The 143,262-nt window shown below is 39.4% G+C and overlaps 7 protein-coding genes and 1 long non-coding RNA gene across 14 annotated transcripts in view; 3 read left to right on the top strand and 5 right to left on the bottom strand.

Annotated features, from left to right (window-relative positions):
• The window catches only part of mcf2a (MCF.2 cell line derived transforming sequence a), a 48,000-nt gene extending 4,938 nt beyond the window's left edge, over window positions 1-43,062 (top strand). The window contains exons 2-30 of one of the 2 annotated variants that reach the window (XM_057850507.1): window positions 6,599-6,667; window positions 6,737-6,851; window positions 11,066-11,156; window positions 18,296-18,415; window positions 18,486-18,602; window positions 18,695-18,844; window positions 19,214-19,347; window positions 19,422-19,536; window positions 19,965-20,084; window positions 20,153-20,344; window positions 23,998-24,189; window positions 24,268-24,439; window positions 26,259-26,335; window positions 26,407-26,492; window positions 26,583-26,649; window positions 26,714-26,829; window positions 26,908-26,977; window positions 27,069-27,161; window positions 27,240-27,332; window positions 29,144-29,269; window positions 30,786-31,007; window positions 31,075-31,167; window positions 31,236-31,314; window positions 33,096-33,159; window positions 36,951-37,051; window positions 37,521-37,621; window positions 37,800-37,912; window positions 41,752-41,855; window positions 42,331-43,062. In XM_057850507.1, coding sequence (XP_057706490.1) covers window positions 6,599-6,667; window positions 6,737-6,851; window positions 11,066-11,156; window positions 18,296-18,415; window positions 18,486-18,602; window positions 18,695-18,844; window positions 19,214-19,347; window positions 19,422-19,536; window positions 19,965-20,084; window positions 20,153-20,344; window positions 23,998-24,189; window positions 24,268-24,439; window positions 26,259-26,335; window positions 26,407-26,492; window positions 26,583-26,649; window positions 26,714-26,829; window positions 26,908-26,977; window positions 27,069-27,161; window positions 27,240-27,332; window positions 29,144-29,269; window positions 30,786-31,007; window positions 31,075-31,167; window positions 31,236-31,314; window positions 33,096-33,159; window positions 36,951-37,051; window positions 37,521-37,621; window positions 37,800-37,912; window positions 41,752-41,855; window positions 42,331-42,371 — 3,233 coding nt within the window. In that variant the 3' untranslated portion in view covers window positions 42,372-43,062. Of the gene's footprint in view, window positions 1-6,598; window positions 6,668-6,736; window positions 6,852-11,065; window positions 11,157-13,911; window positions 14,668-18,295; window positions 18,416-18,485; window positions 18,603-18,694; window positions 18,845-19,213; window positions 19,348-19,421; window positions 19,537-19,964; window positions 20,085-20,152; window positions 20,345-23,997; window positions 24,190-24,267; window positions 24,440-26,258; window positions 26,336-26,406; window positions 26,493-26,582; window positions 26,650-26,713; window positions 26,830-26,907; window positions 26,978-27,068; window positions 27,162-27,239; window positions 27,333-29,143; window positions 29,270-30,785; window positions 31,008-31,074; window positions 31,168-31,235; window positions 31,315-33,095; window positions 33,160-36,950; window positions 37,052-37,520; window positions 37,622-37,799; window positions 37,913-41,751; window positions 41,856-42,330 lie in introns of those variants that run through there. The other variant, XM_057850508.1, reaches the window with a different exon arrangement.
• A 2,008-nt stretch (window positions 43,063-45,070) lies between these two features.
• Window positions 45,071-62,795, bottom strand: f9a (coagulation factor IXa). The gene is made up of 8 exons (XM_057849304.1): window positions 62,662-62,795; window positions 62,418-62,587; window positions 62,319-62,343; window positions 62,108-62,221; window positions 57,476-57,610; window positions 57,312-57,403; window positions 47,018-47,135; window positions 45,071-46,176 (listed from the first exon to the last, which is right to left on the bottom strand). Exons 1-8 carry the CDS (start codon window positions 62,765-62,767, stop codon window positions 45,584-45,586), a joined length of 1,353 nt encoding a protein of 450 aa, XP_057705287.1. The 5' UTR covers window positions 62,768-62,795; the 3' UTR covers window positions 45,071-45,583.
• Window positions 62,796-74,489: 11,694 nt separating this feature from the next.
• Window positions 74,490-99,967, top strand: LOC130923796 (glypican-6-like). Its single transcript, XM_057849798.1, has 11 exons — window positions 74,490-74,886; window positions 79,812-79,970; window positions 80,374-80,508; window positions 80,874-81,049; window positions 81,124-81,204; window positions 82,397-82,562; window positions 82,760-82,890; window positions 86,594-86,740; window positions 86,871-87,007; window positions 92,804-92,976; window positions 93,053-99,967. The coding sequence occupies exons 1-11, from the start codon at window positions 74,709-74,711 to the stop codon at window positions 93,307-93,309; spliced, it is 1,740 nt and encodes a 579-aa protein (XP_057705781.1). The 5' UTR covers window positions 74,490-74,708; the 3' UTR covers window positions 93,310-99,967.
• On the bottom strand, window positions 97,995-112,761 carry LOC130923794 (integrin alpha-6-like). Its single transcript, XM_057849797.1, has 25 exons — window positions 112,704-112,761; window positions 112,521-112,600; window positions 111,921-112,179; window positions 111,695-111,814; window positions 111,395-111,608; window positions 111,043-111,239; window positions 110,704-110,792; window positions 110,480-110,607; window positions 110,256-110,345; window positions 110,114-110,178; window positions 109,822-109,967; window positions 109,463-109,609; window positions 109,265-109,386; window positions 109,028-109,188; window positions 105,287-105,297; window positions 104,328-104,402; window positions 103,894-103,973; window positions 103,750-103,824; window positions 103,418-103,520; window positions 103,159-103,332; window positions 102,829-102,939; window positions 102,505-102,621; window positions 102,338-102,442; window positions 101,866-101,991; window positions 97,995-98,674 (listed from the first exon to the last, which is right to left on the bottom strand). The coding sequence occupies exons 1-25, from the start codon at window positions 112,744-112,746 to the stop codon at window positions 98,612-98,614; spliced, it is 2,901 nt and encodes a 966-aa protein (XP_057705780.1). The 5' UTR covers window positions 112,747-112,761; the 3' UTR covers window positions 97,995-98,611.
• Window positions 112,762-118,153: 5,392 nt separating this feature from the next.
• LOC130923797 (uncharacterized) lies at window positions 118,154-122,192 on the top strand. 5 transcript variants are annotated; one of them, XR_009064781.1, is made up of 6 exons: window positions 118,154-118,232; window positions 118,314-118,655; window positions 118,715-119,029; window positions 119,103-120,438; window positions 120,511-121,732; window positions 121,885-122,192. XR_009064781.1 is itself a non-coding variant. In XM_057849801.1 (6 exons), exons 1-6 carry the CDS (start codon window positions 118,187-118,189, stop codon window positions 120,631-120,633), a joined length of 918 nt encoding a protein of 305 aa, XP_057705784.1. In that variant the 5' UTR covers window positions 118,154-118,186; the 3' UTR covers window positions 120,634-122,192. The 5 variants fall into 5 exon arrangements, 2 of the variants coding, with proteins under 2 accessions (XP_057705784.1, XP_057705783.1); XM_057849801.1 differs by having other exon boundaries at window positions 119,181-119,228; window positions 120,395-120,438; window positions 120,511-122,192; XM_057849800.1 differs by having other exon boundaries at window positions 119,103-119,228; window positions 120,395-120,438; window positions 120,511-122,192.
• Window positions 121,056-124,092, bottom strand: LOC130923801 (uncharacterized). Its single transcript, XM_057849806.1, has 4 exons — window positions 124,022-124,092; window positions 123,598-123,933; window positions 123,190-123,522; window positions 121,056-121,762 (listed from the first exon to the last, which is right to left on the bottom strand). The coding sequence occupies exons 1-4, from the start codon at window positions 124,062-124,064 to the stop codon at window positions 121,677-121,679; spliced, it is 798 nt and encodes a 265-aa protein (XP_057705789.1). The 5' UTR covers window positions 124,065-124,092; the 3' UTR covers window positions 121,056-121,676.
• A 2,689-nt stretch (window positions 124,093-126,781) lies between these two features.
• LOC130923799 (uncharacterized) lies at window positions 126,782-129,389 on the bottom strand. 2 transcript variants are annotated; one of them, XM_057849803.1, is made up of 5 exons: window positions 128,961-129,389; window positions 127,697-128,041; window positions 127,473-127,598; window positions 127,255-127,298; window positions 126,782-127,180 (listed from the first exon to the last, which is right to left on the bottom strand). In XM_057849803.1, exons 1-5 carry the CDS (start codon window positions 129,310-129,312, stop codon window positions 127,061-127,063), a joined length of 987 nt encoding a protein of 328 aa, XP_057705786.1. In that variant the 5' UTR covers window positions 129,313-129,389; the 3' UTR covers window positions 126,782-127,060. The 2 variants fall into 2 exon arrangements, with proteins under 2 accessions (XP_057705786.1, XP_057705787.1); XM_057849804.1 differs by having other exon boundaries at window positions 127,697-127,999.
• Window positions 129,390-133,224: 3,835 nt separating this feature from the next.
• On the bottom strand, window positions 133,225-133,729 carry LOC130923808 (uncharacterized). Its single transcript, XR_009064788.1, has 3 exons — window positions 133,635-133,729; window positions 133,513-133,556; window positions 133,225-133,438 (listed from the first exon to the last, which is right to left on the bottom strand). It is a non-coding gene; the product is annotated as an uncharacterized LOC130923808 (long non-coding RNA).
• Between the last annotated feature and the right edge of the window lie 9,533 nt (window positions 133,730-143,262).

The following is a 143,262-nucleotide window of genomic DNA, read 5'->3' as shown; positions in this document are numbered from 1 at the left end:
ACCCAAAATTCCAACAGCTCACATGAATTTTGAAGAAATATTCATCACTAGATTTGATTTTAAAATGTATGTATTTTGGTTTTACAGCTTTTAATGTTTTTTACATGAGTTCCAAAATTGTTTAAAAAATCCTACCAGGCTAAACCAAACTACTATTTTAGTATCAAGTTAACAGTTAAAAACAGTAAATAAAATGCTCAAGTTCCCATTCTGTATCAGCAGCTTTAAAATACATTCAATTAATTTAATGATGTAAATCAACCGTTAAAGTTGTTAAGATTGCTCCCGTTATTCCATAATTTCCCTTCTGTCTACTTTCGACATGTCAAAGTTTCAAAACTGTTTCATCATTTAAAGATAGATTCAAGTCAAGATTTTGCCGATTTAGGGGTATTTTAGATAAAAAGTAATTAGGTTCGCTACAACAGAGCCTTCTAGAGAAGTCTACTGCTTTAAGATAGGAGCTGTTTACTAGCGCCGGCAAGTCTGTCATTTCGCATCTAGTTCTTTGTACATGTTCTAAAGCCGCTGTCGTCTGTCATTTCACATCTAGTTCTTCATATATGTGATGTCTACCACAGCCGTATGTTGCCGTATTTTTGTAGCAACTAGCAACTGGGCACTGTTTGTCGCGGCTGTTGGCCGCAGTCAGGTATTTTTGTTTTTGTTTTTTTTATTTAGCGGTACGAGTTGAACATGATATTTACTTTCGGTCCGTTCTTCATTGCGTCCCGAAGACCGCGCTGACTGTGTTTTATTTCCACTTTACCTGGTATAATTCAATAATCGGAATTTGGATGTTTGTGAACCGTTCTCCAATCTTCCACGGCTAAATCGCGAATAATCTAAGAATCGAAAATTTCGCACGCCTCTACTACATATGGTGACATTTTTTCTTTAATGCTGCTCACAAATACATCATTAAAAGGAATTGTAATACTACAACAAACTAATTCTAATTCTATTAATAAATCGAAAAATGAATTCTAAACCAATTGGGTTTCAAGTTAAAATTAATAAGAGCAACTTTAAATAGTGGCAGGTGTGTGCTAGCTCCCATTTAACATAGGGGTGTGTAGACCTTTCTCATCCACCTCACATCCAACTTACACTGTAAATTTTTCCTGTTCCACTTGCCAGCCATTACAACGATTACATTCTCTGTTTGACGCCGTTGTCACAGATGGTTTCCTAATTTTCCTTAATAATTCCTCATGCATACGCATACTTGCTTGCCACAGCTATTTGGAAAATGTGCTTTTATAAACTTCATAACGCTGCGTTTACCGTTGGACCTTGTCTAAAGCGAAAAAGTGCTCCTAAAGTGGTTCGACAGTTTACAGTGGAGAAAAAGTGCTCTAAGATGTTTATGCGCCAGACATCTTTTAAAAAAAAAGTGTCACCTAGTAACAGTACATGTTAAAGGAACCTTTTCGACTGTCACAAGTTGGACTATGTGAAATGTTTAATTCATGGAATTTGGATGGGAGGTGCTACCAAACCCTCATGTATGAGTTTCATGGAGAAGAATAGGATTACCTTGGCAGGTTCATCTTAAACTGTGGTGTGAGGGAATGATAATTTTTCATAGTTAACAAAAATAAGCAATAATTGCATCATTAAAAAAGTCACTTCATGTTCCAGTTGACTTCCTGTTGAGTGTATCTAACTTTTTGTTGAAATTGGAGGAAAAATCCACATCACTTTCAGTTGATTTTGGCCAATTTGAGGTAATTTACTGTTAATGTTAAGGCAATCTCTGTGATCAACTTTGACTGGAAGGGGCACTGGCAGTGATCATTCGCTAAAAATCCAAATAAATAAAATGGGGTAAAAAAAAAAAAAAACTTGAATAAACAAATAATACCAGTAATACTAATCAATATTATATATTTATAGATGTATAATATTTCTAAAAATAAAGTAATAAATGCTGGACTGACTAAATAGTAATGTGAGATGTGCTTTAATGCTTTTGCACAATAACAGTATTAACAATATTCACAATAATAGTAAATGCAATTATGTTTGTTTAAAACTAGGTGTTATGATTGTTTTCTCTATTCACTTATGCTTTTTAGTGTTTACACAATGGAAAGAGTAAAGTTTCTGTTTTCAGTAAATGTCACTATAATGTTTCATTCTGGTTTCTGTTCTCAGTAAATGATAAAACAAAACTTACGCATGTGCAATGAATGCTCTCCAACTCCTTAATAAAAGGCTGACGCTCCTCAGGGGAGTTTTTAGATAAGCTTGTTGCGTCCCCCACGGCACGCATCAATCTTTCTCCTGACGGCCGTCAGTGTTAAAAGCTTTATCTTCGTCTCAAGTCTGATTCTCTCTCCGCCCTCCCTCAGGTCCTTTATTATTTTCTTAGTACAATAGTAAGTTTAGACCCAACAAGTAACAAAAAAAAAATTGAAATTGCATAAATAAATAGAATTACAGTATATAGATAAATACTGAAATAACTTATTCTGTGAGGCATTTCATTCTCTAATGTATATATGTCATTAATATTGGTCCTTTCTACGGTTGTTTTAAAAATCTAAATGTGTTTTTGTCACAATTTGGTCAAGAGGCTTCAGTGGCAGCAAGTCAGACGTGAGGGATTTGCGAGGATTTGTAGCGGGTGACAAGTAAACCTTGTTTTCTCCAACATTCCTCTTCTGGGGATTATTTGGTTCCCACCTCTGCCAAACCTGGAAAGCTTGCCACAAATCTCGGAGGAAGGCCAACACCATTGGAGGTCTTGCGTGATTGTTTATCCGGGTCACGCCGCTTGTGTGACGTCAGGTTGTTGACGGAAAATGAACAGTACTACAGTATGTCATTGTGAATGACTGGGAGAAGCTAGAAGCAATTGAATGATCACTCTCAGCCACTCTCAGGTTAAACAGATCTATTGCCATCAATATGCGTTTTCAATAAGCAGCTGTTCAGTACAATTTCCCAAATTGGATTGGTCGCCATTAATGGCAGTAGAACATGATCACTCGATGCCATGCATCCAAGTTGAAATGAATTTGATGTCTATGACTGTCAATGGCTGTGAATGAGTTAAAGCTCTCTGATGTTTTCCGAAGAGCGTAAATGACACGTTAATGCACACAGGAAACTCAATCCTGCCTATCTCTTGTGGTCGCTTGTTCGCAGACTATCTCAGTTACACAAGTGCGCATCAAATTTTCAGAAGAGCGCAACTGAGCTCAATACAAGCCTGACACGCTCCATTACAGTGCAGCCAGACGCATACCTCTTACATCTATTTTTTCCACCACCTTACGTAATATTTTAAAACAAAAAAGTGACAATTTTTTTTTTTTTTGGTAAGAAAAGCAAAGACACTAAAACAGGATGCAAGTCAAGTTATATGGCAAGTAATACATTTTTTTATATTAATGATCCAAAATAAATCATTAGTAACAAAACAAATGTATTTGTACTGAACCCAAAACAAACGAAAACATGTAAAACATGAATAAAAATTTTAAATAATGTATTGCATATTAGTTGAACTAATATAAATTAAAACATAATGATTAAAAAACAAATCAAATTGTTATTTTTTTCAAAATGTATTTTTTTATTAGCTAGAATGCAATTATCTTATTATTATTATTGTTATACAATGTATTTATTTTAGGGCTGTCAAAATTATCGCGTTAACGGCCGTTAATTAATTTTTGAAATTAATCACGTTAAAATATTTGACGCAAGTAACGCATATACTAAATGACCCGCTCGCACGTTGCCTCAAACAGATTACAATGAGGCCGTTTATGGACATTAAGAGTGAAGAGAATGCCACCGGCCGCTTGGGGGCAGCGCCGTTCCATACTCGTGTTATTTCTGCTAAACGTGGGAGAATTAGTAGTTGTGAGACATTTATGCTGTATTAACAATGCAATGCAAATTGCTATTTGTGCTCCACACATATTCCGGTAAGTTTTCTTTCTTTTAGTGGCAATTATGTGTCTCTTGTTGTATTTTGGGTAAGATATGTACAGATATATGTTATACAGTAAAGGCGAGTGGACACAGGCGTTCTTTGGACCGCGCCGTTTATTGGCATAAGCTTCTCCTTCACAACAAACATAAGTATCGTTTAGTGAAAGCACAACAAAAATAATATTCCTATCTCTCCAAAAAAAAATAATGTTCACAAAAAGAAAAGCACTTCAGTCTATAGTATTGAGGCCCTATTCTGACACACAGTTAAACAACAATGCAAAATGAACTGGCATTCCATATCAAAATAGCTATGCAAAATACACGTAAAACTTAGACTTTGGTCACTCTATTTTTATTATTGTTATTTTTATTCTTATCATTATTATTATATTAACTCTACTTTTGATTGAAAATTTTACAAATTTTATTAAAACAAAAACATGAAGAGGGGTTTTAATATAAAATTACTATAACTTGTAACTATAACAATTATCTTTTAAGAACTACAAGTCTTTCTATCTGTGGATCACTTTAACAGAAAGAATGTTAATAATTGCATTTGTGGATTTATTGTTACAATAAACAAATACAGTACTTATGTACAGTATGTTGTATGTATGTATCCGTCGTGTGTCTTATCTTTCCATTCCAACAATAATTTACAGAAAAATATGGCATATTTTAGAGATGGTTTGAATTGCAATTAATTACGATTAATTAATTTTTAAGCTGTAAATAACTCGATTAAAAATTTTAATCGCTTGACAGCCCTAATTCATTTACATCTTCGACCATAATTTAATTAGATTAATTCAGTAGCGTATAAAATATTTTAGTTTGATTTAAAACAAAACAAAATGTAACAAAATATGTACTGTACCTATAAATATGGCAGGAAAAACTCGACTTGCAGTTCCGCTCTGAGACCCCCAATTTGGCCAATTTTCAAAAGCGTCCTATATGCATGTGTGTTACATCATTGGAAAGCTTAAAATCTCAATTTTCTGGGGGAAGAAAATTTTTGAACAGGGGACAAGCGTCGCGATGCAGAAATCGCAGACATCAAAGATTGGTCGAGATTTTCTTTTTCAAATATCTACCCTATATAAAATAAAAAATAATAATACATTAAAAATTAATAATTTAAAATGAATAACAATGCAAAAATAACACAAATATTATTAATAAAATAATTATTTATACCTTAATAAGTTGTCAAGAGGCATCACATGCAGTGCAAAAAAAATAAATAAATAAGGGGCTTGGGAGATTAGAACATAGGCAAATGCCAGTTTTCGTCGGACGAGATGAAATGTGACTTAGTTGTTGTCATACGTTCACAATGCGTGACTTTTTCATATTGTACGTGAAGTACGTCAGCTTTCATCGTAGCAGTGTTTGGGTTGTGTCACTCATGTGAGATGGGCTACAGCACTCCCTCACTCGCCTCACCGGAGTTTAAGATGTGTCTAAAGCTAGGCTGCGCTCCATATTGCTTGTTTGGAAACAATGTAAGATTTGTTTTCTTATCTTGGCAAGAGAGAATAAGCAATGTTGCTTAGCCTTTAAAGGTCTATGCTGAGTGATCATCACACACTAAATGTAACTCGTAGTGTTGCCATAGCATTCACGTTAGCATTAGCTTCAGAATGGTGAGCATTCTCTTAAAACACTAGTCAATCTAAAGCAAACCCACTTGCCTTTTCTGGTCAGTAAATCTAGAGGAGAGCCAGTTGGCGAAATGGCATTTGATAAAAGTCCACTTAACCTGTTTGGTAAATGAGCAATTACTGGGACATACTACCGTAATTGCTTGCAATTTATGGCTACACTCAAAGAAGAGATAGGAAAAAAATCCCACACTTCCCAGTGTTAAACGCTTGGACATTTTTTTTTTACATCCAGTTCGTGGCTTCCAGGTGGGTATAATTGGAAATGATGTACTCCCTTTCCTGCTGAGTGTGTATTATCATCACCAAGTTGGCGTTGTCCCTGTAGACGCTACAATATGTGCTCATCTGTCGATGATCATACGAAATTGTTGGAAACCTTTATAAATTTTTGGACAAAAACTTTTGAATTTTACAGACGAAAACATTTTGAGTTACTGTCAACTAAAACTAGACGAAATTTGTATGAAATTTGGTCGACTAAAAGTAGACAAAGACGAACACATTTCGAAATGACCAAAATATGAGTAAAACTAATACGTATTTTCGTCCAGCAGACTAAAACTAAAACAAAAATTGAAAGGGCTGCCAAAAATAACACTGGAAGGACTACTCATTGTTGAGCCAGACGAGAGCCAGCGAAGGGCTAACTACGTTAGGGGGCGGGGTGAGGGTTCATCGACATCGCAGGGGCGTGAGCCGGGGTTATTGGCAGGTAAAGATGCGTAAATTCATACCTGGAAGAGTTGTTTTTGCGTTTTGATGTAAAAAATACAAAGATTTGCTAGGCAGCTGTACACACGCATCTTCTCCATCCTTGTTGTGGGCTCCCTTCTGGATTTCTTCTACGTTGCATTTCCGGCGGATGCGACGCCGCCGGTATGGTTTATGTATTGGCGTACTGACGTATTAACGTCTAATTTCTATAGGATTATGATGACTTTTGACTTGTTTGAATGTTGATTTTGTCACAGAAGTGAGCGTTCCCGTGAGCATGAAGGAGGTGGGAGGCTACATCGAGAAGCAGGTTGCCTATCTCTCAGGTGAGTTTTACCATTTATTCAAATGTGTGGATTCCACGGAGCGGCCCACACCATGTTTTGTGTGGGCAGGCGGGCGCGGGGAAGACTCCAGTGTCATCATCACGCTCCCGGAAAGCTCGGCCTTCAGGGATATTCCCGAGGAGGCCTTGGCTAAAGTATTTACCTACCTCACGCTCATCCCTCGGTGCGACATCAGTACCTTCAGTTCATCTTATGCTGTTTGTTTAACAGGGCTGCCACAAACAATTACTTTGCTGGTGTTATGAAAATGATATGTTAAGTACTTCGGGTTTAACATTATAGTTATAAAGTGTGCATTGGAACCAAAAAGTTGCTGTGAAAATTGAAATGAACATTGTGGAATTGTTTGCAAAGCAAAAACAGATCTTTTGATTGATTACAAAGATCAAGCAAGCAAACAAAATAATTATGGGATTTTGCATTCACAAAAAACATTTTAAAATCGTAAAAAATAAATAACAGAATATTTACGAAGCTCCAAAATAAGAGGATTTGAATTTATTGGACATATTTTAGCTCTACGCTGCCTCTAAACAGCAAATCAACTACCAAATGGTTTTCAAATATTTTGATAACCGATTAGTCGGTTAATCGCTTCAGCCCAACTGACGGACGGCCAGCCAAGTTCTTTGAAAAGATATTAAAATGCATATGACAGGATAAAAAAAAGTCTTAATTAGCATTATTATGTGAATTAGAATCGCATTTTGAGACGATTTGACTCTACATACAACAATTTGGCAAAGCGCAGTTGACGAGAAATAAGTCTTTTAATCTGCCGTTTAGGGGCTCTAGCGTCCCCAACAGGAGGATGACGTCTGCACGGTCATGGTTTCATTGATTTACAATTCAGCCCATTGAGGGGGAATTATCCAGAATGAGGAAAATGCTAATTGGAATATGAAATGTTAAAAATGCATTTATTAAGTACGACATGGCAAAATTACTTCATAATGGTCTAAACTGTCGACTTCACCTTTACTGTCGCACCTCCCGAACGATATTTTATGCCACCGTAGTTAGTCCGTATTTTGTCATTTCCCTTCGGAGACTGTAAACAAACCAAGAGGCGTGACAGCTAGCCGACATGCTAACCCAGGAGTGTCCAAACTTTTTGCAAAGGGGGCCAGATTTGGTGTGGTAAAAATGTGGGGGGCCGACCTTGGCTGACGTCCTTTACGTAGAACAATATATTTAAACAAATTTTAGCAAGCCATTCAGTGTGTCACATTTGCTTAATTATTTATTTTCTCTATCGACTCTCGGGCTCCTATGAAATACTGCTGCTGTGACATTAAACTAGCTTCAAGTTGCTTCAATTTCTCACTGCGTATCTTCCCTGTAATCTTGTTGTACATGTCAGCGTGTCTTGTTTGGTAATATCGCCTCACATTGAAATCTTTAAAAACAGCGACATCTTTTGCAAGTGGGGCAGACACAGTTTTTGCGTATTTAGTGAAGAAATAGTCTAATTTCCACCTATCCTTGAAGCGTCGGTCGTCACAGTCAACTTTCTTTTTTTTGTTGATTGCCACCATTTTAGAAAATGGAAGGAATGGGTCACACGGAGTAATGTTGCTTAGCCCTTAAATACCTCCAACATGAAGCAATTATCAGAGAATCCCTGAATTTGAAAAATAAGGTCCTAATGAAACCTGTTTTTCAAATTTGTAAAAAGAAAAGTCAAAATGAATATGTGTAATAAGCGCTCTATATCTATAACCCATGCTAAGTCATGTGTTTTTTTCTCATGGAACCTGCAGATGCATGTGTCGACTTGCATCCATCACTTTTTTTTTTTTCAAAAAGAAATGTCAAAATTCTAAATTAGTCTTAAAATCATGACATTTTAGTTGTATCAAATGTGAGACATTTGGCAATAAAGGGTTAAAGTGCTGCTGCCTTTTAGTGGGTAAATGAGGGGCAGCATTTTGTGTGTAAGCTACTTCATAAGCTGGTTGCAGTACTGCTGACCAATTTATTAAGTCTGTGTTCGGGCCAGACGTTATTGATTTTATGACAGAGGCTGGGGGCCGGATGAAATTTGACCACGGGCCGCATTTGGCCCCCAGGCCGGACTTTGGACATGTCCGTGCTAACCCGAACCGAGTGACGTCTCAAAGTCTTGTTTTCGCTTTTCGAAGCGAAAAAACACACAAAACCAGCCTGGATCATTTCACACGGCAGCACATGGTCAACACAAATATGCTGTAAAATAATTATTTACTACACGGCGAACACGTAAACAGTGGGAGAGTCAAACGAGAGCAATGTGCAGTTGTTGTGCAGCTAACATGGCAGGATGTGTCTGAGGAGAACTTTTCTACATGTCCGTCCATGATCAAACGTAAGTAAATAGTCCTTTGAAGAAAGTTAGTAGTGTTTACTTTGTAATCGCTGAATTTGCGGCCACAAGGTTGCAATTTTTAATGGGGTTGAAAATTTGACAGAACACCGTGCACACGAAAAAGGCAATAAGCCGAGCATTGAGGGGTGTGTGCGACAAGCCGCCGGTCGTCAGCTGAGTGGCATTCTTGGTGGACAATCAGCCACAAAATGCAAGCCACTTCTGTATTAAAACATGTGCCATGATCCCAGTATTTGACATAATACAAAATACGATGTTTACTCACTTCCTCCTAAGTCCAATGTTCCCACAGTAGTAGGGCTTGTTTTGGCCAATATCTGCGGTCAACGGGAACCTTTTGAAACCCAAAAAGGCTCACGCCTCTCCCTGGTGCAGCAACAATTTTCTGCTGCACATTTGGCTGACGTGATGTGAAAAATAAACGAATTAATCCGCAAAATCATCTGAGTCCGCAGTCTATCTGCATGCTATAAAGCAGGGGTCCCCAACCTTTTTTGCACCATGGACCGGTGTTATTTGGGTCTTTTTTTTTCACAGACCGGTGTTCTGACAAATTTTGCAACCCATCAAAAATTGCAACGATGCGGTTTTGCGCATGCGCGTAACGTTAAACATAGCCGCAAAATGCGCAAATGCAGCGATTCCAAAGTAAACACTACAGACTTTCTTGAAAGAAAGGAATATTAACTTACGTTTGATCATGGAAGGACTTGTAGAAAAGTTCTCCTCAGATTCATCCTGCCATGTAAGCTGCACACAACAGCTGCACACCGCGCTCACCATTAACGACTTCGCCTTGTCGTTAAACATTAATTAAGAAGCCCGCTTCACAAAGATACGATGTTGGAAATTGTAGCAAGGTTTTCAATGCTCTTGTCGCGATGTCAGGATATTCCAGAATGACTTTAATCCAGAACCTCGGTAGAGTTGTTGTCTCAAATGTACGTTTAATGAGGTCGCTGTCATTTGCGATCTCTCTGTTTATTCACAAACGGGTCACGAATCCACTCCTTCGCAGTTCGTGGGTCTTCGAGGTTGTAGGCTCGTCAGGTGCCCTTTTCGCCGTAAAAATATCCTTTTCGCCGTAAAAATATCTCCAAAGACGTCTGTTTTCCAGTTATCTTTGCTCGTGTGGGGGCTAATTATTTCCGGGAACCAATGTGCTGCGCCCGCGGCCTACTAATACTATCGAGGACAAGCGCACATAGATATATTATATACACAAACAAGATGTACTGCTAGCAGTCCAATCAATGTACTTCTATGACAACATTATAATCTATCCCGTAGTATTATATCTAGAGTAGACAGAGATATTGGTGCGTTAAGCATGGGCACAGGGTTAATTCGGCCAGAATGCGGTCATTATTAAATTATTATTTCTGTGCAGCCCGGTAGCAAATGCGCCACGGACCGGTACCGGTCCGCGGCCTGGCAGATGGGGACCCCTGCTATAAAGCAATGTTGTATTGTGAGATGCTGACCTGGGTGACGTCACCTTTGCATTCGTCCTCAAAACAGGAAGTCATTCATTTTTATGGCGCGGGATTCAAAAAGTTGAAGAAATAAAACGATCGCTTCCACACACATCCAAGCGCTCCATTTCATCCAGGAGCATAAAATACCACGTGAAATATGAAAGAACATGCTTTCTGGTGCCATAGGCACTTTATACCCTCAAGATCATATTTTGTTTTGTGCTCACACGTCTATATGATGTCCAAAATTGGCTGCAGTGCAGCAAATATGCTCTGTTTACATTCTGAGCACAGACACAGACAAAATGCTGATTCATCACTCGCATCCATCCAGGAAATTCTCAGGTGGCACTGCAGTCTCTTGACAAACATGCAGCAGCAGTTCTCAAACTTAAAGAGGGGGGAAAATAACTCATGACCACACTACTTACAGTGGTCGATGTCCTATCCATTTCAACTCGGAGCCCTTCCAGTTCAAATGGTCAATGGTACTGAAAAGTGATCATTCACAGCCATTTTTTTCACCCACAGAACAAGGCAACCAGGTGTGAAGTTTATCATCATTTTAGACCGAAGACTGGACACTTGGGCTTCCATCAAGACGGCGCTGGCACGAATAGCAGTGAGTTGCTATGTTTTTTTGTTTGTTTGTTTGTTTTTTTAAATAAGCAATTCTGCTGATGGGCCGTTCACATGGTTATGCTGCGACACCAAGACGCAACAACTGTGTTACGGAATGGCCTCACTTTTGCATGGTGATACCGAAAAATGAAGGCGAAGAGGCAAACTTCCAAAATTCCGGCCTCCAAAGCGGAATGATTTGATTGCGGGGATTGCTCCGCAACCATATGCATGGAACGCACTCACTCCGATGACGCCAGCACTCGCACACGTCGCTTTGGCCCTGCGCAATCGTTCCTAGTAGACATTCAAAACAGCAAACATGGTGGACGGACAGCTTTTATTTTCTGTTTTTATAATATTTTTAATTTAAATATATTTTATTTTCACGTTTTTGTGCCTTCTAATGCAAAAGAAAAAAAAACGGACGCCATTGCCTTATTTATTTATTTTATTTACAAGCCATGCCATACAATCATAAAGTGAAGAACAGCAAATGCACAAGAAATACGAGAGAAAAAGCAAATGTACAGGTAAAACTGTGAATAAAACCACTAAATAAAACACAGGTGGAGGGGGGGCAATGTTTGAGTAGACGGGTGTGCTATCTTCTGGGCTGAGAAGGTTTTTGTCAAGAAAGTGCTTTATTGGCTGTCGCTTTGTAAAACTGCACTGCCCACTAGGGCTCGGCATGAATACTACATCGTTTTCAAGTGGAATGGCGTACTGCAAGCAACACGTCACTTTTGCTTAATAATATTCATGACGTTAGCAAATGTTGATACGCGAGTCAACCACTTGTTTGTCCCTAATAGTAAATGCGTGGAAATAGTGTACAAACGAGATGTTTACTGAGCTAAACCTACCAGTTCTGCCCCAAAATGATGTCCCTGGTGCCAAATTCACTGGTAAAGATGTGTAAAAACATACAAATGTCCGGTCAAAGAGATTGCTTGAGTGTCGGGGACTGAAAAAGACGGGGAAAAAGAGCCGACCTGATCCAAAGTTAGCTTTTTTATCGACACCTTTTTCTTGCGTGCATTGCCTTACGCCACTCACAATGACATTCTTCTGTTTCAACAATCTATCCTTTACCACCATATGCCCTGTCTTTCTTATATATTATATCCTATGGTTGTCTTACGTCTCTGACCGTACTTGGGGGCAATTTACATTGCTATTTTTGTGTAGCTATGGCCAATGCTACTCAGTGACAGCCAACGAACACTTTTAATTTTTTCATTAATAACAAATATTAATTCTATAATTTATTTACACTTCCCCCTTACCTTTTCTGTTATAAACTTTAGTAACAGTGGCAATCAAAATACCATTTTAATTTTTTTCAGGTCATTCATTCTCAGACAGAAGCAGCATGGCAAAACGCCACGCTAAAAAATAAGTAAAAATATCAAGATGGCATTCCTCTTCATCCTCTGTAGGACAATGGCCCCTAACAAAATGTTTACTGCATATGAAATGTGAATGACTTCACCTTGCTGGCGTTAAACTAGTCTTTTGGACGTCCACGCGAGTTGATCCATTCTTCACATTTTTTCTCCTAGTTTTTGGTTTCGGCAAACGTATAAAGAATACATCCTTCATATGTCTTAGTGTCTAGAGTCGTTTCTACAAGTTCCATAGCAGCAGTGTTTGATTGGCATGTCCTATTTTGAAAGAATACCGGAGAAAACAGTAATAACATGGATTGTTCACGAGGGCGTGTTTATAACGACGCACTTCTGAGTTACGATGGCGACGTCACGGTATAAAAATAGCATTAGTGTGGTACGCTATTGCGACATCGTTCAAATGAAGACGGAACCAAGTCGGAACCATGTAAATGCAAACATGAAATTTGTCGTAGTTTTGGATCGTCCCCATGTAAACGCCCCTTATTGACAATTAATTTACTATCAAATTGATTGACTATTTTGAAAGTTTTAAATTTATTAAAATGTGTCCATATTTTTTTCTTGAAACCTTTTAACCTTTAATATTCTCATTTATTTATTTATTTGTTTATTTTTTAAAGAATTTTTACATTTAAAAAAAACGCTACAAATATTTGTTTTTACTTTTAAACTGTTTAATATTTTAGACTATTTACAAGTAAAATAGTTTTTTTTTTAATACTGCCCATATGATCTTTAAAAAAAAAAAAAAAAAAGGTAAATATTCCATTTACCTTTTAGTTTACAAAAGTGAGAATCAAAAAGGGGGGGGGGATTGGAAAACAATGATAGTTAGTTAGTTGCTACAGTTTATAATATTTATGGTCCAACCTATCTTAGACAAACAAAACAGTAAATCTTCCTTTCCTTTTGGCTTATACCTTCAGGGTTCGCCACAGCGAATCAGTTGTCTCCATCTAACCCTGTCCTCTGCATCTTCTGCTCTCACACCAACTAGCTTCATGTCCTCTTTATCTACATCCATCAAACTCCTCTTAAGTCATCCTGTAGACCTCCTTCTTGGCATATTGAAATTCAGCATCCATTTTCCATATACCCGATTAATAGCTTCATTTCTTTGCATATATATATTTTTTTAATATTCAAATGAAACAAAAAACGTATTTTTTAAAATTGTCTTCATTTTATAACAAAATTGCAACAACAACAAACTATTATTATTTTCATTTCCTATTTATTTATTTTTTTCGATATTTGAACAGAAACATAAAAGGTATTAACATGAAATATTCTTTTTGATTTATTTTGAAAATTGTTTTTTTATTTTTATGTTTGCATGCTAATTATCACACTTTTACATGGCAATTATCACGTTTTTACTTGATGCTTGTCACAGTTTTACATGATTGTTACCGTGTTCCTACATGATGATTATCATGTTCCTACATGATGATTTTCATGTTCTTACATGATAGTTAACACATTTATACATTATTATTATCACGTTTTTACATGACCATTATCATGTTTTAGGTACATGATGCTGATGTTTTACAACATCATGCGAAAACAAGATAACTCATATAAAATACAATACTAAACTTTTCATTTTTTGGTGTAGCAGCAATATGCTGACGTAGTAATTATTATTTCTTAAATGTTTTTCTCATCAAATGATCATGGCCAGCCCTCACAGGCCAAATTGATTGGATGTCTTCTACTGTCAATGGCATGGAAATATAAACATTTAATGCCAGCCGTCCCAGTTCAAATGCATTTGATGTCCACCGCTGTCAATGGCAGTGAAAGAGTTAAGAGGTCGTCATTGAACATCAGTTTGCACTGCTGAGTCATACTTGGAGCGGTTCCTAATATTTCGGAACCACCTAGTGGCGTAATGACTCGTGCCTCTGCAGACAGGATGAAGGTGAGGATGAGGAGGCAGCAAGCGAGTCTTCTTTCCTCCTCTTCTGATTGAGGCGGCGCAAGCTCACTGCTGGAAAGAATTCAAGCCCAATATATACAGTATTGTCCCGTGGTCACAACATGGCCGAGACGTGTTACCGAAGAGGACTGGTAAAGATCCGGACAGGCCCGGTAATGGTTTTATTCCCTCGCTTGTCAGAGTTTGGGTGAAGTTTGAGGGCGGGAATGCGGCAGTGAGTAAGTAAGTGTGAGTGTGGGTGAGCAGCTCTGCTCGCTTTTGCTTAGTCATGCAAGAGGCTGGAGTGGAAGGAAAGTGAGACTCGACTAGGTGGATTGGCTCATGTGATTTCAGGCTTGCGTGCATGACATCACCGGTCAGATCAATGTCAACAATAGGGCTGCCATAAATGATTATTTTGATCGATTAATCACAGATTATTTCTGCGATGAGTCGACTCATGGGTTATGTTATTTACTGTTGCATGATTCTGGGCATTATATTTGGAAATGTGCAACGGAACCAATAATGATGTGATGAGAAAGGTTGGACTGTGAATTCTGTGTAACTACAGTGTATAACTGGATTTACAGTGGGGCAAAGAAGTATTTAGTCAACCACCAATTGTGCAAGTTCTCCTACTTGAAAAGATTAGAGAGGCCTGTAATTGTCAACATGGGTAAACCTCAACCGTGAGAGACAGAATGTGGAAAAAAAAAACAGAAAATCGCATTGTATGATTTTTAAAGAATTTATTTCCAAATTAGTGTGGAAAATAAGTATTTGGTCACCTACAAACAAGCAAGATTTCTGGCTGTCAAAGAGGTCTAACTTCTTCTAACGAGGTCTAACAAGGCTCCACTCGTTACCTGTATTAATGGCACCAGTTTTAACTCATTATCGGCATAAAAGACACCTGTCCACAACCTGTAAGTCACACTCCAAACTTCATTATGGCCAAGACCAAAGAGCTGTCGAAGGACACCAGAGACAAAATTGTAGACCAGCACCAGGCTGGGAAGACTGAATCTGCAATAGGTAAAACGCTTGGTGTAAAGAAATCAACTGTGGGAGCAATTATTAGGAAATGGAAGACATACAAGACCACTGATAATCTCCCTCGATCTGGGGCTCCATGCAAGATCTCACCCCGTGGCGTCAAAATGAGAGCTGGGACCACAGTAACAAAGGCTACTATCAGTAACACAATGCGCCGCCATGGACTCAAATCCTGCGCTGCCAGACGTGTCCCCCAGCTGAAGAAAGTACACGTCCAGGCCCGTCTGCGGTTCGCTAGAGAGCATATGGATGATCCAGAAGAGGACTGGGAGAATGTGTTATGGTCAGATGAAACCAAAATAGAACTTTTTGGTAGAAACACATGTTCTTGTGTTTGGAGGAGAAAGAATACTGAATTGCATCCGAAGAAGACCATACCCACTGTGAAGCATGGGGGTGGAAACATCATGCTTTAGGACTGTTTTTCTGCAAAGGGACCAGAACGATTGATCTGTGTAAAGGAAAGAATGAATGGGGCCATATATCGAGAGATTTTGAGTGAAAATCTCCTTTGATCAGCAAGGGAATTGAAGATGAGCTGTGGCTGGGTCTTTCAGCATGACAATGATCCCAAACACACAGCCAGGGCAACAAAGGAGTGGCTTCGTAAGAAGCATTTCAAGGTCCTGGAGTGGCTTAGCCAGTCTTCAGATCTCAACCCCATAGAAAATCTGTGGAGGGAGTTGAAAGTCCGTGTTGCCCAACGACAGCCCCAAAACATCACTGCTTTAGAGGAGATCTGCACGGAGGAATGGGCCAAAATACCAGCAACCGTGTGTGAAAAGCTTGTGAAGAGTTACAGAAGACGTTTGGCCTCCGTTATTGCCAGCAAAGGGTACATAACAAAGTATTAAGATGAACTTTTGGTATTGACCAAATACTTATTTTCCACCATGATTTGCTAATAAATTCTTTAAAAATCAAACAATGTGATTTTCTGGGTTTTTTTCCCACATTCTGTGTCTCATGGTTGAGGTTTACCCATGTTGACAATTACAGGCTTCTCTAATATTTTCAAGTGGTAGGACTTGCACAATTAGTGGTTGACTAAATACTTGTTTGCCCCACTGTATGCGTGTGTTCAGAATCGAATAGCCACACGAAGCGGCGACCCAGTCTTTCAAAAACTGCCAGCTTTTTATCACTTTATGTCGTATTTTTGGTTGGTGCACTTCATCATTTATTTTGTACATATGTTCGCTGTGAGTCTGTGACTTATTTACGTGTCACACTTCAAGTACTATATGAAGAATAAAGCCCAGGTTTGGTGTCAAAAGAGTTGTTTTGATGTTTAATTTTCAACTAGACAGTTCACACACTTGATACATCATCACTGATTGAGAGTGCCTCGGTGCTTTTATGATAACATGTTTACCATCAATGCTTACAACACAGTTTGGGAAGTTCCATAGCCGCCAGAAATCTGCTATGGCTTCCCGCTGGCTGGTAGGACCCGGCAAAAAAAAATCTAGCTGGAGGGCTGGCCACAATTCTTTGCAGACCTCGGACAAAACGCTGGACACAGTGCTCGACGCCAGTTTGAAGCTACCCGCCAAAGCTTGCTGGCTTCCACCCTAGAATTCGTAATATGACGGCATCAACAGTCCGACAGACCGCCTCTGAAAGTCTTCTGCGTCGCCTGTGCCTCAGCATTTGTATGATCAACATTTGTTGTTCAATGTTGATGAGCTGAAGATCCACATTCAAGCGTTTTATCTCCGTTAGCATTTTAGCATAGCACTGTAACCGGAAGAACACTAGAAGTTGTCAAGAGTCCCCCAAAACCCTACAAACACAACGCCACACCCCTCTAGTAGCTTGGCGGTGAATTACAGAGCAATGCCGCAGAACTGTCATATGCTCATTTACGCCGTAGTCGGTTCGCCGTCACCGCAACACAGTAGCACAACTCAGACTTTATATAGGGGCAAACAATAGGATGGTAGGGGCAGGAAAGCAACATAGAACATAGAATAGAGTACATAGACGACATGGGGGCCACATGGTCCAGAACAAAGCAAAGGCTGACTAGGCAGACGTTATCCTATCTGGTGAATAACTATAAGCATAAATGTTCACTGTATGCACAAAAATTCTACCATGAATAAATATTAAAACGGAATTGAAAATATATCTACAATTCTTTTCTTATGTTCTAATTTAAATGTTTTTAAGGGGAAAAAATAGAAAATCAATTTTTCTATTTTCCTTTCAAAACATTTAAGAAAAAATTAAGACAAAACAGGATTAAAATGACAATACAGTAAATAAAAGAATTTGTGCATTTTTTCCATATTTTCATTTTTTTAATATTAAAAAAATGGATACAATATAATGATAACAATGTTGTGTGGTTTCCACCCTTTTTAGGAACAGAAATAAAATTAATAAATACATTTGAGAATATTTACTACTAAAAGTATTTGGACAATATAAGGTCAACAATGTATCTAAACCATAAATACTCCGTCAAAATAATTGTCGATTAAATTGATTGTCAATTAGCAATTAGGGGGCAGCCCAATTAACAATGACATCCTATTCAAAAGTGCTAGTCTGAAAAGGAAAATAGCAACACCATGCACATTACAAGTGCATGTTGAATTGTAATCAATTCAGAGGTGTTTCCATTTTTAGACACATACTTTCTTACATTTGCTGGGTTATTGCGTTTAGTCGACATTATCAGACATTTATGCACTGAAGCACGACCATTCACTGATTGACGCAAACATCACGCAGGCCTCCTTTCCGGGGAACCTCCACCTGGTCCTGGTGCTCCGCCCCACCAGCTTCTTCCACCGCACAGTCACGGACATCGGCTTCCGCTTCAGCCAGGAGGACTTCATGCTCAAGATGCCAGTAAGGCAACCGCAGCTTTTTATGTGGCTTCAATGTGAAGTAAATGTCCATGTTGTCGGCGACCATTCAGGTGGTGATGCTGAGCTCCGTCACGGACCTGCTAAAGTACATCAACGAGAACCAGCTGACATCAGAGTTCGGGGGAACGCTCGACTACTGCCACAGCGACTGGATCGTTTTAAGAACGGTTTGTTATTAAATCTTGGGCGGCCATTTGACAGATTAAAAAATGGGTGGCTCATAGTCAGAAAAATATGTTTAAGACTCTTTCTGTTTCAGGCCATCGAAAGTTTTGCTGTCACGGTCAAAGACGTGGCGCACATGCTGCAGGCTTTCGGTACCGAACTGGCTGAGGTGGCTGTGCCAGGACAGGGCGACGCCATCCGGAATCTTTTAGAGTCTCACAATGAGAAATACAGAAAGCTCAAGGTACTTTTCTTAATTATTGCATTATTTTAACTTGATTAAATTTTATGTCAAAGTTTTTCCTACTTGAATGAATGAACAAACGAATGAATGAATCCTTAAAGACCACATTGCTGGGCTGGGGCAAATTTCAATACCATTTGGTACAGCTTCCAACATTAAACATAGATTTAAACAGGACAGACATATATGATGGCAGCTAATTAGTTAAAAGTGTAATGTTGCTTTTTCACCAAGAAAAATCCAGTTTTAGTTTTCATAAAAATGATGAAATTTTTCAACAATGCTGCCTCCAGTTCTTGAATATGCCATTTAGTGTTAGTTTAATGTTGCTCATGCTGCATGGTGATGATGTGTGTTCACCCGTGACAGGAGGCCATTGGATCGTTATCACAAGAGGGGCAACATCTTCTCTCCAGCCTGGAGACCACCACCAGCAGCAGTACCGCTAGGGATGACCATGAGCCTCACTGGGACATCCAGCTGGACTGGGAGACGGTTCAAAGGTGAGACATCAAGCGGTGCTCCAACTTTGATATTAGTAACACTCAATTTGGTCTACTTTTTCATCTGTTTTTAGGCTCTTGGGTCAACTAAGAGACATGGAGTTGGCCTTTGACGGTTACTTTGAGAAGCACCGTCTCAAACTGCAGCAGTACCTGCAACTACTCGCATATGAGCAAAGCTTTCATGAGGTAAACGACAGTTGAAAAGCCACAAAAAAAAAGATCCAAATGGTGTACTATTCCAAGAAAAAAATTAAGTAATAATATTGTTTGAATAAAGTCAGATACGTTTAAAATAAAGTTGTATATTATGGATGTTCAAACCATGATGTTTCCAAAATCTTCAAAATCATTTTTTTCTAGATTATCAGATTTTTTTTTTTTTTTTTTAAGGAAGTTGAATATTCCCAAATATAGAATTTTAGTCATTAAAGCTGCAACATTGTGGGAATGAAATTGTATATATATTTGAGGACACAGTACCATATTTTTGGGAAAAAATCTTATAACATAGTGGTAATAAAACTGTATCACTTTTTTAAAAATTCTATAATTTGAGAAAATATTCCAGTATCATGTCAAATGTGTTGATTCAGTGAGTGTTGCCTATTTCTTAGATGGAGTCTTGTCTAGCGCATACGTGGTCTCAGCAAAGCCAACTTTCCTCCAGCGTCGACACACTGGATCAGGCTGAGCAGGCTCTCAAACAACTCGACTCTTTGGAGTCAATCGCTCAGGTTTGTCACACGTGTGATTGACACGCAACCATTACCGAAGAGCATGTTTATCATGTTTGGGCCGACAGGAGGCGATATCCAGCGCGCAGACTGTCATCCTCCACGGGCACCAGCTATCGGCAGGTCACCACTACGCCACTGCACTCATCATGCAACGCTGCAACGAGCTGCGGCATCGCTGCGACACCCTCCACGCTGCGCTGGGGGAGCGACGCGGTCGGCTCCTGCGAGCGCAGCGACTGCTCGTGTCGCTCCAGCAGGTAGAACAGCAATATTCCTTCACATTTGTAGTGCTAACTGTGATAGTACCTCAACTGAGAAGTTTTTTTGTATTCCCCACCATTTTTGGTACATTTTTTTGTGTTTGAGTGAAAATGCAAAGTGCAAAAAATATCAGGGTTACTTTTTTTTTTTTTCAACCTGATTTATTTTCAATTTACCTGACACCATTTTTTGCCCCAATCCCTGCTTTCTCGTACTGTTTTTCACCCGAGCCCTTTTTAACCTGATCCTAAAATTCTATTTTCTACTAAGTTACACATTTTTAATGTAATTCTTAGTTTATTTGCACCTGCCCCCCACAATCCTTCATTAATATGCATGTATGAATTTTTTTCTAAAGAAGTCTTTTTTTTTTTCGTTTTTTTTTTTTTTTTTAACCCAATACTTGCTAATTCACACTTTTTCATCTGATGCCCCATTACCTCTCATTTTTGGACTTTAAAAAAACCCTGATCCCTTACTTATATTTTATTTTCATATTACAGCCCAATTCCCTGCATGTTTGAATTTTGTTTTTCACCCAAACCCCACTTACGGTATTTTCCTCAAATGATCAATAATTGTAATAAACTCTCTCACTTATTAGCATTTTTCTCCAGATTGCTAATTAGTCACACATTTTTCAAATTTATGTTTTTTTTATGGCGATTCTACTGAGCCCCTAAAGGTACATCAACAGAAATAAAATAATTTTACACCATCTGGTGCGTACCAGAAACAATCTGGTAAACATTAGCATTATATAGCATTTCAGCTAGTGGACTTTTGCTATGCAGGTTAGCCAGTTGTTCTTTTGTTGTACGTAGATCGTCATTTTTTTTTTTTTTTTTTTTTTTTAATTTTAATATGGTTGGAGGCTAAACTCAGGCGCTAGTTGAGTCCAAGGTTGAAGTAAAGCTAAATTAAATCCTGCATTACTATTTTTAGCACACCGAAACTGCTGGTGTCTGAAGCGCGCCATACTATCTGGTGCGCACCAAAAACAACTTGGTGCACGTCACTTACTATCTGGTGCGCACCATATGGCTTAAAGTTATTTTATTTCTGTCGATGTCCCTTTAGAGCAGAGGGTTGGAAACTTCTGTCTCGCGAGCCATACATGGCTCTTTTGATGAGTGCATCAGGCTCTCCGCCAACCTGTGATCTTAAATGTGGAACCAGCTGACTCATTTGACTTGAGCGAGCTGTAATGAGCTGATGGTCCATTCACACATTTTTCTTGGACCTTCAAACATACGTAGCAATAATATGCTTCAATCCAGTGCCCATTGGAGGTCCTCCCATCACGGATTGCACGGAGCTGGGCCAAAATACAGAGCTTGTCCTGCGCCTTATAAATCGCTGCTCAGCCAGAAGCGGGGCTGGCCCCTCTCAACTCAATGCCGAGCGATCTGGAGAATATAAAAAATGCGTAGGGGAAAATTAAACCACGAAAGTGAACTGTGTGGTACCTCAAGTCATAGAGGTGTGTAATCAGTTTGACTTCCATGACGTTTTCGCCTGTCAAAATTGTCGAGTTCCCTGGTTGCGGTTTTACACTTCCAGGAAATACAGTGCCTTGCAAAAGTATTCGGCCCCCTTGAACCTTGCAACCTTTCGCCACATTTCAGGCTTCAAACATAAAGATATGAAATTTTAATTTTTTGTCAAGAATCAACAACAAGTGGGACACAATCGTGAAGTGGAACAAAATTTATTGGATAATTTAAACTTTTTTAACAAATAAAAAATTTAAAAGTGGGGCGTGCAATATTATTCGGCCCCCTTGCGTTAATACTTTGTAGCGCCACCTTTTGCTCCAATTACAGCTGCAAGTCGCTTGGGGTATGTTTCTATCAGTTTTGCACATCGAGAGACTGACATTCTTGCCCATTCTTCCTTGCAAAACAGCTGGAGCTCAGTGAGGTTGGATGGAGAGTGTTTGTGAACAGCAGTCTTCAGCTCTTTCCACAGATTCTTGATTGGATTGAGGTCTGGACTTTGACTTGGCCATTCTAACACCTGGATACGTTTATTTTTGAACCATTCCATTGTAGATTTGGCTTTATGTTATGGATCATTGTCCTGTTGGAAGATAAATCTCCGTCCCAGTCTCAGGTCTTGTGCAGATACCAACAGGTTTTCTTCCAGAATGTTCCTGTATTTGGCTGCATCCATCTTCCCATCAATTTTAACCATCTTCCCTGTCCCTGCTGAAGAAAAGCAGGCCCAAACCATGATGCTGCCACCACCATGTTTGACAGTGGGGATGGTGTGTTCAGGGTGATGAGCTGTGTTGCTTTTACGCCTAACATATCGTTTTGCATTGTGGCCAAAAAGTTCAATTTTGGTTTCCTCTGACCAGAGCACCTTCTTCCACATGTTTGGTGTGTCTCCCAGGTGGCTTGTGGCAAACTTTAAACGAGACTTTTTATGGATATCTTTGAGAAATGGCTTTCTTCTTGCCACTCTTCCATAAAGGCCAGATTTGTGCAGTGTATTGTATGTCCTATGGACAGACTCTCCCACTTCAGCTGTAGATCTCTTGGCTGCATCTCTGATCAGTTTTCTCCTTGTTTGAGAAGAAAGTTTGGAAGGACGGCCGGGTCTTGGTAGATTTACAGTGGTCTGATGCTCCTTCCATTTCAATATGATGGCTTGCACAGTGCTCCTTGAGATGTTTAAAGCTTGGGAAATCTTTTTGTATCCAAATCCGGCTTTAAACTTCTCGACAACAGTATCTCGGACCTGCCTGGTGTGTTCCTTGGTTTTCATAATGCTCTCTGCACTTTAAACAGAACACTGAGACTATCACAGAGCAGGTGCATTTATACAGAAACTTGATTACACACAGGTGGATTCTATTTATCATCATCGGTCATTTAGGACAACATTGGATCATTCAGAGATCCTCACTGAACTTCTGGAGTGAGTTTGCTGCACTGAAAGTAAAGGGGCCGAATAATATTGCACGCCCCACTTTTCAGTTTTTTATTTGTTAAAAAAGTTGAAATTATCCAATAAATGTTGTTCCACTTCACGATTGTGTTATGTTTGAAGCCTGAAATGTGGCGAAAGGTTGCAAGATTCAAGGGGGCCGAATACTTTTGCAAGGCACTGTATATGCAGTGCTACACCATGATTCTATTTGGTATTTTCCAGTGGTGAGTGCGCAACAATTGTAACATACCAAGTAACGATGTCAGCCTTTCGTTGTTGTTTTCTAAAGATTTTATTTTAATCACAACCCGGCAACTGCTCGTAAAAGCCGAGTGTGCCCTCGCTCTTCCGCATGATGCGTTCAAATGTGCTCACGAAAAAAACGAAACTGTGATCACAAAAATACTCGGACAAGCTGGCAATAGAATATGTAAACCCCAAACCTTTGAACGGTAGTGTATATATAAAGAAACACACACACTGTATGGCTCTCGTGGAATCATATTTTAAAATATATCGGGTTTTTTGGCTCTCTTGGTCAAAAAGGTTCCCGCCCCCTGCTTTAGGGGCTCTGTACGACTCTAAGCCAGTGTTCGTTGTGAATTTAAACACTTTACAGTTAAACCCAGGCATCAGTGCTCACCATGTTATACAATATATACTGTACTGTATATACATACTTTAGAAATATCCTAATCTTGACCCGCTTCAGGCTCAGACCTGGTGTGACGATGGAGCCTACCTGCTGGCTAATCAGCTTGTAGAGAAGTTCCAGTCAAAGGAGGGCGCGCGAACTGCTTTGAAGGCCATCGAGGGCTTCCTGGAAGGCTCGCCACCCGTGATGACATCAGGACCTGACATTTTGGCTCTGGAGTATGAAGACATCATGACGCCTCAGTTGCAGGTCTGACACTCTTAAGCTACAGTATGTTACAAAATGAATCAGGAGTTATCATTCAAATGTGTCCTCATTGTATATTAGATGAAGTTGAATCAAACCTTTGAAAAGCACACGGCCGTGCAGCAGATGATCCAGAACCGGCAGGTGGGTCTGAGGAAGCTGGCTGACAAACACGTCCGACCAGTCCAGCTGGTGGCTCCCCGTGCTGAGAACCCACCTCGCTCCAAATCGCCCATCTTTTCCCCTAAGCACGGTACAGTTTGAGTATCTTATAACTGTGGTATGAAATATTTATCCATGGTATAATACAATTATGAGCTTAGCTTAGAAATGTTAAATATGAGCTAAAATGTCACATTTTGCTTGCCTTGATATTCATATAAAACAAAGATCATAATGTATTGGTTAGACATCTTGGCAGAGCTCAAAATCTTAATTTGCATTAAAGGGTACCTTGGATAGAAAGACATGTAGTTCTTAAAGGATAAATGTTAGTACGAGTTACAAGAATTTGATATTAAAACCCCTCATAACGTTTTGGTTTTAATAAAATTTGTAAAAATTAGATTTAAAAAAAAAAAAAAAACTAGTAGCTCGCCATTGTTATTGACGTTGCAGGGCGGTGACGTCAGATGGCCACGCTGCCAGACTTCACAGTGTCACTCTTTAACTATGTAAGGTAGTGATTTAAATACACCACAAGGTGTCATTGGCGAGTTTTAAATTAAAATAAAAAGCTCAAGCTCAAGACAATGAGTTCGTTTTGTCCCTCGACTGACGCCATAGTAGAGTCAGTCACAACAAACAAGACTTCTGGTAACGGCTCCCAGCATCATAGTTTGTATATTGTGACTAAATATTGCCATCCAGTGTATTTGTTGAGCTAAACAAGTTGCTAAAATGTTTAAAAAGAATTTGACCGAGCTCTAAGTTTTATGTGTATTATGCAAATGTATTTGCATTGTGAATTTGTGAATGCCAGTTCTCTTTGCATTGTTTTTTTACTGTGTGAGAGTAGGACCACATTAATACAGATTGAAGCACTTTTCTTTTTGTGAACATTATTGTTTGAGAGATATGAATACTATTTTTGTTGTATTTTCACTGTATGGTACTTATGTGTGTTGTGAAGGAGTAGCTGAAGCTTATGCCAATAAACGGGGCGGTCCGAGCTACGAACGCCTGTCTCCACTCTCCTTCCTCTCTGCCTTACACCCCATTGTGCATTAAAGGAAAACTACGGCGTCAGTCAAGGGACAAAACGCACTCATTGGCTTGATACCTAATTAATTTAAAACTCTCCATGGACACCTTGTGGCGTATTTTAATCACTACCTTTCATAATTAAAGAGTGACACATTTTTTGTTTTTTAGAGTGACACTGTGAAGTACGGCAGCATGGCCCTGTGACGTCAGCTACAATGGCGACCTACTAGTTAAAATAATTTTACAAATATTATTGAAACGAAAACATTAAGAGGGGTTTTAATAATAAATTATTATAAATTGTGCTAACATTTATCTTTTAAGAACTACATGTATTTCTATCCGTGGATCCCTTTAACATTTGGGATAAAATCACAATTGTGTAGTAGAAAATTTAGGATAAGCTAATAACCGTATTATAGGAATTTGTGCTAAGATCGTAATCGTATTGTAGAAATTGGGTTTGACGTCATAATCATATTATAGAAAATGTGGGCTAAACTCATAACCGTATTAAAAAAATCCTAATTTTTACCACTGTGCAAAAATTGGACTTCTCCGCCCAAAAAATATCACCTGAACTTATAAATGTATTATAAAAAAATTTGGCTAGGCTCATAACCATATTATAGTTTTCCATTTTCAATATTTTAGCATTGTGAATAAATCTGATTTTCTGAAAACAGTTACCTAAACTCATAATCGTATTACAGCATGAATGTATGACAGGGCTGCAAAAACTTTTATTTTGATCAATATTTTGGCTTCTATTTGGCGTCCAATCCTTTAAAACTAATTGATCCACCCCCTTCAAATTTACACTAACAAATTAAAAGAAAACTGACAATTTTCTCTTCTCTTTCCAGCTGACGGCTTAAAATTCACATTTGATCTCCCTCTGCCTGGAAAAAGGGCATCACGAAAAGGCCCCAACGCTCGCAAAGTATGATTCACATGCAACTGCTTTTTTGTCGTTTTGGGCGCCGGTAAGGACAACTTGATTTGTGTGTTCAGATTGAGGTCATCCACGACTACCAGGAGAACCGCAGCTGTGTTTCATATGGCGTGGAGGGAGAGGACAGCCCGCGTGTCCTCAAACGGTAAGCGCTAATCATCATCTTGGTTTACTCGCTAATCATCATCTTGGTTTACTCTGTGAGTTTTCCCCTTAATTTTGGTGTTTTTGTCAGTCATGTGATGAGGGAGCTCATCGAGACAGAAAGGATCTACGTGGAAGAGCTGCTATCGGTCCTTCTGGTGAGAAAGAAGCTCCTTCTCTCCGCGCGATGATGTCATCAGGCTGACGCTAATGTGTTTGCAGGGCTACAAGGCAGAGATGGACGACCCGCTGCTGGCGGCTCTGCTGCCGCCCGTCCTACGCGCCAAAAGAGCCGTCCTTTTCGGAAACATGCCTGACATCTACGACTTTCACAGCAGGCACGTCCTTGCATTGGCCAAAAAATCAAAAGCTTAACTTGATCATTAAAATGACACGTTTAATTTTTTTTTTCTAAGTGTGTTCCTCGGGGACCTAGAAGGATGTCTGGATGCTCCTGAAGGCGTGGGAGTTTGCTTTCTTGCAAGGGTAATTCAATGGAATCCACTGGAAAATATGTCTTCGTTACTGAATGCAAATGTTTCTTGAAAAAGCATGTTGCCGATTCTTGTGTGGACAGAAGGAGAACTTCCAAATGTACGAATGCTACTGCCAGAATAAACCGCGTTCCGATGCTCTGTGGCGACAGTTTTCTGATTGCGCCTTCTTTCAGGTGAAGCATCACATTTGAGCACGCTCACAACCTGCAATATTTGGATTAATTCCTGCATAGATTCTTTGAATCCTTCAGGAGTGTCAGAAGAAGCTGGGCCACAAACTGGCTCTGGATTCATACCTGCTGAAACCCGTGCAACGCCTCACCAAGTATCAACTGCTGCTCAAGGTATGAATGTGTAATTTTGATTTATTAGCTTTTTTGGGTGGGTTGAAAGTGTCCCTTGTCATTTCTTAGTAAGATTTAAGATGCGGAAAAGAAATGCTTAGTTCCCAGACTTATCAAAGAATTAGGGGAAACCTTGATTTTGACCTCAAAATTTTTTACACTTAAAAATATGTAATGTAATGTAAAAATATAAGAATATTTTTTGTATTAATTATGTTACATTTATTTGTGTTTGCAAAAAAAAAGGAGGGGGGGGGACATTCTCTTTTTATTTTTGTTTTTAAATAAATAAAGAAAAAATTATATTCTTTTTTGTTTTTAATGGACAGTGGTAACTCAACAGGCGATCCTTTCAACATCCCACGTAAAATTTGACTTGCCATTTGTCTTGACATGTGACAACAAGCTCGAAATATGACGATTTATAACAGCGTTGGAATTTTATTGTTTTCCTGCTAGACGGATGCACGGCAGATTTTCTTGTGAGAGAAATCAACGTGTCTCAAGTAGACATGTGCCGATTACCGGTTTCAAGGTATACCGTGGTCAGGGCTGTCAACAGACTTGCAGGGGCTCGAGGACAAGAGACCATTATAGCGCCCACCCCTGCCACCAGCTTGTAACGACAACATACGCAGTACTTTTAACACTTTGCAAGCAATGACAGTGCAAATTTTCATATTATTTAATTTGAGATGGACAGTTAAATTTAACAGACCGTAATGTGATGAGACACAAAATAAACAATTTCCATCTATTGTCCCATGTAGGCTACAATACAATACAACTGAGAGTGCTATGCTTGCCTGCTAAGCAACAAAACAGTATAACTAAACATCCTTTGCCTGCCCCCTCCACACCCCTGGGGTTATCAAGCCCTCAAACAGTGATGCGCCTAGATTTTTGACAGCAAAGTCATTTATAACATCAGTGAAATCCAGTTTTTGAGCAACCTCGCGCTTGGTGGAGAGCATGGTTAGGTTGTTAAGCCTGCCCTGTGATATGGTGGAGTGTAGGTCTAGTAGTAGTGCGCTCTCCTCCAGCTACAGTCACTGGCAAAGACAAAAAAATGCGTAGCAGTGTGCTACGTGTGTAACAGTGTGGTTTTTGGGCTGTGGAACGAATTAATCAAATGATAATGTATTTTATGGCAAAATCCCGCTCGACATATGACCGTTTCGAATTACAAACCAGGTCTTGGAATGAGTTAAATTCGTATGTAGAGGTACCACTGTATTTTTTTAAGTCATTTTAAATGTTGAAAAAAGGAGAGAGAAAAAAGTAGATATTCTCTGATCTCCAGAAATTTTATATACATTTTATTTGAAATTAAATATGTATGCTTTCTTTAGTGGCAATGTTTTAGGGGATGGGCAAGAAAAGCCTAGCGACCTGCCAGGCTTACAAATTAATAATGTAATAGAGACACTGTTGACCTCAAAATTGACCTCAAAATCAAAAACCTATTTTTGAGCCCCTTAATTGCCAGTATTTGCTTTTTTAATTATATTTGATCTTCATTTACATTTCTAATAAAAACAGTAATAGTGGAAGACATTTTTCAATTTTTGTTTGTTAAAAAAACTAACTATTAATTTTATTTAGATTTTATTTTAGCAAGAAATATTAAATCGATGTACATTTACTTTCACGGGCCACACAAAATGACATGGCTGGCTGGATGTGGCCCGTGGGACGTAAGGTGGACACTTGTGATTTACGCCAATTCTTCTACATACTGGCCTGAACTTAGGTTCCCACTACCATCAATTTCCAACATTACATCATCTTTAAATGTTTTGTGCTTCCAGGAGTTGCTGAAACACAGCACTGACTGCGATGGATCGTCTGAGCTGCAGGGGGCGCTATCAGCCATGCTGGACCTGCTCAAATCTGTCAACGACTCAATGCATCAGATCGCCATCACTGGATATGAGGTCAGGCCTGTAAAAATAATACTGTTTGGATTTATGTAGGGCTGCCACCTTTCAGAAATAGAAATAAGGGAGGCCCCCGTCGCGCCCAAAGCCTTACGGGAGAAACATAGGGGCTTCCCCAAAACTCCTAAAATGCATAGAAATGTATGTATTTTTAGATCCGAAAACTGTATTGTGCACTATGTGGGCATGGCAGTTTCCTTGCAGCAGACTGTTTTGTTTTTTTCTGCAGGTTAGTGGTATCACAATTAATCAATCACTAGATAGTATACTGGACTGTCTCAGAAAATTAGAATACACAATATTCTAATTTTCTGAGACAGTCCTGTATATTGTTCTATGTAAAGGACGTCAGCCAAGGTCGGCCCCCCACATTTTTACCACGCCAAATCTGGTCCCCTTTGCAAAAAGTTTGGACACCCCTGCTTTAAATGGTGGATTAATGTACAGGACTGTCTCAGAAAATTAGAATATTGTGTATTCTAATTTTCTGAGACAGTCCAGTATATTCACAGTAGGACTATTTATTCAGTGTTTATTTGCTGTTAATCTATTAGGAATAATTCCAAATGAGGAGCATTAGTTAGCATAACAAAATAAGATGTACTTTATGGGTACGTAAATCCATTCCATATTGATTGATAATAAATGCATGTTTAAAAAAAAAAATCAACATTCCTAAAAATAATCAACCATAGTAGCAACTGAAATAGCCTAGCTATGCTCCTATCAATACAAGATGTATGAAGGTAAATATAAATATAGCCTGTATGTTATCCATATACAAGAGCATAATAACATACCAAATAAAGCTCAGGGGATGTTTCAAGTACAAAGAATTGTGACGAAGGCTCTTCTGGGATCATATATTCTGTTTGTGGAGGTCCCCTGCAACATGCTGTTTTACACCTCCGTGAGACACTGCAAAAACTTTCCTGCCTGCCTTGCAGTTCGCTTTATAATCATCATCAGTGACTCTATCGAGCCACTCCATTTTTTGGAGACGTTTCCTCTTTTGAGGATGAGGTGGGATGTCCTGACCCCTGAGTGTCTGCTTTTGGAGACATCTTTGTTTTGAAAACGCGCGGGGCGGTGCATTGAGCAGAGCGAGCGAGGTAACTAGGCAACGAACCCGGAAGTGGCGCGTAGTGCTGGGCAGACAGCAGCGGGCAGGCAGATAACTATCTTGCTGTCTTTAATACCTCCTGCCCTTTTTGTTCATTATTGTTGGCTCAGTGATCACTCATGAGCGCAGGAATGTGTTTGTGTGTGACAGACGTGCATAGGCTGGGCGCACCGCCGCCCAACCCCTCCCCGACGCCGTGGGTCGCGCGGGGTCGCCCCATGAGACAATTGTGAAATACGGAATAAACTGCGTTCCGTATTGGTTCGATACGGAACGCAACTTTTAATTCCAAATTACGGAACGATTCCGTATTTCAAGGGACGAGTGGCAAGCCTAGATTTATGTCACGTCGCCAGAAAAGTGAGTGAGTTTGTTGCGGCGCTGTCGCAGGGGGACATTTGTGAGCTGGGTCGCGTGTTGATGCAAGGATCATTCAGCGTGTGGATGAGCCATAAGAGGGGCCCCACTCGCGTGAAGGAGCTGGCCCGCTTCAAGCCAATGCAGCGCCACCTCTTCCTTTACGAGAGTGTGCTGCTCTTCTGCAAGAAGAGGGAAGAGCACGGAGACGGTGGCGACAAGACACCCTCCTACGCCTTCAAGAACCGCATCAAGGTTGGTCTTTCAATTCCAGCTGTCAGTGTTGTGTCCAATATGATGATGTTGGGGCATTTTTTGGCAGTTGACAGCTGTAGGGATCACAGAGAACGTCCGAGGAGATCCGAGAAAATTTGAGATCTGGTACAGCGGTAGAGGAGAGGTCTACGTGGTTCAGGTAAAGAAGTGATGGGTGGCTCAACTGCAAAAGGGTCCTAGAGGAGAACACGTGTTGTTGTTTTTCAGGCTCCGAACATTGAGGTGAAGACGTCCTGGCTCAGCGAGCTGCGCCGAATCTTGACCAACCAGCAGAAGTTGCTCCGAGGTCAGCGGTTGATTTTTTATGTTTGGTTTGGGAGTGGGTTTACTCTGGCGTGTCAGAATGGCCTCCTGCAGCACCTAGCACCTGCCTGAACACCAGAATCATCAGTCAATGTTGCACAACTTAAAGTGCAACATTTGGTGCAAAAGCCACTTAAAACATAGCACTTATTAGTGCTTAGTAGTTGATTTAGCTACAACTGCAAATTATATTTGCTCCAAATACAAATGTAGTTTCTATAAATAAAGTTATCGTTCATACAACTTCACTTTCTTTTTCTAGAACTGCAATTATCTTTGTACAATAACTAATTACCTTCTACCTACTCTAACTACAAAAAAAATCATTTTATACAATTACAAAAGATCTTGCATACAACTACAAATATCTGTTATCTGATGTACAACTACAAGTTACTCTTGCTCCAATCATAATTTTCTTTCTTCCACAATTAATTCTACAAGGTATCCTTGCAACAACTACAAGAAAGCTCCTTTCAGACATACCCTGAACTCCCCTTATGTCTGAAAGCAATTTCCCAGGTCGACTGACACAGACATTAACGGGATCGCGTCCTAGTATAATGTCCGGGATTTACCTGTGATGCGGCATGTGTGAAAGCAGCCGTTTGATTCCCAGGTCGCACCGCGAAGGCTGATGACATAAATATCATGGCAGGCTGATTGTCATTTCCTCTTTCTTCGCAGTAAGATGAAAAACGTTAAACAAACATCGCAATTATCAACATGGCTAACTTGAAAGATAAGAGAATTGGCCGGGGAAGGGCAATGGCCCTAGGACGGCACCCATGTGGCACCCATGCAGCATCACCACTCGTCTGCGGGACTATCACAGTTAGATGCGACTTCCGCATGACTGGGTGGAATTAGACACACTCAAATCGAAAACCTCGGTGTCAGGATTAGCGATGAGACAGCATAGAATAGGACGCCAACATACTCATACACGCAAAGGATTCACACAAATATTGGGTTCTAGACTACGACTTAATAAACAAGGTACGTTGAATGATCACAACGGATGTATGTCATACTCCCATGTGACACATTAAAACTTCAGATCAATCGGACACTCAGATCTCCATTCTCCATGCCAACAGCTGAACAGGACACGTTACAAATAAATAAATTAATGAATAAATAACAGAATTAAACAGGAAATTTTGCGAAATTAAATAGCTATTGGATCTTAAAGCTGAGGAAGAAACAGTCTATCGTCCATTTTTGGAAATGTGTGGTTTATTTTGTTGCCAATGCCGACCAAAAATGAGGTAATGTTTGAGTTATAAAATACCCCCCTTACCGCACAGAGAGCGCAGTTTCCAACACGGGAAAAGTCTGAAAGTGTCCAACCCGGGTAATTCCCGGTACATCTTACCATGTCTGGAAGTCATGACATGGGTAAATCTCGCATCATCTCACACAGGAATTTAGCCGGATTTAGGTCTGAAAGGAGCTCAAGTGTAATTTTCTAGAATTACAGTTTAAATTAGCTACAACTGCAAATCATTTTTAATATAATTACATATGTGTGTTCTATGACTACAAGTTATCTTTTCTTCAACTACAAGTTATTTCACTCCAACCTCAATTTTCTTTCTATGACTACAAAATGTAATGTAAAAGTTAACTTAGCTGCAACTAACTGTAAATTATGTTTGCAACAACTACTAAGTATTTTCTATGAGTTTTAGACATCAAACATGGAATTCAAGTCCTGAGACTTATGATGACACGTAGGCCTACCTTGTGTTTTACTTACAGATGAAGTTCATCAAAACGGACAACTGGTCGACCGAATGCATCTTTCTACACCACCTTGTGAGAGGTCAGTATCTTTTTTGGATGAATTTGAATTTGAATCTTTTCACCTTAGTACCGTAATTTCCCGAATATAAGGCGCACCCGTGTATAATGCGCACCCCAAATTTACTTGTAAAATCTAGGGAAAATTATTGTACCCGTTTATAACGCGCACCCTAATTTTAGCACCAATAAATAGAAGAATACAAGAAAACAGAGCTCGTGTAAAGATACAGAAATGTCATTTTACTGACTGGTAAAACACAGCACAAGAATAGCACATTGGTAGTTCAAAACATTACCATAAACTGACAATATTTACAGTAATAATATGATTTGACAACTTCTCCAACTTACCTGAATCTAGGAGAAAACAAAACAGATGTGACTTTTCTTTTAAAGGCTGCTGTATAACTTGCTCGTTTCATCATGATGAATAAATGTTTCTTCCATGGATTGATACGGTAAAATGAAAGTGAGAACGTAAGTCGGAAATCCGAGAGAGCTCATCGCTGTCGACACGACAGTAACAATAGGAAGTCTTGTTATTTGGGTTTGAGTTTCTCGAGGGACAGATATAGTTGAAGGACACAGGAAGTCTGTGTTGTTACGTTTGTTATGGTCGGAGTTGCGGAGCTGCAATAAACGTTGACTCAAATGAGTTCAAGAAACTAAATTCTGTGCTTTATGAAGAGTGAAAAAGGCAGAATTTAACACAGACAAAATCATTCGGCCGATCAGAGTGAAGTATTACCGAAACAAAATGGTGACGTCGCGTAACGTAATGGTCGGCAACGGATCGCCGCATACGTTTCTTCAACACAACGTGGCCGTGTCAATAAATTTAAAAAAAAATCGTTTATATTTATACAGTATATATATATATATATTTCTGTCTCCATCCATGTACCCGTTTATAATGTGCACCATGATTTTACAAGTTGATTTTAGGGGAAAAAAGTGCGCATTATATTCGGGAAATTACGTTTGTTTTGTTTTTTGGTGTACCTGAGTTCAGGTATTTTTTAAGCCTGTTACCAGATGATTTTGCTAGCCATTTGAAAGGGAGTATATCCAGTTTTGAACATCATCCCAACTGTGAGTTCAGGAGGGTCTAGTTTTAATAAATAATGAACATTATGTGGAAATACTGACGCAACACTTAAAAACAGCCGGTTGCAAGGCGGTCTTGAAAATGACCCTCAGCATCATGCTAAACTACTTATAAAGTCAATATTTGGAAATGGCTATCACAAAGTCCTTGGCAAAACATTTGACCCTCACGCAGGGCCACGCGGCCACCTGGAGGGGCTCCGGGGGGTTGTCTTCCGGGGCTGCGCTCGGTCTCGGCAACGTTGGCGTGCCTGCGCTCCCGAAGCCCCCGGCAACTGCCCCGTTTCGGCCCCCAGTGCCAATGACCTGCCGTAAAATCTCAGTGGTAAACTCAGCCCACGCGCTGGTGTTATTTGCATATCACGCAGAATGTGTTTTGCATGCAAAAGCAAACATGGGGTCTGTTTAGGTATTTGAGAAGTTCACTCTGGGTGAAAACAACATTAGGTATAACCACTATAAGCTATTCATCAATCCATCCATCCATTTTCTTTAGCGCTTGTCCTTATTGAAGTCCAGCCCATTGCTACGCTGACAATATGCAAGTCTACTTTTTGTGGTCTTTGAGGATTTTACAATGATCTATAGAGATTCCACAAAAGTTGTATCACTATTTGAAGTGCCTATGACAGCATAAAAAAAATCTTAAATATGATTACTATATGAATTACAATCATATTTTGAGACAATTCGACTACTGTATATACAACAATTTGGCAAAGCGCAGATGAGGCGAAATTAGTTTTTTAATCTGCCGTTTAGACCCGCCTGTCATTATTGCGCTCTAGCGTCCCCAGCTGAATGATGACGTCGGCAGGGTCATGATTTCATCTGATTTAGAATTCAGCCCATTGAGGGGAAGATTCAGAGCGAGGAAAATACGTCAGAAAGGAGCAAAATGTCATGATTGTTTCAATTGCTCTCCTCCAATATTTTTACAGGATATTCTTTTATCCTAAGTATTTTTTTTACCTAATTGCTAAATAAATGGTATGGTCATGACAAATAACAGTCTTGTGCTCAATGAAATATGAAATGTGAAATATGACAGGGCAAAATTACTGCATAATGGTCAAAACTGCCAACTTCTTCTTCTCCTGAACGGTATTTTATGCCAGTTAGTCCGGCTTTTGTCATTTCCCTGCCCCGACTTTGGAGACTGAGGAAAGAGCGTTGTTCTGATGCGGCCGCGACGGGCTTGCAGTACTCGTCGCTGGAATTGAATGCCGAAGATAGCCCATTCTTGGTGGACAAACCGTCCAACATCAGAGCGGGGGGCTGCTCATGGCCAAGCTGAGGAAAGCTCATTCTCGGCGGGCACGCGAATAGGACCAGGACAAGCCGCTGCTTGTCGGCCGAGTGGCCTTCTCGGTGGACAAGGAGTATTGTCACCCACAAAATGCAAGCCACCTCCTTATTAAAAGATGTGTCATGATCCCAGTATTTGACATAATACAAAACATGTAGTTTACTCACTTCCTCGTAAGTCCAATGGTCCCACAGTAGTCGGACTTGTTTTGGCCAATCTCCACGGTGAACGGGAACTTTTTGAAACCTTAAAAGGCTCACACGCCTCTCCCATGTGCAGCAACAAAAGCCTGCAGCACATTGGGCTGGGATGATGAGAAAAATAAACGAAATAATCCACAAAATCAGCTGAATCCGCAGTCGTTCTGAATACTGTAGTATTGGCTGTAAACTGAAGATGATTTGCCCGCTGACGTCACATTCACATTCATCCTTGATCCAGGAAGTCACTTGTTTTCATGGCGCGGGATTAAAAAAATTTAATAAATATATCGTTCGCTTCGACACACATCCAAGCGGTCCATTTCATTCAGGGGCATAAAATACGACGTGAAATATGTAATAAACATGCTTTTTGCTGTAATAGGCACTTTAAGTGTACCTAATGCTGCCTCCATTATTTCAGTTTCCATCAGGACAGGGCTATTCATATTTTGTCATGAGCACTACGTACTGTTTTAGATGGCTGATTTCTATTTTCAAGATAGAAAATAATGAAGGGGTAGAGTTTTTTCTGAATTTTGTGTCGCTCATGCTGGCCAAATACACAAACAGTCCATGCTCTTTCTAAAGCACAGGTGTCAAACAGATCCGGCTGCCACATATTTTTGTGCGACCCGTGAAAGTAAAATTTTAAAAAATTATATATATTGTCATTCTCGTTAAAATATTGAGGACAACTAAATCAGAGAATATTTACTGTTTCTTGTTTTTTAATACCCACACACTTTTAAAGATTTTTTTTTAAAAATGACATTAGAATATTTACAGTTTTTTAATGTAGCTAAAAATGTAGCAAAATAAAACAAAAAGGACAGATTTTTATTTATTTTATTTTTTTTAATTTACTGTTTGGTCAACAGTTTCTCTAAATGACTCATTGACTATTAAAATTGTTATTAATTTATTTATAGTCGTTCCTTCAGCGGATTAGCTTTAGCAGCCCTAATTGGCAGATATAATGGCTCCCTGAAGGAAAACAATTCCACAGTGGCCGGCGACACAGATGAGTTTGACACCCCTGATCTAAAGAGAAGCTCGCCCATGGCTGCTCCATGTCCCATCCTGCTGTCTGAATGCTGGAACAAGCAGCAGCACGACGTTGCACTGAGCCATCTTGACTAAAACATTTTCCAAGCAAATGATTGGCTTTGTTTTGTGCATCACTCCTGCCAGTAAGCAAGAGAGAGCGTCGGTGAGCTCGGAGGACACGGAGTCGGGAAGGGGCAGCCCAGATGCCCGGCGGCGCGATCCAAAACACCAGCTCAACCGCAGGAGTGCGTATAGCTCACACTCACGACATCGTTTGACATTATGGTGATACGATAACTATAATTTTTGGATGATAAGGCACTTCTGACTAAGCCACACCCACCAAATGTTCACAATGAATTGGTATTTGTTCATATATACATATATACATATACATAAGCCACAATGTCCAAAGCAAGGGGGGAAAAAATCTGAAAGTTATTTACAATTATATACAATTTGCATTTATTGTATTTTTATTTACATCAATATTTAAATTTATTCAAATTTTTACTAGTTATTTCATTTTTTATTGAAATTATTTATTCATCCTTTTCAACCTTTATCTGACTTTTATTTCATTTTGACACTCCTGTTTTCTTGTGCGGCATAAGCTAATTTTGTAATAATGAAAATAATGTTTTTACAGTTATTGAATGATATGAAAACAACCAATTTGTATAACCTGCGAGACTAAACAGAAAGTTTGTCCAGGCTGGCCTGGAGCTCACCATCATTCGGCGAACATCTGTGAAGCTCTGGACGAAGCAAACACTCGGGATGCTTTCCACCAGCTGGAAACACAACCCAAACTGGTGAGATGCGATGTAATTATGATCGTATTTCACTTCCATTGACGGCGATGGACATCGAATGCATTTCGACTGGTGGGGGAGAGGCGGATGTTCATTTGTTCATTCGCTCCCTCCCAGTCAAAATTGATTGGCTATCTAGTGCCGTCAATGGGAATCACTGTGCATTCGTGCGTGTTAGTCTCAAGGCAGATATCGGGCATTGGCAGACTTCCTACAAAACGGACCAGAAAGCTTCCTCATCAAAAGTGGAGATGTCATCCAGTTGGTGTGTGAAGACAGAAAAGGCCGCTGGTGAGTTTTAGATTATGCATATAAATTTTAATGTATTCGGTTCCGTATGTTTGTTGTGTTAGCGATAACTCAAGAACCAATAAATGGATGACTGTCAAACTTGCAGGATAGGATTGTAATATGAAATGGTAGAGATGATTAAATTTTAGGGGTAATGAGGTCAAAGGTCGCAGAGGTCAGAATATAAATTGCGTGGTAACACAAGAACCAATAAAGGGATTATTATGAAATATACATGATATTTGTTATGATAATATATATATATATATATATATATATATATATATATTATTAGTGCTGTCAAATTTATCGGGATAACGGGCGGTAATTAACATTTTTTAATTAATCACGTTAAAATATTTGACACAATTCACGCATGCACGGAATGACCCGCTCATGCATTGCCTCAAACAGTTTACAATGGCGCCATTTTAGCACATTGAGAGCAAAAATGCAGAGGAATGCGAGTGGGCACATGCGTTTATTGGACCGCGCCTTTTATTTGCATAAGCTTTGACATCGCTTTCACAACAAACGTAACTATTGTGATGAGCGATGTGGGGAAGAAGTACAGGAGACGATATTTTTCTCAACACGCTTGACTGAACACGAAGCAGAACATATATCATTTGCATTCACCAATGACAGTCATGGTTGCCCAACCTCCCATCATGCATTTGGGCGGAACAGTTAAGTCGCTACAGTATCATTTAGTGAAAGCACAACCAAAATAATATTCCTATCTCTCAAAAAATTATGTTCACAAAAAGAAACGCGCTCAATGCAAAGAGAACTGGCATTCCCAATAAAAATAGCTATGCAAAATAGGCATAAAACTTACTCAGACTTTGCCTTGGCTAGATCTCTAATTAATTTAAAACCAGCCATTGACACCTTGTGGTGTATTTTTACATAGTTAAAGACACTGTGGAAGAACGGCAGGGAACCTCTGTGACCTCCCGCTCGGCGACGTCAACAATGGCGAGCTATTAGTTTATTTTTTTGATTGAAAATTTTGCAAATTTTATTAAAACAAAAACATTAGGAGGGGTTTTAAAATAAAATTACTATAACTTGTATTCAAATTTACCTGAATTGCGATTAATTAATTATTTTTTAAGCTGTGATTAACTCGATTAAAAAGTTTAATCGTTTGACAGCCCAAATGTATATATATATACAGTGCCTTGCAAAAGTATTCGGCCCCCTTGAACCTTGCAACCTTTCGCCACATTTCAGGCTTCAAACATAAAGATATAAAATTTTAATTTTTTGTCAAGAATTAACAACAAGTGGGACACAATCGTGAAGTGGAACAAAATTTATTGGATAATTTAAACTTTTTTAACAAAAAACTGAAAAGTGGGGCGTGCAATATTATTTGGCCCCCTTGCGTTAATACTTTGTAGCGCCACCTTTTGCTCCAATTACAGCTGCAAGTCGCTTGGGGTATGTTTCTATCAGTTTTGCACATCGAGAGACTGACATTCTTGCCCATTCTTCCTTGCAAAACAGCTCGAGCTCAGTGAGGTTGGATGGAGAGTGTTTGTGAACAGCAGTCTTCAGCTCTTTCCACAGATTCTCGATTGGATTCAGGTCTGGACTTTGACTTGGCCATTCTAACACCTGGATATGTTTATTTTTGAACCATTCCATTGTAGATTTGGCTTTATGTTATGGATCATTGTCCTGTTGGAAGATAAATCTCCGTCCCAGTCTCAGGTCTTGTGCAGATACTAACAGGTTTTCTTCCAGAATGTTCCTGTATTTGGCTGCATCCATCTTCCCGTCAATTTTAACCATCTTCCCTGTCCCTGCTGAAGAAAAGCAGGCCCAAACCGTGATGCTGCCGCCACCATGTTTGACAGTGGGGATGGTGTGTTCAGGGTGATGAGCTGTGTTGCTTTTACGCCAAACATATCGTTTTGCATTGTGGCCAAAAAGTTCAATTTTGGTTTCATCTGACCAGAGCACCTTCTTCCACATGTTTGGTGTGTCTCCCAGGTGGCTTGTGGCAAACTTTAAACGAGACCTTTTATGGATATCTTTGAGAAATGGCTTTCTTCTTGCCACTCTTCCATAAAGGCCAGATTTGTGCAGTGTACGACTGATTGTTGTCCTATGGACAGACTCTCCTACCTCAGCTGTAGATCTCTGCAGTTCATCCAGAGTGATCATGGGCCTCTTGGCTGCATCTCTGATCAGTTTTCTCCTTGTTTGAGAAGAAAGTTTGGAAGGACGGCCGGGTCTTGGTAGATTTGCAGTGGTCTGATGCTCCTTCCATTTCAATATGATGGCTTGCACAGTGCTCCTTGAGATGTTTAAAGCCTGGGAAATCTTTTTGTATCCAAATCCGGCTTTAAACTTCTCCACAACAGTATCTCGGACCTGCCTGGTGTGTTCCTTGGTTTTCATAATGCTCTCTGCACTTTAAACAGAACCCTGAGACTATCACAGAGCAGGTGCATTTATACGGAGACTTGATTACACACAGGTGGATTCTATTTATCATCATCGGTCATTTAGGACAACATTGGATCATTCAGAGATCCTCACTGAACTTCTGGAGTGAGTTTGCTGCACTGAAAGTAAAGGGGCCGAATAATATTGCACGCCCCACTTTTCAGTTTTTTATTTGTTAAAAAAGTTTAAATTATCCAATAAATATTGTTCCACTTCACGATTGTGTCCCACTTGTTGTCGATTCTTGACAAAAAAATTAAATTTCATATCTTTATGTTTGAAGCCTGAAATGTGACGAAAGGTTGCAAGATTCAAGGGGGCCGAATACTTTTGCAAGGCACTGTATATATATGTGTGTATATATATATATATATATATATATATATATATATATATATATATAATATATATGTGTGTGTGTGTGTGCTAATGAAAGAGGTAATGATATTTTGCGGTTATGAGGCCAAAGTTCAAAGGTCACAGAGGACATCAAAGTAATGTCGAGAACTCAAAAACAAGGAAAATAATCGATTTGCAGGATGTTTGTAATATGAAACAGAAGAGGTGATTATATTTTGGGGTAGTGAGGTCAAAGGTCACACAGGTCATAAAAGAAATTTCATGATAAATTGTTTCATACGTAAAGAGAGTGCCCACTCTACCAAATATTGTCATGCTTTGAATTTGGCTGCTTCGCCGGCAATTTGTTCTCTCTGTTTACTTCTATAGTTCAATATACAGTTGTACCTCAAGATAAGAAATTAATTCATTCTGAAATGGTTTCCATATTATCATTTTTTTTCATATGATGAATGGCGTTTTACATCTAAATCGCCTAATTTCTTCCAAGCTATATTAAAACACAGCATTGAATTTATTTTCAAGTCCTCTGATTGCCTGTCTTTATTTGTAATGCTTTGTCACCACCTAGTGTAAGTAGTTTTTTTTTTAGGTTCCAGCCCATTCTACAGATGTTATCATATGACTACTGAAGCTCATAGCAAATACGGAGTGCTAAAAGACGAGCTAACTTCGGCAGCCATTGTTTCCTGTTTCATCTTGCTGTTTGTACCTTGATAAAGTGTCACTTGTATGTTTTTATTGTTCTTTTGTTTCATATACACGAGCACGAGTGTATATTTAGTTGGTTTTTTTTTTACGTTACGTATTGTGATGCTGGAATTATCTATAACAGAATGTATTATCTTTCGTAAGATGAATAATTTTTCGTAATATGAAGTTTTTTTTTTTTTTTTGTTTTTTTTTTTTAATAAAATGAATTTTTGGTGGACCAAAGCTTTCGTATCACGAGGTACGACTGTATTATGAGCATCTGTCGGAATTTCTGTTTGGTAAACCTGAATTATGACTCTCAGGCTGGTGAAGAATCTAAGTCGACACCAAGACGGCTTCGTCGCGTCCTCAAGTCTGCAATTGGTCATAAGAGGGAACGGTCCAGATGGCTCCTGCAGACTCAGGGGTAAAACAGTTCGCAACTGAAATTAGATTTTTATATATTTATGTAAAATACTATTTCCATTTTTATTTATACATTTCTTTCATATTTATTTTTAAATCAAAATATATTACAATATTTTTTAATTTACATAATTTTTACGATTCGTTTCAATTATATATTTTCTTTGAAATGATTATATCAGTATTTACTTATTTCAATGTTCTTTATTACAACATGTACTTATTCCTTTAAATTTTGTTTTATATTATAAATACAATTTGAAAAGAAGAAAAAAATGGAATGAATAAATCTTGAAATAATCATGTCGATGTTCACATGAATTTAGAAAAAATATTAAAAATATATACATCAAAATAATTAGATTAACTTGTATTTAATTCTGTATTTATTTCTTCAACTTTGGCTTTCTTAGTTTGTTCTTTGTGACGTTCCGAGATGATGACTCTTCTTTTGTTCTGCTCATTTTTCCTTCCAGAAACAGGCAACGTAAGGGCCAGAAAGCTCAGCTCTCCATAGAGAGGAACGCACGCCAGCAGACCAAAGACGACGTTTTGCGGCACTTTATAATCTTTGTATTGACAATCCACACTGGCGCAAAGACTGCAGAAGTGTTGCTGCTTTCCAAGGATTCCATTGTGTGCACGTGGCAGGAAGCAGCTCACGAGTGCCATTTTTTTTTTTTTTAATGAGACCATCTTCTCAACAAAGAACCATTGTGGCCTTTGTGTACATTTGCCGTCTTGGTTGCTGCTTCTTTCTGTGTATGAACTCAGTTTCATTACATTGTTTATTCACAAAACGCTGCAGATTTTGCACAGATTTTCCAAACATGGAAAACAAAACCAATAAAAGCTTGAAGTGTTGATTTATCCACTTTAGCCAAGAAGTCTTGGCTACGAATGTCTTTTGAATGCAACTGAATGGTTTCTAGGTACGGATCTGCTATTCATCGCAATAATTACTGTGTAAGTAAAGTTAAACTTTTGATAATGATAATGTTTCACAAATGCAGTCTATAAACTGACGTAATCAGTCTACCATTTACAAGGTTTGATTAAAACATACGCAAAAAAAAAATATTGTGGCAGATTGTCTTTGTGTCTTCTTTTCTTTCCTTAAGATTACAGTGTATGGAAGCCCAGGAGTGCCAAAATTAAAGAAATACATAATTAAACGTGGCAATAAATATTTTTCTCGGGAGAAAAAGTTTTGCTATCTATGGTAGATATGTCCAATGCTGGTTTTGCAGCTCCTCTGGCGGGATCCCAAGGTGTTCTCAGGCCAGCCGAGAGACATAGTCTCTCCAGCATGTCCTGGGTCGTCCCTGGGGCCTTCCGCCGGTGGGACATGCCGGGGAGGCGTCTAGGAGGCATCCGAACCAGATGCCCGAGCCACTTCAGCTGGCTCCCCTCAAGGCGGAGGAGTAGCGGCTAGACACCAAGTCCCTCCCGGATGACCGAGCTTCTCACCTTATCTCAAAGGGAGAGCCCGGACACCCTGCGGAGGAAACTCATTTCGCCCGCTTGTATCCGGGATCTTGTTCTTTCGGTCACGACCCACAGCTCGTGACTGTAGGTGAGGGTAGGAACGTCGATCGACTTGTAAATCGAAAGCTTTGACTTTCGCCTCAGCTTCTTCTTTACCATTACGAACCGGTGCAGAGTCCGCATTAATGCAGACGCTGCACCGATCCGCCTGTCGATCTCCCGCTCCCTCCTACCCTCACTCATGAACAAGACCCCTAGATACTTGAAATCCTCCACTTAAGGCAGGATCTCATCCCCAATCCGGCGAGGGCACTCCACCCTTTTCCGACTGAGGACCATGGTCTCGGATTTGGAGGTGCTGATCTTCATCCCAACCACTTTACACTTGGCTGCGAACCGCTCCAGTGAGAGTTGGAGGTCACGGCTTGATGAAACCAGCAGCACCACATCATCTGCAAAAAGCAGGGATTCAATGCTGAGGTCACCAAACCGGACCCCTCAACGCTTCGACTGCGCTTTGAAATTCTGTCCATAAGAATTATGAACAGAATCGGGGACAAAGGGCAGCCATGGCGGATTCCAACCCTCACTGGGAACGAATTTGACCTACTGCCGGCAATGCGGAACAAGCTCTGACTCCGGTCGTACGGGGACCGAACAGCCCTTACCAAGGGACTCGGTACCCTGTACTCCCGGAGGACCACCAACAGGACTACCTGAGGCACAAGGTTGAACGCCTTCTCTAGATCCACAAAACACATGTAGACTGGTTGGGCGAACTCCCATGCACCCTCGACGACCCTGCCGAGGGTGTAGAGCTGGTCCACTGTTACACAGCCGGGACGAAAACCACCCTGCCCCTCCCGTACCCGAGATTCGACCCTCCTCTCCAGCACCCCAGAATAGAGACCGGAGAGCCCACCTCGGAGTCCCCAGACTCTGCTTCCTCAAAGGAAGGTGTGTCGATGGAATTGAGGAGGGCTTCGAAGTACTCTCCCCACCGACTCTCGACGTCCCGAGTCGAGGCTAGCAGTACCTCATCTTCACTATACACAGTGTTAATGGTCCACTGCTTCCTTCCCCTGAGATGCTGGATGATGGACCAGATTTCCTGATTTGAACCAATTTTTTAAAGATATGTTTTCCCAATGCCGATCCGATACTCATATTTTTCGGCCAATAAAACGATGCATTAATAATGTAAACAGTAAATGACAAATCGAATTTTTTGTATGAAAGAAATGCTATGGTTATATTACATGATGCTCTGTTACTGTCAAGTTTCTAATGAGAAGCAGTCCCGCTACAGACACGACTACTGGATAGGATCAGATCTTGTGACCAAATCCGATATTGTCGGGTAGTCCAAAAATACTGATACTGATACTTAGTATCGGATTACTAATTAATTGTCGTGTTTTTGATAGAATTAAAAAACATAGTATATATACATTGTCGTTTACTATACATGGCTGTTATTTTTACTTTACATGCATGTTTTTTAGAGTAAAAACGCCTTGCTATCAAGGGCACTGGAAGTCGCTCACAGCAGGAGGTGCTGAGGATTTTTTTTTTGTTTATCCAATCCAAAAACAACAGTTTCGGTCCAAATTTGTCATGCTCGTGCTTTTTTTCCATACAAGGCGTCCACAATGGCAGCACACACGCATGCTGGATAGTTTACTTACTTGCTAATGCACAGGTTTCTTATTGTTGTTGCAAATAAAATTCCATAGAAGTAGTATTTTATTCAGAGAAGTAGTAATATGGATCACACGAAAATCCACAATAGTTGTATAAAGGAAAAAGTTGTGCTCCACTGCAGCCACTCAATCTTTCCCGCTCTTTAGGCAAACACGTCACATATACGTTGAGATGCTGGGAGTACTCTATTGAGTGTCGATTTTAGAATCATCTCTTAATAGAGTTAAGATTTAACTCCATGGTTTAACACCAAAATTCGCTTTTGAGTGACTAACCCTCCGAGTTTTGAATTAAACTAAGGAAGTGTTGGATTAACACAATAGTTTAACTGATAATGCTTACAGTGCAAATTTAACACTTTTGAATTTGCTGCGTTGTGGTATTTTTATTTTATTATGATGCATAAATTTGTTATATATCTGTACATCCAATGCAGACAACTGAGTCCGTGCTGTCAAAACAGATTGGATGTCCATCGCCATTAATGGCAGCTAATCAGTTAAAGTTTACTTTTCAGCGTGATGCAAATTCTCAAATTTAACGCCACAACAATAATTCGTCAAGATTTTCGTGGTGGGCGTCCAACTCATGGGTGACATTGCGGATCCAGTTGTAGTAAATAGAGAGGCGGGTGTACACCCCGTATTTGCCATCCGTGGCGCACTTTTCCCCCCAGCTGACGATGCCCGTCAGGAACCAGGTATTGTCGATCCTGTTGGCGTGAGGCCCCCCGCTGTCCCCCTTGCACGCGTCTCTGGGTTGGTCGATGTAGCCGGCGCAGAACATTGCGGGCGTGATCCTTGCACTGCTTGTGAATTTGCATTCGCTGCGGCTGGTGATGGGTGCCGCCAACTTAAGGAGTGTGTTGGCCGTCAATCCAAGGTAGAGTGTTTGGCCCCAGCCGCTGACTGTGGCAGGCGAAGCTCGCTTGACAAGGGCCTCAGTGAAATCCGTGGGCCCCACGCAGATGGGCCGCACGTACTCAGAGAAGTTGACGGGTCTTTGGAGGCGGAGCAGGGCGATGTCATGATCGTACTCGCTTACGCTTCTATCGTACAACGGGTAGATGTACTGCTGGGATACAATGATGTTCTGCTCGGTGCCTTCGTCGAGAGTAACATTGTGCTCGCCTGCGGAATGAAAGGACAGAATTTGATTTTTTTTCCTTTTGTTTTCATTTATTCCATGGATGGCCGTCAGCAGACATACAGGTAGTCCCGGGCTTACGAACGAGTTCCATTCCTACGCTGACGGCGTAACCCGAATTTCCGCGGTCGGAATGAACCCTTTAAGTACTTCTAAATAGCCTCTAAATCTCAAAGTAACTATCCAAAAACATGTATTATATGTCTTATTAATAAACTAAAGTAAAAAAAAAAAAGATTCTGTGATGTACGTTGTGTTAAACTTCATTATTTTCAATGACAATTCAGGCTTTACTCGCGAGTGAGTCGCCTTGCTGATGAAAGAGAAGGGAGGTGAGAGAGGGGGTACAGTATATCATGGCCGCTCAGGTCGCCAGCATTATTTTTATCATTTTATGTTTTTTTAAATTTCAGAATATCAAATTATTTTTAGCTGTATTTTTTCATTTATTCTTCCATAGTCATTTTTCTTTTTTGATTAAAATTATTCACAATAATGACAATCGTATTCTATTCCTCAAATGCTTTACGTATATTTGTTAAATATAAATTCAGGCATCCAGGAGTAAAATAAACATGACGCAAAATTTGAATAAATAAATTACAAGTGTAAGTAAATACACAAAGATGTCAATCAATAAATAAATGATTAAATATATAATGAATACATTGAAATGCAAATGAAAAAAATAAATAATACTTGAACATTGAATTGGAATTGCTTCTTGCAGCCTATGAATTACACTAATAGGAAAGAATTGGCACAAGGAGTGGAAAAGGAGCTTAGCGTGGATATCAGGGATATTGAGCTCAAAAGAAGTCCTACCCAGTCTCACATAGAAGGGGTCCAGGTTCAGACAGTGGGCCGCAGTGACCACCCATCGCTCGTTTAGAATGGAACCGCCGCAGAACACTTTACCGTCGGACGTGCGTACCAAGGCCGCCTGAATAGACAGAGTGTATGTGCAGCGTAACTTCAAAATAAAATACAAATGCCAAACAAGGGATTACTAACTGGCAGTGAATGATGTTTCAGTGCCATTGACAGTGACAGAAGGAAGTGAAGGAGTTAAATATTGAATTAAACATTGTATAATTTAACATTTTTTTGTGTGCTACCTGACCCCTCCAAAAATATGTATATTTTTAAATCGACAACTATTTTGATAGTCCAAGAATCGTTTCAGCATTTTTGACCTAAAAACAACTACTAATCATTATTTTTGTGCCTCTGATTGATTCATTTAAAAAAAAAAAAAAAAAACCTTTCCATTAAAAACAAAACAAAACCGTGAATAAACTGTTACTTTTTGCCTTTAAAAAACAATTATATTGTCTTTTTATGCATTTAAAAATAATAACATTTGTTTTAAATTGAAGTAAAAAAGTCAGTATGCCGTCAAAAAAAAAAAAAAAAAAAAAAACTTACAGGGCTCGCTCTCAGTGAAGTCATTGACCGCCATTGACGACATTAGACATTCAATTCGTTTTGACTTGGAGAAGCAAATGAACAAACGTTCATTCAGTATTCAATATGATCTGGATGGCTACTGCCGTCAATGGCACAAATCAAATGAGCATGAATAGTCAGCCTTCCCGGATGAAATATATTGGTCATCAATGAGTCCCCAGATAAAAAAAAACATATAACATTGATCGTGAATAGGGAAGTTTTTTTTCTATGACCTGTAAGTCATTCAGGTTTTAAGTATTAAAAAGAAAAAAATAATGATCAAAAATCGTCACTTGCTATATAGAGAGTTAAAGGTATCGAGGGCAAGATACACGGGAGGCGATGAGCGATGGTAAAATACGAAAATCATCACAGTTGAGCTGAAAGCCTACACATACGGCGTGATACGATTGCGGCGGTAAGCGACAATACCGCCCTCTGCCTGTGCGTCATCGCTCATCTCTGATTGGCTATGAATTTGGAGGGCATTTCAAATTTCCTGGCTTTTCTGAGCATCAACAAGTTCCCATACTGCTGTTTTTTTTTTTTTATTGAAGTCCTGGAAATCATGCCGAGATGTATAATAAAGTATGTGCTGGTCGCACACTGTTAAAATTATACGCTCCTCAATGTGGACAAATTGTGGCGTTTGGATGTCATTTTCCGGGTTGGCCAGTGTTCTCGCAGGTGATTTGTCGATCAGTCAATCCGTTGCTGATTGCTTGTAGTGCCAGGCGACAGCAGGGGAGAACAAGTATACACTGCCAATGGGTTTTCCCATTGGCAGTGTATCAAATACTTGAAGACCCGCGTCGCTGGTCCGCGTGTGCACATATACGCACTCGAGCACGAAATTTCACGTGCTTCGCTGCAAGAGGGTTGGCGATTTTCATCTCGTCGCGCTCATTCCTTAGAAAATGTATAGAACGTGAGTGACGTTGCCTCCTGTGTGTCTCGCCCCATATACTGCGTTCAGATCGGTGTTGTGCCGAAAAATGCACCCCCTGCGTGAAATGCACCCCCTACGGGAGCGCGCACACATCACTCGTACAGCGATTAGTCTACAGGTTTTCACGACCAAATCCCTGAGAATCACCCAGGTATGAGGTTTATTAGTTAAAGCAGAGTAAATGTATTCATACTGTATGTTAAGTGTGGTGTGATAATGAAAAACAATGTCCACAGAAAACACCTCCTGTTTCGTCTGTTGAGAAATTGACAGTTTATTTGGCTGTAATAAGGTCTATGGTAAAGCACGTACCATTTTTCAATACATATTATAGTCAGGGGTGAAAGTGGTTAGAATTTCTTGCCGGAACTCCCCGACATGAAGGTCGCCACGGAGCTAGAAATTTTATTTATTTATTTTTCAAAACTACTGAAATGCAAAGGAAACTGTTTTAGTCATTTATTTCAATAACACATACAAAAACTGATTTTTGTTCCAAATTGTTTTTTTTTCAATGATTTGCAAAAGAAAAGTTAACAAAAACAACCCCAACCTACATCTCCTAATTTTTATTTTCCCTCATTTCCTCATATACTAAGTGTCAAATCTTAACTAAAGAACATAGGATCTATATTAAAATTGAAGTTAATGTAAACATTTTGTTTTTGTTGTCTTTTTTAACAATAAAGATATAAGTAACACACATTCAGACAAATAAGTACAAATGACTTATATTATACAGACTGAATTTGAATATATTTTAAAGATTGCGCAAATATTGACTTTTTTAAATCATTAGGAAATGAATAAGTAGCCTAACATTAATGAACAAGTATAAGTCCAAAGTGCACATTGACAGCTAGGATGTTCTGAACCTCTCCATCAGAGCAAATAAAACAAAATATGATAAATAAGCCTCCTTAACTCTTGCCTTGCTCTTAAAGATTTGATCCATTTTCTGTTGCATTGCCCTTTTTTGTCACATCAATTCAACAAACATTTTTTTTTTTTTGCTGTTTCAGAAAACATGCACATTTGAACCAATCAGAGCTAACTATCTCTGGTGATCACATGTCAGTATGCCAGCCAATTGAATGGATAAGTGAGTCGAGGCATTTTGCTTTGCTGCGTGCATTCGCACATTGACGTGACTCGTCATCGTTAGACAGACAACTGCAGTACCTTGGGAAACCTCCATGCCGTCCGTGGACTAAATTAAATCATAAATATCGGTGGAAACGGATTACGTTACACAAGCCCTTTATTATGCTTGTTGTGAACACTTGTGTATGTAAAGCTGATGTTGGTAGATTGTTTTCTTCTTGGAGATGAAATGCATGTGTGGCAGCTTTGTATTTTTTTTTACATAGCGTTTTGACAGTTGCCGTCATATTATCGGAATCAAAGCACTGTATACCGGAACAGTGTTCTGGCCCTGAATCTTATACCGGAACGCAGTTCCGGCCCTGAATCTTATACCGGAACTGTGTTCCTGACCGTTCTGGCCCACTTTCATTTTCACTTTCATCCCTGATTATAGTAAAGTAAAAGAAACTCGTTTCTGTGTCCATTGATTGGTATGGAGAGGCTGAGTTATATCGATTGGTAAGAAAAAGCCATTTTATCTCGCCAAACTAAATACTTTTAACTTGTTCAAAAGTCATTTCTGTACAGGCTCGATGACAATCCAAACAATGATAGTGATCATAGAAGTAATTAGCTTCATTGGTTCGAAAGAATTTGGAGTCTAATTGCTGTACAAGTGAGGGGGTGCATTTCAAGCGGGGGGTGCATTTTTTTGGCCCAACACTGGGCGCGTTTTTTTCTCCTCGAAAACTGGCGGCTTCGCGACCAGCGACGCACTTCAGACGCAATGGGATGTCGCCAGTTTCACCAGATAGGCCCCTGATGTCGTGCGTTGAATTTTTGCGCCACAGAGAAGACGGCTGAGTTGATCTTTCTGCGACAGATTTCAACTATGACGAGGATGCAGCCACTCAAATATGTTTTCTCATTCACGTGACTTGAGTTGTCGGAGCCATGTCGGAACCTTCCTCAACATCCAGTCAACAAAAGTCCAAACAAAGAAAGGGGAAAAAAATAGTACAATGAGAATAGTCAAAATATTAGGAGATTTATGTCGTAATATTAAGAGAAGTCATTAATTGTAATATTATGAGAAAAAGTCATAATATTACAAGATTGAAGTCATTATATTATGGAAATTAAGCAATACATTGTGATATTACAGAATTAAAATTGTAATATTATGAGATTAAAGTTGTTTTGTTGCTTATTTTTACGTGACTTCAAACGGGAGTTGTTTGGTTTCAAGGGCTGAAACTTTTGGCTATGGAAGGTCTGTATCAACACAAAACTACTTTTGGTGTAATATTTGGAGATTGATGCAATATTAGGGGAAAAACGTCATAATCAGTGTGTAAATAACGGCGTTAGAGTATAACGGCCAGAAGTGGGTAGAGTAACCAAATATTTTACTTAATTAAGAGTAGCTTTACTTCAAAATAATTGTAAAAAATGGTATAAGTAGTCAAGTAGAAGTAAAAAAAGTATTTGGTGAAAATGATACTCAAGTAATGAGTAACATTGTGAGTAACAGCTTTTTTTGGGACTTTTTTTCTTTTTCAAACAATGGTATTTTTTTCTTAGCATAAGTTACGTATTAAGTTATTAAGTACAATAACCCATTACATTACCACAATAAGCCAAAGAAATCCCTCAAAATAAAAAAAATAAAAAAATAAAATCATTGTTATGATTACGATGAGACCCAAAAAAAAAAAATGTAATTGAAGCATTATTCGTCCAAAGACATGAGCGTCCTCTGGTGGAGAAAATAGTTCCTTGTCTGAATAGTGAAGAGTTCCTTAACTACATACCTGTCAAGTTGTACGGTTTCTGCGTAATTTGTAAAAGTGAGCGCTGATTTTTAAATGTATACGCCGTACGTTCAAAATCTGTACGTTTTTCGTGCATTACGGGTTTTTTTTCTCCGTTCGGATTTTGTCACCGTTTCGGCAACAAAACAATGTGCGTTACTATGCGTTACTACGTTGGTTGAATGACGCGAGAAAAGTCAGGGACACGGAGAAAGAGCAGGAGTGGGAAAGGGGGAGTTGTGACGACGTTGCAAACGCGATGCTAGGCTAGGTGGCTCCAATAATACCTGACTGTAGCCGAAAGCCTACAAATTACGCCCACATGATGCTACGCTAGATATCACATAAGTATGAACTAGTTGCGAAATGATACACTTGCCGGCGTTGGTAAACAGCCGCCATCTTAAAGCAGTAGATTTCTCAGAAAGACTCTGTTGTAGTGAACCTTCCTAGTGAATCTAAATAACCTTTTATCTAAAATACACCTAAATCGGCAAAATCTTGACTTGAATCTGTTAATGATGACACAGTTTAAAAGCTTTCACATGTCGAAAGTAGACAGGAGGGAACTAATGCAAAAACGGGAGCAACTTTAACAACTTTAATTGTTGATTCACAACATTAAATGACTTCCAAACATAGCAAAGGTTACTATTTTTTTTTTTAATGAAAAAAAAACATGAAAGGTAACACCAGTTACTTTGCCAAGTAACTAATTACTCTTACATTCAGGTAACTGAGTTACTAACTCAAATACATTTTGGGAGAAGTAATTTGTAACTGTAATTAATTACTTTTGTAAAGTAAGATTAACAACACCGGTCATAAAGATGCAGTCTGCGGAATGAAAAGTGACGAAAGTGGAGATTTTATTCTGTCAATTTGTTGCCGAACACAATTTGCCTGCAATTATTGCTGATCACTTCTCAGAATAAGCAAAAGAAATGTTCCCTTACTCAAAGATTGCATCGGTAAGTCAATTTTATCAATTGACCTTTTCAATTTGTAATTGGACACACTAACTGACTACCTTCAAGTCAAACTGAATTGCGAGCTGAAGTGCCCTGAAGTGCAGCCATCAAAAGAAAAAAATTGCCAAAAGTGCTACATACAATTATAACAAAAGCCACTGTTAAATTTTAGTAATCATGATGTAGCTGAAGATATTGATTGTTCTTTGATTGCAGCAGGTTATATGTGACAATAAAAAAAAAATCATATTATTTTAAAAATTGAGCTTTATTTTTGTTTCATATTGCACGCTATATAAAATGTTGTAAGATTAGTCACCAATTTGTAAGGGCATACGCCACTATTTGTAAGATTGCCAATGGCCTCGGGTTGAAAGGTACAGTGGGGCAAATAAGTATTTAGTCAACCACCAATTGTGCAAGTTCTCCTACTTGAAAAGATTAGAGAGGCCTGCAATTGTGAACATGGGTAAACCTCAACCACGAGAGACCGAATGTGGAAAAAAAAAATCACATTGTTTGATTTTTAAAGAATTTATTTCCAAATTAGAGTGGAAAATAAGTATTTGGTCACCTACAAACAAGCAAGATTTCTGGCTGTCAAAGAGGTCTAACGAGGCTCCACTCGTTACCTGTGTTAATGGCACTTTTTATAACTCATTATCGGTATAAAAGACACCTGTCCACAACCTCAGACAGTCACACTCCAAACTCCACTATGGCCAAGACCAACGAGCTGTCGAAGGACACTAAAGACATAATTGTAGGCCTGCACCAGGCTGGGAAGACTGAATCTGCAAGAGGTAAAACGCTTGGTGTAAAGAAATCAACTGTGGGAGCAATTATTAGAAAATGGAAGACATACAAGACCACTGATAATCTCCCTCGATCTGGGGCTCCATGCAAGATCTGACCCCGTGGCGTCAAAATGATAACAAGAACGGTGAGCAAAAATCCCAGAACCACACGGGGGACCTAGTCAATGACTTACAGAGAGCTGGGACCACAGTAACAAAGGTTACTATCAGTAACACAATGCGTCGCCAGGGACTCAAATCCTGCACTGCCAGACGTGTCCCACTGCTGAAGCCAGTACACGTCCAGGCCCGTTTGCGGTTCACTAGAGAACATTTGGATGATCCAGGAGAGGACTGGGAGAATGTGTTATGGTCAGATGAAACCAAAATAGAACTTTTTGGTAGAAACACAGGTTCTCGTGTTTGGAGGAGAAAGAATACTGAATCGCATCCAAAGAACACCATACCCACTGTGAAGCATGGGGGTGGAAACATCATGCTTTGGGGCTGTTTTTCTGCAAAGGGACCAGGACGACTGATCTGTGTAAAGGAAAGAATGAATGGGGCCATGTATCTAGAGATTTGAGTGAAATCCTTCCATCAGCAAGAGCATTGAAGATGAGACGTGGCTGGGTCTTTCAGCATGACAATGATCCCAAACACACAGCCAGGGCAACAAAGGAGTGGCTTCATAAGAAGCATTTCAAGGTCCTGGAGTGGCCTAGCCAGTCTCCAGATCTCAACCCCATAGAAAATCTGTGGAGGGAGTTGAAAGTCTGTGTTGACCAATGACGGCCTCAAAATATCACTGCTTTAGAGAAGATCTGCATGGAAGAATGGGCCAAAATACCAGCAACAGTGTGTGAAAAGCTTGTGAAGAGTTACAGAAAACATTTGGCCTCCGTTATTGCCAACAAAGGGTACATAACAACGTATTGAGATGAACTTTTGGTATTGACCAAATACTTATTTTCCATCATGATTTGCAAATAAATTCTTTAAAAATCAGTCAATGTGATTTTCAGTTTTTTTTTCCCACATTCTGTCTCTCATTGTTGAGGTTTACCCATGTTGACAATTACAGGCATTTCTAATGTTTTCAAGTTGGAGAACTTGCACAATTAGTGGTTGACTAAATACTTATTCTCCCCACTGTATGTAACCACTATTTTGAAATTAAAAGAATCATATCTCCAGGTTCCCGTGGTCAATCGGTGCCAAATAAAAAGTGGGAGAGAGGTTAAAATCTGCACTTTCGAGTCATGTTGAGGGCAGCGCTCTGGATCAAATACTTCATTTTTTTCAGTGCTTTAAAGACACCACATGATTAAACAGGCTGGCATAAAGATAGAACGGCAAGCTTGCGTCTGATTGGTATAATGGAGTCATATGATTATTGTTGCGATGTCTCATTGGTGAAAGAACTACCCTGGTAATACACCAGGCACGTTTCTACTCTTGGCATCGCTGGCAAAAAAATATATATATATAAATCTAATATGTAGAATAAAGAGGAAAAATGAAATAACTCTTGTGTATCCCAAAGTAGCGGAGTAAGAGTAGCGTTTTTTCTTCACAAATCTACTCAAATAAAAGTAAAAAGTATAGCTTGGGAAAACTACTCTTAGAATTACATTTTTCTCAAAAAGTTACTCAAGTAAATATAACGGAGTACATATAACGCGTTACTACCCACCTCTGATAATGGCGTTACTAACGGCGTTATTTTTGTCAGTAGTGAGTAATGTAATTACTTTTCCCATCTTTGCAATGCCGTTACCGTTACTAAGGATGTGAAGGCTCGCGTTACTGCAATTTGGGTGAATGACGCGGCGGCGGGAGACACAGCGAGAGCAGAGCAGGAGGGGGAAGGAGGGAAGGGGGGCGTGACCCAGTTGCAAACATGATGTGTTAGCATAGCAGTTGAGTTCACGCCAGCATTAGTGTTTAGCTTGGCGAGTGTCATATTAGACTCTTGAGCAACTTTTTTTTTTTTTTTTTTTTACACACAGTTCGTGACGTTCAGGTGGGTACAATTAATTGAAAATAATGGATTGTTTTCCTGTTAAGTATGCATTATCATCACTAAGTGGGCGTTGTCCTTGTAGCTGCAACAGTGTAATAATAATTTCATCTGTTTTTATTACCAAAAATAGCCACTTGCCCCCAAATTTTCTTGGATGACGTATCCATAAACTTTGTGTGATTTTTTTTTTTTTTTTTTTTTAAATCAAAACAGCAAAGATAGAAGAGATTCAGAGCCTCACTTGCATATTGAAAAATATATCTATTTATATTAGGGGTGTGTCAGTACACAAAAGCCACGGTTCAGTATGTACCTCGGTACGGGGGTCACGGTTTTTTTTTTTTTTTAAATGTAAAAAGGGTGACTTATGTTTTCTGGGAATAAAAAAGACAGTACAGTCTTACGTTGAGGTAACTGAGTTACAAACTAAATTACTTTTTGTGGTAGGTAACTTGTAACTAACTAATTAGTTTTGTAAAGTAAGATTATAACACTGTTCATAATATAATGAAAATAAAGTCGTCGCTCTACTTATTTTTACGTTACGTGAAACGAAAGTTGTTCAGGGTAGAGGACTTCTTTGGCGACATAAGCACGGGCACTGCCAGGGATTTTGGGCCCCATGAAAAGATATCACTGTGGGCCCCACCACCAGTGCCCGGGGAAATGAACACATTTAGAGTATCAACTACGTAATTTCCCGCATTCTGGTGAATCTTTACACACTAATTTGTTCATTTTCTGCGTTAATTTAAGAAGAAAATATATTTATGTAAACATACAGCGTATAGCGCAATAATGAATAGACTGATATCATCTATAAGAAATGTACGGAAGGCCATCTTTTACAATCTAAATATATTTTTATTTGAAATATTCTCAAAACAAATACCATAATGAATGACTTAGAATCAATTTTTTGTATTAACTATACTATAGTATACATTACAGTATACAACTGTTTTAGTATGAAGAGCTTGCTAAGGGTTTGCCTGCTGTACTGATTAAATTTAAGCTAAAAGTGGAGCAAACACTAGCTAGCAAACAATTACATTATTTCATTATGGAGTAGGCTTTGCCCCATCTGGAAACTCGCGACCTCCACTATAGGCTACAGCTCTGAAGCGAGGCCCCTTCTTAACAAACTAAATTCAATAGATGACAAACTAAATTCTAAATATTCTTGACAAACTAGATTCAAGCCGATTTTAAAAAAGAAAATTTCCACACTAACTTTCAACATCTGTAGTATACCAAAAAATGATGTCATTATTTGGAATCCATGTTTGTGAATAGGTGAATATTGCTCAATGAGGCCGGGAAAATCCTGTATTTCTTACGGAGTGAGCTAGAACCTCGATAACCCGATTTTTGTTTTGAAAACATTTCTGCAGTAGCGCGCACTCCGAGTCATTGACTGGTGTAAATGCGCACTGCTGCTCCCGGTCTGATCGAAGGAAAGGCAAACCAAACCATTTAATGAAAATACAGGGGTTGGGGGGATGGCTGGCAATACATACTGTACGCTCTCTGGGTGTTTACTTTTTGCCAAAAACAAAACAAGAGAAAGGTACCCTTCGTTTTATTCCTATTAAAATTATAATGTTTAATATTTAAATTTGCAAATGATTACCTAATGTTCTAATTTTCTTTGTGGTCCCCATCAGGGCATGGGCCCTTAGAAACGATATCACTGTTCACCCCTATATGGCGCCCCTAGACATAAGATCGGTGTGAACACAAAACAGCATTTTGCGATGGGCAATGTGCAACAAAACGTGGCCGGTCTGAATGCAGCGATAGGTGTCAACTTTTGAATACCTGTAGTGACCACTGCCCCTGGAAGGAATAAGCTATTCCACATCTAAAAGTGTTTTATGTGTATCATCAGATTTAAAGACAAAAAAAAAGTTTTATTTGGAGAAGGTTACAGCCTAAAATGAACAAATATATATATTATTTGTGACTAAATATTTTTCTGAGGAATGTAGTGAAATTGTATTGTTATCGGTCACATGTTGTACCTGCCAGGGGATCTCTCCTTTTTCGACCTCAACTCCACCTACAATGCGTTGCCGCTTCTCAGTGATGGCGACTTTACCACATGGGAACTCCACTAGTAAGACATACATATATTATGATTATATAATGCTGTCATATGCAATTTCTTATAGACCGGTGGATCTACCTTGTGGTTTACAGCTTAAGCCATCTCTCATCAATTTGTATCCTTCTGCACAGTAACATTTGCCTCCTATAATGCCCGTTGGCTGACAAAAGTGTTTGCAGTCTCCATTGTTGAGGTCACACCTCTTCAATGAATCTGAGGGAAAGATTTTAGAAACATTGATAATGACTGTGTACACATGCATATGCAGTGCTGTACCTGAACAAGTTTAATGAACGGAAGTTGATAGTGGCAAATCGCAGTTGGATTTTTTACTCACTGGAGAAAATTTGGAGTCGGACTCTCATTAAAGGGAAAGACAACACAGAGTATATATGATATTCATGTAAAATAGGGTTACTCAAATTATTTAAAGGTACTATATGGAATTGATAGTGTTAATGTAAAATACGTAAAATGTAAACATTTCTATTCATTGCATACTCTACTAATGCCCTGATGAGTACACACAACACACACTGTATTTTCAAACACTGTGAGAATAGTCTGGGACCCAGCCCATTAACGGCCTCTCGAGCAAGCACAAAATCAACTGTCCAATCAGATTTGTTTATTTGTGTGACGTGTTCTTAACGAGCAACGTCACTCTTCCGCGTCGGAAGTCGTCTCCACAACAACAACAACACAGATGGCGAACAGGAGAGCCGAGAATATGTTCCAATCCACGGTAAAATCAGTTTTAAATTACTAAAAACTAGGGCTGTCAAACGATTAAAAATTTTAATCGAGTTAATTACAGCTTAAAAATTAATTAATAGTAATTAATCACAATTAACCGCAATCCAAACCATCTATAAAATATGCCATATTTTTCTGTAAATTATTGTTGGAATGGAAAGATAAGACACAAGATGGATATATACATTCAACATACAGTACATAAGGACTGTATTTGTTTTTTATAACAATAAATTAACAAGATGGCATTATTAACATTCTGTTAAAGCGATCCATGGATAGAAAGACTTGTAGTTCTTAAAAGAAAAATGTTAGTACAAGTTATAGAAATTTTATATTAAAACCCCTCTTAATGTTTTCGTTTTAATAAAATTTGTAAAATTTTCAATCAAAAAATAAACTAGTAGCCCGCCATTGTTGATGTCAATAATTACTTACACAATGCTCATGAGTGCTGAAGCCTATAAAATCAGTCGCACCCAAGCGCCAGCAGAGGGCGGCAAAACTCCATAAAACACAATTAACAAGTGAGCGTTTCACTGTACCGTCATTTAAATCTGTCTGAGCGGGACATCTGCGTTAATTGCGTCAAATATTTTAACGTGATTAATTTAAAAAATTAACGCCCATTAACGCGATAATTTTGACAGCCCTACTAAAAACACATCGACACAAGTCATTGACAACAGTATGTCTCGCGCTAGCCATGTTGAATAAACTCCGCTCAACTCGTATGTTTACTTCCTCGTTGCTTTAATAACGTCACGTTCGCCTGTCGCTGATTGGTCCACTCAGCTGTCTGTTTGCTGCGGCTTGCTCAGCCCCAGAAATTTTATCGGCTGAATGGTGGCCAGACTCAATAGCTGGAACAGCCGTGAGTCTGGTGTACCAGGCTATTAAAAACCGTTCCTGTTTGCTGCTTTGTCATAATAAACGAGGTATGTTGAATGATCACAATGGGAGTCTGCCATACTCTCAATGTGAAACATTAGAACTGTTCAGACCAACTGGAAACTTAGACTTCCATTCTCCTTGTCAAACAGCAAAAATTAATAAATAACTGAGTCCCTCCCAGTAACCCCTTTTCTTCCCTTCAACAGAGAGGGTTGGAGTCAAACACTCTGGGCGAACATGCAACTGCGCACGTCTCTGCTAGGCAAAACATGTATGCAGTCCACAGTGCGCAGTCCTAGGTAAATTGTGGTCTGCACACTGCCCACGCGTGCAGTGTTTTTGCCATGCGCAGATTGACGAAATATATCGAAAGAATAGTAGAAGTAGACGAAGCAGTAGTGACTTTTGTCAAGAAAACATCGCTCTGACCATATTTAAGCATTATTTCGCGTATTTTTCCCGTTTTCTCCCTGTAAGATCTATCAACAGCTATAAAATCGTTTCCGCTGCGATGGACATGATAAAGGTGTTGTATTTTCCTTTTACTTATTGTTTTATTTTCAAAATGTATTGCTTTTAAAATGCATTTTTTAACCAAAAACAAAATAACAAAATCAAATACATAAATAAAAATAAATACAATGATGAGCACAAGTATTTGCACCATTTTTGATTTTGCAAGGTCACCCACTTAGAAAATAGGTAAGGATCTGAAATTTAAATCATAGATGCATTTCCACTCATAGAGACACAATCTAAAAAAAAATCCAGAAATCACATTGTATGATTTTTAAAAAATAATTTATTTGTAATTTCCTGGGGTTCATAATTATTTGTACCCCTGAGAACCAGCAATAATTATAACACTCAAAGAGTTGTCACCCTACCTTAAAAAAAAGTCCACCTTTAGAACTTTTTGGTGCAAACTTTACTCGTCATGTGGGGAGTAAAAGAAGAATGAGTACAATCCCAAGAACACCATCCCCACTGTGAAGTAGAGGGGTGGAAACCTCATGCTTTGGGGCAGCTTTTCGACAAAGGGAACAGGACGACTGTAGTATAAAGAGCAGAGGATGAATGGTGAAATGCATCGTCAGATTTAAAGCCACAACCTCCTTCCCTCAGTCGGAGACTCGGAGATGAGTCGTGGTTGGATCTTCCAACATGAGAATGATCCAAAGCGCACAGCCAAGCTGACCAAGCAGTGGCTACGTGAAAATCATATCAAGGTTCTGGAGTCAATCCAATTTAAAATCTTTGGATGGAGCTGAAACTTCGTATTTCTCAATGACAGTCCTAAAGCCTGACATATCTAGAGAAGACTTGTGTAGAGGAATGGGCCAAAATCCCTGTTTCCATATGTGACCTAGTGTAGAACTACAGAAAGCGTCTGACCTCTGTCCTCTGTACAGTAATCGCAAACAAAGACTTCTGCACTAAATATTTGCACTGATTTTCTCAGGGGTACAAATACTTATGAACCCCAGTAGATTACAAATAAATTATTGAAAAATCATACAATGTGAGTTAAGGATTTTTTTTTTTTTTTTTTTTTTTAGATAATGTCTCTTTAAATGGAAATACATCAATGATTGAAATTATACACCTCTACACATTTTTTTAAGTGGGTGAACTTGCAAAATCACAAGGGGTGCAAATAATTCTGCTCCTTGTTGTATATTTTAAAATGGTTTCAATGAAAATGGAAATAAATGTTGAAACTAATAAATTAACATTCTAAAAATGTTTAAAGGGAAACTCGGATTTAAAGATTTATAGGCTTTAATAATCCACAATTGTTCTCTTTTACTAAAATATGTTATTAGAAACACATAATATAGCTATTGATTTAAAAATCTATAATATTTAGTACAAATTTTGACCTAAGTAGGGCGCCATGTTTTGTGCGCAGAATTGGAGGCTCGGGGTGATGACGTAGTTTGTCACTGTCACGAGACGAACATTACTGGGTAACTCCAATTCCTTCTACGTGGCGAGACGTCCAACGCATGCGCACATCGTTTAAAAGCGGCGAGTACTTTTTATTGATTCTTTTATTACCTTTTCATTGCCTCAAAATACTTTTTGCATGTGTTTCTCTCTCATACTTTTAAGTATTGTGTTTTGTTGTGGTAGCTTTAAAGCAGATTGTTGATCAGTGGACCACATTAGTAACGTAACACATTTAAACCACCCTTATTTGATTGTACTACGTTTTTTACGTAAGAAATACTACGTATTGTTAAGTATTTTCTTAAGGCATCTTTAGTATTTTCTGTCTATATGGATCCAAACAAAACAAGCTGAAAGCGCACAGTAGTACTTTGGGTGTTGTATTCGCCTCTTGTACCACGTTTTGCCAGTGTAGCACATTTTGACAGAACACCGTTTCTTTCTTTCCTACTCTCGTCTTGTCTCGTCCCATTTTTCCTGTTCATTTTGCTTTTGCTGCTCATTTTGTGAAATATAGACAGTACTGTCACGCTCGTTAATGTTTCTCTCAGGTTCAAATTGAAAGGGCTGAACAAATGTTTATTTCGCTGAAGTCATACAACAGGCAGCGTAACCACGTGACGTCAACCCTCTGCGAAGTCAACAACAATGGCGCGCTACCAGTTAAAATAATCTTACAAATTGTATAAAAGCAAAAACATCAAGAGGGGTTTCAATATCAAATTATTTTAACTCATAATAACGTTTATCTTTTAAAAACTACAAGCCTTTCTATCCGTGAATCCCTTTAACACAACTGGAGGACACGCTAAAGTACTCAACGTCATTTTCTGATTCGTCTTCACTACAATACAGAATAATATATTTCAGCAAGCAGAAAGCAAATGAAACGATCAAGCCAGTGAACTGCAACGACAGTTGTTCAATCTTAGGGCTGAAGGGAAAAAATGGCATTAAGAAGATGCTTTTTCAAAAAGTAACAGAACACAAAGTAACACATTGGGTGGAATAAGAATTACATATGCACTCAACCATTTTTTTTTAAATGTTAGTGCAAACGTTCCAGTTATCAACTAAATTAGTACATGATTCAAATTTGTTCATTACCTATCTCACAGTTGATGCCGGAGAAGTCTTTTGGACAGTGACACTTGTAGGAGTTTGCTCCATCTTCGCATCTGGCCCGGTGGAAGCATGGATTTGACCTACACTGGTCACCATCTAAGAACAGAATGTGCAAATCTCCACGATTTACCAGCCACACACATGCAATTGATCCTGGAACGACTGTGGACAGTAAGGATTTTCTCAACCTTACCCATATAGACTGTCCAGAACGCCACCTATAAGAAAAGCAACACCACTTTCAGTGAGCTCGTGTCGTGTGATACTAGTCTAATATGGAGCCGAAACATACGGTTTGATCGTGATCCTCAAAGACCTCCCTGGCCTCCTCAAAGTCACATGTTTCCTCATAACATTCTCTTTCGAGGTTCCCCTGCCACATTTCTTCCAAAAAACCCCTGTTGGAACGCTTGTGTCTGCTCAGGACGCCATCGGCCTCTTTGCCAGACAGGAACAAGGAGCCTGCAGATAAACAGATAAAATAAGGAACACAAAACAACAATAATGTGGATAAACGTTACTTTTTGCTATCTTACCTCCAAGACTCAGGTGAATTAAGGACAACAGCACAAGAGCCAGAAAGATGTTCGCCATCACAAACAACCGCAAACTCCAAAGTGCACAAGGATTGTGTTTGCACATGCAGAATATACTTGGTGTAGGTCATGTGACCTATTTTGAAAGCTCGGGGAAGTCAGACTGTACCAACACGGGGTTTTATCATTCAGATTGCATTGGCGGGTAAGCAGTGAATTATCTTTCAGTGCCTTTGACGGTGATGTACGTACAATCCATTTTGACTGGGAGTGACCAAGAATTTCACTCAAAGTAAATCTATAACAATCTATTGTCTTTTAGCAAAATGTGGTAGTCAAATATGACATCTTAGAAGAAAAACTCTCTTTAGATAATTCTATCTAACTCTGAGCTCATCAGAATTCAAAACAAGGAGCATGAATGTATTTTATGTGAGCTATTTATAGCTAAAAGAAGTCAAGCCGAATTCATATTCAGTCTCTTCTGCATCCAAGGGAACACAAAGTAATAATTTCATATAATAAAGATTGTCTTTGTCTGCAGAATCCATAGAGGCGAGAGTGGAGATGTTGTTTATGCAGCCTACAGGCATTGTGTGGTGCTTTTTTGACTGCGTGAAAGAAAGTCAAGTCGGCCCTGGAAGGGAGCAGATGCTGCAAAAGAGAGAGCTAGAAGTGCATTGTGAATAACAAAAGGAGCTCCTGTAGCAATGAAAACTGAAGAATAGAGCAGGTTGCTTCTTTGATGTCAAAACAACGCCCGAAATGTCAGTAATATGCATGGATGGAGTTCCTACTGGAGTTAAACCGAGATAAAGATCTTCAGCTACTTGAAATCTGATTGGACAAAAACATAAGTATTGCAGTAGTATGTACATGTAGAATTTAGGTTGTAAACACACAGTACTTCTGATCGTATTCAGGCCAAAACGGAATTGTTTTTATTATTATCTCATAAACCGTAAGCACATCATAATTATGGTCAAGATAGGCTATTTTGCTGTTAAAACTGGCAAACGTGACCGAGTGCAAAGCCCTCCTCCTGTTCTTTGAATATCTGAGGTGATTCCGGATGATCACATCCATCAATTTACAACAACATGATAATCCCCATCATTAGAAACCTTCGGTATTCATGTCTTGATCTCTACTTCCTTTCCATAATGTTTTCTGTCAGTTTTCATTACCAAGTCGTTGACAGCCAGGGGCCGAGCTTCGGAGGCTGCATCACATCTCAGAGCACAATTTATTTTATTTTTGTCTTAATTAGATTAATTAATTTAATACTTATTGTTGCCTGTAGATTGTGAGTTAGACAGTAGAGGATATGTGCCCTCTTCAGGTGTGCTTATTATTTGTTTGGGCTTATGAGACATTTAGGAAGTGAGTGGGTGGACATAGTTAATATTGAACTTGCTTCCATGAATTGCCTGTGACCAAACCCAGGAATTACTAGTCCTTCTAAAAAAATTAGCATATTGTGATAAAGTTCATTATTTTCTGTACTGATAAACATTAGACTTTCATATAGATTAGATTCATTACACACAACTGAAGAAGTTCAAGCATTTTATTGTTTTAATATTGATGATTTTGGCAAAAAAGTCAACAAAACCAAAAATCCCTATATCAAAAAATTTGCTTACTTCATCCATCCAATACAAAAAAAGTGTTTTTTTTATTAAAAAAAAAAAAAAAAGTCAACCTTAAATTAATTATATCAGCTATGCACTCAAAACTTGGTCGGGAATCCTTTAGCAGAAATGACTGCTTCAATACAATGAGAGTTGGCAGGCCAATTGAGCACAGTAATGCCATGGTCAGTAAGCCATTTACAAGTGGTTTTGTGAGCAGGTGCCAGGTCGTGCTGAAAAATGAAATCTTTATCTCCATAAAGCTTTTCAGCAGGTGGAAGCATGAAGTGCTCCAAAATCTCCTGATAGCTAGCTGCATTGACCCTGCCCTTGATAAAACACAGTAGACCAACACCAGCAGCTGACATGGCACCCCAGACCATCACTGACTGTGGGTACTTGACAATGGACTTCAGGCATTTTGGCCTTTCCTTCTCCCCAGTCTTCCTCCAAACTCTGGCACCTTGATTTCCGAATGACATGCTGTTAGGTTTTGTGTTGGTTTTCTCTTAGTGTGACTTGTCCCTGTGATTGCCCATTGATTTCACCTGCGGTGCCTCCTAGTGTATCCTCGAACCTGCATCCTCCTGTGCTCACCTGTTCCTCGTTGTGTCGTTACCCTTTGTCTCTGTGTGTGTATATAAGCTCCCAGTTTCTTTTCACTCCTTGTTGCGTCATTGTCTATGTCTATGTCTATGTCTACGTCAATTTCAAAGTCCGGTCCAAGCCCTCGTGTACCAGTCCCTCGGTTTAAGTAAGTTTTGGTTTGAACATTGCCTTTTTGATCCCCAGTCCCTTTGGTTGTACTTTGTGCTTTTGGTTAGTTGTTATTAAAACGTTTTTTTTGAGTTCACCACCACCTGCCTTGCTGCTTTTTGTTTCCCTGCAATTGGGTCCACACCACCTGCTTGCCCGCGTATTCCTGACACATGCAAAATTTGCTTTCATCTGAAGAAAGTACTTTGGACCACTGAGCTACAGTCCAGTGCTGCTTCTCTGTAGCCCAGGTCAGGTGTTTCTGCCGCTGTTTCAGGTTCAAAAGTGGCTTGACCTGGGGAATGCGGCACCTGTAGCCCATATCCAGGTTTCTGCAGGTCCCCCAAGGTCTGGAATCGGCCCTTCTCCACAATCTTTCCCAGGGTGCGGTCACCTCTTCTGGTTGTGCAGCGTTTCCTGCCACACTTTTTCCTTCCCACAGACTTCCCACTGAGGTGCCTTGATACAGCACTCTGGCAACAGCCTATTCGTTCAGAAATTTCTTTCTGTGTCTTAGCCTCTTGCTTGAGGGTGTCAGTGATGGCCTTCTGGACAGCACTCAGGTCGGCAGTCTTGCCCATGATTGCGGTTTTGAGTAATGAAGCAGGCTGGGAGTTTTTAAAAGCCTCCGGAATCTTTCGCAGGGGTTTTGAGTTAATTAGTTGATTCAGATGATTAGGTTAGTAGCTTCTTTAAAGTACTTTTTCATGATATGCTAATTTTTTGAGATGGGGTTTTTTAGTATTTTCTTGACTTTTTTGCCAAAATCATCAATATTAAAACAATAAAAGGCTAAACTATTTCAGTTGTGTGTAATGAATCTAAAATAGGGCTGTCAAAATTATCGCGTTAACGTAATTAATTTTTTAAATTAATCACGTTAGAATATTTGACTCAATTAACACACATGCCCCGCTCAAACATGTTAAAATGACAGCACAGTGACATGTCCACTTGTTACTTGTGTTTTTTTGTCTCCCTCTGCTGGCGCTTTGGTGCGACTGAATTTATGGATTTAAGCACAATGAGCATTGTGTAATTATTGACATCAACAATGGCGAGCTACTAGTTTATTTTTTGACTGAAATTTTTACAAATTTCATTAAAACGAAAACATTAAGAGAGTTTTTAATATAAAATTTCTATAACTTGTACTAACATTTATCCTTTAAGAACTACAAGTCTTTCTATCCATGGATCGCTTTAACAGAATGTTAATGTTAATGCCATCTTGTTGATGTATTGTTATAATAAACAAATACAGTACTTATGTACAGTATGTTGAATGTACATATCCGTCTTGTCTTATCTTTCCATTCCAACAATAACTTACAGAAAAATATGGAATATTTTATAGATGGTTTGAATTGCGATTAATTACGATTAATTTTTAAGCTGTGATTAACTCGATTAAAAATTTTAATCTTTTGACAGCCCTAATCTAAAATATATGAACGTCTAATGTTTATCAGTACATTACAGAAAATAATGAACTTTATCACAATATGGTAATTTTTTTTAGAAGGACTAGTAGATTTACTGTGTATTTCTGCTGACAAGATGTGTCAACCTAATTCGAGCTAATTTTGTCAGAAAAAAATGGTGTATCGCCGAGTCTTTCAATAACGAGAAATTAAGTTGATTAGTAGATATTAAATAACGACTATAAGGGCGCTGGCTGTATCAAGACAAAGGCATTTGTTAGGGCAAGGTAGGCAAAGTTGATTTGGACCAAAATGCGAACCGGAAACAGATGAAGTGTGAAGTGGTATTTATTGTACAAGGACAAAGTGCTGAGCGGCTGGTGGGTTGAATGATCAATGGCTGTGGCTATGGCTGCGAGGGCTGAGCAGATGAGCGAGTTATGGGTGTACTCCACCCAGGGAAGGAAAGTGCTCCAGGAAACTGGATGATGGGAAGTGACACAACGCAGGGCGGCCTCTAGATCCTGGTTGGCTCTTTCGGTCTGGCCGTTGGTCTGGGGATGGTATCCTGAGGAAAGACTGGGTGCCAACCACCTTGCAGAACTCTTTCCACACCACCGAGGAGAACTGGGGACCACGGTCTGAAACAATATCTAGAGGGAGGCCGTGAAGCCTGAACACATGCTTAACGAACAGGTTGGCGGTTTCCAGAGCAGATGGTAATTTGGGAAGGGGAACATAGTGAACAGACTTGGAGAAACGATCGATAACGGTAAGAATAACAGTGTTACCTTCAGAGGGAGGCAGACCGGTTATGAAATCAACTGCAATGTGGGACCAAGGTCTACTGGGAACAGGGAGGGGGCATAGCAGACCAGAGGGTGGCTGATGGGAGGCCTTCCCTCGAGCGCAGACCGTGCAGGCATTGACAAATTCGCGGGCATCTTTGGCCATACCAGGCCACCAGAACGACTGTTGGAGGAAAGAGAGGTTCCTATGGATACCAGGGTGACAGGTTAATTTGGTAGAATGGCTCCATTCCAGGACTTGAGAGCGTACAACAGATGGGACAAATAGGCGATTTGGGGGACCGTTTCCTGGATCTGGATCAGCTTTCTGAGCTTCCCTGACCAAAGATGTAATCTCCCATCTGGCAGCGCCGACCACGCAGGACGAGGGAAGAATGGTTCCAGGGTCTACAGAGCTAGGACATGGTGAATGTAGCCGTGATAGTGCATCAGCCTTGCCATTGCGTGAACCTGGGCGATATGACAGTGAAAAATTGAACCGGGTAAGGAACAGTGACCAGTGGGCTTGTCGGGGGTTGAGGCGCTGTGCGGATTGTATGTAAGTTTTTGTGATCTGTCCAGATGATGAATGGGATTTTGGTGCCTTCCAGCCAGTGACGCCATTCCTGCAGGGCCAAAACCACCGCCAGCAATTCCCGGTTTCCAACATCATAGTTCCTTTCAGCAGGGCTGAGCCGTCGGGAGAAAAAGGCACATGGGTGCAGCTTGTGGGTAGAGGGGTCTCGCTGGGACAAGATGGCCCCAACTCCGGTGTCCGACGCATCCACCTCCACAACAAATTGTTGCGAGGTGTCGGGGTGTTTGAGAATGGGGGCAGAGGTGAAGAGTGACTTTAAGTGTGAAAACGCCTTACCAGCAGCTTCGGACCAGGCAAAAGGGTGCTTGGTGGAAGTGAGTTGAGTCAAGGGGAGGGCCACCTTGCTGTAGTCCCGGATAAAGCGACGGTAGAAATTGGCGAAGCCCAGAAATCTCTGAAGCTCCTTCCGGGTACTGGGAGTTGGCCAATCAACAACTGCTTGGATCTTTACAGGGTCTGGTTTGAGGTGCCCCTGGGTGATTATGTAACCCAAAAAGCTCACTGAGGACACATGGAACTCACACTTCTCTGGTTTAACAAAAAGCCTGTTCTCCAGAAGCCGCTGCAAGACCATCCTGACGTGACGGCGGTGCTCCTCTAGGGAACGGGAAAACACAAGTATATCGTCAAGGAAGATAAACACAAAACAATTCAGAACGTCTCTGAACAGGTCATTCATGAGTCTTTGAAAGACAGCGGGGGCATTTGTTAGACCAAAGGGCATTACTAGGTATTCAAAATGACCAAGGGGAGTGTTGAACGCCGTCTTCCACTTATCTCCCTCACGGATTCGGACGAGATGGTATGCAGTTCGGAGATCCAGCTTGGTGAATAACCTGGCATGACTGAAGGGCTCAAAAGAAGGGTCAATTAGAGGCAACGGGTACTTATCCTTTATTGTTATCTGGTTTAGGCTGTGGTAATCGATGCATGGCCGCAGGCCGCCATCCTTCTTGCCCACGAAGAAGAAGCCTGCGCCGACAGGAGAGGAGGAGGGACGGATGATACAGGATGCCAAGGAATCTCTGATGTAGTCTTCCATAGCTGCTCTTTCAGGACCGGATATGTTGTAGAGTCTGCTTGTTGGAAGGGGTGCACCTGGCAAGAGATTAATGGCACAATCATAGGGGCAATGGGGAGGCAGAGTGTGGGCGAGGTCCTTGCTGAACACTGTCGCCAGGTCATGGTATTCGGGGGGTACGTTGGAGAGGTCAGGTGGCTCTGGAGGATGGACTGGCTCTTTGACCGGTCTCCCGATTGCGTGTGCTGCGCCAAGACACTCTAGGTGGCAGTGATTGCTCCACCCCACAATCTTCCCCACCTTCCAGTTAATGTTTGGGTTGTGAAGCTTGAGCCAGGGGAGACCAAGGATGACATGTGCCACGGGAGAGGGGATAATAAATAATTGTATTGATTCATGATGATTTCCTGAGACCTTAAGCATGAGAGGAACGGTAAAATGAGTTACTGAAAACAGTTTTCTGCCATCTACTGCTTCCACCACTTTGGGGGCCTTGACGGGTTCGAGAGGGATTTTCGCTTGATCCGCAAAGCCTTCGTCCATGAAACTGTCGTCAGCGCCCGAATCAATGAATACCTGCAGTGGCATAGCGTCTAAACCATGGGAGATGCTAGCAGGGAGAATGAGTCGTGACATAGAGCCGGAATCCGAGAAGGCTTGGCTCACCATGGTGCTCCCACTTAGCGGTTGAGCCCGGTCTTTTGGCCGTGCATGGCAGGTGATTGGAAAGTGTCCGGTTGGCCCAGGTTGTATGGGTTCTTCCAACGGGGGGGGGGGGGGGGGGGGGGTCGGTTGCTTGGTGCCACTGGGGGATGGTTTGACTGAATCGGCAGAGGGAGACATGAGTGGCCGGAACAGACTTGACCTGATGGCTTTCTCCCTGTTCCATTCTCTGATGCGGTTATCGATCTTTATTGAAAGGGAAATCATTTCCTCAAGGGTGGAAGGTTCATCTCGTGTTGCTAGTATGTCTTTTTGTTTCTTTCAAATTACGTGAAAAGACCGATATTAGAGCCAGCTCACCCCAGCCACTCTCTGCGGCCAAAATACGGAAAGCGATCGAAAAGTCTGCCACAGATTGAGAACCCTGATGAAGTGAAAAAAGGAGATTTCTGGCCTCTCTCCCACATACGGGGTGATCAAACACTCTGCGGAGTTCCCCAGAAAATGCCTCAAAAGAATTTAGCACTGGTGAATTTCTCTCCCAAAGTGCTGTTGCCCACTGCCCAGCCTTTCCCCTCAACAAGTTAATACAAAAAGCAACTTTAGCAGCATCAGAGGCATAACTACAAGGCTGTGAATTAAAAACGAGATTGCAATTGAGTAAAAAGCGTCTGCAAGAGCCCAACTCCCCAGAGTAACATTCGGGAGTTGGAATAAAAACGTCCGGCCGAAGGGGGAACGGTAGGCTACCAGTAGGACTACTTACAGATACAGTAGGACCGGCCCTGGAAGAGGAAGGATCGGCCCTGGAAGGGGGAGATTGTGAGAGCTGCGTCTTGACCTGCTGTAAGTCCATGGAAATCCTCTGGAGAGTCTCTCCAAGGCTACATTGCGTCAGCTCATGCTTATCCAGCATGACTCCCTGGTGTCCGAGGGCCTCTTGGAGGGTGTCAGCGGTCGCTTGGTCCATTTTTGTGAGCCAGATGATTATGTTAAGGCAAGGTAGGCAAAGTTGATTTGGACCAAAATGCGAGCCGGAAACAGATGAAGTGTGAAGTGGTATTTATTGTACAAGGACAAAGTGCTGAGCGGCTGGTGGGTTGAATGATCAATGGCTGTGGCTATGGCTGCGAGGGCTTTGATGGGTGGGTGTCCTGATGGCAAAAAACAGAATAAGTTAAAAGTTCAAAGACAAGCGTCACAAAACTACAAGCTTAATTGCCCGATGTACCAATGGTGACTGGCAGAATCATCTGGCACCTGCTTGCTGTCCAGGCCGATCCTTATGAGCAGTGTTGATTGATGATGAGCTTCAGGTGCGCTCCCAGGTGAGCCAAGATTGGAGTGATTCCAGGCATCAAAAACAGGAAGTCTTATACCAATAAAAGCCAGCAGAGGGGAGTGTGGGCAAGGACCACCACAGCATTATCCTTACAAGCATTATCTTGAATGTCCAATGCTGTTGGTCCAAAGTTTTGAGACCCTCTCTTATTCAACTGAATTGTGAAAAGTCTCAAAACTTATGACCAAGAATGTAAAAACATACCGCAATTTTAACTTAACCTGTCAGTTTATTTGACATACAGAATTTGACACAGCTTCTGGGATTTTGATTTTAACCTATAAAGCTCATGCTCAAAACTCTGTTCGCTCGCACAAATAATACATACAGTGGGGAGAACAAGTATTTGATACACTGCCAATGGTTTTTTCCCCATTGACTGTGTATCAAGTACTTGTTCTCCCCACTGTATTTAAGTTTGACAACTGCATCTTGAACTGCGCTTGAGTTTCTATTATATACAGAGAGGTTTGGTTACTGTCAGTTAAGCAATTTAAGAAAACTCGAGACGTTTACCTACGTGGAATGCATATCTCTAAGCAATGATTGTTGATTTTGTGAGAACCTGACAAGTGATATTTTAGGGCCAAGTAAATTAAAGAAGGCCTACAAAGAAAAAAACACAGTGCCTATAGTCAAGCGTGGTGGAGATCCAATGATGTTTTGGGGGTAGTTTTGCTACCTCTGGCAATGGGTGCCTTGACAATGTGAAAGGTGCCATGAAATCTGGAGACTATCAAAATGTTTTGAATGTAGGATGTAGTGTTAGAAAACTGGGTCTGCGTCAGAGGTCATGGCTGATCCAACAGGACAATGACTCAAAACATACCTGAAATAGCACCAAGAAATGGTTGGAGATGGAGCGCTGGAAAATTCTGAGGTGGCCATCGATATGTCCGGATCTAAATCCCATTAAACATCTATGGAAAGATCTCAAAATTGCTGTTGCAAGAAGGCGAGAGACCTGGAACAGTTCGCAAAAGAAGAGTGGTCCGAAATTCCATCCGAGAGGTGCACGAAACTTGTCCATGGTTATAGGAAGCGAGTGCTTTCTGTTATTTCTTCCAAAGAATGTGCAACCAAATATTGAGTTGAGGGTGCCAACAATTTTGTCCAGCCCATTTTTTGCATTCTGTGTAAAATTGTGTACATTTTGGCTTTTCTCTTCAGCTTTTTTTGTGTTTTTCCAATGCAAATCCCCAAAATAAACGCATCCATGCTGAAAACATTTGTAATTGCGTTAATGTCAGGGAGAAACTGTGTGCTACGGCAGAAAACTGCTATGGCAGCATATAGATATATTGTTCTATCAAACACAACAGTTCTGTTGGCTTAAAATGCAGCTGTTTATTTTAAAGAGGGGTGGGTGTAAGAGTAGAAATGGCTTTTTCAGTCTTGTCTGTGTTTTCCGGGATATATTCCTGATTGGCCACATCCTTTTCAACAGTGATAATGACTGGTGGTTTCCCATAATACCTTTAAATGCGTGCTGAGTTATAGTAGTTTGTTATAATTTTAAAGTACTGTAATGATTCTTGTTAACAGAAGGTACAGTATAGGGCTGCAGCTATTGAATATTTTAGAAGTCGATTAATCGATGGACTAGTTAGTTTGAATAATCGAGTAATCGGATAAGGAACATGAAAAATTAAAATACCTGAGCTGAGCCTCAAACGGTATAACTAAAAAAAAAAAAAAAAAAAAAAAAAAAAAGGATCTATGTACAAGAAAAGAAGAATTGGCTAACTTACAAAGAAAAAGTCCGCTATCTTAAATGCTATAAAATGCTTTAAAAAAAAATTTTTTTTTTTTTTTTTTTTTTACAATGCTCTTAACAAATGGTTCAGACACCGATTCCCACAAAAAACTGCTAAATATACCTATAAACTAAATTAGCTCAAACAAAAAATTAGCTTATATTGGTCTTAACAGGGAGCAGTGGGATTCAGCCATGTGAAAAGAGGCAGCCCAGAGGGCAGTGTATCCACCCTAATCAATGAAATTAAATGCAAACACTTAAAAAAAAAAAAAACATTACAACGCCACTTTAAACGAATACTCTACTACTATTTTTTTTCTAATAGAATACTCGAGTTAATCGATTAATCGTTTCAGCACCAGTACAGTACATTAACATTTCTACGACAGTCACGTAAAATCATAAGAGAAATTTAAGGGGGGAAGCCCCCCCCGGTGGCCGAAATGTGTCATCGCATGTAATTGACTCCTAAATATTCAAAAGTTGTAAAGCAATAAAGCAAACAACAAAAATGAATGAAATGAACAAAAAATATATTTTTATCATGGGTCAAAATGATTTTTTGAACAGATTATATGACTAGCACCTTAGACGGCCATTTGCTTGGCATATTATTTAAAAAAAAAAATAGGGGAGGGCAATTTTATTTTTCAAATGATTTGTTTCTTTGTTTGAAAATATTTTTTTTGATTGAAGCAACTTTTTGGGGGATTGAATGATTTAGATACAAATGTCCTACCCATAATATGGCCCAAACACAAAAAGGATTGCTAAAATCAAAGAAAACGTTTTGAATTAAAAATTAAGCGTTCAAATGCAAATATTTGAGTTTCAAATATTTTTTCGCATTCAAAAACTTTTTCTATGAATTTTTTTTTTTTTTTTTTTATTGAAGTGATTTTTCATTTGAAAATATATATTTTTTCTTTGAAGCAACTTATTTTTTGATTGAATAATAAAGATTCAAATGTCCTAGCAAAATATGGCCCAAACGCAAAACAACATTACTTCAATCATAAAAGTTGCTTCAATCTAACAAAAAAATAAATAAAATAAATAATAATAATAATTAAATTTAAAAAAAAACATAAAAGAAAAAAACCTTTCAAGTGAATTTTTTGGAGTTTCAAATTTATTTTTGCATTCAGACACATTTTTTTAAAATCGAATAATGAAGATACAAATCCACCGCCAAATGGCTACGCCCAGGGGATACAATTTTTGACTGGGGTAACTAAATTGGCACGACACTGGCGGGCGTACCATATTCAATGGATGACAATCTTGGCGAAAAGTATTGCCTAAGCAGCCTGATTTAGAATTCCCCTTAAGAATGATGGGAAACAAAAAATCATTCATTTTCAACTTATTATGATATATATTCTTTTAATTTTATTGCTGACACTGCGTTTTGGGGCATTAACATGTTGCCCCCCCGGCCCAAAAGTAAAACTCCGCCTATGCCTTAAATGCGGCAAATGTTATTTATTTGGCTATTTCTTTCGAGCCGTGTGGCATTTACGGACCCTGGGGTAATTTTCGAAGCCGCTTCCCATTTTGACCAGAGGCTCGCCGCTCCATCTGCCCCCTCCATGCCCGTCCCACGGTGAGTCCTCCCCGGCACGGTCCATTGTTCTTGGCCGCTTTCTGCTTAACTGAGCGTAAATTTTCCGAATGTATTATAGCCCAACTTCCGGTTAATGCTTTTGAGAAAATAAAAATAAATCAATTTGTTGTACTTTACCAACGAACTCTACACATTGCCACGGTTTTGCTGCTTTTATTTTTACATTGGCGTTTTCGTTTTCCGGGTTAACGCAATAAATTGACGATGTGGTGCTGAGCGGTTGGTGGGTTGGTTCTACCTCTTTTCACCTCATTGATGTCCATCAAGTTTACAGGACGCAGTCGATGGATACAAATTGCGGAAAATCAGTCTGGACTAGTCCAATGGGAAAACGATGGCTTTTTTAAAAGACTGATCATTCTGGGACACTTTTCATATTAGACAGTTCATTTCCGACGACCATTCCCATTTTTACTTCAACCTGCTTTACAGAGAATGTATACGCGGCTGATTTTAACCAAGTACCCGCTCCTGGGATTGCTGTGGATGATTGCCGCCCTATCGGGCTCCCGGAGCTCCGTGGCAGCTGCGGGGAGGAGCTGTGCCGACACCCGGCAGGTGTACGCGGAGAAGGGTTACAGCACCGGCACGGCACCGGTGACTCAAATCTCTGGTAAGACACTTAATTCTGGATGTCACTTAGTCTATGAATTCATATTTTCTCATAATAAACACAACAAATGACACTATTAACCAGAATCAGTGACAAGAATGATACATAATTTTCAAATGCAGTTTTTTTTGCACTGAACTGCTTTGAAAAGTCTAAAACTCACTTATGAACACCATTTGGCAGAATTATTGTCTTTCCCCATCTGGGTAAAAGGTACAAGGGTTTAAAACAAATGGCACCCCTCCCGCATGTGTTATGTGGTTGATTAAGAGGGGTGAGCAAATTGCCAACACCAGAACAACAAAGAACCTCGCCCCTAATTAGGCTTTGCCTGTAATGGTAAATCCCTGCGTGTACCCCATGGGCTCTGCTGACTGGTGATAATCTTATTTGATGAATGAGACCATTTGCGGATTTTAAATCAAGTTTTGGAGAACGGATTGGGGCAAAAGGGTAATTTTTTCCCCTAACTGAAATTAGAGAAAGTGTAGCTCTGAGGGTGAATTTTGCATGTCAATTTGCCAAGACTGATTTAACCCTTTGTTGGACACCCATTTAACTCATTGGCTGCCATTGATGGATGTAGACATCCAATCCATTTTAACTGCAAGAGTCAAAATGGATTGGATGTCTAGTGCTGTCAATGGAACTGAAAGATAAGCATTCACAGCCAGTCCTCCTGGTTTAAATGAATTGGACGTCTATTGTTGCTAATGGTAGGCATGAAGTTAAATATTAAGAATTTTTTTTTTTTAATTTTAGTCATGGGGAGCCATAAAGACTGTATATCTGATTTTATACACTTTTATATCATTAACTGTATTAATATCTTACTAATTTATGATTCATTTATTAAGAACTTTATGAAGAAATATTCATAATATTAAAACAAAAACTATATATATTTATATGTAGTCTCTATTTTTATTTATTTATTTTTTTTTCAAGAAATGTGGGATATTTTGGGGCTTCTTTAATTTACCTGGCCCTAAAATATCACTTGTCAGGTACTCACAAAATCCATAATCACTGTTTATTAGAGCAAGGGCATAGGTTTGCTATCAACATTGGTAGGGACCCTATAATAGCATAAGCTGCATGTACACATTTTGCTGGGGACGGGACGGAGTGAACCTGGGTCAGGGCTAAATTTTTCACGAATATGCTGATGTGTAGTTATTTGCATGACTTCTTTTTACATTGCTTACAGTGACTGTTGCTGCTGCTGGCTGAAAAAAAAAAAGAAAAGAAAAAAAAACTTCTAATATCCTGTATGTAGCCTGCATGGGCCATACACAGAAAAAAAGAAACCTGAGAACTGTTATAATTATGATAATTTAGGCCTGGTCGGTAAATTAATCAACTCGAGTTTATTATTGCAAAAGATCCTTTTTATTTTTTTTTACTGCTCCTTTTTGCCCAAAAAGAAATCCAGCAATCAGTCATTCAATAGAGTATTCCAACAAGAATGAGTTTTTTTCCCCTTGTGTACTTATTACTTTATATTTGAGGGCTCGCAGCACAAATTAGGGGAAGACAAAACGATTAAATTTAAGACAGATGTTTTGCACTTTATTTACATTAGTTTTGATCAATATTCAACTTTTGTTTTCAACGTGTTTTGAGCTTTTTCTTTCTTTTGTTCTTATTGGCTTCTTAAAAAGTAGGAGTGAGGGGGGGGCGATTGGAAGACATCGTGAATAAAACTTTGGGTGAAAAAAAATGAAGATTTAATTTTTAGGCCATACTGCCCACCCCTGTAATAATTACTTTTACCCTACACAGACTTTCAAATTTATTCTTTCTTTGTAATCGAGTCAAACAGACAGATGCAGTATTGATTGATTTTAGATGTATTAGTGTGTGTGTGTTTGAAGTGGGTGTGTTTTCTTTTCGCTTGAGCCTGGGCTGACTGTCCCGTGGGCCATGAGGAGCAGATGGCCGGGAGCGTGTGCGATGAGAGGCTGCCTAGAAATGGAAATGCGGGGATGAGAGAGACTAATAGTGAGAGCTGAACAAAAGAGACAGAGTGGCGCACCAGCGAGGAGGTGCAAGCCAGACGTACTATACGAGTCAGGTGTAATATTGACTGAAACAAAGAACTGAAGCGTTTTCCTCCCTCGCTTATTATTTGCATATCATTACCTTTGAAATATCACAAGACTCGAACCTGAGGTGACAAAGAGAGACAGATTGGAGCTGAATAATTCATGGAGCCAAAGTACAATTTCATATCACACTCTTTAGTTTTGTTTGATACCACTTAGTTGTGGTTACAGACTGACGGTTGTATTTATTCACAATAAGATCTTGTCATGTTTCCAATCTTAAAGAGAGTCGGGAAATCAGAGGCTGCAAACCATTTTTATGTCGTGGCCACTTGAATTTTCCATTGGCTTTAAGAAATTTTAAAAACACATAAAGAAATACCATAATTTCCCGAATATAACGCGCACTTTTTTTTCCCCAAAATCAACTTGCAAAATCATGGTGCGCATTATAAACGGGTACATGGATGGAGACAGAAAAAAATATAATATATATATATATATATATATATATATATATATATATATATATATATATATATATATATATATATATATATATATATATATATATGCAGGGGTGCACATACTTTTTTTGCCCAGGTTCTCAGAGGAGGACCTGGAGATGTGACTTGGTCCTCATTGAGCTTGAGAGCCGACCCGCCTGATGCGATAAATTTATGACAAGCTTTACTTAGAGCCAATTAACTTTAATTAATTATATTAACAATTAATGCTTGATTAACATCAACTGGCACAACAAAATTGCCATTACTTTGAAGTGAAATGTAAAGAAATAAAAAGCACCAATTCAAAATAAAGGGCATTATGCGGCTCCCACATTAACTCCAACCCTTTTTAAAAGTGGGATGTCTCCTCATAAGACCTTATTGAACGTGCATGTTTAGCTTTGTAAAATGCGAGCAAAAACACGTTTGTCAGTGCATGTCGCTGTTCATTACCTTTATTCCGCCACTTGTCCATAGGGCGAGCGGGGTCCTGTTTGACATTGATAGTTTGCTTAATTGCCACATACTCTGTTTTTTTCGTGCTTTTCAAAGTTTGGATGGCTGAAATTCTTTGACCCTACATAAAATGCGCTGCTCTTATCGGCGACATTGGGATTCTCACAGCACATTTTGTACCGTATTTCCGTGCGAGCATCATTTGCTTCTAGCCATGGTACCTCCTACTTTTCAGCAAAAGTCATTTTTTTCGGTAGCTCCGGTGACGTCTCTGTCGTCTGTCTGTCTTTTGACGGGGGGGGGGAACACGGAAGTAATTACTCAGTGTGGCCTGCCTCTTCGACATTTTGAGAAGTTATTTTCTCGTGTCCGCCGCAAATACGGTGGTCAGCCATCGGTACGCAAAAGCGTATGGAAGTCGTTGAGGGCCAGCGCGTTTGTCTACGTCCGGTACGCATGCGCGCATGCGGACCACTTATGTGCACCCCTGTATATATATATATATATATATATATATATATATATATAAACCGATTTTTTTTTTATTGATTTGGCCTCGTTGTGTTGAAGAAACGTATGCGGCGATCCGTTGCCGACCATTACGGTACGTGATGTCACCATTTTGTTTCGGTAATACTTCACTCTGATCGGCCGAATGATTTCATCTGTGTTAAATTCAGCTTTTTTCACTCTTCATAAAGCACAGAATTTAGTTTCTTGAACTCATTTGAGTCAACGTTTATTACAGCTCCGCAACTCAGACCATAACAAACGTAAGCACACACACTTCCTGTGTCCGTCAACTATATCTGTCCCTCGGGAAACTCAAACCCAAATAACAATAGTTCCTATTGTTACTGTCGTGTCGACAGTGATGAGCTCTCTCGGATTTCCGACTTACGATCTCACTTTCATTTTACCGTATCAATCCATGGAAGAAGCATTTATTCATCATGATGAAACGAGCGAGTTATACAGCAGCCTTTAAAAGAAAAGTCACATCTGTTTTGTTTTCTCCTAGATTCTAGTAAGTTGGAGAAGTTGTCAAAGCATATTATTACTGTAAATATTGTCAGTTTATGGTAATGTTTTGAACTACCAATATGCTATGCTTGTGCTGTGTTTCACCAGTCAGTAAAATGACATTTCTGTGTCTGTACACGAGCTCTGTTTTCATGTATTCTTCTATTTATTGGTGCGCTATTTAGGGTGCGCGTTATAAACGGGTACAATAATTTTCCCTAGATTTAACAAGTAATTTTGGGGTGCGCATTATACACGGGTGCGCCTTATATTCGGGAAATTACGGTATTTTATGTTTAGCACATTCCCAAAACATTAACTTTAATCCCTGAAAACCGAAGTCAAACAAAGGTTAAATATTTCTAGTGAAGACTAAATATGCGTGTTCTTTGTTCACTTGTTTGAAAAAAACTTTGACAAATCCTATTCTCCTGTCCTATTGGCATATAATTTGCTACCATATATTTCTCATATATTTCATATGTTTAAATATTTTGTCAAATAATATACAAGATGCGACATAACAACAACAATGAACTGACAAAGTATGAAAGCAATACAAATAAATTGACGAAACAATGAAGGACACCTGATTAAGACACAAGTAACTGGGGGAAGTGGCTTGGTTAACACAAGAAAGGGTTGAAGAAAAAAGGTATAAATTAAGGAAACAATACAGAGCAAGGAATTAATGGAATGTAAAGAAAACCACAAACACAGATCAAATTGCTGCCGGACCCTTCAGCGTGCCATCTAGGAACAAGATATGTTGCTAATGAATGAACGGTTGAACAAACTAAAGCTCTGTTATAACACTCTGATAATGTGAAACAGCATCATTTGTTGGGAATCTAGTCTAAACGGGCATCATTTCTACTTATGAGTACAGGCGAGCACTTGAGGCTCTGTCCTCAGGACTACACCTGCTGCTCCAGTCAGATGGAGGAAACACTTGCCCTTCAGAGTGAGCGGGACTTCCTGAAATCTGTGGAGGATCACAGCCAGTTCCTGTTAACCACCTTTACCCAGAGGCAAAGACGATTTGACGGTGAGAGTATTGACATGTGTGTTTGTGGCCAGCTAATTTGTCAAGATCATTTTTTAGGACATTCAACAATTATGGCTTTGTCAACTGAATTTTTCCGCAATTCTCATCTGTTTTTACCGTTTAAAAGTTCTAGCAAAGATTTCCGTTTGTCTTAGTCCAGCCAGACGCAGCATGGAGCTGACATTTTCACCGCCTACCTGCTATCACCTCTTTACTCCCCTCCTCGCTCTTTTATATAACGTAAATGATGAATCAGCAGTGGGAGACGGCACATATGAGTCTTAAATACTATTTTTATAGATGCCACGCTCTCTCACACGTATTTGCTAATATGATGTAACCATGAGGTGGCCAGACGTCGGTGCCAGGTTTCTGGTGTCAGACTTGCTTCCTTTGTTCTCAGAGTTCTTCAGGGAACTGATAGACCTGTCTGAAAAGTCCATGAACCAGATGTTCACTAAGACCTATGGACGCCTCTTCACGCAGAACTCTCACGTCTTCCAGGAACTGTTTGTGGAGCTGCGCAGATATTATTCAGGTCAGTTGTTGTACACTTCGTCTGCCTTGATGAAAATTGGGACACAAATATGCGGTGTATTTATAAATGCAAGGTGGCACCAGATGGGAGCCACGTGGTATGTGTGTATTAGCTTTTAATTACGGTACTATGACTAATACCTATTGCTCATCCAGCAGTCTTTCTGTGTGTCTAGCTTTCTGTCTTATTTTAATGGTTTCCAATATTCCCATACATAGTGGGTTGTGGCCTGTAAATGATCCAGGATAGTGTTTTTTTGACTGACAAATTACTGATTACTTGCAATTTGCCTCTATGCTGCCGTCACCAGACTAAAACCTTCATGAATAAAAAAAACACGCCAAATGTTTCCCCTTTGCTCACAGGGGGAAGTGTAAGTCTAGCAGAAGTTCTGTCGGACTTTTGGTCCAGATTGGTAGAGCGGGTCTTCACTCTGGTCAACCCTCAGTATCAGTTCAGTGATGACTACCTGGAGTGCGTCAGTAAGCATGCCGAACAGCTGCAACCATTTGGAGACGTGCCTCGTAAACTGCGCGTTCAGGTGGACGGACTTTCCCATTTAAGAAATTGAAAAATAAGCCTTTTAAAAAACTTTTCTTTTTTTTCCAAACCAAGGTATCCAGAGCTTTCATTGCTGCTAGGGCACTATCACAGGGCTTGGCCGTTGGTCGCGACATTGTCAACAAAGCCACAAAGGTAAAAGAAAAAAAAAAAAGAATTTTTTTCTACATGCTTTTTACAGTTGTTAAATATGGAACTGAATCTGCCATCGAAATTCAAATATGAATAACAGTGGTACCTCGACATACGATCACTTCGACACACGATCTTTTCGACATCCGACGTAAAATTTGACTCGCCATTTGTTTCTACATCCGACGACATGCTTGAAATTCGACGACATGACAGCACCGCAGACAGACGCACGGCAAATTTTCTTGTGAGAGAAATCAACACAGTTTTCAAAAAGGTTGGTACAGATGGTCAAACAAGGAAAAAGGGGACGCTTACCATTAAAATGAAGATGCAAATTATAGAAAAATATGAGCGTAGGGGGTGCGCATCCGGGAACTGAATCAACAATATATTTCCGCGGTCCTCCTCCGCCCACTGTTCGCCAGTCTTTATAAGTTAAGATGACAATTATTATTGTGGTAACATCGCCTAAGAAATCGCCGGCTTCGTCAGGTTTTTATCATTTATTTCAGAACTTATCCAACACAAAACTCCTCCTGACCGCCAAAGTTGACGGTGTTTTCAAGAAAACATTCAAAGCGAAAGTAAACTCTCCCTCTCTCAGCATGTCAGCCACGCGGTGCGTTCAGGTACAGAAAAAAGGTCCGCCACATTAGAACCTAATTCGTTTCACTATTCGGGGAATTATTATTATATTATATTATCATTCAGATTAAATTTGTTTTGCTATGTGTAATTGCTAGTTGTAATAGTACCAGCAGTATTTATTAAGGATTTAGTGTAGGTTTTTGGGCTGTGGAACGAATTAATGGGATTATAATGTATTCTTAAGGGAAAATCCTGCTCAACATACAACCATTTCGACTTACAAATAATGTCCTGGAATGAATTAAGTTCGTATGTAGAGGTACCACTGTACTAGCAATGAATTTTTCCAACATCAAAATTTAGTCACGAAAAATTGATTTGCAACATCCATGTAAAGACATAATTTTCTGCGACTACATTTTTTGCAACTGATTTTTTTGCTATCTAATTTTTCACGCCAAAATTATTTTGTGATTAAATTTTAGCAACACAATTGTAGTGATTGAATTTCAATGCAGAAAAAAATTCTGTGTCAGAAATTCATATTCAAATACCAATGGCAGAGATGTACTTCCATCGTGACAATTTGTTCTAACTCCTCTAGATGACACCAACCGCTGAGTGCGTGCGTGGCCTGATGCGTCAATGGTACTGTCCGCTGTGTCGAGGGATACCCTCTCTGCGTCCATGCCGCGCATTCTGTCTTAACGTAATGAAAGGCTGCTTAGCCAATCAGGCCGACCTAGACACAGAGTGGGACTATTTCATCGGTAGGTAATGAAAATTGTACTCTTAGATGCATTATTTTTTTCTTCTGTTAAGTCGTTCATGCATAAATTTGTGGAAGGTTTTATTTGCAAATGGATTCATTTAAGGTTCCTTTCTCCTCAATTGACTTTAAATCCACTTTGGGGATTCAATTGCCTTTGTCTGAAACCTAATTTTCCCCATCTGTAACCCCAATCAGATGCCTTATACCAGGTGGCCGAAAAGTTGGAGGGTCCGTTCAACATGGAGCTAGCAGCTGACTCCATTTCCGTCAAAGTGTCGGAAGCTATAATGCACATGCAAGAACACAGTGTCACTATCTCCACTAAGGCAAGGATTAGTCATTATTCCTTCCTGTTGCATTTTAAGAACATGTATTTTAGGTTCATTTAAATCAAGAAGTGTGATGTGTATATGGTATGCACTACAGCTGCTTTGCATGACTTTTGTCATGAAAGAGTCATTTACCTTGCCTGGCACAGCCATACTATTCTCCCTATATTTTTCAAATACTGTGAGAAATAGTCTGGGACCCAGCCCATAAACGGCCTCTCGAGCAAGGTACAAAATCAATCGTCCAATCAGATTTGTTTATTTGCGTGACGTGTGCTTAACAAGTAACGTCACTCTTGCGCGCCGAAAGTCGTGTCTACAACAACACAGATGGCGAACGGGAGAGCCAAGAATATGTTCCAATCCGCGGTAAAACCAGTTTTAAATGACCAAAAACACATCGAAACAAGTTATTGACAACAGTCAACATGGCTCGCGCTAGCCATGTTGAATAAACTTCTCCATTCTCTGCTCACGCTAATTACTTGTCGCTATAACAACGTCACCTCTGCCCTTCGCTGATTGGTCCACTCCGCTGTCTGTTTGCTGTGGCTTGCTCCGCCCTCGGAATTTGATCCGCTGGACGGTCGCCAGACTCAATCGCTAGAACAGCGGTGAGTCTGGTATAGACCCCAATCACCAACGTCACACAATCACGTGATCGCTGTATTGTGCCGCCATATTGTCCGTCATTGTGTGTCCGTATTGTCATTGATCGTAGTTTCTAAAGGTGGATTCACTCGCAAATTATGGAAGCCCCCGGTGCTTTCAGACGCTGTAAACTCATTGCATAATAGCCGTTATTTGGAAAAGCTTCGGTCGATCCAGTCGCCAAATCCATACTGTATTTGATGCCCAAACCGATGTTTCCTCCCGTCTGGTCCTGTCCTGTGCGTCACAGCTCGTCCTGAGACCACAAAATTTCCAATCATACTCCAGTTTATGTCACAATGCTGAGTCGTGTACCCAAAATCGGCACCGGCCCGAATATAAACCGACATTCGGTCAGCTGAGTGTCACCGTTGTCACGATTGTAAAATGAAACTTGACCGACAACGGGCCGGTGTGTGCCGAAAAATAGCCTCCCCTCGTGAAATGTCCCCCCCTGACGGGAGCGCTTATTTATAACGCTTTATTGACGTAAAAACATCAATTGTTTTCATGGACTTCAGTAATGGATTTACGACTGTAACATCAGTTTTAAATACTTAAATTACACAAAATATTAGTACTGTATTTTAGTAACATCGTGGACTGGTCCACATAACCATCTTTGAACAGAAATGTATTAGTCTACAGGTTTTCACGACCATATCCCAATGACAATCACACAGGTATGACATTTATTAGTTCAAGCAGAGTAAAATAATACATATTCACCGTACAAGAAAGTCGTTTCCGTGTGGGCGCTCCCGTCAGGGGGGAGATTTCACGCAGGGCGGCTTTTTTTCGGCACAACACCTGTTGTTGCGCTCACCTTCTTGCTGCGTGACCGTGGCGACGAGCTTCGTAGTCTCCGTCTGATGATGTCTGCGATCGTGTTGGCATCATATTGATGTTTTTGCTGCTGTCTAACGGCTGTCGATACAAACGCATTATGGATCGAGATAAATAAACTGTGCTGCTTTCGTGATTTGCCCTTTTAACAATGGGCCCACATCAACTACTAAAATGACCGTTTATCTTCTCTGTTACTGCAACCAACCGCCACACATGCCTTCACCATTTTGATTAATCAATGTTAACGATTGTCAGGAAGGTTTTTGGGTTCGTTTACTAGGCGGTGATTCCTTAGACAAGCAGAAAAACACGCAGTAATAGGAGGAATGTACGCAGCGGTAATATGTAAACAGGATGAGCTGACGGACAATAGACCCTACCCACGTGACGTCACAACTCCGCCCTCCTGACTGGTGCCGCCCAATTGTCCGTCAACACATCGTGTTTACCTGTTACGGCTACGTACATTCCTCCTGTTTACGGCGTGTTTTTCTGCTCGTTAACATTAATAATCAAAATGGTGAAGGCGTGTGTGGCGGTCGGTTGCAATAACAGAGAAGATAGACGGAGAGACTTGAAGTTCTACCGGATTCCGAGAGACCCGGAGAGGAGAGAGCGAGATGGGCTTCTGCAATTCGACGAGAAAACTGGGCTCCAAACGATTACCACAGATTATGTAGTAGTCATTTTATATCTGGTAAGATGCATTTAATATATATTTAGAGGGTTTTGGGCTGACAACCACAATTAAGATCATTGCTAGGCTAATCGCCGACAACATACACGTATGTATGTAGTGAGAGTGCTATCGCTAAACCATATAAACATTAAAAGCCCTAGCTCCATTGACAAATGACATGAAATACATTAGACTTGACAGCGGATGTTAGCAAGAACAAAAGATTTTGAATTGAAAATTTCGTAACTCACCTTTCCAAGCACAAGATAGATTCCTGCCGAATTTTCGTGGACGAGGACCTGTTTCACCCAACCAGCAACGAAGTATTTATAAGCCTCCAAGCTCTTAAAGTTTTTCAAACTTTCGTGAGAATAGGCTGATTTTGTGTGGACAAGATAGTTGTAAATATCAGGGTAGCTAGCAGATGTCAGGCAAATACGGCGAAGACAGCGGGTCGAAAAACATCGATTTAGGCATCAAATATGGATCTGGCGAATGGATAAACTGAAGCTTTTCCACATAACGCCTTTTATGCAACGCATCCAGTGAGTTTACGGCATCCGAAAGCACCGGTTCTTCCATGAAATGCAATATAAATTGCTCGATCAATTGAGACCACTGATAATACAGACACAAAATGACAGACAAGGGGGCGGAACAATACAGCGATCACGTGATTTTGTGACGTCGGTGGGTAGGGTCTATATGGCGGCACCAGTCAGGGGGGCGGAGTTGTGACGTCACGTGATTGGGGTCTATACCAGGCAATCATTTACCATCCGAAAAGCTCCTAACACAGTATCGTTTTTTTCCCCACACTAACAGTCGAGAGAAGGGCGATGTAGGCATGCCCTCTACTTCAAGGGCTAGTCACTAGTGGTGTTGTTCAGAATTTATTCTGAACATTTTAATGAATTTGGTAGGGATTTGTAGTGACAGAGAGACTTTGGTAATCAAGTTTGTAGCTAAATAACCATTAATATATTATGATAACAGACGCCTACTTGGGTGCGACTAATAGTTAAAAAAAAATAGGGTATTGTCTCACGTCTTTCCTGAGACAACATGACAGCATGTCCCTGGCAGAGCACGGACATTGCACAATGTACGAAACGTGGCGAACATCCCGGGAGCTAATCCACCTGAGAGGCACCCACGTCTCTCTTCGATATGTGGCAGCGCTTCAAGGAACTGCGAGTTCTTTGCTTCACAGCTTGATGTGTTTTTTCCCTTCTGTGGCGAGAAGAGATGCTGAACGAGCACAGTGGAATGTCAGCCTTGGATTTACAGAATAATACTGCAGGTCCGGAGTTTAACTCGCTCAATTTTGGACTGTGTGGCTGGCTCCAGCCAGATGCTGCACCAGTAAAGGGCAGAATTTAAAATGTAGACAAGGTAGTGGTTTAACAAAAAAAACCTTTTGTATTAGTGTTGTCCTGATGGTAGATATAATGCCAACTGCTAAAAAATAAAAATAAATAAATTGAAAAGCGCTGGTGTAATTCAAAGTATTTCCTTAAGGTTTTCCAAGGTTGTGGAAACCCCAGACCTGTTCCAGCACGCTCCAAGCGTTCACCAAAAGAGTCAGGGGGCAATAGGAGGCCTTTCCGCACGTACACCGCCGAGGAAAAACCAACCACAGCGGCAGGCACCAACTTGGACCGATTGGTAAAACGAATGACGATACAATTTTCGACCATTTTGAGCTTCCTTTTTTTGTAGAAGTGATATGTGCATCACTTGTTAGATTTGTCTTTCGAAATAGGCAAGTGATGACTCACTGGCAGCCTCCATACAGGTTACAGAACTGAAAGAGCGCCTGCGACCCATGGGGAGTTTCTGGGTGTCCCTCCCACATACCATCTGCAACGATGAAAAGATGGCGGCCGACGTCACGAATGAAGACCGCTGCTGGAATGGGCAGAATAGGGGCAGGTTAGCCACATGCGTTAATGGCGATTAATCATCAATTAGTTTTGTGACTAGTCAACTAATTAGCAACATTTTAGCTAGAAATGTGCATTGGAACCAAAAATGATGTGCTGAGAAAAGTTGGACTATGAAAATTAAGAAACAATACAAGAGTATGATTGTTTTCTAGAGCAAAAGCAGATGTTCAAAAATATCTCATTTTGATTCCATTACAAATATAATCATCTGCTCTCAGAAACGCCTACTGAAATCAAATATTAATGGTGCGCAATGTAGGATTGGTGGCCAAAAATGGTACTGCAACTAGAGCAACCTTCGGGTTGCCAGAATACCGCTTCTGCGCTTTACATTGGAGAAGCTGTAGGAAAAGCAAATTAAGTGGCAACCGAAGAGTCGTCTGCAGAAGTTATACCTTTTTAATTTTCATGCAAAATATTTTCAATGAAATAATGCCAACATTTACCAATTATGATTAAAAGAGTTGTGATACATACAGTGGGGCAAATAAGTATTTAGTCAACCCCTAATTATGCAAGTTCTCCCACTTGAAAATATTAGAGAGGCCTGTAATTGTCAACATGGGTAAACCTCAACCATGTGAGACAAAATGTGGAAAAAAACCCTGAAAATCACAATGTTTGATTTTTAAAGAATTTATTTGCAAATCATGGTGGAAAATACGTGTTTGGTCAATACCAAAAATTCATCTCAATACTTTGTTATGTATACTTTGTTGGCAATAACGGAGGCCAAATGTTTTCTGTAACTCCTCACAACCTTTTCACACACTGTCGCTGGTATTTTGGCCCATTCCTCCATGCAGATCTCCTTTAGAGCAGTGATGTTTTGGGGCTGTCGTTGGGCAACACGGACTTTCAACTCCCTCCACGGATTTTCTATGGGGTTGAGATCTGGAGACTGGCTAGGCCACTCCAGGACCTTGAAATGCTTCTTACGAAGCAACTCCTTTGTTGCCCTGGCTGTGTGTTTGGGATCATTGTAATGCTGAAAGACCCAGCCAATTCTCATCTTCAATGCCCTTGCTGATGGAAGGAGATTTTCACTTAAAATCTCTCGATACATGGCCCCATTCATTCTTTCCTTTACACAGATCAGTCGTCCTGGTCCCTTTGCAGAAAAACTGCCCCAAAGCATGATGTTTCCACCCCCATGCTTCAAAGTGGGTATGGTGTTCTTCAGATGCAATTCAGTATTATTTCTCCTCCAAACATGAGAACCTGTGTTTCTACCAAAAAGTTCTATTTTGGTTTCATCTGACCATAACACATTCTCCCAGTCCTCTTCTGGATCATCCAAATGCTCTCTAGTGAACCACAGACGGGCCTGGACGTGTACTTTCTTCAGCAGGGGGACACGTCTGGCAGTGCAGGATTTGAGTCCCTGGTGGCGCATTGTGATATTGATAGCCTTTGTTACTGTGGTCCCAGCTCTCTGTAGGTCATTCAATAGGTCCCCCCGTGTGGTTCTGGGATTTTTGCTCACCGTTCTTGTTATCATTTTGATGCCACGGGGTGAGATCCTGCATGGGGCGCCAGATCGAGGGAGATTATCAGTGGTCGTGTATGTCTTCCATTTTCTAATAATTGCTCCCACAATTGCTTTCTTTACACCAAGCGTTTTACCTATTGCAGATTCATTCTTCCCAACCTGGTGCAGGTCTACAATTTTGTCTCTGGTGTCCTTCAACAGCTCTTTGGTCTTGGCCATAGTGGAGTTTTGAGTGTGACTGACTGAGGTTGTGGACAGGTGTCTTTTATACCGATAATGAGTTAAAACAGGTGCCATTAATACAGGTAACGAGTGGAGCCTCGTTAGACCTCGTTAGAAGACGTTAGACCTCTTTTACAGCCAGAAATCTTGCTTGTTTGTAGGTGACCAAATACTTATTTTCCAGTCTAATTTGGAAATAAATTCTTTAAAAATCAAACAATGTGATTTTCTGTTTTTTTTTTTTCCCCACATTATGTCTCTCATGGTTGAGGTTTACCCATGTTGACAATTACAGGCCTCTCTAATCCTTTCAAGTAGGAGAACTTGCACAATTGGTGGTTGACTGAATACTTATTTGCCCCACTGTAGTCCAAGTTAGTTTATGTCACCATGACCGAAGTGCGAGAGGGCTACTTTTCTCAATGTATAAGCACACTGGCAAATAAATATATAATTTGCTACTGCAGTAACAGCATCCACAAAGACAATTTTATTGCTCCATCCATTTCAATTACCGACTAAATATATACACATGTTAAGACTTTATCTTTGTCCCGGCCAATGGATCCACGTGCTAAATAATAGAGGTGTGCAAAATTTCCGATTCTTAGATTATTCGCGATTCGGCCGTGGAAGATTCGAGAACGATACACAAACATCCAAATTCCCATTATTGAAATATGCCAAGTAAAGCGGAAGTACAACACACTCAGCGCGCCGCGCGGTCAATGAGCAACGGAGCGAGAGTAGCTAAACATCATGCTTCTCATTACCCGGCCCCTCGGGTAATGCCAATGCTCAACTCACGGCTCTAGCGCAACTCATGCCACGAGATAAAAAAACACAACAACATACCTGACTGCTGCTGAAAAGCTGCTACAAAGTACGTCATCCACATAATGTTACGGTAGATATCATTTATATAGGACTAGATGCAAAACGGTAGCGGTAGCGTTAGCAGCACATCTACAAAAAGCTAGATGCGGATGTAGTAAACGGCCGCCATCTTAAAGCAGTACACTTCCCTGCAAGGCTGTTGTAGCGAACCTTCCAAGCAAACCAAATTAACTTTTTATCTAAAATACTCCTAAATCGGTAAAATATTGACTTGAATCTATCTTTAAAATAGTTTTAAAACGTTCACATGTCGAAAGTAGACAAAAGGGAAATTATGGATTAACGGGAGCAATTTTAACAACTTTAACGGTTGATTCACAACATTAAATTAATTGAATGTAGTTTAAAGCTGCTGATACAGAATGGGGACTGGAGTTTTTTTATTTACTGTTTTTTTTGTATATTTGTTTACTGCTATATGTTAACTTGATACTGAAATAGTAGTTTGGTTTAGCCTGAGAGTATTTTTGAACAATTTTGGAACTAATGTACAAAAGATTAAAAAAAAAAAAAAAAAAAGGAGGGGGGTGCATCAATAATCGTTTTAGAATCGAATCGGAGCCTCTGAATCGTAATCGTAATCGAATCGTTAGGTGCCCAAAGATTCCCAGCTCTACTAAATAACATAGCACAACCACGCCAAATGTGTACATCAGACATGTCCAAAGTCCGGCCCGGGGGCCAAATGCGGCCCGTGGTCAAATTTCATCTGGCCCCAGCCTCTGTCATAAAATCAATAACGTCTGGCCCACCTACAGACTTAATAAATTGGTCAGCAGTCCTGCTACAGGCATATGAAGTAACTTACACAATAAATGCTGCTCCTCATTTACCCACTAAAAGGCAGCAGCACTCCAAGCAACATTACCCCGTGTGTCCCTTTAATCCCAATTTTCTAAAACAACAACAAAAATATAAAAGTTGACTGCGACGACCAATGCTTCAAGCATAGGTAGAAATTGGACTATTACTTCACTAAAATACGCAACTGTGTCTGCCTCATTTGCAAAGAGACAGTCACTGTTTTTAAAGATTTCAATGTGAGGCGATATTACCAAACAAGACACGCTGACATGTACGACAAGATTACAGTGAAGATACGTAGCGAGAAATTGAAGCAACTTGAAGCTAGTTTAATTTTACAGTGGCTGTATTTCGCAAGAGCCCAAGAGTCGAAAGAGAACACCACAAAGGTTGGTTGAGATTGTTTAAATTATTAATTAAAAAATAATAAAGCAAATGTGACACACAGAATGGCTTACTAAAATATATTGTTCTACGTAAAGGACGTCAGCCAAGGTCGTCCCCCCACATTTTTACCACACCAAATCTGGCCCCCTTTGCTAAAAGTTTGGACACCCCTGGTGTACATAGTCCAAATCATATTTTACCATACGTTAAAGTAATATAGTTGAACTCAAATGTCCATCACATGTCGAGTATAAGCCGTGCAACCTTAGCATCTCTTTTTTTGTCTTCTTTTTCAATTGTCTCATTCATCAAAGGCATCGCCAATGCATATCCTTGACTTACTTCTCTTGTTGTCTTGAATCCTTTGAGATTCGTAATATTTTTTTTAATGCTTGAGTAGTAGACATAATTCAGACTGCATGTAAAACATGGCGCAGCCTTAAAGTGAAACTTCAGAATTTTTTACATTAAGCGTAATCTTCGAGTTAGCGGGGGTTTAATTAGTTGGTGGAGTTGATTTCAATAAATTCCGTGCAGTTTGTAAGTGATTTGTTAGTTTCAGGCCTCCGGAGTGGCTAAGATAGCGAGAGTCAATGGGACCAACTTGGCATAAAAAACGATACAAATCTACCAACAGATCCAACATAGTCAAAAAATTCAAAATGCAGATCAGATTGTTCCAACACACCCATGTGTCCAAAACAATGTCACAAAAAAACTGCCGGAATTAATTTCATTCTGCAGGACTATATTTTAGATGTGTAATATGACCACAATAGACAGGAGTGCTTTGGCCACTCGTGCTCATGCAGCATTCGAAGAAGGTGGGAAGTCCGACTAATCCCGCTCGCAGGGTACACGTTGTGACCTCAAAGCGTTCCAAGCGAATGTAAACAGCAAAGATGGCTGATCGTCACAAGTTGTTTTTTATTTTGGCCATCAAAAGAAATTTGGACCTCCAGCATATCTGCCCTCTCGTAAGCAATCAAATAGTGGAGGTGATCCAACGATATTTTTCCAGATCAGAGGTTGGAAACTTTGACTTCCCACCTTCCTCGAAGGCAGCATGAGTCTGCCGAGTTAAGTGACGGACGTCAACATGGCGAAATGTGCATTTAGGGGCTGTGGGAACAGACAGAAGAAATGGGCAAAGGAAAGTTTCCACAAATTCCCATGAAGAACGAGAAACAATCAGCGGTGAAAAAAAACGATGTGATATCACTCTGCCCTGCTCCTCTGCAGAGCTTCTGGATTACAAATGTTGTTGTTCATACTACACAGCTGTAGCAACCCAGACGAAGACTAGAAACCGATCTTGAGATTGGCTGATGATGAACACGGAATCAAAAATAAAAAAAGATCATTTTCGGGTTGCAAATCGTGTTTTACAATGGGAAAATAGCCGCTGAAGTATTTCCAAAAACGTGTTTTTTTTTTGTGTCAAATATATATGAAATATTATGGCCATTTCATTAATAATTAAATTTTGCACCATTAACTCTTTTCTTTTGGTTATTTTAAATGCAAAATATCGCAAAAACAAACAAACAAAAAAAAAACACAGTAATTCAGTATGCTGGAGACAACAAAAAAACACTCCCCCCTTTTTCCATTTTTAATGTAGAATGTTTTAAAAATGTAATATCAATAAGAGCATATCTACTTTTTTTTTTTTTTTTTTTTTTTTACAAAATATGAAAAATAAAGAATAGCAACTTAGAAGGAAATTTATAGGCTAAAAAATAGGTTTTGGAAAATCTTTTGATCAACAATGAATCGACTGTCAAAGTAGTTATTGATTTTTTCCCCCTTGTTATTCCTAAACGTATGTAGGTCATCATATCTACCATTAGTAAATATGTGTGCGTGCGCTACCTTTCGTGCTCCCTTTTAATTTTGAAAGTGAGTATACTATAAAGGCCATTTGAGGTTCAAAGTTGATCTGATTAGTCCCTTGTTCAAATGTGCAAACACATTCAGATATCTGCCAGAGGTGACAGGCGACGGGCTGGCCAGCCAGCTCAACAACCCTGAGGTGGAGGTCGACATCGGGCGGCCTGACGTGAAAACCAGACAGCTAATCATGGAGCTTAGGGTGGTCACCAACAAACTGAGACACGCGCAGAGTGGACAGGACACGGACTTCATGGACAGTCAGCAGCACTTAACAACAATCCGTTCCCTACTGTAAAATATGATTAGTATATTGATGTATGTTGTTGCTTCCAGGTGAAGAAGGCAGCGGTTCAGGTGACACCGACACAAGCGAGCGCTACAACGACGACTGGCCGGGATACGGGCCTCACTCCTTGCCTCCTCGTAAGCCTGCGTCCAGCCCCGCAAAGCCTCCTCGGGTCCGAGAAAGAAATGGGCACAAGGGCAACCGGAACCACGGTAGAGTTCCTTCTGCAGCAATTCGGCTCACTTCCTCCCTGCTTGCTTCATTATTACCTTTTGTGCTCATTATGGCTTCACGTTGGAGATAACTGTCATGACAACTGTGGAAAATACTCCGCTTGGTTATGTCTGCACAAAAAAGTTCAAGGCACAAAATGTCACTCATCATGGTTATTTTTAATAGCATATGCACATGTTACTATTATGATATTAACATTACAACAAATCAAAACCTTTAGTGCCAAATAGGGAAGTGGCCATTTAAGCAAGTAGGTCCAGCTCCGGCCCGCAGTACTTGCAGGGGTTGCGGTTGGCGGATGACGAACGCTTGATCTGATTGGTCGTTGATAGCAAGGGATAAGAGTTCAAGCTGGTCAGAAGAGGTCCTCTTCAGGAAAGACACCAAACCATTCCTCCAGCATCTAATTTTAGAACTAGATATATTAATTCTTGAAAGTCATATTCAGGACGTCCCCAGGTTACGACGTACTCGACTTACGAGATTTAGACTTTACGATGCCGGAGTCTCCTTTCTTTTTCTTTTTAGTCGCACAACAGTACCTACGGTAATTGTACCTCACAGCAGGGGTCGCGTTAACCACATATTTTCCGTCGTTGACCGGTTTTTTAAAACGGTGACGGAAAAAACTGAAGTCCATCAGTCATTTTGACAGGTTGCAATTCACAACCCAGACCACAGGGTGGTGAGTGAGCATATTAATTAGCTATTGGCTCTCTTGATGCATGACGTCGTTGGCCTTACTCGGAAAAATGTCAAGGCAACTGAGTTTCCGAAGTTTCTTCAAAAAAGTTTCTTCTTGAGACATTTGATTATGCACAAGCGGGCACGCAATTCAAGTCCATGCACACCAGGAGGAAGGTGTGAGACTGCGTTCAGGCCACAGCAGGTGAACTGTTAATTTCATTGTTCCATATGTAGCCTACCTACTGGGGCCACAGTCAGCTGTTTATGTCACTGTGGAGAAAAAGTTACATATTCATCTGCTTGATGTGTGATGGCACGGTGTGGATTCTCTGTTAAGCTTGTTCGGACAGAATATTAATTAAAAATGAATGAAAACTAAATACTATTGAATATGTCATTATTATCACTTTAAAAATTTAAGTGATGGGTAAAAATAGATTATGACCGGATTTTTATGACCCTGTCAGTCAAAATGACAGACAACGAAAAAGTCTAGCGCAACCTCTGCCTCACAGTATCTTATTTTTACTTACTTTATTAACATGGCTTGTTCTGTCCTCACTAAACATGAAGTTGTTCAGCTTGGCAGACAGCAAACAAAGCAATTGTACTTTTTAAAGCTTTTTACTTCCTTCCATTTTGACCCTTTGTAAAGCTGAAACACATATGTACATGTCTGTTCAAAAGCACTCGCTCATGCTGTTGTCGTACAACAGTTAGATGTGCAGCTGAGATACAATGATGTTCTGCTCGATGCCTTCATGGAGAGTAACGTTTTGCTCGCCTGCGGAATGAAAGGACGGATTTAGATTTTTTTCTTTTAATGTATTCCAGACATGGCCATCGTCAGACATACAGGTAGTCCCCGGGTTACAAACGAGTTCCTTTCATACGCTGGCGACGTAACCAAATTTCCACGTAAGTAAGAATTAACCTTTTAAGTAAATAATCTTGAAATCTCAAAATAACTATCCAAAAACATGTATTATATGTCATTGCACTGTCCTAGCGAGACAGTGAGCTAAACTCCGAAATGACGATGTCAGACGTCTGTGTGGTTTGCTAATTGTATTCAGCTGCTCATGACATCAACACTTGCAGAATATAACTAAAATAAAAATTAAATTAAATGAGTTTCATCTTCAGAAACAGCGATTCAAAGTTTATAACGTTTATAACTAGCTGCTGATACAACAATAACAAACGATTAGCATGTATCAGTTAGCATCCGCACATCAGGGGCGGACTGGTAATCTGTAGCTTCTGGAAGATCACAGAACGGTGCTCTGGACGGCCAGCGGCCGCCACACATACATTACTGTTTTTATCCCCTCTATACTCTGTGATTATCTACAGTTCGCATCCAATCCGACAGGTGGCAGCAATGTGCCTGGCTGTTAACCGCCAATCTGATAGGAGGAGAACGAAGAAGTGGGCCATTGCCACAAGGCGCTGTAACTCTGAAAGACTTGCTGTGGCCCACGATGGGACAGGATAGAGCGATAAGAGCTTTGGCGGACTTTCTAGTTGCCACCAGTCTGAGATGGAATGAAGAGGTTTACTTGTTAGGTATATTGGCAATTGTTATCCATCAGGTAGCTACAATTTAAATGAAATAAATGGCAATTAAAGGGCTAGTGCCAGCAAAAAATATTTTAGCTGTAAAACAACGTATGCACACGCAGCAGCAATATTAATTCAGAAGAAATATAACAAAATATTAATAAAATGAATGGTTTTACTTTAAAGTTTAGGTAGTTAAATTGATATGGTATATATTTTTAATCAATTATATATCGTTTTGTTTTCTGGTTAAACTTTCCAATGAAGGTTATGTATACAGGATTTGTCTTGAAATGTTTATTGTATTTTCATTGAAATTTATTATTTGTGTGCAAGATTAGTTATGGCATAAACAATGAAGTCATTTTATAGTTACAGGGCATAGGTGTTATTATAATCAATTGGATACATAAAACTTGCTTTTAAAAAATATATTTTTTAATTTGTTTATTCAGGTTGTTTATAGAGCTAGGGCAGAAGATGAATCCAACTCCAGTTCAGCCTTGCAGTACTTTGAGTGCCCCAAGTCAGACAGTCACAGTCTAGACACATTTTCTTCATTTTTCTCTCAAAGTGAACGAAATTGATGCATTTTACAATGAAATGTATAAAAAAAAAAATTCTCCCGAGGGGGCATGCCCCCAGTCCCCCATAGAGAGTCTGTGTACAGTGATTCTTGTGGGCTGGGCTGAGTCAGTTTCCCCTCTTTCCCTCATTCGGTTGCGCGACTTCTTCGTGTGCGCGAATACGTTCTTCTTTGCCTGTACATGCACTCGCACTCGCGTGCGAAAGTACTACCTGCTCTACGCTTCCTGCGACAAAATTAAAGCATGTGTAATGGATACACGCAGGTCTGTTTGTTCCAGGACCTGGTTTGTATGTCGAAATGGTCGTATGTCGCGTGGGATTGGATATTTCATAAGAATACATTATAATTTGACGAATTCGTTCTACAACCCAAAAACCTAAGATAAATCCGTAATAAATACTGCAGGTACATTTACTAATAGCAATTATACATAGCAAAAATATTAAATTATAATATACAAATCGGAGTAATAATAATATTAAACAGGTAATAATAATAAATTATTGTAACAAGTTGGGTCCTAAGTTGGCAGTTGTGTTTTGCATGCTGTTCCTGAACGCACCATGTGACTGAAGAGAGAGGTGCAGATGCAGTAGAGTGGGAAGTTTTTACTTTCGCTTTTTGTTCTTTTGTTGATGTTGATGGGTGAGGGGGACCAGTGAGCTGCGCTGTCTAGCCAGTTCACTCACACGCAGACTACACTCAGATTATTTTTTTTTGCACTAACCTTCTTAGGACCCATGTTGATTTCTGTCACAAGAATATCCGCCATGCGTCCGTCTTGCGGGAAAACGATGAAATGACGTTGTCAAAAATCGTTGTGTTTCGAGCATGTTGTCATAGGTTGAGACAAATGCGGGTTAAATTTTACGTCGGATGTTGAAAGGATCGTACGTTGATGTGATCGTATGTCGTGGTACCATTGTATAACGGTTAGGATCATTGAAAGCAGGGAATGTAGTTGGCGGATGACGAACGTTTGATCTAATTGGTTGTTGAGAGCAGTGGGCGTGGTTGAAGCATGACAAACGCTTTATCTGATTGGTTGTTGAAAGCAGGAGATGCGTTTGGCCTGTTCTGTGGGCCGCAGCTGGACCCTTCTCTATTTTAGTGATATCTTGATTTATCCATTGTTAAATCAAGTTCTGGAGTTTATTGGAATCAGTTTGGTTATAGTGTTGTTAAAATGGTGCATCACATATGAAAATTTCTGTCATTTCAATAGTTCCATTCAAAAAGTGAAACTCATAATGTACAGGTTAAAAAAATGTAAGAACAAAAAGCATAAGTACTTACCTAATTTTCATGTTGAAAATAATTCATTCTTATGTAAAATACATTTTTTAAAATGGTGAATACAGGTAGATTTTTTTTTTTTTGTTGGCTGCGCACTTACTCTTTATCAAAATAACACAGAATAAAAACAACATTGTGTGTAGCAAATTATATGAGTTTCACTTTTGAACAGAGTTACTAAAAAAAAACAACACATTTCCGGAGTTGCCTGTATTGCCTTAGAAGTTGAATTCTTTTAAATGCTCGAGTGACTGGCTCTTGATTCCGACATAGAGCCCATATCTCAGTTTTCAATTTAAAGCAACAACAACAAAAATCTGGAAAAACCTTCTTCATTAATAGGTCAAGTCACTTTATTAGAACTATGTCAAAGTTTTGTTATGAAAAGCACCAAAGTGAGTTTCTTTGAATGTACAGAAATGTAAAATATGGACGCTTTTTAATTTATTTATGTATTTAAGACTTGATTTTCTGTGTTAATATCCTGGTATAAATAAGCAAATGCTACAGAAATGCTAATAATTCGACATTATTAGCAGAATGCAAGTTTTTGGATTATAATTTTAGTGCTGCATGTGCTATTTTGTTGTTTTAATTTAATTCTAAAGTCATGTCACAGATCAAGATGTTCGGATGCTCAAACTTAAATAATGTACTTTTCTACATATTTTTCCTAAAGGCAACTGTAGATAGTTAGGTTCAACAATTCTCTTTTGAAATTTCATACAATACTGAATGTATTTTGATGGAGAGAGTGGTGGAATGTCTGTGCAACAAGGAAGAAATGTACACATGATAATGCTAAAGGAGTACAAAAATGACTGGATAAAATAAGAATGTATAGTTGAGGAGTGTGGACCGAACATAAACATTCAACTCACAAATGCTAAAAATGATTTGAAGAAAAAGCAGGATTGAAGAGCATTGTGACATTCAATAATCTTCATCCAAAACTACTGTAGGGTGGTCCTGTTTTCATTCTTCTTGCACCATTCCGACAATGATAAAATGTACAGGAGAGTTGTCCTTGAAAGCACAATTGTCTTCATATTGTTGTTACACTTTGTTGCCAACAAGCAAGCAAGTGATGTTTTCCATGTCACCAAATAATAAATGAGCAAAGCCAGTTTGTCATTTACAATATTTCAGTGGGGTTCTTTGTCATCATGTCTTCATGACAGTCCCCCCAAATATGAAGTTTTATATGAAGTTTCATATCGTCTTCGGCATTTTTCCTTCAGGCTTTTCTCATCTTCAGGTGCGAAGATTTGTCGTTACACGTACACCTTATGCAACCCCGCTGAACAGAAAACAAACAAACAAACAAAAAAGTACGTCAATGTTGGGACATTGACTCACCTGATGTATCACAGTTGTACAACAAAAAAATTCAAAATGACTTTAAAGGCTGTTATATAACGCACATATGTACTTTGTATATAACTCTACATATGCAGAACTGTATATGAAATATTTTTACCTCTAGCAGAATATAGAAAAACAAAACATTCGAAGTTAAAAAAAAAAAAAAAGCGGAAAAAAGAGAGGAAAAAAATTGCTGGTGAAAACCACGAAGAAGAAGTCATGCAAAGTTGGCGGCATGACCAATGTGATTAAACACCTCCGGCTCCATGGAATACAAGTGCCGAGTAGCATAGCTGAGTGCCACGCCGGTCCTCTAAGCAGTTAGAACCAGTGGCCTATACTACGAAGCCGGTTTTCTGGCTTAGCAGGGTAACTTCGAGAGTAACTTATTATCACGTGCGACGTAAGTTCGCGGCTATGCGAGACTACGAAAGGTGGATATGTTGGAACCGAGAAGTGTTGCCATGGCAACACACGCCACACGCCAAACCTGGTCGTGTCAGAGTTAGATCTTGCTTAACATCATGATTCCAATTAACCACGCTCTATTTAAACAGCACTCCTCCGCGGACGTGTCCTCCTGACAATGACAGCGTACTTGGACGACCTATACGACATTGGCGCGCGGATTGTGAGGGGCTCTCTCCGGAGGGCACGGGTATTTCGGGACCGCCAGAATCCGCTGGCGTACCCGGAAGATGTTCTCCATGAAAGATATAGATTTTCAGCTGAGGGAATTCTTTACCTGTGCCAACTGATCTAGGCAGACGTCACTAATGTAACCCGCCGAGTCAGGCCCTCACAACCGCGCAGATTGTGTGTGCCTGTCCGTGCGCTCTTTCGCCAGGGACACTATATGTATTCCATCGGTGATGCTGAATATCTGCGTAAGAACACTGTATGCCGTGCGATTCGGAGTGGGGTATGGAAACGCTTCAAATTGATGCATTTATAATAATCATAGAAATATGTAGACTATTTAAACATTGAGAAAACTTGCGTTTTTTTCTGCCAACTCGAGGAGATTAAATTAAATGTCAAATCCACTGATAGGACAGACGCACAAATAAAAAAAGATATAAATGTTTATTGAATATGCATCTTACAGTCTTGTTTAACTGTGAAAAATCGTTACAAAAGACGGGCTTTTATTTACGCAACAACGCATGGCATCCCCGCATTTCCTTCTTCTCCTGAGTCCTCACAAATATGACATAATTTATTTATTTTTTGGGGGGGGGGATTGTCGGGCTCGGGCCTGCAAATCAAGTTTATTGATTGGACTCGGCTCGGGTCGGGCTGGATTTTTTAGGTCCAAACTAAAAAAAAGAACATACGTATTCGTACAGTCAAGGGGACTAAACATACAATCATCCTGTTTCGTGTGGTGATGCGTGACAATTATTTCTTACTGTTAATGTCCCAAATCTTATTTTATTGTCCTGACAGCAGGCTTTATTTCTTTTCATGGACATAAGTAAACTGGCATATTGACGCATTCACAAATCACACGATCTGTAAATTCGCTGTCAACAGACCCGTTGCGCTCTACTCGTCGAAGCGGTGTTGGATTTCGCGGTGAGGGTGGATTTTAATTCCTCATAATTCCGCCTGATCATCGCGCATTCCTCCTCCGTGAAGTAAGGTGCCCGTGCCGTCGTCACAAGTAGTGTTTGACTCTGGTCACCGCCCCCTTTTATGTGAACGCGCAGTAACTCTGACTGGGTTGACACAGGTTCGACTAATCAACCTCATAATCAGCGTCGTAGCACCGATTGACCACAAACTAGACAACCAGGTTTTGTCAACTCCGGTTACCCGATGGTAAACTGGATTACTTCTGGGGAGGTTGAACTCGGTTCGTAGTATAGGCCACATGTAAGTAAAACAATAAATTATCTCTGTTTTGTGCTGTTCCCGCGATCCGTTCCCGGATTAAGCAGTAGATGATGGATGGAATAGTATGAGAATATGTCGTAAATCGGGCTATGGTCGATATCATGTATATAGAACTAGATACGAAATGACAGAGTCGGCGGTGTTAGCACATATATAGCGGACTAGACGCGAAATGACAGACTCGCTGTCGTTAGTAAACAGTTGCCATCTTAAAGCAGTCGACGCCTCAGTTAAAATCAACAGTATTAAAAGATCTTCAAATTATAATCAATAGAAGAAGTTATACTAATGTTCCCTCGTAGCTCCCAGTATTATTCCATTGGGCTAATGTACAGTAGCTATATTAAGCAGCTACGCACTTTACATCGCACGTTGCCACCTCCGTAAAATCAACAGTATTAAAGTAAACCATTTTTGTTTTAGAATCTGTTGTGTTGCCTATTTAGAAAGATGCAGCCATATGAAGCATTCGATTACTTTTTTTAAATTGAACTCATGGATAGGTAACTGCAAATTTTCCTTTATATGAAACAAGGGGGAATTCCCCCCATTTTGAAAAATGACTTTCTCCCATGAAAATAACAATTTTAACTTTTGTCATTTTTACGTAAGAAACACATCAACACATTCGTGAGTAATGTAGCCCTGACACCTGTTAACCCTTTCTGTTCGGTCTTAATGTCCCATCCCCAGCAAAAAGTGTACATGCAGGTTAAACTGTTATAGCGTCCCGCCCAATATTGAGACCAAACCTACGCCCTTGAAACAAACAAAACGCAAAAACAAATCGATCAACATAATCATCTTTTAGATATGCCGTTTGGTTTTAAAAGACTGATAATAATTCAACTGACTGAAATGTTCAGTCCCCAAATGGTCAAAAATCTCAAAACGACTATATCTATATATAATTTTTTCTGCGTAGGCCAAGTGTAATTATTTTAAATGTGTGCATAATATCGTATAAAATCAATCAAAAGGAAATAAATCAAACTGTGGCAGACTATGTAATACTGGCATCATTGTTGTCTAAAGATTTGATATGACATTTTATCATATTGTCATAAAATAAGTGATTTACATTCCAATTAATAGTCTAAGGGTGAATGTTTTCCATTTCCAAATGGGCTGTTATTTGCTTATAACCAAAAACTAGAGGGACATTTGAATCGTCTTTATTTAGAAGCTTGGCCTATTATGTATGCAACCACGTGGTCTAAATATTACCTTCCATAGAAAGAAGCAGAGAAGAGCCAGTAGCAGCAGGCCTGCTGCGACCGTCAGCACGATGATCCACCAGGCCACTTTAGTCAAATATTTATCTTCTCTCTCCAGGAAAATTGTCACCTTTACCTGCACAAGCATAACAGTGGACGGATATCAGCTCTAAATATAATGTTTGGCCCATGAAGCTGTATCAATAAAATGTATTAACTGAAACAATTTTTCCATTTTGTAACGGTAACGTGGATATTGGTTGACTTGTCCAATCAAATTCCAGCTCTATGTAATCTGTCATCTAATTGGTTGGTCAGCCATAACCATACTATATTTGACTAGCACTAGCTAAACATGTTGATTCTAAACTGCTCTTATTTATTATGCCACACGTTTATCATGCTACAGACTACAGACGTAATTATAGGTTATAACATTTCAATAGAAGGGAAATTCAGTAGTAAATAGCAAATATGTAGACCTTAGTACTAGGGGTTTTCTCTTTGAGTCCAATGTTTTCTGGAGAGTTAGTGAGGGTGACGGCAGCGTCCACCACGATGTCCAGGTAATTTAAAGACTTGTAATCCTAAACGGGAACATTGTATTGTTTTTTGCGGTACGATTCACTTTAAAACATGTTGTAAAGACCTCTATCTCTGTAAGAGTAGAATTCCAAAGGCTTGCATGGAGAACAATCATTGCAGTGTTGTCCAATCCCACTAGAGGGCAGTGCAGCTCGGCACATTCGAGGCCATCTGAGCAGGTCTGAGGAGGACAAAAGCGTCAGTAATCTTGACTCGTGAAAAATATTGTATGATATGCAGGTATGGAGAATACTAAGTTAACAACATTAAAACTGTATAATAGAACGTCGTGTATTATGCTGTGGGCCTGGAAAGCAAAGCACACCACTGACTTTCATGAAGAAATTTGTCATATTCCAGGATTGAAACACAAATGACTAAATCTCACCAGAGTTTTGTATTTCCTTTTTGATTGAAGAAAGAATCCAGCAGTGGAGAAGGCGTCATATTGGCCCTCGTATTCAGCCTCGCGTCTTTCCCTGAAACCTCCAGGCCAAGCCTTAATTCCATCATGTCAGATACAGAATGCTTATTGTCATTGTTACAAAAGCACAACAAAACATTGTTTGGAGCATCCATACAGCTAAGTTGATAAAGTGCAAAACCCATATAATAAATACCCTTAAGTACCAAGTGTAAACATTGACACAATATAAAAGTCACATGTTCAAACAATGAACATAGGGGGAAATATACAGTATAAAAGTAACCAAATTACCTTCAGTTTTAGCGGATTGATTTGGTCAATTGGGGAACAGGAGACTAAATGCACTCCTGCACTAGTGACTTGGGACAAGTAGAGCAACCAATTCCCATCTGAGTTTTCCTTAGGCCAGTGGATGTCCAGAGATGCATTAGCGAACGATTTCAGAGATCTGCCCTGGTTTGTTATCTGTTCGCAAGGGCATAATTTAATTCAAAGATAAGAAAAAAATCCACACAAGTTCATTAAATAGTAGTGCAAGGCATAATGTTACCTTGAATTCAAACTGTATCGAGGTTCCAATGTCATCCAGTGTTTTTACAGCTCTCTTGCCTGTTAAGCTTCTACTAAATGACACTTGAGATGGCCTGGCAAGCCTGACAAACAATTATTAAACATGTTGATATTCATTACTGTTGATGGCAAAGATGAACTACAATTCCTTTATGTCTTTGGAAAGTAAAATATGTTACATTTTGTGCTTAAAACATTACAACCGTTTGTAATAATGGCATTTCCATTCATTCAAATGAGGAAAGTTGATTTCAGATGAGTCTTTTGAAGCTCCTAAATCATGACACCACTAGTACCGTAGCTATAAATTACCCATATAGTTGCAGTCCCAGTTCAAAAACCACTCTGGCTGTCGCCTCAACAGGTTCTAAAGTCTGCACACTCGTCCTGTATCACGACAATAATGTTAAATTATGAGATTAATCACAGTTACAGTGGTCCAAATATCACACTTACGTCTGAAGCTGAAGTGTGACGTTGACAGATTTTGTGCTCAGTGAGATGCCACTTGTGGTAAGCATGACATAAAATTTGACCTGAAAACAGTGGGAGCACAAAGAGGCTAAAGTTTTAAGTTTAAGAATTAGAAACAAACTGTATAAGCCACTGTAACATGCAAGGTTTGAACATTTAAGTTAGTGATCTTTTGAGCATACTACTTCAACCCTTGTATTGAATTAAAAATCTGCCCGTATATTTGCTAGTCAATCAAATTTGTTCTGTGATTTAACTTAGCCATATTGCTTTCAGGTCAAGATTGGCCCATTTTCAAGTTTGGGCATGTAAAAAGTACTATTGATTTTTGCATACCCAAACTTGGAAAAAGGGGTGAATTTTGACCCGAACACAATATGAGGATTAAAACTCACTCCCTTAAATGCAACACTCACTTGAGAATCTCTTTGCAGAGGGTTTCCCAGCTCACAGTCTATCACTGTTCCCTTGTCGTTGCCTGAGCATGTCACCTGGAAACAACATTCTTGTAAAAATAGTATTTTGTTCCACATTGTTACCACAACGCTTGGTTTATTCAAGATACTAAATAATAATAACTGGAAAAAAATCATATCTAAGCCCATTTCTTCTGAACACTGGCTCTTAGGATTCTGTAAAATACTTGACCAGTCACCAGGAATACTGGGTAACCAAACTGTAGTAAGGTAAAAAAAGAAATGATAAAGAACATACAGATAATGTGGAAATATGTCATTAAGCAGAATGCATGGTGAACATAATAGGTGTTCTTTGCACAGTTTAATCTTTGTGATTAGCAATCAATATAAGAAAATATTACAAAGATGCTGGAATGTTTCGTGGACGTAACTCTACGAGCAATGGGGAATGAGATGTCAGTCAATAAGTTCCCTCCCCTTTCCTGTGAATGGATTCAAGTTGATCAACATATGATGCAGTCAAGATGGACTGCTTTTTACTTTCTGAAACAGACAAAATGCGGACGGCACTTCATCTGCTGCTTCTTCTCATCCCATATGGAGGCAAGTCCATGCTTAGTGAACATACAGTATAAATATACTGTAAATGACTATAGTAAACATCTATTTTTTGTGTTTGATTTTGCGAAGGATGTGCGGGTGGTCCCAATTTCACGACAGAAGCCAGAGCAGTCGGACAAAGTGTCACTCTTGGATGTCCCCGTGTCAATAATTTGAATTATGATCTTCTTTGGATCCGATTTGTTTCTGGAACCTTTCCTGAATTTTTATTTGGAATGTCATCAGTTGATTCAACACTTATGCAAAATGGGAACTTCAGCTCTGGAGATCGCATCACTGCCAAACAAGAACCAGGAATGTTTGTTCTGCATATCAGTAATGTTCAGAAAAGTGACATGGCTGTCTACTACTGTTTCAAATATCTCAACTGACTTTGACGCCTTTGAGTGGAACATTTCTTCAAGTCGCGGGTATGATGATACGATTGTAAGGTTTATTCCAAAGAACTCTAATGATGCAATGTTTTAATTTCTGTTCATAGATGATGACGCTCAAGACTTGCGGTCCGATGCGAGTCAACCAGGACCATCAGTGACCTTATGGTCCCTGATCCCCGCTCCTTTCTCAAATAAAACATGTACAGATGGACACAAAATTTACTGGTCCAGGGAAGGAACGAAAGGTTTAGATCCTAACTTCGTTTACGCTCATGAAGACTGCAAACAAGTTGAAAATGGCTCGGCATTGAAATGCCTTCACATTTTCTTAAAGAACCTTAGTGTCTCCGATGCCAGGACTTATACATGTGCAGTGACTTCATGTGGAGAGATTTTTATGGGAAATGCAAAAAACATCACCACTGAAGGTAAATATTTCATTTTCAAGACATCCATCGGCCAATACAGTTTATACAGTATGTGTTTTGTAGTGAATGTGGGGTGTAAAATACATGGAATTGTATTGAATATCATTTTTACAACTAATATTTTGCGGTTATAATTAAAAAAAAAAAATCCAAAGTAAAAATGTAGTATTACATGAAAAATTGGCAAGACTAACTTTGAAAACGATGCGGAAAAAGAACTAAATGTGATTGATGGCCAATAACAAGTAAAACTGTGCAATCATTTGAGATGTCCATATGTTGGTTGTTTCATCTACCTGCAAGGTCACTTTTGATAAGAGTTTTTAGTACCCAATTAGACTGTTCATTTCATGACACATTGTTGTCTGACAGTATTTAGCTGGGACACTCATTGGTTTGTCTCCACGAATTTCCTCAGAAAAAGCGGGGCTGCTTGTTGAAGGTGTGACCGGCATAATTCTTCTGTGTTTTTCTGCCATGTTGGCCCTATGTCTGCTCATCATCATCTTTCTGATAAGCGTCATGGTAAAAAACAACACAGGTAATTTTAGTCGTAATGCAATGCAGCCTTTATCATACCACTGGAATTCATCCTGACTATCTTTTTTTAGATTTTGTGTCAACGCAAACCAAGAACTTTGCTGATTTTCGAGAACGTCAGACATTAAATGTTTGTTTTTTTATTTGGTTTCTTCGACTTGATTGTAAAAAATCATTAATTTGGCCATTTTTTCCTGCAGGGAGAAGAAAATGCCCATCTTAACTCTACTGTGGTCTTCACAATGAAGGAAACTAGCAAAACGATGAACGCGGCAGAGAGACAGGGTGTTCGCTCACGACTTGCGATCGACTTACCGATGTACTAAAAGCGGGATGACTAGCAGGCTAACGCTAATAAGCAACATGGTAGTTGTCTCATTTATTATTTTACAGTATGTTGCAGAAAACTTCTCTCTAAATTAGAGCGGAAAGGATCGTGCTTGCTGGTGAAATGACTGCACGAAAAACAATTGCGACACTTTTAAAATTGTAATCATTGTATTTGCTTTGCTTTGCTAATAAAAAGGTTCCCCAATTTGTTGAACAAAGGCTAAACTTTCACTGTGTCTTTATAATCATAAACGTTATGCTTCAGAGATGATGATTATTTTGATTTATTTACTGCCAATTTAATAAACACATTATTTAAATTGCAAACATTTTATTTTGCTAAAAAAAAGTGTTTCTGTCATTATTTAAAAACAAAAATTCTGTCTAACAGACTTATTGAGTAATGTAAATTTCAAGCAAAGATCACATTTTCAGTAAAAGAAGTGGGTTGAAGAAATGATATTAACAAAAACAGTTCTGGTTTCTGTTTATAGTTATTTCCTAAGAAATAGAGATAAAATGTGCTACGTTTGAAGCAGGATGCGCTGCGGCTGTAGATGGATGCGATTCATACACAGTTGAAATGTGGTTTGAATGTGGTTGTTTTCGACTTTAAAGAGGAGGGCTGCCTTTGACCAATAGCGTTCAAGGTGTCCATTGACAGGAAATACAAGAACCGGCTTCAGCAAAGAAACCAGCCTGGTCTTTTTTTCTTATTTACAATCAGACAAATGCATCCAAACACTGAGCTACTGAATTTCCTCCACAAGTGGGAACAAAACAACCAGTGACATGCATTCAGGGGGGCAGGTCATGAAAAAAATGTAATTTATAGTATATTTTAATTTTTGTAATTTGGTATATATTTATAAAGAGTTTTCCATTTGAATCTGATAGGAAAACATTTTTTTCCCCCCAATTTCGAATATAATTTTCGCATGCCCCATAACTCCTGTTCAAAACAGGGAGAAGATACGTGGTGAGGCAGGTGCTTGCTGTGCCACTTGGTATGCGCTGCAATCTCTCAGTAACCCTGTTGGTATGCACGGGAAACAGTGTGTCTCTGTCCCTCTAAACATAACAAATAAAACACTGATGATAGGCCCTGTATTTCCATAATCTGGGTCATGTATGAAATGTTTTTCTGAAACATTTTTAAAACCCGTGGATTAATTATAAAACGGCTGTAAATAATTCACTCTGTGAGGCAAAAAATACGCCTGACACATGGCAGAGGGCGCCTATCATAGGTTGACTATGAGCCTGTGAACTAATGTGCTGTCTTCATCGTTCTTTGTTTGTAATAAATCTTCAGTCGTTCAAAATGGACGATTGTATTTCCAATTTGAAAATATTCACATATCGGGATTTTCAATCAAAGCAAGAGGTTATTATTAAAAGAACACCAACACCGGAGCTGCGATTGTGTGCTTCAAACTGATGGGGAGAAAAAAAAGGTACTCGCTCTTTTCAAGTGGTACACGCAAAAAAACGGACTGTGTGGATGTCCTACGAGAAACCGCCTTTTCTGATTTCCCTGTCTTCAGTTTTCAACAAGTGGCAGTGTCGTGACACAAAATGGATATTGGGATGTTAAGAATTTATTTTAGTTTGATATAAATTATATTGGAATTATATTTCTTTAATTTGTGTTTGTAAATCTGACAAAAAGTCAGTGCCTCACTCGTCATGAACCTCACCGCGTGTCACTGAAAACAACATCTTGTATTTGATGTGGCAGTCAAACCACGCTGTCACTTTGGGACCTATGGCCAGTCAGGAAATGCTTGTTGCATCATAAACAGTCATGACTCATAAGCACACTAAAGGTACTCTTACTTCTCCCCCTCCATCATTCATCTTGTAATGCAAACATAGAAGCTCATCTGTAAAACACAGCCAAAGTCATGGCCTTTATGGCTTCTTTAATCATCTTCATTAATGTTGATAACTAAAGGACAGAAGCAAATCTCAGCTAATTTATAGAAAAAGATATCTGATGCTAACCTTATGGAAGATTAATATTACCTACAAAAGTGAAGCATAAAGCTTCAAAACACCTATAGATATTAATTCCTAACTTCAAATTTAAAGCCTCTCAGTTCCAATAGAGAATTGATTGTTAAACATGGGTCAAGAGTGCTTGCTATCTTTTGGTCACAAGGGCTGTGGGCGGGGCCTCATACGTTAGGGCTGCCGCACACTGAAGAATGTTGCTGCTAACGGCTGATCTATCGCACAATGTGCAGTTTTTGACAACTGTTTGCACAAATAGCAGATTGCCCGACAGTTGATTTTGCCTCAATGCTCACAGAATATCGTGTTTTACAACAATACATACTGTAAATATGTATAATTGCTTAGCCCTGTGATTAAGCATTTCCTAGAACGTTCAGTTTACTGACCGACATTGAGGCGTAGACCACTGAGGAGTAGCGGAGATGATCTGGAAGCTTGATGATCAAGTGACTCTGGTGCGCATCTTCCCCGTCTTCATTGGTGACAGTGATCTCCAAAGCCACTTCCTCACCGGAGGGAGTGATGACTGCAACACCGTCCTCTCTAAATGAAGGACAACTTAGAAATTATTCTTAAGGTACTCCTTGTGGTTGCGGAGTTATGACCATTGTCTCCTCACCTGACCAGTGATTGGAAAACATCTTGATGGTTTTGTGTTTTCCTGGCACAGAACTTGTACTGCAGCTCCAGTTTACTGTGGCAAACATTGTCACTGCCGCAGCCCTTGTTGATGAAGGTTATCTTGGACAACCGAATGGCAAAATGTCTTTTTGGGACTGTGAAACACGGTTCGCATTTCCCACAAAGATGTCTGTACCTCTGAGACGGTGCTTTTTTCCCGAAAGCGGTCCAGCACAGGGGTGACAACAGGCAGTCCAATGTTAGTCCTCGTTGTTGGACTGGAGCTAGGCAAAGACCAGGTAACAGAGATAGGGATACTGTGCAACCTGTCTGTAGTGTCCTGCTGAAAGAAAAGTTTTGCGCAATGATTACAGGACTGGAATCCATAATTACAATGCAAAATGATACTAGTTATGTTCAGCTGAACACTTCAACTCAGTTCAGATGGCCACAGTTCTCTTTGGAAAATAAACCCTGATCTAAGGTGATTTAAACATCGAAGTGATGGCAAAATGATAACAACAAAAAGAGACTTCTATAGTAGAACATGATTACCAGAAGTCGCAGATTTGTGTTAGCACAAACAATTTTGCCCTGGCCAGGCAGCTCCAGTGTCCCATGATACGAGCCCAAAAAGTCCACTCGAGGGGCAAGCCTGGATTTCCGCCTCGTTGTATCAGCCTCAAATGAGAAGCTGATTGCTGCGGAGGAACAGTCGAACAAAAAACTTATCCCTGCACTTTATTATTGTTTTCTATTAACTACAGTGTACATGTTTTCATGTGAACACAAGCTATAAGAAAGAACAGTGTTGTGTCAATCAAAAATGTTCCAAGAGGAAACTCACTCAGTTTGGGGTTAAATGATGTCGGTTGTGCAGAGTAGGTAAAACATGCCTGTACTGCGAAATAACTGATGTGTATAAAATTATGTCACTCAACAAAGAGGTCCGACAACAGGAGTAGAATTTTGTTTTTGTATGGTTTTACCATTTGCGCTGATTGCACTTTTGCTTAGTGACATCTATTTCATTTGGCGTTATTGTTAGAGTGCTGCTGACACTGACCACGGGCCGAGCTCTGGAACACACAAATGTTAGAAAATAGCTGTTGTGTTGTTTTCTGTTGCATGAAGTTAGCTTCTACCTCAATTTATGGCACAACACATTGCAGAAAATCAAAGAATTGTTTTGGAAAACACCAAATTGTGTCACCTGTAAACAAAGACTGCATCCGAGAGTGATCCAACTGCCAAATCAGGGTAATGGTTACCATCAATATCCAAGTCACCCGACAAAGAATATCCAAACAAGGTGATTTTTTGGGGTCCTGGCGAGAGGACCTGTGAGTAGTCATCAATATGTTGCACTTATATACTTAGAAAAAAATTCTAAATCATAATTCAGGAATTGTTTAAAAAAATAAGTTTGAAACTCACCTGTGCCACTTTTTTGTTGATACCACTTGCTGATCCGCAGTAGATGTATACCCGACCAGAACTGTCATATGGTGCCCCCACAGCAATGTCTGTCATTATGATTTTTTTGTTACAATTTAAAATATGAGAAAAGCAGTTAATAACACAATCTTTGTCAGAATTAAAAGCCTGGTACATACAACACAATGATTTAAGCATCTGCTCTCTCTTCCAAGACAGTAAAAGAGTGTGTCTGAAAGATTATGATGAATCTTAATTTTTTGTACATTTTCTCCCCACCAGTGGAAAAAAATGGTATTAAAAACCAGTATGTTTTTGACCTATTATAAAAGCCAACACCTCCATATCCATCTTGATTGACATCGCCAATATTTTCCACTGCAAGTCCAAACATGGAATCTTTGCGTCCAGTAAGTTGAATGGGATTAATATTCTGCCAATTTTCCCCTTTGTTGTTGATGTAGATGTAGACCGCTCCTCCAATAAAATCATCTTTAAGAAAGAATTCAGGTGCTCCCACAGCGAGGTCCTCCCACCTGGAGAAAGTAGTTCAAAGCTCTCACTTGAAATAAAGTACGATGATACCTTTACTAAAGTGATTGTTTGGTCCATTGTAAATATTGTGGATTGCGGTGTCGGATAAAAACTCTTTCTGGTTAAGAATATGGAAAAATCTAGCATGAAAACAAACCCATCATTGTTAAGATCCACCACGGCAATGTCGTATCCGAAGGAGGAAGCCAAACCTGGACCAGACAGGACCAACTCTACAGACAAATTTCTTTTTGCCAATGGGTCTGCCTTTAGAAAGGCTACCTGACCACTGTATCCGCCTCTGGGTGCTCCTGATACAATGGTAAGATCACCTCCCTTGAGCAAAGTCATACCAGAGTCAATGGAAAATCCTGGAATAAACACACAACTGTGAACACAGTAATTTAAAAATATATCAATTAAAGCCTTTCTCTGGATCATCAAGACACAAACTAACCCAAGTAGCTGTTACTTTGGAGAGGAATGAGTTTGGAGTTGAACAGGTCAATATTTCCAGTCTCACGAGGAAGCTCACCATAAACGTCTGGATTGTCCAGAAGCTCCAGCCGCACAATTCCTTTTGATAGAATTGCAGAGTACTTACAGAGTTGCCCCAACTAATTACTGTTTTTAAGTTGTAAATCAATGCTCCACTCCAAACAAATAATGTAGCATTAGTTGACCTTTCCACTGATAAGCACCCGGTGCTCCAAAGACCAAAGATCTGTTGTCCTTAGCAAAAGATGCGCCATGACCCTGCTGACAGTACGCAAACCACTCCTGATCTTTCTGACGTCTGTTCAGGTGTTCGTCATCACAAACCACCCTCCTCCACTTCCTCTCGTCTTTCCCAACCTGCAGGCCGTCCCCTAATATATAGCACTGGCCTGTTAACAGTCGAGGCGAATGCTGGTTCCACTGCTGATACCGATGGGCACACGTCTGGAAGGGAAAGATCAAACAACATTGGTTTTTGAAAGATGTTGAATTTGAATGGCCATCTTTAGCATAATAAACTATTCTTCCCTATTTACCAATTCAGCTCGCGCCTAGTGGAAGGGCTATCTACCCCACTAAAACATGGTGTTCGCTGGTGTCAAAATGTAGAAACAACCATTGTATACATAGCTTCTTCTGAATATAAACGCAAAATCAGAAGTACCATACTAGATGCGTGTCGATATTACTAAGAAACTTCAGGTGTGTTTATGTCAGTGAAGTTCCTGTATTAAATAATGCACTGCTCCTTCAAACAATTGATCTAGGCGTTAGAATGTTTTTACCATGACATTTTTACCAGGACCTTGACTCGTCACTCTCACTCCCATCCACTGGCCATTCATACTGTTGCTCTCAAGGAATTCTGTAATTTAAAACATTTGTCAAAATGTTGTCTTTCCACCTAACTGCCGTCTAAATATATATTTAAAAAATATATATTTAAAAAAAAAAAAAAAAAATCCAACCTTCGTGGTTTAAGTCAATGGGCTGACAGTGCTCGGAAGACATACTAAGATCACATTGATAGAGTGCACCAGTAATGTTCGCCAGGTACGAATGTTTCGATTTTGGGGCTCCCACCAGTAACCTAAGGACAAACAAACAGTGAAATTACAGCAGATATGGGATGACAAAGGCACATCCACACCAAAGGGCATGTCTATGGATTATCTGGCAGTAAGTTCAGCTGATTTTGATTTAAGATGCCAGTAAAATTGTCTTCTTGTACACAGTTGTGTCAAGTCCGCATGTGAGACTGAGTGCACCACATATGAAGGGTATGAGAAGAGCCTCCCTGTATTGGTGGTGATTAAAGTCGGCTCGGATCTGTCAATTTTAGCTGTCCAACTAAATTACCAAATGTCTAAACTGCCTCTCAATGGTTGAATGTAATGACGTAAAAGTACCTCATTACTGTACTTAGTTTTTTTTTTTTTTTTTTTTTTTGTGTATCTGTACTTTGCTTGAGTACAAATATGAAGTAATACTTTTTACTTTTACTTCACTACATTTTGTAGCACATATCTATACTTTTTACTCGACTACTTCTCAAATTGGCCCCTGGGTGACATGTTACTTTGGTTTGTTTGTTTTTTTTTGCTCATTGCGAAATAATAGTTTTGCTTTCATCCCTCCGGCGCAATCAATAAGCCCCTCGCAACTGTACCATAATTGAGCACTAGAGGCAGCAACATGAGTACAAGCAAGATTAGGCAGGTGAGCAAGATATTGGTCAGTAAAACTCAACAGTAAGAGAAGCGCCCCCCGAAGATGGGTGCTGCACACGCTTGTAAAGTCGTTGTTGTTGTTTTTTTGTTTTTTTTTGTTAAGCTTGTTAAGCTTCTGTTTGGAGTTTAGTCAATTTTATAGCTTGTTTTTTTCCATTCTGCACAGTTTTAAATAAACTTGAACAGGCTATGAATTTTCTGGTTCTTCCTTTGAATATTGGCTCAGATATATCTCTCTCTCCATATATACAGTGGTACCTTGACATATGATCGCATTGGCATACAATCCTTTCGACATCCAACGTAAAATTTCACTTGTCATTTGTCTCAACGTATGACGACATGCTCGAAATACGACGAGCGTCGCAATTTAATATTTTTCCCGCTAGATGGACCCGCGGCTGATTTCTTATGAGAGAAATCAACATGGGTCCCAAGAAGGTTAGTGCAGGTGGTAAAAAAGGTGACACTTACAATGGAAAAATATGAGTGTGGTGTGCAAGTCAGTGAACTGGCTCGACAATAAGTTAAGTTAAAATTATTATTAATGTAACATCAGCAAAGAAATCGCCAGCTTCGTCAGGTTTTTAATCATGTATTTCAGAAATTGTGCAACAGCACGGCTACTGTCTGTCGAAGCCAATGGCAACAACAACATGAAAAAAGAAAGTTAAAACTTCTACCGCACCTCTCTCACTCTTGTCATCAGTCATATGGTGCGTTCAGGAACAGCATGCAAAACACACCTGCTCCTGCACCTGCAACATTAGAACCTGATTTGTTATATTATTATTATTTATACTAGTATTATTTTGGTTTGTATTTATAATTAATTTGTTTTGCTATCTGCTTTTTGTAATTGTTCCAGCAGTATTTATGAAGGATTTAGTATAGGGTTTTGGGCTGTCGAACGAATTGATTGAATTGCAATGATTTCTAATAGGAAAATGGTGCTCGACATACAACGATTTCAACTTACAAAGCAGGTCTTGAAACACATTAAATTCGTATGTAGAGGTACCACTGTATGCTAGATATAAAAACACATTTTAAAAGTAAATTTTAAAGTAAGTACTTTTGTACTTGAGTATTTTTTTTCTTAGATACTTAGACTTTTACTTAAGTGAAAGTACAGATACAGAGGCAAAATATTACTTAAGTAAAAAAAAAAAAAAATGTAAGTACTTCATCCACATCTGCTGCCTCCGGCGATTATTATAAAACAGCCCATTTGTCAAAATCAAATCAGACCACAGACTGTTTTGTTTTGTCGCTTTACTGACTGTTAACATATCTGGTGTTGATCTTAGTATCACTCACAAATTCTTTTTGGTTGGACTCTGCTGTTGGTGGAAAGCAACAGAAAATCCAAAAAGGCTGCCTTGGTGTCCGGTTCTCTGTATGACACTGCTGGTGTCCAGGTTAAAAGCAGCAACACTGACACTCCACAAACATGCCACGTACCAAAACATTTCCATGATTAGAATGCTGTGACTTGGAAGGTTTTCCAATGTATTGATAACAGAAAAGGGCGTCTGAGCCTCATATAAAAAGCTTTCGTGGGCGTTGACTGTTGGCATGGTTAAACAAGGTGTGGTGGCCTACAATTCATTTTCAAAGTACCAAAGCTGTTCTTATCAACTGTATTAGTTGATAACTGGAGTTAATATTAAATCTTTTTATGTTACTATGGAAGTCAAAAGTGAAGCACACCTCTGGTGCAAGTGTCTGCTGGAAATGCAGTCGGGTGATGTCAACATTTTTGAGTGTTTGGCCAAAGCTGGATAACATTTTTTCACTCATATAGTTTACTGTCCACTTACAAGGAAACAAATCTCTTGACATGGCTGTTGAATACACAAATCATGGGCATCTTAATACAAAGTTGTACATCAATCAATGTTGTCATACTTTCACATTTGTGTCTACACACATTTTTTGCAAAGCACTATGTGCACCACCTACTTTTCATAACAGGTGTTGTGGCCTTTGACCAAACACTAAGCCTGTTTACCCAGAAAAGTATTTAATGTGACTATTGACATGAAATGTGATAGTGCACTAATACAGGAAAATACAGATGCCTGAGGTGTCAAAATCATTGTCATTAAACACTTTAAAATTAGAAAAACAATATTGGATTGTGCATACCAGAACAAAAGATGCTTGAGAAAATTGTTTTGATGTATTTTTTCTGATAGTGATTTTTTTTCTAGAGGGCTGGCACATTAAAGGGCCTGTGACACGAATAATCATGTTTATTTCATAATACACGCGGTATTTTATGCTCCTGAATGAAATGGATCGCTTGGATGTGTGTGGAAGCGATCGCTTTATTTATTTAGTTTTTTTTAATCCTGCACCATGAAAATGAGTGACTTCCAGCAACAATCTCGAGTTGAGAAAGAGGGCGCTGTGACGTGTACGGAGGAAGGAGTCCTCTTCACTATACAGCTGTACTGTTGTATGAGAAGGACTAAGGATTCAGCTGATTTTGCGGATTAATACGTTTATTTTTCGCATCACGCCAGCCAAACGGCTGCAGAAAAATCTTGCTTTAGGAGGGAGAGGTGTTGGCGCCTTTTTGGGGTTTCAAAAGGTTCCCATTCACCAGTTGATATTGGCCAAAACAAGCCCTACTACTCTGGGACCATGGGACATCGTGTTTTGTATTATGTCAAATACTGGGATCATTTTAATATGTGGGCTTGCATTTTGTGACATGCTCCTTGTCCCCTCGGCCAACGACCGGCGGCTTGTCGCACATCCCCCCGCCGGGAGAGCACTACTAGTATACTCAGCTTATTCCCCTCTTCAAGTGCCCGGTGTCCTGTCAAATTTTCCGACCGATCAGAAATTGCAACTTTGAGTTAAAAATAGCCGCGAATACAGCGATTACAAAGTAAACACTACAAACTTTCTTTAAATAAAGGACTACTTAAACGTTTGATCATGGATTGGCATGTAAATGTTCAGCGGTCATTGTCCAGCTGCTTCCTCGGCGAGCTCTCCTGTACGCATTAGTAGGGGAACGAGCTGTAAATTGCTCTCCGCCGGGCGGTTTGCCGATCGGCGATGACAATCGACAACCCAGTCGTCATGAGAAATGATCCGGGCTAGTTATGTCTGATTTTCCGCTTCAAAGACTTTGAAACATCACTCGGTTCGGGTTAGCGTGTCGGCTAGCTGTCACGCCTCTTGGTTTGTTTACATTCTTCAAAGCCGGGTAAGGGAAATAAGGGGACATAAGTCCGATTTAGGTGTCATAAAATATCGTTCGGGAGGTGCGACAGTAAAGGTGAAGTCGACAGTTTTGACCATTATGGAGTAGTTTTGCCATGTCGTCTTGAATAAATGCATTTTTATTATTTCATATTCCATTTACCACAGGACTGTTATTTGTTATGAACATGCCATTTATTTAGCTATTGGGGAAAATACTTGGATAAAAAAATAATATCCTGTAAAAATATTGGAGTAGAGAGCCTGAAACAATGACATTTAGCGGTTCTCTTCGTCACGTTTTCCTTGCTCTGAATAATTCCCCCTCAACGGGCTGACTGGTCATTCTCAAGCCATTTATTTAGCTATTGGGGAAAAATACTTGGATAAAAAGGATATCCTGTAAAAATATCGGAGTAGAGAGACTGAAACAATGACATTTTTCGGCTCTCTTCATCGTGTTTTTGTCGTTGTGAATAATTCCCGCTCAATTGGTTGCAGACTAAATCAGATGAAATTGTGACTCCGCTGATGTCATCCACCTGTTAGGGACGCTAGAGCCCTATAATGGTAGGCGTGGCTAACCGGCAGATTAAAAGACTAATTTCTCATCATCTGCGCTTTGCTAAATTGTTGTATATAGTCGAATCGTCTCAAAATATGATTCTAATTCACATAATAATCCTATTTAAGACTTTTTTTCTCGTGTCGTACTCAATCTCTACCGATGAACTCACATTAAAAGTATTTGATGATGCAGTCAGACCACGCTGTGACTGTTTTACACCTAAGGCCGATCAGGAAATGAACATAAAGAGTCAAAAACAGTCAACACAACTTCACACTTTTACCTCCCACGCACCGTCACTGTGAATTAAAAGCTAAAGAAGCCATTTTAGTCAAAACTCTGCAATGGCGAATTGGACTTTATCATTCTCAGGTTCTCATATGACCTCCTACTGATGAGCCAGGCAAATCCCCAAAGGGGTCAGCGAGGTCTGCGCTGACAAGAAAATCAAGATGTGCTGCTTTTTATGTTCAAACACATCCTTTTGTAATATAGCATTAAAAGAAATATAGAAAGCTCCGTGCTGAGTATGTTACAGCGTCCCCGGGGTGCCAGTGTAGGAAAAAAATATTCTAGCATGGTGTACTGAACTACAGGTTAGCTATGAAAAATATTTTGTTCTACCCTGGCACCTGGTTGGCTCTGTAGTATGTTAGCTGCATTTCATTCAGCAGAAAAATGAAGCAGATTGAACATAAAAGATGTTGTTTTTAAATTATACAAATATATTTGTATTTTTTTGAGAGGTAGTGAGAAAATAAGGCAAAGGCACCAGAAAGTTTAGATGGACATATTTCCCCAGGAAACGGCCACTGAGATATCAGTGAACTAGTTCCCTCCCCTTTGCTGTGATTGGATTCATGCCAATCAATGTTTGATGCTGTCTGTTTGATGATGGACTGCTGTTCACTTGCTGAAACGACGACAAAAAATGTGGACGGTGCTACAATTGCTGCTCCTGTTAATCTCATATAGAGGTAAGTCTATGATTAGTCAAGACGTAATTATGTTCATACTTTGCATTCTTCTCGTTAATGTATATAATGTTTTTTCCCCAGGATGTGTGGGTGGTCCCAATTTCACGACAGAAACCAGAGTAATTGGACAAAATGTCACTCTGGGATGTTCCCGTGACAATAATTTGAGTTATGATCTTCTTTGGATCCGACTTGTTAGTGGAACCTTTCCTGAATTTTTATTTGGAGTGTCATCTCTTGATTCAACACTTTTGGAACATGGGAGCTTAAACTCCGGAGATCGCATTACTGCCAAACAAGAACCAGGAATGTTTGTTCTGCAAATTACTCATGTGCAGAAAAGTGACATGGCTGTTTATTACTGTGTTAAAGTGCATAACTCTTTTTTGACATTTTTGAATGGAACATTTCTTCAAGTCACAGGTAAATATGACACGTAAAACAGTTTTGGAGGAAATCTAATTTTGCATTTATGTTCGTAGATAATGACATGAGTTCGACTACCGCCACGCAAGACTTGCAGTCTGAAGCAGGACAACCTGTGACTTTACATTACTTGATCCTCTATCCCTCTAGGAATAAAAAATGCACGGATGGACACAATGTTTACTGGTTCCATGATGGAACAATCAATTCACATCTCAAAAAATGCGGGGAGGTCAAAGGTGACTCGATGCAGAAATGCATTCACACTTTCTTGAAAAAAGTCAGTTCCTCTGATGCCGGAATTTACTCTTGTGCACTGGCCACATGTGGGGAGATTTTTATGGGAAATTCAACAAAAATCCCCACTCAAGGTACAAATTTAATCTTTAATATTGCCAAGTGAGTTATTTTTTATGTATAGATGTTTATTTTTCCTTGGTGAAGGTGAAGTTGCCATTGGGTGTGACAATTCTCTTATCTCAGTCTTGGGTGCTGCTTTGGCTTTATGTGTCATCTCTTTAGCCTTCCTCATCAAAAAGAGCATAACAAATAGATGGTTTTATTGTAAAGGTAAGAAACCTTTAATATTCATTACTTGTCCCTTATTTCCATGGTGCTTAAACTTTTGTGTCCAATTAAACCACTTTCGTGTACTGATATATGGCAGAAAACAGACAAGACTGAAAAAGCAGTTTCTGCTCTTGCACTCCTCTTTAAAAGAAACTGCTGTATTTCAAGCCAAAACAACTGCTGTGTTTGATAGAACAATATGTCTATATGCTGTCATACCAGATTCATGGCGCATTAAGCCCTCGAACTATTTTTAATTTGTCCGTTTTACCCTGGAAACCCCCGTTTACAGACGTCGCGCAACCGCTTTTGTTTCAACCCAGCCATAAAACGAAGGTAGTTAGTTATATTTATTATTCAAAATGTCTGTCATTTTTAGCTTAGAATCATTACTTGATGTCTAATATTTCATTAAAAAAAAAACAACTTTAAGAAATTATTCACTCGCATATTTTAAACTTTTTAACAAATGACGTCACAATGAAAAAAAATGATGTGTGTAAAAGAAGTCACGGATATCTACCTCATAACTATCGCTTAATTGTATTTTTTTGTTACTGTCGCATTTCCTCCGATATGTTAGATGATAATCGATCCAAACAAAGAAAAACTGAGGAAAAAAAAAAACATTTAAAAGGGTAAATATATGAAAAAGAAAATCTCAACCACTCCTTGATGTCTGCGATTTCTGCAACGCGACCCTTATTATATTATTATGTCTCACCCATAAAATCCCCCAAAAATCCAGCTGTGGCCATTCATAGCTGTGTTTTGACACTCGGTGATACATGCTACATGGAGTTTTTGGATCAGAAAAAGGTAAGTACGCGATATCTCGTTAAAGTCATGGCGTCTGTAATTCTGCTCTCGCGTGCTCCCACCTCTAGTTAGGGTTTTGCTGTTTAATTTTTTTTTTTTTTTTTTTTTTAAATGCCCTCCTGTTCAAAAATTTTCCTCCCCCAGAAAATTGAGATTATAAGCTTTCCAATGATATATCACACATGCATATCGGAGAATTTTGAAAGTTGGCCAAATTGGGAGTCTCAGAGCAGAACTTTATGTCACCTGAGTGTTTTCCGCCATATATATAAAAATCACAGTTTGTTAGTCCAGCGTCACTTTTATTCTTTGTGTAATAGCATACATTTTCTTCTCGTGATGTTCAGCTTGTCAGAAAACCCGTGAAGAAACGTCCAATCATGTGCAGCAGGTCAGTCAAAAATTGTTCTCCATGTTTGCTCCTTTCCAACTTTGCCTATTTAACACTTGATTTGTTTTCCAGAGAGATGAGGAGTCTTTGGTTTATTCAGCACCGACTTTCGTCGCCAGGAAAAGTGACAATGCAAGGAAGACTCAGACCCGCAAGGAATTTAGCACATATGCCGACATCTCGCTCCATAGCTGAATTCTCATGTGGTGAAATGAATAAATTGCACGTGACATTCAGGATTTAAGCGTTTTGTGTGAAGACCTTTGGTTTCTTATTTTAGAGTATCGTAAGAATGTATCTTAATGAACAACTTAAATCAACTCAACTTGCGCAAATAATGAAGATAAGTCCTGAAATAATTATGTTGTGTTGTCATGATCTTAAAAATGGTTGGTTATATACTTATTTCCATCCGAATCAAACCACTGTGTTCAGCCCTGAACTTGAAGAATCGCTTGGACAGTAAGAAAGCAACTGAGGTCGCACTTTTTCACAGTCAAAAAGCACACAACTTTCCATCCGACATTTGCGGCAGGAGGTCTGTGGCAGGAGTGTGTTTGTGAGTGAGTAAGCAAGTAAGTGTGTGTGTGTGTTTTCAGCTTCCTCATATAATAACATTGTCAAAACATAGTCTCATATCTCAAGACACCACTTTATTTTGAATTTACGTCCAAATCAAATATGCCCTGTAAAACTATAAAACTTCCAAAAAGTTATACTAAGATTATAAATAAGCACAACTCAAATTTTCAAGTTTTCATCAGTAATTTTATTTTTGACTATTCACAACTCATCAAGTTAACACTGTTATCTTTGTAAAAAGAGTTTTGCTAACTTGAATGATCAAGTTTGGTGCAAAACTTGCATTTCTGAGACAGCAGAACTTAAAAGTTGTCCTAACTTGAAGACTCAGGTTAAAATCCTGCTTGGATTAACTTTATAAACTGTATATGCTTACACTTAAATCCGAAGTCCAGATATGAGTTCTGCTTACTTAACATAAGGGCACATTACTTAAAATGTTGAGCTCAGCTTTCTTATTTTTTTTTGTTTTGGCAGTAACTTGGATTTTCAAGTTTCAAGCAAATGCAAGTGAAATAGGTTGACTAGAAATTTCAAGTTCTGCTTTGTTATTTTTTACAGTGTCTGTAAGATTTTAGCTATCAAATTCACTTTGCTTAACTAAAAGAAGCAGCGATTTTTCATCTGAATGCAACAAATGTGAACTGAATGAAAAGTCACCAGACCACAACAACAGTGACAACAACGATGGAGGAGGCCAGCAGAGCCCCGAGTACGATGCCAACCGCTTTCAGATCTTGACCTGGCATAGAAAAACACATACATACATATAAAAAAATAAAAAATAAGTAGGGTTCTCGCTCATTTATTACACGCCAAGACAATTGACTAATGTTCTACACTATTTCTTTGTTTGGTTTTTAGGTCATACTGTGTCTTCAAGTAAGAGACAAATTTAAGACAAGATGGTAATCAGACCACAACAGGAAGTAACAAGAACCTAACGACATGAAAGAAGAAAGGAAGGAACTTGACCTGAAAAATTGCACGTTGTTGTCCTCCATTAAGTTGTGCTCTTTAGGTTATAATTACCTGAAAAACTTTTAGTATGTGATGCTAACATATTTAGCCTGTTACTTTCTGTTATTGTTATTACTGTGTTACACATATTTGTTCATGCTTCTTTTTTTTCTTCTTTGTGCATTTTTTTGGCTTGTGCGATTTATACTCAGATGTGCCTTTTCATCTTAAAAAATATGGGATATAAGTTAGGTGATTTCCTTTGTTTCCTTGATTTTATTTTGAAGAGTTTACTATCTTTTCTACTACTTAACTTGCTAAACATTAAACTACACTTTTCACTACCTCTCTAACCCTCTATAGGGTGCTAATTCAACTCATTGGCTCCTATTAACAGTGCTAGAAGACCAATTCATTTTGACTGGGAGAGATTATTCGCAGTCAATGGCACTGAAAGATTAGCACTCATAGGCAGGTCTTCCAATTTAACTGATTTAAGTAATTGCATGCCATTGATGGCGTCAAATGTTCAATTTACTTTGTATAGATTGGATAGTTAATATAATAAATATACTGTAGCAATATTGTAAATATTCTCTATTATTTGTTTTGTAAATATTTAAAACTTAGTTTTTATACTATGATATTGAAATTTAAAAAAACAAAATTAAAAAGAACAACAGTAAATATTCTGATTCACTAAAATTCAATTATTATTTTTTTTAAAATAGCTCAAATTAAAAAAAAAACTGTGAATATTCTCTTAATCTATTTAAAATGTTTAAAGAGAATTTTAAAACATTATTTCTAATTAATGCTATTTTATTTATTATTTAGCAACACTGGAGTTTTTTGGGGGACCATAAACAGTGTATTTCTGTTTATATTATTTTAATTGTATTAACATTTTATCAATTTATAATTTTATTTCTTCATTAAAGATCTGTAAAAACAATTAAACAAACAAGCAAAGATTAATGTTCAAATATTTCCTGCGTGTAACTTATATGACCCAAAATGTGACATTCACATATGTGGATGTCTGGTTCATTTAGATAGTCACTTGCACAATGAAGGGTTAAATTGAGATTCGGAACACATTTTTTGCCGGTCTGAAATTTATCTAAACTCATCTGGGGAGAAAACGAGTGCCCAACAACTATATAATGATTATCTCTAATGTTGGACGAATATTTAAACTATACATACGCGTCGTCACATGAGTTCCTTGGCCAAAGACGATCTCCCCACATGTCGCTACGGCACAGTAGTACGTCCCACTATCAGATGTGTTCTGTATGTGTTTGGACAGATGATAGATGCAGCTTCCGTTGACATTTTCTTCATTTTCTTCGGTGTAAATGACGTGCGGGTAAGTATCTCCTGATCCAGATTTGAACCAATACACTCGTGGTTCATCTGTACACCGACTATCATCCTCGCTTCGCGAGAAAATTGAACACTGGAGTGTCACCAATTGGCCTGTTTCAACGGTTTCAGCCCGAGGAATTTGCTTCACATAGAAGGACTTGTGTGTTGGATCTGTTAGAGGCAATGTTAGCAGTCAGTCAAGGCATTAAAGATTTCAAAACAAAATGAAGGATTGACAGATTTTACCTTTCACAAGCAAATGCATGCTGTCAATAAACCTCATGTTGTATGACGTCCCAGCCTGGCAGGTGTACGTGGCTTCGTCTTCTTTGCTCACACTTGTAATGTTTAAAAAGTAAATATTGCCCTCACGTGTACTTGAGAATTTGCCGTTCTTAAACGGACCTCGTAGAGATAGCTCTCCAAAATAGCCCTCAACGACTGTTTCAATCGTATATCCGACCTTCATCTTGTACCAGTAAAATATGTCTCCCATATTCTCGGTGTGTGGGCATACAAACGTGATGTTAACGCCAACTTCCACTGTGACCATAGAAACCGGTTGCAGTGCATGAATCTGAGCTGAAGAAAATGAAAAAATGCTTTAGAATTTAGAAAATGCAAAATAATATGCGAGAGGTTCATCAATAAAAGTCATGTTGAAACTCACACAATGTGCTGAGAAACAGGAGCGCAGTTAGTCTGGCCGTCATCGTAACTCGTCGCCCTTGCACTACTGATGTCTTTCCACTCAGTCACGACTAGGTTGTGAAAAATTGCTTCCGCCACACATTTTCTGTGCAAAATACTGACCCATTTTCACTGAGTGCCACAGTAGTCAGTGGTCCTAAAACAGGCCTTACTCCATTCAGTTCACATTATACAGTGAAAAATGACCAGTTTAGGTTGATGAATTTCATGTAATTTTTGTTTTGCCTTCAAAATAACCAATCATTAACATGCTTTAATTACCTCCGGCAGTAGGCGAAATCTACAGAAAGTGTAAAATGTATTTATGTCCATATGTCTGCCTGTTTGAGATAACCCATGAACAAATAAAGGTACTATGATGAAAATAGCACGATATGTTTGTACTAGGAAACAAAAGAGGGGATAAAATGTTGGGGCTATGAGGTCAAAGGGCACAAGGCCGAATTAAATTTGTCTCAATTTTTGTGTTCAAGATAACCTAAGAACGAATAGAGGGCGTATCGTTAAGTTTGCAGGGTAAGTTTGGAATATGCAATGGAATTGGTGATTAAATTCTGGGATGTTGAGGTCAAAGGTCACAGGGTCATTTTGAATTTGGCTACTTAGGCAGAGGTCTGATTTCGCAGAGTGCTTATTACAAATTAGATCAGATTCCCATCTCTGAAGATTTCCGTTTTCAATGAACCTGCAATGACCAGTATTTGTATTGACATGGTTTTGATTGATTTCTCAGAGTGCTTGTTACAAACTAGATCAGATTCCCATCTGAAGATTTCCGTTTTCAATGAACCTGCAATGACCACTATTTGTATTGACATGGTTTTGATTAGAATTCGTTTTGTTTCATGTTGTTTTGTTTTTCTGTTTCTTTATTTGTATTTTACCTCTGCCTGTTCTGGTCAGCTTTGTTCCTTGTGTTCATCAGCTTCCTACAGCCACGCGTGTCTAGCCCGGCCTGCACTCATCAATTATTTTGTATTTAGTTCCCTGTTGTCCTTTAGTCTGTGCTGATTAATTATCATGGGATCTCCGTATCTATGTTTTGCCCAAAGTCTTCTGTTGCAGTTTTGGAGTACAGGTAGTCCCCAGGTTACAAAGTGCCCGAGTTACACGATTTTAACTTAACGACGGCGAAGTCTCATCCGCCATTCTGTCTCCAGTCGTCTTTTTTCTTGTCCCATGAACAGTACCTAGTTCTTGCCATGCCATGCCTCCTCACCCAGCAGCGTCGCCGCCGTCCTGCAGTTCCTGATGGCGTCAGGTCCCACCCGCTCTCATCTCCGGTTCTCATGTGTCCGCCCGAGAAGCACCCTTTTCGGCTTGGGAGCGTCATGACGCCCGCCCCAGCCTCCGGTTCTCCTATGACCACCGACAAAATGCCTTTTTCGGACTGGGCTCAAGCAGCCACCCACTGTCATCGCCGGTTCTCATGTGTCCTCCTGAGAAACACCCTTTTCGGCTTGGTAGAGTCATGACAGCATGGGAACTTCTTTCCCAGGGCCATTACTACCCTAAATAAGCACAAAAAACTGTGAACTCCCCATAAACGCTCTTTAACTGGTGTTTGTAACCTGCACTCAACTGTGACCATGCACATTACTCAGACCGCTTTTCTATTTATTAAAAAAAAATTGTATTCATATCTTATTCTTGTTTTGCACAAATGGCACTGCTAACTTCAGGACCATATTCCACTATTTCTGTATTGCACATAAAGTATTTCAGTCTAAGCAAGCTATAATTACTCACATATAGCCCTGGTGTACAAATTTTCCTTAATTTTTTTCAATTAAACACGTCAAATTTCATTTTTGACAATGTTTATTCGTTGCTGACAATGACAATAAAGTTCTATTCTATTCTATTCTATTCTATTCTATTCTATTCTATTCTATTCTATTCTATTCTATTCTATTCTAGTCATGATGCCTGCCCCAACCTCCACTTGCCTGCCTGCCGACAATTCGCCTTTTTCAGACTTCCCACTTCCTAGATCTCATGCTGCTGCTGCCACTGCTGCTGCTTCTCCCCCAGCGCTGGCTCCTCTTGCGAGTCCCGAGCCGTGTTTTTTCAGTTCGGACTGCGGGCTTGTGTTAAGAGAGGCGACCTGAGCTGCCATGATATCGTCCCTCTCTCGCTTCCCTACTCTTTCCACAGTGCCCTTTTCTCTCAGCAAAGCAACACACTAGCGAGTACAACCCTAATTTTTATTTTTTTTTTTTTTTTTTTTTTTAAGCTCGAATAGTCATTCAATATAACGGAAGTTAACATAACGTACCTCACAGCATCTTATTTTTTACTTGATCTGATTAATATGACGTATAATACATGTTTTTGGACAGTTATTTTGTATTTAGAGGTATTTAAAGGGTTAATTCCGATTTACGCGAAAATTCGGGTTACATCGCCAGCCTAGGAATGGAACTTGTTCGTAACCCGGGGACGACCTGTATAAGATACGTGCTTAATTGAGATCTTACCATTGTTTTGTCTATTAAAACATCTGGTGTTCTCGTGTGGAACAACATCTGAAATAGCACAGGTTCCACAACATATTTATTTCAAGACTTGTTCTTTATTGTTTTAACTGAAGAGCAAAAACATCATTGGGTACACGTTGAAAATACTCACAAATTCAGTAATTTAGTAATAGTTTTCATGCAAAGCACCAGCACTAGATGAAGCTTTCAAATTGAAACAACATTCCAACATGGTCGCATTATCTCCAATGAAGAAAACTAATGATCAGTTAATAAAATATATAAAAATATGGTGCATTTTTCCAGAACTCAGTTTTTATTATAGTCAAAATTACAATCTTTTGACTAATATAAAATTGATGTTATATATTATAGTTTTGTACACCAAATTTGATTCACTAAAATCCTCCCAAAAGTTTTATGGTCTTCTTCCACTACTTTGTAAACAGAATATATCCTTGGACTCAACACTAAAGTCTTGTAAAGTTGACGAAAATTGCAATAATTTCTCCCCCGCCTTATAATTTCCGAAGACAGACGTCTGTATACGTGCTAAATTCTCCATCGGCCTGTTTCAATTTGCCCCTTTTTCCGGAGACGATGATCGGCGCTGAATAAACCAAAGAGTCCTCGTTTCTCTAGAAAAAAAGTCACATGTGTCACGACGTGAAGGTTGAAAGGCAGTGAACATGCGGAGAATTTTCCAACAGACCTGCTGAACTTGATTAGGTGCTTCATCCAGGCTTTGTGGACAAACTGAAAAAAAATAAATGCATAGTGCAATTTTAGTTAGTAGTAGTTGTTTTTTATTTTATTATTTATCGTCATTATTATTATTATTATTATTTTGGAATTATGATCTGCCTGCTATCAGGTGCGGCTCTACTTTTGTCAAATTGGTGCTGGATGGCAGTAGTTATGATTAATGACCTTTGCAGTTAGAACATCTTTTTGTCTTGATCTTGTATACGAAGAAGGCAGATAGGAGCAAGCTAAAGGTCAAAATAGCCCCCAAGACATAGGTAGGAACCCTTTGTGAATCACAAGTGTGAGTATCTAGATTGTGAAGATAAAAACAAAACGGCAAACAGACATTCAAGTGATTTGCAATATTTCAAACACACACTTGGCAATACTAAGGATGAATTATTTACCTCTACTGATGATTGGTGTTGCATTTCCCATGAAAATCTCCCCACAAGTTTCCACTGCACATATGGAAGTTCCATCATCGGAGAAGGTGATATTATTTGTGTAAACACAATTCTGCATCTTGCCATTTCCAACTTTTCCGCATTCTTCATGAGCTGAGATGAATCTGGGTTTTGCATCTTTTGTTCCAGCTTTGACCCAGTAAACTTTGTGTTTATCTGCGCAGGTTTCATCTCTAGAGCGGGAGAGGACCATGCACTGTAAGGTCACGGTCGGTGCAGGTCGGTCCACTTCAGACTGCACGTCTTGAGTGACAGAATAAACAAAGGATTTTTCTTCATTGGATTCTGAAACAACAATTCAGCTATAAGGTTTACAGGCTGTAGCTTTTACGAATCTTGTTGCAAATATGGTTGGTTATTGCTGCTCGCTGCTGTGGAAGTGCTCAGGACTTGTCGTCACCGTGGATTTACTTGGTTGCTTAAACTGTTCAACAGAGAGTTTGAAAGGACCGTTTCTACAAAATGCATGTCTGACAGAACGATGAAGACACACAACTTTTCCTTGAGGATTACAAAAACAGCTCCAGCAGCAAGCTAATGAATGCTATCAAATATTATAACCCGAGGTATTGCTTCTTGAAATATTGTTTACTGTAAATTTCAGAAACTAACAATAACTATATGCAATTTACAAAAGCGTAAATGTACATCGAATTTGTATGTCTTCAAGTCTTCACGTAGGATTAAGAATTAAATTAAGGGTTAGTTTAGGAGGTTTAGGAACACACTTTTTTCTTCATTCACCATAACCACATTTTGCAGTCTGTTTTTGATGGAAACTGTTTTCTTAAAAGTTTTATTATGAAATTTCCTTATAGAAGATCTTTTGCAATATGTTAGATTTTTTCCCCTTAAATGTTTAATCCTTCAGTACGCTTAAAAAAAAAAAAAAAAAAAAAAAAAAAAAAACTAACCGACAACCAGTACTAAATAATACAAAAACCTCATTATATTAACTATTCAACTCCCGGTTTTTAAGCTCCTCATATATTTTGCACATTTGTGTTGGGTAGCGTACTGTGAGATTTTAAATCTAAAATATATTTCTATGGTCATTATAAATTGGAAACTGCTGGATGATTAGACAAATGTGCAGAAATGTAAATAATTTTATACACTATACATATACTATAATACACTATATTAGAATACTGAAAGTGGGTGGGTTCTTTCTCAAAGCAAAATTATCCATAGTCATAATTACCTCTGACTTGAAGAAATATTCCTTGCAAAAATATCAAAGGATTAATCAAAGGTTTCCAGTGGAGACAGTAGTAAACTGCCATGTCACTTTTCTGGACTTTGGTAATTTGCAGAAGGCACTGACTTTTCCCTCGTTTGATTTCGATGAGATTTGTAGTGCTTGGTGTTAAAAATTCAGGGAAAGCTCCAGAAGCAAGTCGCATCCAAAAAACATCCTTGGAATTGAGATTGTCCCAGGCACAGTTCAGAAAGACCTGTTCACCAACGACTTTGCTCTCGATTTTGAAGTTGGGACCACTTGAGCATCCTGAACAGAACACAACCAAAAAAATGTTAAAATGAGTAATGTACATTATATGTTAACCAAGCATGGACTTGCCTCCATATGGGATGAGCAGGAGCAGCAGATGTAGCACCATCTGCATTTTGTCGTCGTTTCAGCAAGTGAACAGCAGCCCGTCTAGACAACATCATACATTGATTGACTTGAATCCAATCACAGCCAAGGGGAGGAACTACTTCACTTGCATCCCATTGGCCATTTCTAGTTGAAATTTGTCCACCAAAACTTTCCTGTGCTTGCATTATTTTTAGTTCTTAAAATATTAAACACTAAATATTTTTCCTAGTGTGTCAGATACAAGAAATAAAATAAACGTGATCAAAAGTATAGGAAATGACAGATTTAAAATACTTAAAGTCCTTTTTTTGTGTGTGTGTTGCAAATCCCTTACTTCCAGTAATTGCATGACGCGTGTGGCCTGCTGACCTTTCATGCTCCCATAACCTCTGGCAGGGCTGTCAAACTCATTGCGGTTTGCTGGTCCTATTTGTCTCGTGGGCACGACTAGTTTATTTTTGTTCAAATAAGTTAACTCACTGGAAGCCATTGACGACATTGAGCACCGTCAATAACACTGGAGGATGAGCATTCACTGCCAGTGCTTCCAGTATAAGTGAAATGGATGTCTGTCATTGTCAAGGGGAGGCAAAGAGTTCATTTTGTGTCACTTCCATATAATTTTAAGATACTTACAGGTCACTTCCTGTAAATTTTAGAGCATTTCCTGTTGTTTTTTTGGGGGGGCTTTTCCAGGCTGTTTCCTGTTGATTTTGGGGCATTTCCAAGTTACTTCCTATTGATTCAGTATTACTTACCGTTGGTTTTGGGGCATTTGTATGTCAGTCCCTTGTTGACTGATTGGCTGCCATTGACGATGATAAACGCCCAATCCGTTTTGACTGGAAGGGGGTGAATGAACGAATGTCACTGTGGACACGAAAGTGAGCCATGTGCTCACCCCCCATAATCCCTTCCTGTGTGTGCATAGCACACTCTCAATCTTACAAATCTATGGTTTTACGGGGCTAATGTCAAGAGCTTGAGATTTTATATGTACAGTTTGTGTATGCTACAACGTGCCTGTCAGGCAGAACAAGCCGCAGGCCAGTGGCCTGTACTACGAACGGAGTTCAACCTCCCCAGAAGTAATCCAGTTTACCAGCGAGTAACTGGAGTTGACAAAACCTGGTTATCTAGTTTGTGGTCAATTGGTGCTACGACGCTGATTATGAGGTTGATTAGTCGAACCTGTGTCACCCCGGTCAGAGTTACTGCGCGTTCACATAAAAGGGGGCGGAGACCAGAGTCAAACACTACTTGTGACGATGGCATGGGCACCTTGGCAGCGAATTTACAGATCGTGTGATTTTTAAAAAATGTTTTTAATGATTATTTTTTTAATACCTGTCCTGTTCAGCTGTTTGACACAGAGAATGGAAGTCTAAGTGCCCAGATGGTCTGAACAGTTTTAATGTTTCACATTGAGAGTCTGACATACTCCCATTGTGATCATTCAAAATACCTTTTTATTATGACAAAGCAGCAAACAGGAAGTGATTATGGGGGGACAGAAGAAAAACACAAGAGAAGAAAGAAAAGAAACACATACAAAAACAACAACAAGAAATACATTGAACATCAAGACTAATTACTAATATGCTGGTGCCATCGTCAGCGAGATGTATTTCCTGTTTACACCATTTAGGGGCCTATTGGCCAGTGAAAGAGGGGGACGGGGGTGGGGGTGTCTATAAGCTAAGTGATTGAAAGGGTAGAGTGTACACAAGTCAGTTCTGTGATCTAGAACCCAGTAATCGTGTGAATCTCTTATGAATGTAAGCCCGTTGGCGACCAACCCTACGCCGCCCCATCGCCAATCCCGGCACCAGGACCCCCAACCCGAGCACGCCCTACTACATCCAGTAGCATGGGAGCCCCGCCGGGCGCGTGACAGCCGCGCAGACGGGCGGAGAAGCCACGCGGGCGCCAACCCAGGGCCACGACCCCCACCCAGCCAGCCCGGGGAGGGAGGGAGGGCGGGCGGGGGGGTGGGGGTCAAGGGCAGCCCACCCCCATCCCCCCCCGGGATCCAGAGTGGTCCCCCGGGCCACCCACCTGCGCACCCATCGACCGGCCTTCAGGGATGGCAGGAGGGGACGCACCACCAACCTCACGTCTACCCCCACCCCCGCCCGCCCACCCGGGCCACGAACCACAGCCCCCCAACTGGCATGGCGCGCTAATCATACGAAGTTATGAGGAATTAAAATCCACCCTCACCGCGAAATCCAACACCTGCCTCTATATTGGATTAGAAAGAGCAGGAAATGAAGACCCGTCTGCATTTTGTTGTTGTTTCAGCAAGTGAACAGCAGTCCATCTAGACAGCGTCATACGTTGATTGACTTGAGTCCAATCACAGCAAACGGGTGGGAACAACTTCACTGATACAGTATATCATTGGCAGTCCTATTCCGGTGTCTGTATTATTTTATTCATTTAAATATTGAAAATAATATGAGAGACTCATTTTTTATAGTTGCAAATCTGTTTGCTTCAATAATTACGTCAACCTTGTGACCTGCTGACCTTTCATGCTTCTATTTGATGAATTATTTGTATCCCCTATGGGGTTTAAGTCAGCAAAAAAGACTTGGCTGATCTAATAACTCATACTTCTCTTGCTTGATATAATTTGCTGTTCTTTCCAGTTCTCGTCGAATGACAATTTTTTTCTGTAAACTTCTGAATAAATGTAGTCTTTATGATTGTTCTGCATCAACAAGTTATTCGTGACTTTAGCTGAGTTTACAAAGATAAGTTTGAATGTGTGGCCTTATTCCTTGCTATTTTGTTTTGCATACAGATTGGGTGGGTAGAGGCTTGCGTATCATACCTACTGCCATTTGCAAGGAGCAGGACTCAAAGGAACACAAATCTAAATAAAAAACTCTCTCACACAAACAGACTTTAGACATACTGTATGGAAACTGTACTTCTTTTTTCACATTTTGATCTCCAGACTACTCCCACAAATGCTGCTTGGAAAGTTGAAGCCTTGTTGCGGTTGCAATTTGAAAAAGAAAGCAAAATGTGTGTGACAGCCGTAGAGTTCTTCCTGTCCAAGTGACTGTTTGACTTGAAGTAGCACTGACTGAAACAATTATTTCCACCATCATGTCAATAACATTTCATACCTTCCTTATTTTTTTGCTGTGATTAGCATCAACATCACCAAATTTTGATATGAATGAAGTTTTCTTTTTTGATCCATATCAACATTATCCAGATATAGTTCTTGCACTGTAGAAGCCATAAGATTAATTTCATTATGTTAGAATTCCCAAAGTCTCACAACAGTATATGTGTACATGTATATCAGTCTGTTTCGATTTGACGCTTTTACTTACAGCATGGGTGGGCGGAGGCTTGTGTATCATACCTACTGCCATTTGCAAGGAGCCGGATTCAAAGGAACACTTGACCTACTGTATGGAGACAACTTTACTTCTTTTGACACATTTTGATCTCCATACTACTGTGACAAATGCTGCTTGGAAAGTTGAAACCTTGTTTTGGTTGCAATTTGGAAAAAAAAAAAAAGCTAATTATGTGTGACATCAGTAGTACAAGTGACTATTTGATTTGAAGTAGCACTGACCGAAACAAATAGATCCACCATTTTTGAACTTATGACAAAAAACACCAACAACATGTATTTTATATATCTAAATCAACATTTTCCAGATATGGTTTTTGTACTTAAAGCAAGGCAAGGCTAATTTATTTATATAGCACAATTCAACACGAGGCAATTCAAAGTGCTTTACATCACATGAAGATCATAAAAATCACATATCAATTGAATGTAAAAACAAAGACAATCGAAACAGGAAATAAAATTATACATAAAAATCACATTTAATCACGGATAGAATAAAAAAATAAAATAAAAAATAAAACTACTACTACTTATAATAATAATTGAAAGAAGCATTCATATAAATTTCATCATGTTAGGAATCCCGAAGTCTGACGTCAGTGTATGTGCTGAATTCTTCCTCTGTGTGTTTCAATTTGCCGCTTTTCCTGGCGACGATAGTGGGCGCCGAATAAACCAAAGAATCCCCCTCTCTCTGGAAAACAAGTCACATGTTTTAAGACAAGAAGGTGGAAAGGTAGCAAACACTTGGAAAACTTTTGGACTCACCTCCTGCACAAAATTGGATGTTTTGCCCCGTGTTTGTGGACCAGCTGAACATTGAAGAAAGAAGATGCAGCATTAGAACCACAGGCATAAAATTGAGATATGATTAATAATGTGTCTCTTACCCATGCAGCAAAAACATTGTTTTGTCTTGAGGTTGTATAGGAGAAAGACTAACAGAATGAAGCTTAAGGCCAAAGCAGCACCCAAGGCGACGTTAATAGATCTTTGAAAATCGCACCTGCAGGCATCTGAATTTTGATGATGAAAACATCAAGATTTGTACAGCAATCCAAGTTATTTGGAATTTAGCCAATTATATACAGTACCTTCAGGGATGATGTTCTTAGCACTTTCCGTAAAAATCTCACCACATGTGACCACTGCACACAAGTAATTTCTGGCATTGGAGGAGCTGATGTTCTTCGAGAACCCATGAACACATTTCCGCACTGAGCCACCTGTAATCTTCTCACATACTCCTCGAGTGTAAATGAAGCTGGGACGTGTGTCATTTGTTTTAGCTCGGAACCAGTAAACTTTGTGCCCATCAAAACAAGTTTGATTCTCAGAACGAGGGAGGACCGAGCACTGTGAGGTCACGGATGGTCCTGATAGGCTCCCATCAGTCCTTAAGTCTTGAGTGACTGTAATGTCAGAGGTGTCTGCTTCTGGGAAGTCTGAAATACAAATTCAACTTGAGGTCATTTAGTGCGGCATGATAAAAGGGTGCCAAATTCACTTCTTCCGAGGGACAAGCAAGCTTAACTAAAGCGCTCCTGTCACAACCTTTGAACAGGACAAATTATATAATCATGTAAAAATGAGTACCTTTGTTCAATACAGGTTGATGTAGAAGTTCTGAATGTTAATACTAAATATATTCAATCATAAATCTATATTGTAAATTGTCATATTTACCTTTGACCTGCAGAAATATTCCCTTCAAAAATATCGAATCCCTAACATATGGTCTCCATTTGAAACAGTAGTATATCGCCATGTCACTTTTTTGCACTTGACTAATTTGCAGAACAAACGTTCCTGCTTCTAGTATAGCGATAATGTGATGTCCAATGCTTGATGTCCAATTGTAGGTTTGTTGAAAGTCTTGGCTTTGAGCTAAAAATTCAGGAAAAGTTCCAGAATTAAGTCGAATCCAAAAAAGAGTAATACGACTGTTGTCTTTGCTATAGGGACAGATCAGAGATACACTTTCTCCGACTGCTTTGGTCTCTGTTGTGAAGTAGGGACCACCCGCGTATCCTGAACAGAACAAACAAAAACACAAAACATTTTAACAAGAGTAAAACACAGCTTGGGCACATGCATGGACTTGCCTCCATATGGGATGAGCAGGAGCAGAAGATGAAGCGCCGTCTGCATTTTTTCGTCGTGAACAGCAGTCCATCGAGACAGCATCATATAATAACCAACTTGAATCCAATCACAGCAAAGGGGAGGGAACTACTTCACTGACATTTCATTGGCCTTTTCTTGTGAAAATCTCTCCACTCAATTTTTCAAGTATATGCATTATTTTGTCATAGCTTCTCAATTTACTATTCATGTACAGTACAGGCCAAAAGTTTGGAAACACCTCATTCAATGCAATACAAGTGAAAGTCCCAACCCCATTGATAAAGTAATACATTCAACTAATTAACTCTGAAAAGACATACCTGTGAAGTCATAAACCATTTTAGGTGACTCCCTCTTGAAACTCGTCAAGAGAATGGCAAGAGTGTGCAAAAAAGTAATCAGAGCAAAGGGTTGCTACTTTGAAGATACTAGAATATTATATATGTTTTTAGTTATTTCACCTTTATTGCCAAGTACATATTCCACACGTGTTCATTCGTAGTTGTATTACCTTCAGTGAGAATTTACAATGTAAATAGTCATGAAAATAAAGAAAATGCATAAATGAGACGGTTTGTCCAAACTTTTGGCCTCTACTGTATAACAAGCAATTGTTACAATTATCAAGTTGTTCTCCTATATTACATACATCCGCATGCTCATCACATAATCAATAGACAATTAGGAATGTGTGCTCTTTTCCCAAATTCTTACCTTTAGTTAATTTCAAGTCTTTGATTGTTAAGCGCAAAATTCTCTGCCCTTGTTTTTCATATAAAAAAAAAATGACTTCAAAATATACGTAAAGATTTCAAAAGACAGATGAATGAGACGGAGCAGAGAAAGATTTACTGTTTTTTCAAGTGCATTACAAAAACAAATAATAACAAAGCATCATAATGGGTGCTTTAAAAAAAAAAAAAAAAAAAAAGGCACCATAATGAAAGTGACTGAAAGATCTCAGAATTGACGGATTTAAAATAATTAAAGAGACCATTTTTGTTGTTGTAGTTCAGACCTTTATTTTCAATCATTTTGTCAAGCCTATGAACACTGATCTTTCATGCTGCTATTCAGTTGGACATTTTTATTCCATATAGCAGGGGTCCCCAACGACCAGGCCGCGGACTGCATTTGGTACCGGTTCACGCAGAAATAATAAATAATTTATTAATGACTGCATTCTGGCCAAGTGACTTTGGCCTGTGCCGCTTGACACACCAGTATCCCTGTCTACTCTAGATATACAACTACAGGATAGGAGGTCGTCATAGAAATGCATTGATTGGACTGTTAGCAGTACATCTTGTTTTGTATATCTATGTGCGTTCGGCCTCGATAATAACGTATGACGTAGGGCAGGCACATCAAATTTGTTCCCGGAAATAATTAGCCCCCACACTAGAATGACTGAAAAACAGACGTCTTTGGACAGATTTTTTACGGGGAAAAGGGAACCTGACAGGGCCAGAAGATGAGCCTACAACCTTGATGAAAACTAAATCTATGCTACTTCCCAATCACTAAAGACCCACGAACTATGAAGGAGTGAATTCGTGACCCGTATGTGAATAAACCGAGTGATTCGAGCATGTCTGTGCAACAGGAATATCAGCTTGTAGAGATCGCAAATTACGGCGACCTTAAACGTACATTTGAGACAACAACTCTACCGAGGTTCTGGATTAAAGTCATTTCGGAATATCCTGAAATTGCTAGGAGCGCACTAAAAACTGTGCTACAATTTACAACATCGTATCTTTGAGAAGCTAGCTTCTCTCAATCTGCCATCTCGGAACCATCTCGTGATACAGCGGGTGAGTTGTATTTTCCCTGCACTTAACACAACAGGGCTAAAAACAAATGTTATTTTATATTTGCTGTTTTTTTCTGCCGCCAATTGCCGGTGTTCTGACAAATTTGGCATGCGTGTAACGTTAAAAATGGCCGCGAATGCAGCGATTCCAAAGTACACACTACAAACTTTCTTTAAAGAAAGGAATATTAAATTACGTTTGCCATGTTAACTGCACACAACTGCTGGCATCTCTCTCGCTTAACGACTTCGCCATGTCGTTAAGCATTAATTTACGCTATTTTCGTGTTGCGCATGTATGTTTATGATGTAAATAGTTTTTCAGAACCGGTGGATAACATTGAGAGTCCAACTGAATATAAAAGAGGGCTTTTTTCCCCGCCACAAAAGCTTTGGGAGCAAAATTTTATAAGGGTGCAAAATTTGACAGAACACCGGTCCTTGAAAAAAAGACCCAAATCACACCGGTCCGTGGTGCAAAAAAGGTGCCTTATAGAGTTTATGTCAGTTGAGTTAAGGTCAGTAAAATAGACTTTGCTAGTCTAAAAACTGAAGCTTCTCTTACCTGAAAAACTCATTTGTTGGGAAAACACTTGCAGTTGACCTTTTCATTTTGTCATTTTGCTCATGTATTTTGTCAACAAAGATGTTTGAAAAGGACACCCTTCGTGACATAAGATGAATTTTACAGATGAGAACGAATGTGTTGCATTATTCTTTTCAAATGTGTTTTGCACTTTCCTGTGTGAATGTTGGTGGGCGGAGACTCGTCTGTCTCATCTACTGCAAGTTGCAAAGGACCATAAGTCAAAGCAACACCTAACTACCTGAAAAATCTATACCAGCAGACCATAGAGTAGACTTACACTAAAAAAAAAATAATAAACATTTCAAGCACCATGTAAATGTTCCAATAACATTTAAAATTTTGAAATAACCTTTTTATGATGAACTGAGAAATCGCATGGTTGAACAATTTGTTTAGTCCAGGACTTTAAAATCAGAAAAAGTCCATCACAATAGGCCCGTATCCTTAACCCTTTACAGTGAAATTGACTATTTTTTTGGAATTAGAACAAAAAGAAAAGAAAAAACGGAAAGTAAAAAAAAAAAACACCCTAGGCCTTACGCGAACATCACATTTTGAGGTCATGAAGGCCACAATATTAACAAGTGTAGCCCATATGACCTGTGGCCTATACTACGAAGCCGGTTTTCTGGCTTAGCAGGGTAACTTCGAGAGTAACTTTATCACGTGCGACGTAAGTTCGCGGCTATGCGAGACTACGAAAGGTGGATATGTTGGAACCGAGAAGTGTTGCCATGGCAACACACGCCAAACCTGGTCGTGTCAGAGTTAGATCTTGCTTAACATCAGGATTCCAATTAACCACGCTCTATTTAAACAGCACTCCTCCGCGGACGTGTCCTCCTGACAATGACAGCGTACTTGGACGACCCATACGACATTGGCGCGCGGATTGTGAGGGGCTCTCTCCGGAGGGCACGGGTATTTCGGGACCGCCAGAATCCGCTGGCGTACCCGGAAGATGTTCTCCATGAAAGATATAGATTTTCAGCTGAGGGAATTCTTTACCTGTGCCAACTGATCTAGGCAGCAGACGTCACTAATGTAACCCGCCGAGTCAGGCCCTCACAACCGCGCAGATTGTGTGTGCCTGTCCGTGCGCTCTTTCGCCAGGGACAATATATGTATTCCATCGGTGATGCTGAATATCTGCGTAAGAACACTGTATGCCGTGCGATTCGGAGTGGGGTATGGAAACGCTTCAAATTGATGCATTTATAATAATCATAGAAATATGTAGACTATTTAAACATTGAGAAAACTTGCGTTTTTTTTTCTGCCAACTGGAGGAGATTAAATTAAATGTCAAATCCACTGATAGGACAGACGCACAAATATAAAAGATATAAATGTTTATTGAATATGCATCTTACAGTCTTGTTTAACTGTGAAAAATCGCTACAAAAGACGGGCTTTTATTTACGCAACAACGCATGGCATCCCCGCATTTCCTTCTTCTCCTGAGTCCTCACAAATATAACATAATTTTTTTTTTTGGGGGGGGGGGGGGGGGTTGTCGGGCTCGGGCCTGCAAATCAAGTTTATTGATCGGACTTGGATTTTTTAGGCCCAAACTAAAAAAAAGAACACACGTATTCGTACAGTCAAGGGGACTAAACATACAATCATCCTGTTTCGTGTGGTGATGCGTGACAATTATTTCTTACTGTTAATGTACCAAATCTTATTTTATTGTCCTGACAGCAGGCTTTATTTCTTTTCATGGACATAAGTAAACTGGCATATTGACGCATTCACAAATCACACGATCTGTAAATTCGCTGTCAACAGACCCGTTGCGCTCTACTCGCCGAAGCGGTGTTGGATTTCGCGGTGAGGGTGGATTTTAATTCCTCATAATTCCGCATGATCATCGCGCATTCCTCCTCCGTGAAGTAAGGTGCCCGTGCCATCGTCACAAGTAGTGTTTGACTCTGGTCACCGCCCCCTTTTATGTGAACGCGCAGTAACTCTGACTGGGTTGACACAGGTTCGACTAATCAACCTCATAATCAGCGTCGTAGTACCGATTGACCACAAACTAGACAACCAGGTTTTGTCAACTCCGGTTACCCGATGGTAAACTGGATTACTTCTGGGGAGGTTGAACTCGGTTCGTAGTATAGGCCACAGTAATGTGATGTTCACGTGTGTGTGTTTGTGTGTGTATTGGGGTGGAGTGTATGTGAACATATACAGTGTATCACAATAGTGAGTACACACCTTGCATTTCTGCAGATATTTAAGTATATCTTTTCATGGGAAAACACTGACAAAATGACACTTTGACACAATGAAAAGTAGTCTGTGTGCAGCTTACAGTATATAATAGAGTTAATTTATTTTCCACCCAAAATAACTCAAAATATAGCCAATAATATCTAAACCCCTGCAAACAAAAGTGAGTACACCCCTTTGAAAAAACGTACATCCCTAAATGTCCAAATTAAGTACTGCTTGTCATTTTCCCTCAAAAATGTCATGTGACTCGTTACAGGAGTGCTGTCAGCATTGCTGCAGAGACTGAAGAGGTAGGGGTCAGCCTGTTAGTGCTAAGACCATACGCCACACTCTACATCAAATTGGTGTGCATGGCTGTCAACCCAGGAGGAAGCCTCTTCTGAAGACGGTACACAGGAAAGCCCGCAAACAGTTGGCTGAAGACATGTCAACAAAGCACATGGATTACTGGAACCATGTCCTATGGTCTGATGAGACGGGCGGGCTTTCTTGTTAACAAAGTCTTGAGCGTCATCGTGTATAAGCAGAAATCAAACCATTGCAACAAATAAATATTTGGGACAGGTGCCAGAAACAAGTCGGCTCCAAAGAAGACTTTCATGCAAACTATTGCCACGGGGACATCTCAGAGTGACACTTTGTCCGATTGCTCTGGTTTCTGTCGTGAAATCGGGACCACTCGCGCATCCTGAGCAGAACCAAACATAAAAAACAGATGGTAACAAAAGTAATTTACAGTATGATCATAAAAGTATGTTCACTAGGTATAGACTTGCCTCTATATGGAATGAGCAGGAACAGCGGATGAAGCGCCGCCGGCATTTTGTCGTCATTTAGCAAGTGAACAGCAGTCTAAGACAGCATCATGCGTTGATTGACTCCGATTGCAGTAAAGCGAAGGGACTAGTTTACTGACTTCTCATTGGTTGTTTCCTGTGGAAATCTGTCATCTAAAACTATCTTTTGTCTTTGAATTATTTCCTCGCAGCTTCTCAATTAACTTTATATTGCATGTATAATTTTCAAAAAAAGACGTTTTTCACGATGCAGTCTTTCTCAGCTATTTGAAATTCACTTACATTCTCATCACTTAGCTAATATGGACCATGAGGCATTTATGATTCCTTGTCCTTCACTGGTATTGTAATGCTGTGTTACAGTTTGATTATACATTTTCTCTTTTCTTGTATATATATATATATGTACAGTCTATATCTATATGTATTTTTTCAAAGATAATTAAATATATGAATGCTACCTAATACATGTAGCGTTGCTGTCAACTCTTATCGAAGGGACACCATGTGGGGAAAGAATACCATGTAACCGAAAGAAATGAAGAGGGAAGATAGGACAGATAAAAGTGAGTGAACAAGTGCGTGTGCAAAAAAATATTTAGTAGTGTGCAGTATGGAACACAGAATTAGGACAAAAAAAAATCACATGATACCGGTGAGTATTATTCAGTTGAAATCCTACTACATATTCAGTGGCGCCTAGTTATACATATCTTGAGTGTACACTCATCCAGGGTCCAATATTTCCTGTACAATTTGTGATGAGTTGCCAACAAAAATTCAATTTTAGGATTTTTGTGATGGGTGGACTTTAGTTGTAGGATTAAAATACAATAGATCAAATCCATCCAAGTTCAAAAGCAAACTTATTTTCAACATATTTTACTTCAGTAAAAAGGATGGGAAAAAATGGAATGTCTAATAAAATGAAGAATAATAATGACTAGATGAGATGATGTAAATAAATAATAATAATAATACCAATAAAACTAGTCCAATCTCTTCCTGTTTGTAACACTAGTTTCAGTCACGAAGCAGATATATTGAATCACATTTCTGTAATTTTTTTCAAGTGCTTGTTCTTTCTGTTTATTTTAATAAACACTATAATACAAACAACCACAAAGGGAATATTTGAAACTCCCTGGTTATACATCTAAACTGTTCCAGCATGTAAAGGCATTTGGATCCATCTCCCTGTCTAAGCAGTTTGACAGGACTGAATCTGGATTAGAACTGACATACATCAAGTAATGTAGTTTAAATTGTGTATGACTTCATATTTAGATGCAAATGTTTTATTTACAATGGCATACCGCAAGCAACACGTCACTTTTCGCTCATTAATATTCATGACATTAGGAATTGTTGCTAGGCGGGTCAACCTCCCATTTGTGCCTAATAGTAAATGAATGAAAATAGTGTACGAACGAGATGTTTACTGAGCTACACCTACCAATTCTGTCCAAAAATTATGTCTCTGGTGCCAAATTCACCGGTAAAAATGTGGAAAAATACAAATGTTCAGTTAAAGAGATGGGTTGAGTGTCAAGGGCTGAAAAAGACGGGAAAAAGAGCCGAGCCGACCTAAACGTAGCCTTCGCTTTTTTATCGACAGCTTTTTCTTACGCCACTGACAATGACATTCTCCTGTTTCAACAATCTATCCTTTACCACCATATGCCCTGTCTTTCTTATGTATTATATCCTCTGGTTGTCTTACGTCTCTGACCGTTCTTGGGGGCAATTTACATTGCTATTTTTGTGTAGCGATTGCAAATGCAACTCGGTGACAGCCAAAGAACACTATTATTTTTTTCATTAATAACAAATCTTAATTACATTATGTATTTACACTTCCCCTTACTAAATTTGTTTTTTACAACAGAAAAGCTAACATTGTCAGACAGAAGCAGCACGGTAAAACGCCACGCAAAAACGTAAGTAAAAATATCAAAATGGCTTACCTCTTCGTCCTCTGAAGGACCATGGCCCCAACAAAATGTTTACTGCATATGAAATGTAAATGGCTTTACCTTGCTGGCATTAAACTGGTCATTTAGACGTCCGCGCAAGTTGATCCATTCTTAATTTTTTTCCCTCTGAGTTTTTGGTTTCGGGAAACGTATGAGGAAAACATCCTTTGTATGTCGTAATGTCTAGAGTCGTTTCTACAAGTTCCATAGCAGCAGTGTTTGATCGTTATGTTCTTTTTTTGAAAGATTACCGGAGAAAACAAACAGATATAACATGGATTGTATGCAAGGGCGTGTGTATAATGTCCCACTTCCGCGTTACGATGGCGACGTCACGGTCTAAAAATAGCATTCGTGCGGTACGCTATTACGATGTGGAGTCCGAATGCTCACCTACGGTACATTGATCCTGTAAAAGGTTTAAGTCAGGATATGATCTTGTGATGACTGTTTATGATGCAATATGAGTGACCCGATTGTGTGACAGTGTGGTCTACAAGGAAACAGAATCATTAAATACACCATATTCTTTTGGGTAAGCTTAGAGTTGGCTTGGTAACAAAGATATGTGACACAGACTTGGCTGGTTTATTTTTCAGCTTAAGCTTGCGCTTACAGTTGTGGTGAAAAGTTTACATACACTTGTGAAGAACATATTGTCATGGCTCTTTTGATTTTCCAGTTATTTCTACAACTCTGATTTTTCTCTGACAGAGTGATTGGAACAGATACTTCTTTGTCACAAAAAACATTCATGAAGTTTGGTTCTTTTATGACTTTATTATGGGTTAACAGAAAAAGTGATCAAATCTGCTGGGTCAAAAATATACATACATGGATCTGAAAAAGCGAATCATTGACTTGAACAAGTCAGGAAAGTCACTTGGAGCCATTTCAAAGCAGCTGCAGGTCCCAAGAGTAACAGTGCAAACAATTGTTTGTAAGTATAAAGTGCATGGCACTGTTTTGTCA

Source organism: Corythoichthys intestinalis, chromosome 11 (genome assembly GCF_030265065.1).
Source record: "Corythoichthys intestinalis isolate RoL2023-P3 chromosome 11, ASM3026506v1, whole genome shotgun sequence".
In the NCBI taxonomy this organism is placed as follows: Eukaryota; Metazoa; Chordata; class Actinopteri; order Syngnathiformes; family Syngnathidae; genus Corythoichthys; species Corythoichthys intestinalis.
The sequence above is the reverse complement of the archived record's forward strand: the minus strand, read 5'-3'. Positions and strand labels throughout refer to the sequence as shown.

What these genes read in the sequence shown, in the direction of transcription:
- f9a (XM_057849304.1), bottom strand. Translation starts at nt 62,767, where the DNA reads ATGTGCAAACACAATCCTTGTGCACTTTGGAGTTTGCGGTTGTTTGTG. An exon ending in CTTAAGCTGTAAACCACAAG is followed by an intron (nt 57,404 to 57,475) that starts GTAGATCCACCG and finishes ATGTCTTACTAG; the next exon opens with TGGAGTTCCCATGTGGTAAA. An exon ending in AAGGAGAGATCCCCTGGCAG is followed by an intron (nt 47,136 to 57,311) that starts GTACAACATGTG and finishes CTGTCTATTCAG; the next exon opens with GCGGCCTTGGTACGCACGTC.
- LOC130923796 (XM_057849798.1), top strand. Translation starts at nt 74,709, where the DNA reads ATGTATACGCGGCTGATTTTAACCAAGTACCCGCTCCTGGGATTGCTG. An exon ending in AGAGTGGGACTATTTCATCG is followed by an intron (nt 82,563 to 82,759) that starts GTAGGTAATGAA and finishes AACCCCAATCAG; the next exon opens with ATGCCTTATACCAGGTGGCC. An exon ending in AATGGGCAGAATAGGGGCAG is followed by an intron (nt 87,008 to 92,803) that starts GTTAGCCACATG and finishes AAACACATTCAG; the next exon opens with ATATCTGCCAGAGGTGACAG.
- LOC130923794 (XM_057849797.1), bottom strand. Translation starts at nt 112,746, where the DNA reads ATGTCTTCCGAGCACTGTCAGCCCATTGACTTAAACCACGAAG. An exon ending in CGATACAGTTTGAATTCAAG is followed by an intron (nt 103,333 to 103,417) that starts GTAACATTATGC and finishes CCTTGCGAACAG; the next exon opens with ATAACAAACCAGGGCAGATC. An exon ending in TCTGCTTCTTTCTATGGAAG is followed by an intron (nt 98,675 to 101,865) that starts GTAATATTTAGA and finishes TTTTCTGTTCAG; the next exon opens with CGGGGTTGCATAAGGTGTAC.
- LOC130923797 (XM_057849800.1), top strand. Translation starts at nt 118,187, where the DNA reads ATGTGGACGGTGCTACAATTGCTGCTCCTGTTAATCTCATATAGAG. An exon ending in AACAAAAATCCCCACTCAAG is followed by an intron (nt 119,030 to 119,102) that starts GTACAAATTTAA and finishes TCCTTGGTGAAG; the next exon opens with GTGAAGTTGCCATTGGGTGT. An exon ending in TAGATGGTTTTATTGTAAAG is followed by an intron (nt 119,229 to 120,394) that starts GTAAGAAACCTT and finishes CGTGATGTTCAG; the next exon opens with CTTGTCAGAAAACCCGTGAA.
- LOC130923801 (XM_057849806.1), bottom strand. Translation starts at nt 124,064, where the DNA reads ATGACGGCCAGACTAACTGCGCTCCTGTTTCTCAGCACATTGT. An exon ending in CATGCATTTGCTTGTGAAAG is followed by an intron (nt 123,523 to 123,597) that starts GTAAAATCTGTC and finishes TGCCTCTAACAG; the next exon opens with ATCCAACACACAAGTCCTTC. An exon ending in AGGAACTCATGTGACGACGC is followed by an intron (nt 121,763 to 123,189) that starts GTATGTATAGTT and finishes TTTCTATGCCAG; the next exon opens with GTCAAGATCTGAAAGCGGTT.
- LOC130923799 (XM_057849803.1), bottom strand. Translation starts at nt 129,312, where the DNA reads ATGTACATTACTCATTTTAACATTTTTTTGGTTGTGTTCTGTTCAGGA. An exon ending in AACACCAATCATCAGTAGAG is followed by an intron (nt 127,599 to 127,696) that starts GTAAATAATTCA and finishes TTCACAATCTAG; the next exon opens with ATACTCACACTTGTGATTCA. An exon ending in CACCTAATCAAGTTCAGCAG is followed by an intron (nt 127,181 to 127,254) that starts GTCTGTTGGAAA and finishes CTTTTTTTCTAG; the next exon opens with AGAAACGAGGACTCTTTGGT.